This window comes from Antedon bifida, chromosome 6 (genome assembly GCF_963402885.1).
Source record: "Antedon bifida chromosome 6, ecAntBifi1.1, whole genome shotgun sequence".
Classification (NCBI taxonomy): Eukaryota; Metazoa; Echinodermata; class Crinoidea; order Comatulida; family Antedonidae; genus Antedon; species Antedon bifida.
The window spans coordinates 5,708,637-5,852,815 of NC_136231.1; the positions used below are offsets into that span (position 1 = coordinate 5,708,637).

At 33.0% G+C, this 144,179-nt stretch overlaps 12 protein-coding genes and 2 long non-coding RNA genes across 28 annotated transcripts in view; 8 read left to right on the forward strand and 6 right to left on the reverse strand.

Moving 5' to 3' along the window:
- Positions 1–6,094: 6,094 nt before the first annotated feature.
- On the reverse strand, positions 6,095–12,979 carry LOC144844687 (uncharacterized). The gene is made up of 4 exons (XM_078701713.1): positions 12,837–12,979; positions 8,333–8,667; positions 7,761–7,820; positions 6,095–6,846 (listed from the first exon to the last, which is right to left on the reverse strand). Exons 2-3 carry the CDS (start codon positions 8,643–8,645, stop codon positions 7,771–7,773), a joined length of 363 nt encoding a protein of 120 aa, XP_078557839.1. The 5' UTR covers positions 8,646–8,667; positions 12,837–12,979; the 3' UTR covers positions 6,095–6,846; positions 7,761–7,770.
- Positions 6,814–13,695, forward strand: LOC144844688 (uncharacterized). The gene is made up of 4 exons (XR_013612456.1): positions 6,814–6,895; positions 11,281–11,485; positions 11,953–12,094; positions 13,060–13,695. It is a non-coding gene; the product is annotated as an uncharacterized LOC144844688 (long non-coding RNA).
- Positions 13,696–19,948: 6,253 nt separating this feature from the next.
- LOC144844328 (alpha-N-acetylglucosaminidase-like) lies at positions 19,949–33,591 on the forward strand. Of its 3 annotated transcripts, none has more exons than XM_078701182.1 (20): positions 19,949–20,031; positions 20,485–20,682; positions 20,790–20,953; positions 21,686–21,867; positions 22,685–22,903; positions 23,045–23,206; positions 23,664–23,729; positions 24,372–24,435; positions 24,609–24,682; positions 26,822–26,978; positions 27,512–27,661; positions 28,255–28,397; positions 28,853–29,006; positions 29,497–29,582; positions 30,261–30,365; positions 30,871–30,991; positions 31,529–31,591; positions 32,021–32,064; positions 32,340–32,494; positions 33,255–33,591. In XM_078701182.1, the coding sequence occupies exons 2-20, from the start codon at positions 20,619–20,621 to the stop codon at positions 33,353–33,355; spliced, it is 2,274 nt and encodes a 757-aa protein (XP_078557308.1). In that variant the 5' UTR covers positions 19,949–20,031; positions 20,485–20,618; the 3' UTR covers positions 33,356–33,591. The 3 variants fall into 3 exon arrangements, with proteins under 3 accessions (XP_078557308.1, XP_078557309.1, XP_078557310.1); XM_078701183.1 differs by having other exon boundaries at positions 19,968–20,026; XM_078701184.1 differs by having other exon boundaries at positions 19,978–20,019.
- A 290-nt stretch (positions 33,592–33,881) lies between these two features.
- LOC144844972 (extracellular tyrosine-protein kinase PKDCC-like) lies at positions 33,882–40,739 on the forward strand. Its single transcript, XM_078702088.1, has 5 exons — positions 33,882–33,968; positions 36,215–36,816; positions 37,353–37,484; positions 38,179–38,374; positions 39,547–40,739. The coding sequence occupies exons 2-5, from the start codon at positions 36,244–36,246 to the stop codon at positions 39,759–39,761; spliced, it is 1,116 nt and encodes a 371-aa protein (XP_078558214.1). The 5' UTR covers positions 33,882–33,968; positions 36,215–36,243; the 3' UTR covers positions 39,762–40,739.
- Positions 40,740–41,859: 1,120 nt separating this feature from the next.
- Positions 41,860–56,861, forward strand: LOC144845353 (nardilysin-like). Its single transcript, XM_078702622.1, has 27 exons — positions 41,860–41,976; positions 42,399–42,672; positions 42,794–42,875; positions 43,355–43,455; positions 44,084–44,210; positions 44,557–44,652; positions 44,926–45,048; positions 45,686–45,743; positions 45,852–45,925; positions 46,263–46,332; positions 46,833–46,910; positions 47,402–47,522; positions 47,847–47,905; positions 48,083–48,137; positions 48,344–48,448; positions 48,957–49,113; positions 49,392–49,442; positions 49,889–50,008; positions 50,347–50,549; positions 51,125–51,249; positions 52,210–52,369; positions 53,179–53,391; positions 53,916–53,968; positions 54,084–54,167; positions 54,676–54,883; positions 55,113–55,208; positions 55,535–56,861. The coding sequence occupies exons 1-27, from the start codon at positions 41,930–41,932 to the stop codon at positions 55,727–55,729; spliced, it is 3,135 nt and encodes a 1,044-aa protein (XP_078558748.1). The 5' UTR covers positions 41,860–41,929; the 3' UTR covers positions 55,730–56,861.
- An 11-nt stretch (positions 56,862–56,872) lies between these two features.
- Positions 56,873–79,095, reverse strand: LOC144845354 (glycine dehydrogenase (decarboxylating), mitochondrial-like). Of its 4 annotated transcripts, none has more exons than XR_013612543.1 (24): positions 78,630–79,095; positions 77,868–77,946; positions 77,330–77,465; positions 72,350–72,514; positions 71,198–71,275; positions 70,450–70,597; positions 69,266–69,462; positions 68,788–68,884; positions 67,917–68,022; positions 66,584–66,732; positions 66,048–66,128; positions 65,605–65,708; positions 64,994–65,120; positions 64,299–64,441; positions 63,999–64,074; positions 63,431–63,556; positions 63,019–63,281; positions 62,629–62,776; positions 62,137–62,248; positions 61,551–61,646; positions 60,873–60,980; positions 60,110–60,255; positions 59,182–59,502; positions 56,873–58,943 (listed from the first exon to the last, which is right to left on the reverse strand). XR_013612543.1 is itself a non-coding variant. In XM_078702624.1 (23 exons), exons 1-23 carry the CDS (start codon positions 78,906–78,908, stop codon positions 59,383–59,385), a joined length of 3,084 nt encoding a protein of 1,027 aa, XP_078558750.1. In that variant the 5' UTR covers positions 78,909–79,095; the 3' UTR covers positions 56,873–59,382. The 4 variants fall into 4 exon arrangements, 1 of the variants encoding a protein (XP_078558750.1); XR_013612542.1 differs by having other exon boundaries at positions 56,873–58,706; positions 58,803–59,502; XR_013612541.1 differs by having other exon boundaries at positions 56,873–58,706; positions 58,756–59,502.
- Positions 79,096–80,529: 1,434 nt separating this feature from the next.
- Positions 80,530–83,749, forward strand: LOC144844295 (uncharacterized). Its single transcript, XR_013612412.1, has 3 exons — positions 80,530–80,620; positions 81,936–81,998; positions 83,622–83,749. It is a non-coding gene; the product is annotated as an uncharacterized LOC144844295 (long non-coding RNA).
- A 9,299-nt stretch (positions 83,750–93,048) lies between these two features.
- Positions 93,049–100,480, forward strand: LOC144844396 (succinyl-CoA:3-ketoacid coenzyme A transferase 1, mitochondrial-like). Its single transcript, XM_078701290.1, has 12 exons — positions 93,049–93,113; positions 94,363–94,471; positions 95,245–95,335; positions 96,014–96,149; positions 96,347–96,496; positions 96,599–96,766; positions 97,499–97,606; positions 97,790–97,904; positions 98,500–98,594; positions 98,804–98,925; positions 99,126–99,369; positions 100,229–100,480. The coding sequence occupies exons 1-12, from the start codon at positions 93,057–93,059 to the stop codon at positions 100,370–100,372; spliced, it is 1,539 nt and encodes a 512-aa protein (XP_078557416.1). The 5' UTR covers positions 93,049–93,056; the 3' UTR covers positions 100,373–100,480.
- Positions 100,481–101,868: 1,388 nt separating this feature from the next.
- On the reverse strand, positions 101,869–108,911 carry LOC144844329 (tetratricopeptide repeat protein 4-like). Of its 2 annotated transcripts, XM_078701187.1 has the most exons (11): positions 108,764–108,911; positions 108,089–108,194; positions 107,272–107,433; positions 106,753–106,898; positions 106,388–106,444; positions 105,522–105,608; positions 104,797–104,996; positions 104,479–104,566; positions 104,049–104,131; positions 103,269–103,408; positions 101,869–102,920 (listed from the first exon to the last, which is right to left on the reverse strand). In XM_078701187.1, exons 1-10 carry the CDS (start codon positions 108,890–108,892, stop codon positions 103,312–103,314), a joined length of 1,155 nt encoding a protein of 384 aa, XP_078557313.1. In that variant the 5' UTR covers positions 108,893–108,911; the 3' UTR covers positions 101,869–102,920; positions 103,269–103,311. The 2 variants fall into 2 exon arrangements, with proteins under 2 accessions (XP_078557313.1, XP_078557312.1); XM_078701186.1 differs by lacking the exon at positions 101,869–102,920 and having other exon boundaries at positions 103,260–103,408.
- Positions 108,912–109,036: 125 nt separating this feature from the next.
- LOC144844158 (required for excision 1-B domain-containing protein-like) lies at positions 109,037–112,054 on the forward strand. 3 transcript variants are annotated; one of them, XR_013612395.1, is made up of 6 exons: positions 109,044–109,085; positions 109,580–109,689; positions 110,203–110,407; positions 110,775–110,863; positions 111,090–111,627; positions 111,699–112,054. XR_013612395.1 is itself a non-coding variant. In XM_078700907.1 (5 exons), the coding sequence occupies exons 1-5, from the start codon at positions 109,174–109,176 to the stop codon at positions 111,169–111,171; spliced, it is 489 nt and encodes a 162-aa protein (XP_078557033.1). In that variant the 5' UTR covers positions 109,037–109,173; the 3' UTR covers positions 111,172–112,054. The 3 variants fall into 3 exon arrangements, 2 of the variants coding, with proteins under 2 accessions (XP_078557033.1, XP_078557032.1); XM_078700907.1 differs by having other exon boundaries at positions 109,037–109,176; positions 111,090–112,054; XM_078700906.1 differs by having other exon boundaries at positions 111,090–112,054.
- An 84-nt stretch (positions 112,055–112,138) lies between these two features.
- On the reverse strand, positions 112,139–119,517 carry LOC144844159 (transcription factor BTF3 homolog 4-like). 2 transcript variants are annotated; one of them, XM_078700908.1, is made up of 6 exons: positions 119,429–119,517; positions 118,185–118,235; positions 117,795–117,985; positions 114,844–114,990; positions 114,036–114,153; positions 112,139–113,305 (listed from the first exon to the last, which is right to left on the reverse strand). In XM_078700908.1, the coding sequence occupies exons 3-6, from the start codon at positions 117,969–117,971 to the stop codon at positions 113,262–113,264; spliced, it is 486 nt and encodes a 161-aa protein (XP_078557034.1). In that variant the 5' UTR covers positions 117,972–117,985; positions 118,185–118,235; positions 119,429–119,517; the 3' UTR covers positions 112,139–113,261. The 2 variants fall into 2 exon arrangements, with proteins under 2 accessions (XP_078557034.1, XP_078557035.1); XM_078700909.1 differs by lacking the exon at positions 118,185–118,235 and having other exon boundaries at positions 119,429–119,441.
- A 434-nt stretch (positions 119,518–119,951) lies between these two features.
- On the forward strand, positions 119,952–127,454 carry LOC144844760 (protein HGV2-like). 3 transcript variants are annotated; one of them, XM_078701815.1, is made up of 14 exons: positions 119,952–120,264; positions 120,709–120,819; positions 121,066–121,229; positions 121,506–121,634; positions 122,862–122,905; positions 123,177–123,253; positions 123,525–123,744; positions 124,746–124,833; positions 125,478–125,563; positions 125,942–125,998; positions 126,117–126,164; positions 126,363–126,428; positions 126,574–126,684; positions 127,096–127,454. In XM_078701815.1, exons 1-14 carry the CDS (start codon positions 120,116–120,118, stop codon positions 127,153–127,155), a joined length of 1,410 nt encoding a protein of 469 aa, XP_078557941.1. In that variant the 5' UTR covers positions 119,952–120,115; the 3' UTR covers positions 127,156–127,454. The 3 variants fall into 3 exon arrangements, with proteins under 3 accessions (XP_078557941.1, XP_078557942.1, XP_078557940.1); XM_078701814.1 differs by having other exon boundaries at positions 119,953–120,264; positions 121,506–121,862; XM_078701816.1 differs by lacking the exon at positions 121,506–121,634.
- A 1,689-nt stretch (positions 127,455–129,143) lies between these two features.
- Positions 129,144–133,793, reverse strand: LOC144844405 (target of EGR1 protein 1-like). The gene is made up of 5 exons (XM_078701300.1): positions 133,594–133,793; positions 132,220–132,484; positions 131,434–131,693; positions 130,733–130,907; positions 129,144–130,116 (listed from the first exon to the last, which is right to left on the reverse strand). The coding sequence occupies exons 1-5, from the start codon at positions 133,788–133,790 to the stop codon at positions 129,439–129,441; spliced, it is 1,575 nt and encodes a 524-aa protein (XP_078557426.1). The 5' UTR covers positions 133,791–133,793; the 3' UTR covers positions 129,144–129,438.
- A 2,309-nt stretch (positions 133,794–136,102) lies between these two features.
- Positions 136,103–144,179, reverse strand: part of LOC144844658 (extracellular tyrosine-protein kinase PKDCC-like) — an 11,139-nt gene continuing 3,062 nt past the window's right edge. For 3 of the 4 annotated variants that reach the window (XM_078701674.1, XM_078701672.1, XM_078701673.1), the window contains exons 2-5: positions 140,661–141,234; positions 140,012–140,146; positions 138,494–138,689; positions 136,103–138,012 (exon numbers count right to left, since the gene is read on the reverse strand). In XM_078701674.1, coding sequence (XP_078557800.1) covers positions 137,795–138,012; positions 138,494–138,689; positions 140,012–140,146; positions 140,661–141,191 — 1,080 coding nt within the window. In that variant the 5' untranslated portion in view covers positions 141,192–141,234 and the 3' untranslated portion in view covers positions 136,103–137,794. Of the gene's footprint in view, positions 138,013–138,493; positions 138,690–140,011; positions 140,147–140,660; positions 141,279–144,179 lie in introns of those variants that run through there. The other variant, XM_078701671.1, reaches the window with a different exon arrangement.

A 144,179-nucleotide genomic window follows, 5' to 3' on the forward strand; every position in this document is an offset into this window, starting at 1 on the left:
GACAGTGCTAAACTAATCATATATATTAAAATCGTGCGCTAGTGCTAACAAATGTGTTTAGTAGCGCACTGTGGTAAACTAAATCCTATTTATTAACACTGAGCGCTAGTGCTACCAAATGGGTATAGTAGCACACAGTGGTCAACTATATCCTATTTATTAACACTGTGCGCTAGTGCTACCAAATGGGTATAGTAGCGCACAGTGGTAAACAAACCATATTTATTATCACTGTGTGCTAGTGCTACCAAATGTGTATAGTAGCGCACAGTGCTAAACTAAATCCGGTTTATTATCACTATTCGCTAGTGCTTTCAAAATGGGTATAGTAGCGCACAGTGGTAAACTAATCATATTTATTATAACTATGCGTTAGTGCTACCAAAATGGGTATAGTAGCGCACAGTGCTAAACTAATCATATTTATTTTCACTGTGCGCTAGTGCTACCAATATGGGTACAGTAGCGCACAGTAGTAACCTTAATCCTATTTATTAACACTGTGCGCTAGTGCTACCAAATGGGTAAAGTAGCGCACAGTGCTAAACTATATCCTAATTAATATCACTATGCGCTAGTGCTTTCAAAATGGGTATAGTAGCGCACAGTGGTAAACTAATCATATTTATTTTCACTATGCGCTAGGGCTACCAAATGGGTATAGTAGCGCACAGTGCTAAACTAAATCCTATTTATTAACACTGTGCGCTAGTGCTACCAAATGAGTGTAGTAGCGCACAGTGGTCAACTATATCCTATTTATTAACATTGTGCGCTAGTGCTACCAATGGGTATAGTAGCGCACAGTAGTAGACAAATCATATTTATTATCACTGTGCGCAAGTACTACTAAATGGATATAATACCGCACAGTGCTAAACTAAGTCCTATTTATTAACACTGTGCGCTAGTGCTACCAAAATGGATATAGTAGCGCACAGTAGTAAACTAAATCCTATTTATTAACACATCGCGCTAGAGCTACCAAAAGGATATAGTAGCGCACAGTGCTAAACTAAATCCTATCTATTAACATTGTGCGCTAGTGCTACCAAATGAGTGTAGTGGCGCACAGTGGTAAACAAATCATATTTATTATCACTGTGCGCTAGTGCTACCAAATGAGTGTAGTAGCGCACAGTGGTCAACTATATCCTATTTATTAACATTGTGCGCTAGTGCTACCAAATGGGTATAGTAGCGCACAGTGGTAAACAAATCATATTTATTATCACTGTGCGCTAGTGCTACCAAATGTGTATAGTAGCGCATAGTGCTAAACTAAATCCTATTTATTAACACTGTGCGTTAGTGCTACCAAATGGGTATAGTAGCGCACAGTACTAAACTAATCATATTTATTTTCACTGTGCACTAGTGCTACAAAAATGGGTATAGTAGCGCACAGTGTTAAAGTAAATCTTATTTATTAACACTGTGTGCTTGTGCTACAAAATGGGTATAGCAACGCATAGTGCTAAACTAAATCCTATGTATCAACACCGTGCGCTAGTGCTACCAAATGTGTATAGTAGCGGACAGTGCTAAACTAATCATATATATTAACATCGTGCGCTAGTGCTAACAAATGGGTATAGTAGCGCACTGTGGTGAACTAAATCCTATTTATTAACACTGAGCGCTAGTGCTACCAAATTGGTATAGTAGCGCACAGTGGTCAACTATATCCTATTTATTAACACTGTGCGCTAGTGCTACCAAAATGGGTATAGTAGCGCACAGTGCTAAACTAAATCCTATTTATTAACACTGTGCGCTAGTGCTACCAAATGGGTAAAGTAGCGCACAGTGCTAAACTATATCCTAATTAATATCACTATGCGCTAGTGCTTTCAAAATGGGTATAGTAGCGCACAGTGGTAAACTAATCATATTTATTATCACTATGCGCTAGTGCTACCAAATGGGTATAGTAGCGCATAGTGCTAAACTAAATCCTATTTATTAACACTGTGCGTTAGTGCTACCAAATGGGTATAGTAGCGCACAGTATTAAACTAATCATATTTATTTTCACTGTGCACTAGTGCTACCAAAATGGGTATAGTAGCGCACAGTGCTAAAGTAAATCTTATTTATTAACACTGTGTGCTTGTGCTACAAAATGGGTATAGTAACGCATAGTGCTAGACTAAATCCTATTTATTAACACTGTGCGCTAGTGCTACCAAATGTGTATAGTAGCGGACAGTGGTAAACTAATCATAAATATTAACATCGTGCGCTAGTGCTAACAAATGGGTATAGTAGCGCACAGTGGTCAACTATATCCTATTTATTAACATTGTGCGCTAGTGCTACCAAATGGGTATAGTAGCGCACAGTGGTAAACAAATCATATTCATTATAACTGTGCGCTAGAGCTACCAAATGTGTATAGTAGCGCATAGTGCTAAACTAAATCCTATTTATTAACACTGTGCGTTAGTGCTACCAAATGGGTATAGTAGCGCACAGTACTAAACTAATCATATTTATTTTCACTGTGCACTAGTGCTACAAAAATGGGTATAGTAGCGCACAGTGCTAAAGTAAATCTTATTTATTAACACTGTGTGCTTGTGCTACAAAATGGGTATATTAACGCATAGTGCTAAACTAAATCCTATGTATTAACACTGTGCGCTAGTGCTACCAAATGTGTATAGTAGCGGACAGTGCTAAACTAATCATATATATTAAAATCGTGCGCTAGTGCTAACAAATGTGTTTAGTAGCGCACTGTGGTAAACTAAATCCTATTTATTAACACTGAGCGCTAGTGCTACCAAATGGGTATAGTAGCACACAGTGGTCAACTATATCCTATTTATTAACACTGTGCGCTAGTGCTACCAAATGGGTATAGTAGCGCACAGTGGTAAACAAACCATATTTATTATCACTGTGTGCTAGTGCTACCAAATGTGTATAGTAGCGCACAGTGCTAAACTAAATCCGGTTTATTATCACTATTCGCTAGTGCTTTCAAAATGGGTATAGTAGCGCACAGTGGTAAACTAATCATATTTATTATAACTATGCGTTAGTGCTACCAAAATGGGTATAGTAGCGCACAGTGCTAAACTAATCATATTTATTTTCACTGTGCGCTAGTGCTACCAATATGGGTACAGTAGCGCACAGTAGTAACCTTAATCCTATTTATTAACACTGTGCGCTAGTGCTACCAAATGGGTAAAGTAGCGCACAGTGCTAAACTATATCCTAATTAATATCACTATGCGCTAGTGCTTTCAAAATGGGTATAGTAGCGCACAGTGGTAAACTAATCATATTTATTTTCACTATGCGCTAGGGCTACCAAATGGGTATAGTAGCGCACAGTGCTAAACTAAATCCTATTTATTAACACTGTGCGCTAGTGCTACCAATGGGTATAGTAGCGCACAGTAGTAGACAAATCATATTTATTATCACTGTGCGCAAGTACTACTAAATGGATATAATACCGCACAGTGCTAAACTAAGTCCTATTTATTAACACTGTGCGCTAGTGCTACCAAAATGGATATAGTAGCGCACAGTAGTAAACTAAATCCTATTTATTAACACATCGCGCTAGAGCTACCAAAAGGGTATAGTAGCGCACAGTGCTAAACTAAATCCTATCTATTAACATTGTGCGCTAGTGCTACCAAATGGGTATAGTGGCGCACAGTTGTAAACAAATCATATTTATTATCACTGTGCGCTAGTGCTACCAAATGGGTATAGTAGCGCATAGTGCTAAACTAAATCCTATTTATTAACACTGAGCGCTAGTGCTACCAAATGGGTATAGTAGCGCACAGTGGTCAACTATATCCTATTTATTAACACTGTGCGCTACTGCTACCAAAATGGGTATAGTAGCGCACAGTGGTCAACTATATCCTATTTATTAACACTGTGCGCTACTGCTACCAAAATGGGTATAGTAGCTCGTAGTGCTAAACTAAATCCTATTTATTACCACTGTGCGCAAGTACTACCAACAAGGGAACAGTTGCGAACAGTGGTAAACTAAATCCTATTTATTATCACAATGCGCTAGTGCTTTCAAAATGGGTATAGCAGCGCACAGTGGTAAACTAATTATATTTATTATCACATTGCGCTAGTGCTACCAAATGGATATAGTAGCGCATAGTGCTAAACTAAAACCTATTTATTAACACTGTGCGCTAGTGTTACCAAATGGGTATAGTAGCGCACAGTGCTAAACTAGATCCTATTTATTATCACAATGCGCTAGTGCTTTCAAAATGGGTATAGTAGCGCACAGTGGTAAACTAATTATATTTTATATCACAATGCGCTAGTGCTACCAAAATGGGTATAGTAGGGCACAGTGCTAAAGTAAATCTTATTTATTAACACTGTGTGCTAGTGCTACCAAATGGGTATAGTAGCGCACAGTGGTAAACTATATCCTATTTATTAATACTGTACGCTAGTGCTACCAAATGGGTATAGTAGCGCACAGTGCTAAACTAAATCCTATTTATTAACACTGTGCGCTAGTGCTACCAAATGGGTATAGTAGCGCACAGTGGTAAACTAAATCCTATTTATTATCACTGTGCGCTAGTGCTTATCAAATGGGTATAGTAGCGCACAGTGGTAAACTAAATCCTATTTATTAACACTGTGCGCTAGTGCTACCAAATCTGTATAGTAGCGCACGGTGCTAAACTAAATCCTATTTATTATCACACACATTTTTCATCCACATACAAATCTATATAATATCTTTTCAACCGAAAATATTCTCTAAGGTACGTTTATTATACTTGCATTAAAAATCAATTTTGGATAGTCTCTTAACTATTATGATTCAACCAAATAGAGAAAGCTGTCGTATTTTCCAGAGTTTCAGAATTCTTTCTAAATCAATTACTTTATCATCCCATTTTTTTTCTCACATATATTTTTATCATATCTAACGTAAATAGAAACGAAATGTTTAAAGGCATTGTTATGTTATCTTTAGTTAGTCCAAACCCTTTAGTTTGTCCTCCTTCATTTAACTTTAAGCCGGATTAACTACAAAATGATTAAATACTTTAAACTATTTTCATCCCTAGTAAAAATAACCTTCTGTCGTTTCATTTCGTGATCTCCTATCGGGGAATAAAATTCCAAAATCAAGATCATTCTACAAAATTCCTTATTCATCCTTTTTCATATACATAATAATAATGGCCCACAAAATGAAAAGTTAATATTACAAATTTTAAAATTAAAATTATACATTGCCTGTTAAGTATATTGTATCAATAGTATGATAAAGAAAAGAATTATGAAAATCTAACTTTTCGATCGATAAAAACATCGCCGAAAATAATCGTTTTTAGCTACGAACGAAGTAAACAAATTGCGCCCTCAGTCGGAAATTTATGAACTTTCGATAAAATAATTACATAAAATTACGGTTTTTAGTAATATATTTTGTATATCAACATTGTAAAATTCAATAAAACATGATATTAAATGTGTATTAAATTTTAAAAAGGAGTTTATTTAACCTCTTTCAAAGAATTGCAGTACATTATTTTCCCGTGTATTGGACAGTTCTCAGAGACAACGTGACTTCTTCAGCAGTGTGTTGATTCGCGTCAACCAATCAAATCTCTTTTCCCAGACGTACTTTTGGTCAATCAGCATGGACCTAGTCGAGTTTAAAAACCGTAATAATGTAGCTTTCGCACGTGAGTTTCCAAATGATTCCGTCCTATAGCTGCCTAGAGGCCCGGCGCGAAAAAACAGGTAAGGTTTATTTTTGATATACAATACACTTCTCCTCACCAACACCGAGTCTCTCCTTTTTAACACACAGAGGTACGGTCTCTCCATGAATACCGTTTATAGAGTGACATTCTCTCTTAGGGTTACATAGCCATGGAGAAATTCTTATTTGTCCATGCATTAGAGAAAGGTTATAGCGCTAAATTATCATTTTGTATAGTATAGTCTCGGGTGCGAGAAAAGTGTCTGTATGATGTGGTGAAGGTGGTAGGGCCTACGAGAAAACAGAGTCTTAAAGTAGGCCTAGGCATGTGAATGAATCACACAATAATACAGCCACCTGTTATATTTCGTGCAATACACTTTATTGAAACAAACTCCCAGACAAATATTTTTTGGTACTTCTTACAAAATAGAAAATCGTATGAAAAAACCTAGGCCCTATTATTAAAAGTAAACATTAAGTCGATTAAACAATCATACAATTACAAAATGGATTTAAATTTCTTACTTTTGGGTTGTATTGCTATCAACCTGCAAAATTCTATATTGATTAAATCTAAGGTATAAATTAAGTTCTTAATGCATAATTTGGGTGTGATTGTAGGACTACAACATATATAGCACAAATGGTTGTTAATCACTCTTTGGTTATGGTCCTAAATGCCTGACGTAGGCCTAGAGTAATATTTCATTATTAAATATAAAATTAGTTTATTAAATTTTATTAAGTTGTATTTAGTTTTGCTTATAAACAAATTTTGCTTTTTAAGTTAATCCGCTCGGCGGGTTAGTGACATTATAAAGCACACTGATATAATTCAGTCTGGAGCACACACATATTTTCAAGAATGTCAAAATCATATTAATATCAATGAATTAATTGTAATTACTATCTGAAATCTGAACCAGAGATTCTTTGTTTAAAAACTCAAGGTTTTTTATACAGTGCTTCGAATCAAAACGCCTGTATCAAGTGCCAAAGTGCGCCCTCGTCGGTGATGCTGTTATTTTGAGAAACTTCAAGAAACGCTCTTCTGTAATTGCACTGGGTAAATATATCGGCCAGCTAATTCGGCGACACAGCGAGTCTACCTGAAAAACATACATTGTGAGAGGTTAATAAAAATGAAGACATCATATAGTAAGTTGCATTTACGACAATTGCAGTTGATAACCAGAACAATAGCTTTGTGGCAGGGAGTATTCGATATATCTGACGTAATTGTACTTGTCAAAAGTTTTCAGATAGGACTAATTCTTGAGTGGAACTCGAAGCCACGGCCTTCTGTTCGAGTCCTACATTTTTTCCTGAGTTCATAATATGTACTTGCAATTAGGCAAAGTTTTACTAAATAGTAGTTGTATTGTTGTTCTTTGGAGATTTTTAGATCAAATTATAAAGCCCGTGTTAGATATGAAAGTAATACCTATACATTTACAGGTGGTAATAAGGTATTATAGTCGTACGTGTTTAGTTACAATGCTGGCTAACTTAATAAAACCGTAACTTATCACGCACTTCTTTTTTTTGCAATCATACGAAATCGTAGCAAACACCGACTTTCATAACACATGCTATGAAATCTATATTCAATGTTTTATACAAAATTATTTTTAAGTTTTAGGAAGAAAAATCGAATTAAAAGTCTATTAAAGTCTATAATTGTCGGACTATAAGTTGAGCCTGAAACAGGAATCAACTCAAACTTCTTTGCACAAAAACTAAACTTCTTTGCCCCTTCGAGTCAATACGTTTGCTCAAATCAGAAAAACACCGAATATATTTTTTAATTTTCCCATTGGAATTAAGTTACTAAGCTTTTTTACTAAGCTTGTTGAGCTATCCTGGAGAATAAGAGTCTCTGTAATAGTTAATGTTATTACTTTGTTATCTTTTATAAAGATTTTCAATTAAATTAAAGTCAAATCAAATCAAAGATCAAAATAATTTACGAATATTAACTTCCGTGTTGACTTCTAGAACATAGATTAATACTGTAGCCTACCTATGGTCTGTCAGGACAACATCATCTTCTGGAATTCCTGAAATGTTACCAATCCGTCACCTGAAAGAGAAAAAAACATCTTACTGTAGCAACTATAATCTGCGTTGAAACTAATTTAAATTACTGTATAAGTATGAATGTTTTCATATTAATTGATTGTTGTACTGAGTACGTTATCAAGTGTAAAGCTGATTTTCCACTAGGCAAATGTGTACGCACGAATCGAAAGTGTCAGCTTATACGCATGCGTTTTGGGGATTTGGAAGATGAACATGAATATGCTTACCAGCTGAATTCGAAATTCAAATTAAACTAAATTTTTCCAGCTGCAGTATTTTTTTCTTATATTTACCACAGAAAGTTTGTTATTTTTATTCATTTTTTTAATTTCCTTATCCAACCAACAGCAAATAGGTAATTTTATTAGAAATCTTATTTATCTTTATATTCTGATATAGGCGCGCCCGCACAATTTGTATTTGTTTACTTTGGTCGCAGATGTACTGTGGAAACGCATGGAAATTGCTGCTATATGTGTGGTACCGTACCAACTGATTAAAGTATAGTTTTACCGTTTGTGTCGGCCTTCCGTACAGCGTTTGTCAAGCTTTCAACTACGCTATCGGTTAAAATCTCATCTAAGTTTACAACACCATCTTCGTTATGATCAAATAATGCAAACAAATCTTGGGTCATCTTGATTACGTCAATTTCTGTTCTTTCGTTGACGGTTAATGACTTGTCATCAGACGTTATAGGTAGGTTTACGTCGCGTTTCATGGGTCTTGGTGGTATTGGTCGAGCTTTGCGTGGTGCGGTTGGTCCACATGCCTCGATTGAACCAACGAGGACAGCAAACAAGATGAACAACAAACTTTGAGACATTTTGATGATGGTATAGCGGGATCTGAATTTAAATTGAAAATAAATAAATCAATAACATTTCATAATATACAAAATTCCAAACGTGAACAGATTTTTTTTTTCGTACACAAAAAAAGTACTATTAACGATCGTTTAATAGTGCGTACTAGTGCACGCCATGTGACCCACAATCGTCCAATCAAATGACAGGAATTTATTTAGGTGTTATATTGTTGTCGTGTGGACGTAGAACGAAGACACGCGTCCCAATATTTCCGCATGTGCACAATGAATTAACAAATCGAAATAAAGATTGAACGCAACGGAGTTGAGTGGAGTTATGGCTTGGTGGTTATGATGCTTGGCTACCACTCCAAGGGTCCTGGGTTCAAGTCCAGTCACATGTCAGGATTTTTTCTAAGGACAAAATTACAACTCCACTCCCAAAGACTTGTAATAAGACTTTGTTTATGTAGAGCATCTTGTGAACCTAATGAGGGTCCCTAATGATCAGCAATTGCTGGATGGATCACCCTCATTAAATATGGTTAAAAAAACAACAACAAAAAAAACGCGTAGGACGTAGTTTGACCAATCATGGATTTTTCGAAATGTCGCTTGTTTTCAACTCGCTTGCTTACGCCATTGAGTTGCGTCTTAGTGTTATGGACAAAAACGGCCTTATGATTGACAACCATCGTTATGGATAGAACATATATGGCCAACAATGCTCATCATCTGCGTGGACAAAAAAGCCTATATGATGAAACTGAAGCCCATGTGATGCACAGATTTCACCAACCCCGATCTACTTTTGTGCATGTTGATCACATGTGAACATACTCTAGGTATGAAATTAAATTTCATAGCTGGAGAATCTCCGTTTTCTCTCAGTGGGATATCGGCCGTGCTTACCGACGCCTCTGACATGACTCATTCACGTCAAAATCATAGTTCCTCATTGTTTATTAAGCTTCTCTATAGGAAGCCGGATATTACCTGAATTAATGCCATAATTCGGCACGGCTATATAGTGTCAATTTAAAATGCTGCAAGGAAGCACTTCCGACATCCCTCCCATCCATCCAGGGTAATAAGAAGTTGTAAATCACCATCAAGATCAATTCTATCCAGGGTAGTTTAATTGGAAAATGATAGATGGCACCAGGGGCTAAGCTAGCGTTCAACGTCCTTGATATTGTTATTCATTTAAGACCTTGGACTAAACCAATATCAATTCAGTAATTGTTATATCATATAGGTCTATTTTTCCGGTAGATATTCGGGGCTAGGGAAAAAACAAGCCCTACATTTAAAAAAAACATATTTCCAAGGACACCCAAGCATAAACATGATTATTATCTGATAATATGTGACCACGAAGTAGTTTGTACTTTTATAAAAACTTAATTTAAATGCCCTGCATATAATTAAATTGTATTTCATTATTAATATTATAGCATTTCATTTAATATTCGTATTTTGAATTGTGTGTTGACCCAAGTTGGTTCGATAGGCCTACACAATTCAAGATATTTTTTTGCTGATGATGGTCCTGTGGTATAGGCTACACATGGCATTCATGATATACACCAAAATATTTTTGAACTTGCATAGATTATAACCACTACTAATTCAACGCATATAAACCAATAGTTTTTGTGTATACATCCAGAATATTAATTTGCTGTTAATGTAACTATAATTAAGGAAAATATATTCAATAGAGTAGGAGAAGAATTTATGTCGCAAGCCTACAATGTTTTAAAAAACTACTGTACTTGTATTCCATTATATTGCAGAAAACGCTAGGGAAAGAAATACCATGTGTTCAATTTTTTATTGTCCCCCAAAAACAGGAAAAAACCGCGGTCATTTCCCAGTTTTAATAAAATTAATCACTTCCATAGAAAACAATTTAAAAACAATTATATTTTCACTTATAAAAAGACAAAATAAACGGTTAAATTCAACCAAAAAGCAATTTACTTCCAGTAAATTGAACTATATTTTGTATTAAATTACAGTTTTTTCAGTAAATCTTTTTTCGATCCAATTCTTGGATGTTACCCACGTAACATTTTGAAATAATACCGATATGTAAAGCCTACGTTACTATTAAGCCAGTTTTTTTCATGTTTAGATATTAGTACAGTATCGCAATTACCATGAAAATCGTACATTTTTGTTAAGTCAAAGTGAATAAGTATTTATGAGACATTAAAATGCCATATTTAACAAAAAATTTTTTTAATATGTTTTTCAGGGCGACAATACATGAAATGTATATTAGAACAGAATACCATGTAGACAAAGACATTTGTTTAGTGTATTGAAATGTGTCTTTTTTTCTTTTTTTTTTTGTTATGGGTTGTGATCATGGTGTTTTTTGTTTTGTTTATGGAAATGTAATGAAAAATAAAATTTAAAAAAACATTTTGAAAAGAAAAAAACATTTGAACATAGGCCTTAAATATAAAATAAAAAATTTGAAAAGAAAAAAAAACATTTAAATATTATAATTTAATTTATAATTAAACAAATTATAATTTACATGATCAGACGCCCTCATACCGTATTTTATAAGCACAGTATATTGTTTTATTAGTATCTTTGCATTGTAGACTTTCTTTGAAGATTTTTCTTTTTTCAACAGGGATCGTTTAGAAATTCCATACCACCTAAAGTACGTCTCAATTTCAACAAGGTTTATTCATCGACAGCAGGTGCTACAGAGAAATGTCATGTATGAGAAAGGGTATCCATACTTCCACAGGTTATCAATCAGCTCATTTTCACATCATAATGCTAAATATCAACGGGTTAACAAGCAGTTTAGTATTTATCTATGTTGTAGTGTGGTGAGTTCTTGCAGCAAACTGTCACATGTTTGGCCTTAAAGTTTTCTTGTATCTTGTATCTTGTATAACAGGCAACAGAGAAAAGTATAGAAAGTAGGCCAGCAAAGATTTGTTTCAAAAGTGGCCTCAAGTAGACCTACTAAATTTTAAACTTTAGTTTTCTTTTTTAGTAGCCGATGATCATTATGGATATGTGGAATAGCCAAAAACGTGCTAAAACTAACCCTATTTCATAATCCGCACTTTGTTCCATTTTTGCGGTGAAATTAAACAACTTTACTGATAGAAAGGCTTACGGAGAAAAGGACTTATTGTGGTAAATAGAAATTACCCACGTAACATTTTGAAATAATACCGATATGTAAAGCCTACGTTACTATTAAGCCAGTCACCATTTTCATGTTCAGATATTAGTACAGTATCGCAATTACCATGAAAATCGTACATTTTTGTTAAATCAAATTTAGGTAATAACGGAGAATAATCCTCATGCTGTGTTCTAAGTTTGATTTAAGATTTGAACTAATGAAATTGATCAACCTATATGCTATGGAGATTCCACACACATGCAGCACAGCAAGCTATCGTGCGGCATCAGCTGATTTCAAGGTGAGGGAATTCCTAAACTGATTTATCATTCTACTGCGGTTCTGAAAAGCAAATACCAAATCAATATGCCTACTTGGGGCCTACTGAAAGTGATATTAATTAAATGAACGTGCAACACATTCAATAAACCATATTCAATTTAGTTGAGATCCATATATGTTATGGCCTGTCACTCTTTTTAATTGCTCTTCTTTATTTTATTTATTTTATGGATTACTTTTATTTTATGTGAAGCGCATAGCGGTTTTATGCACTTAAAAGTCCAAATTTATTATTATTCAGCAGGAAAAAAAAGAAATGCCTCTTAAGATGTTTTCAACTTTTTTCCAATATTACGGTACCTTGTATAGGCCTACAGTTATTAATTCATGTTTAAATTAACACGTTTATTTACCAAACTTGAAATCGCAGACGTATACACATTTTATATTCTAGATATTTTTCTAATAATCACATGGAAATTTTATTTATTTATTTTTTATTTTATTTGGTTTTAGCGCCAAAGAACGCATTTTTGTGTAGGCCTATTTCCATTTTACAAAAAGCAGGTTAAAAAACAATAAATAGTGTTTAATATTAGGCCTACTCTGTAGAAGTTTTAAAAGGAAAACGCTTTTTTGGATTTTAACTTAAACTACAAATATTTTTATACAGGCTTATTGCAATGTGACAATTCAAGTTTATTTTTTAATTAGGCTACTTTTATCCTAAAATTTACTGTAATTTGTTTGAATAGCCTTACCTGTTTGTGCTTTAGTTTGGTTAGAACCCTCGTCTCTCAGTTTATCCACGCCACGCGACAGCTGATGAGCTTGAAAGGACCGATTTTCAAACTTCGACAAGTTTTAAAGGTGTAGATGACGTCATTTTCAGGCTCGCACACTGGCCAATTGCTCATACATATCTGTCACTCCTATCACACGCCCACGCGCATGCGTTAACGCTCTTCCTTTTTTCATTTACAGGGGATATTTTGCCTCCCAACAAGCTCCCCATCAGCTGATTGGTGAAGATTTTTGTGGCCTGATTTTTCAGCTTCCTATATGTCTGACAAGCAACATACGCTGAATCAACAACTCTGACATCTATTGAACTCAGATAGCTTTTTGTCATATTTTGTGCGATCCTACCTCCACCTGTTTTATTGACTTGCCCATGTAGAGTTGTTTGCGCAATATCCGCTGGACGTACAATCAGTCGATCCAATTTTGAAAAACCAGGTCCTGAACTAATCTGTAAAAAATATGGAAAACAATTTCACCCCCGTCAAGGACTCCTCAATTAATCATGAAAAATATAAGTCACGTATACTTGTAAATACAAAGTCAATTTTTCCGGAAATATTCAATTAACTAATTGCATATTTTTTACTGGTTTCAAAACAATTTCTGTTATAATATATATTATAATATCCGGTATTAATGATATCTCGATTTATTACTCTTAACTTTTACAAATAGTACTCTAGTGCCGGTTTTATAGGCTTATTACTGAAACTTATCATCATTATCATCTCCATCACCTTTTCCAACCTTTCATCCAGTCAATGTACGCTAAACTTTATGAAGGCAATTTTTATTTAAAATGTGCAGATTTTTGATTGATTTTTTTGTTTCGTTTTTTTTAACATAGTAAATATTTTTGTATACCTTTCTTAAAATTTAGATAAACAAAAAAAGAACAATTGTGATGAATTAAAGTTATTTCAAGATATATTAAAATATTATTGTTATCTATTACATTTGACCTTTCATCTTGCATTTGACTTTTCATCTTGCACTTTTCCTTACCTTGTTTACCAGACAGATAAATACACCACTCCCTCTTACCCGCAGTGAATGTTTTTCGTACTGTCAGCAAGAGCCCTGGTTATAACTAACTTTTGAGTTAATCATAGAAATTAGCATTAGTAAATGCCTCAGTAGGTTTGAAGGCAGTTATTTAATTAGGCTACTTCTCACAGGAATTAAAGTAGAAAACACGCCGTATAAACAAGCATGTAACTATTTTGATCCGTATGGGTTTTTTTGTAGAAATTTTGATGAACTAAAAATAGAAATCAACATTACACAGAAAGAAGTTCGTTCGTTACTCGAAACCAAACTGTAACTGAAACTTTCTAAAATGCTAGACTAATAGGCAATACTAACAGCTGTTTAGAGCCTTCAATTCTTTACAATGTAAAATTGATACGCATTCGGAAAGCAAGAAAAATTAAAATTATTTCTTTTATGTTTTAATCTATATCTGGCTAAGTAACATCCCATACACGATTTTCCAAATTGGTGTCATAGGAAACAGTACTCGTAGTAGATTACACTAGAATACATTTACGTTTAACTGATTAAAAAATCAGTATAAAGGATATAATACAGCACACAATTACAAACTTGAACTTGAGATTTGTGAGCATAGAAATGTTATAGATCTACGTTCTCCAGAGGATTTGGTCATGTAGGCATATTGATAAACGTCACTTCGTTAAAATAAATGTATAATTTAAATAAAGGCTTACTGATACAGTATGAAAAGCAGAAAACGGTAATATAACTGTTATTCATTAATATAAGTTTAAACTGTTGATGTGTGAAGAAAATTTAAAAACAGCTAATTAAGAAGAACATCATACCTTACAAAGGGAAATAATATTAGGGATTATATTAGGTAGACGGGCGTAGTCTAGCATCTTCCTTTTTAAAAACCTGGTGCACGCCACTTAAGCGTGGTTCCCACTAGCGACGCAACGCAAGGACGTAACGCAACGCAAGTGAATTGACCAATCACAAGCGATGGCTTATTCGCTTGTGATTGCTAACTGTCTATAACTTCGCTTGTCATTGGTTAAAACGCTTGCGTTGCGTTTACGTCCTTGCGTTACGTTCTAGTGGGAATCAAGCTTTATGACCACAATGAAAAACAATATCAATTGACCTATGTTCTCATAATCGTATAACGGAACTACTCTAAAGTATAATTGATTAGCCTATATATTAAGTAATTAATACATGGCGATATTGAGGCTACATAGAAATTCCTTTGAATAATTTATTACTGCATGTTGGTGTCAATTAATCATATTTTTTCAATATTATTATTAGAACTTTGTTTATTGATTATTTTAATTACACATATCCTGTACTTTAACAGGCTTGTTATGCGAACAAAATGCTATGTATAATATTAAATATAAAAATGTATATATAATAATTATTTTGAATGATAAACCAAATAAGTGTGAGATTAAGTATGGACTTAGTGTTACTTAAGGCATTACCCATATATTCCCCTGTTATGCAACATAGTATGGTGTCTATCACAGTCGGATATTGATATGGGATGAAGCACTATTATTAACTACCCTATTATGTAAAGGCTGTGCAACGCATCCGTTGAGACTTTACGAACAGGATACCAAGGGTATGTTTCTACTTGCTTACGTGCTTAAATGTTGGTAGGCCACTTTTTTACGTTCTCGCGTATCTATTCGTTCACGTCTCTAAAGCATGGTTCCCACTAGCGACGCAACGTAACGCAATCTACGCAACGTAAATGCACTTCTAATAATTGTGTTTGCCCCCGCCTGTGTGAAATCAAACCTGCGATGTTTGCAGCCCTATTGCGTCGTCGGTTCCCACTTGAGATTACGCAATACAGCACTTTGTGTCGATGCGTCGCTTTGTTGCGTTCTAGTGGGAACCACGCTTTAGCCTGATCCAGTATTGGGCCTATGTAATTGAGAACTAAACTGAGACTGAACTGTTTACAGACCTCCTTTAGTATACGTCCATCAGGTAACATTGTTTAGTTAACCACACAGGCCTTTTTATTTAGGCCTTATTAGTCTTTCTTTCGTGTACAGTTTATGTTGTTGACCAAGTCCATTTTTTCACCAACAGAAAAAGAACATTAATTTATTTCTCAATTTACATTTACATACATACAATTACATCATAAATCTATCAGAACATATATAATAGCATCGTGACAACAGAACACAATAATTTGTTTTTACCAGACTGAATAAAGATATGTTAAGTTTTGCTAAAATAGTATTTCGCAAATTGCAACTCGCACTTGGGACCCTGGATATGTAAATCGGACCCTGGATATTGTATTTATTCTAAAACTATGGACATGAAAACAGTGCTGAAACAGCTGTTTGTAAATATAGGTTTTCAAGAAAGGGAAATCTTTAACAATTTCTGATTAGTGGCTGAACGAGAGGTTATTACCCCAAATTAAATACTGACTAATCGGTATTAGGTTTTACAATAACGTTCAAAATATATTTTCGAAAACTTTTTTCACGTATGCACATGAAATATGAAAAATACAAAAATATATTATTAACATTATAATAAACAAATTGGAAAAAATCGATTTTTTATTGTTACAAATTTAGCAAAAAAAGTTTTTCTACTTTTCTACTGCAATAACTGCTGTATAAACTTGTTTAAATTGTTTACCCCCTTATGAAATTTAGCAAGCAACTAAACTAAAAACACCGATTATTGCAGTGACTGAACCAAACTAAAACGTACGTTATTGCAATGCAAAAAATAGCCACTGCAGTATGATATTTTTTATCACCAAATTGCCATTACTATACAATACTTTCTGTGTAGGCCTAAGGTCTCACTTTAATTATTATGCAAAAACAAAGACTTATTTTGCTATTATAGTATTAAGGGCGGCAATAATGTACTAATGTTTAAAACTAGTTTATAAGTTATACAATCCAGGTCTGTACTTTTTATACTGATTTTATGTAAATGCAATACTTTCTGCTGCTTTTTGTATATATTATTTTTTTTTTTATACTGAGATAAATAAATAAATAAATTTATTATCTCAACCCATCATGTTATATTGAATGCAAAGAAGAAATAAATTCTTTAATTAAAATCCAAGAAAATGTAATTTACGTAATCCTTTTTTGCAAACCCACGACAAATGTCATTTAACTGTTTAGAATCGTTTAGCTCTTGGCTGCTTAATTGTGTGTCATGCTTTATGCAGAAATTAACCTTCAAAATATAAAATGTTATAAAGCAAGAAGAATAAATTATTTGACTCGATGCATTCTTCAAAACACAAGAAAATGTTCTTTATATTTTAAGATTGATATCAAAATTATTTAATAACCAATGAAGTAACCAGTGCGTTTATAATTATAAAAACCATATTTATGAAAATATTGAGTCATCGAGTGTTTTATGATTAAATTTAAATAAACTAAAACTTAACTGACTTTTGGCCTGTTTTTTTTTGCTGTTTTGCAATATCGAATATTGTGTAAGACTGCAGCCTATGATTCATGCCTCAACACGTACTTCCTCTGCCTGCTGCTGGACGGTGAATCCTACGTGGATTTCGAAATTTTCTAATTATCGTAATGAGCAATCGGTAAAAACTGGTTTTATCCTGAATATAATATATATTTAGTTTTTTAACTAAAAACATGTGAAGTTTTTAAAAGATTTTTTTGTAATAGTAATATAGGACATTGTATTAACTTTGTTATTAATTATTTTTAATTTAATATAACAAATGTTAACGGAACTTCTAGTCTTCCAGTTTTTCAGAAATTATTTCAGAAATTAGTATCAGTCAGATTTATATATTGTTTGAAGGTTTGCATGGCGAAATCAAATGTTGATAAAAAGTTTGAGGTACACCACGTATAATTAGTTCTGAAAAGAACTGTTGAGTTTCTCGACGTTTCCATCAATATACTTTGATCGTCCTCATGAGTATTGATCGAAACGTCGAGAAACTCAACAGTTCTTTTCAGAACGAATCAGATTTATGCTATTAAAACATCCCCATATACAGTATATACAGTTATTTTAAATAATTATATAGACCTATAATATACTTATTAAATCAAAAGCAAGGATTTATTCTAAACGGCACAGCGATGTGATATACTGAAATATATATAATATACTTTATAAGTGCGATAGCGAAATTTATTAAAACTAATCATAAACTAAACATATATAATGGATACAAACTTTTCCTGATTACAAATATTTTATATCTGTATCTGTTTGTATTATAATCTGCTACCAAAACAATACCAACTAGTATCGTAAAGTATTAAATTCAAAATAGACAAACGTTAATGGATTTTAAGAGTGAACATTTTTTTACAAACTATTATGACCTTGGGTATCTTCAGTATTCACAAGATCCGGATGCATTAAGGCCACCGACGTTCACATATTACAGATTATATACTTATTTTTAAACGATAATTTAATATCAATGATTTCCGGATCTCAATATGGAAAATTGTTACTTGGGTAACTTGAAGGTGATTGGCTAATATGTTGCACTTTAACTAGTTGCCTAGGCATCATGCTGTTTCTCTCTTCAAACTGCTAATAATAGTTATATTTATTTTACCCGTTTGAATTTCTTGAGTTTTAGGCCCGCGATGAAAGAGTTTTAGAGGTGAGCTGAACTCTTTTTTCCGTCCTGCATCAGGCATCGATTAACATTAACATAAGTTAGCAAATACTGAGTAAGGCCTAAATGAGATGTAAAGATCTTTACCGTTTGTGGAAAGTTTCTAATGTATGCGTTTTAACATATTCAATGAAGCTTTCGTTTTCTAAATTGTACTTTATTTTGGAAATGTATCGTAAAAGGTCTTTCACACCTTTTCCGGCACGGTTCCGGTCCGGCGCCGGAAAATCCAATCGAACGTCAATGTTTCGTTTTCGTGGCTACAAACATGGCGCATATCGATTGGCACATAGTCGCGTGGAGCGTCGTGAAAACGAAACATTTATTCGCCGGACCGGAACCGTGCCGGAACAGGTGTGAAAGACCAGGGAAGAGTTCTAAAATAGGTCAACAGTCCTGACCTTCTCACACGTACATTATAGGAATTATATGTAAAATTTATGTCCAGATTGTTTTTTATTGTTTCAGCAGCACATAAACCGGGAAGTACCGGTATGGTAGATGAAGGGGATTCTGCTGTAATTTTGTTTCTTTTCAATTTCAATTTTTTCGTTTCTTTCGTATTTATATGGTGTTGGTTTTTTTTTTTTGTAATACAGTATCACGAACTTGTGTAAAAACAATCAATTTTGATTGAACGAGTTGTGCTGTACATCAGTCTCGTGTCTAAATAAAGTTTATATATATATATATATATATATATATATAAATAACTATGTTCGACTCTTGCTTAATATCTTTGTGTCGACTTTTTATTTCTTAATTAATTTAAAACTGAGTAACCTGAAATGTATAGGCCTACTGGTCCTTGGGTCAGTAAGCTCCTGACAAAACATTTCGTGGACTATAGTATAATAAATCATTGGGTTCCTACCACCGTATTTATTTACCATTTTTCCACATTTCTATTTTCAAATTTTTTTTTTTCTGACACCTCTGTCTAAAAAGTCCCAACATTAACTTATCATATATTTGGATGAAAGCCATATCCCCCATGTTCCAATAAATTACTAACGGTAAATTATAATCAATTAAACTCGTACGTCCAGGACTTTAAATTAGAACCATCCATTACACAATCCGGGTTGCTGTCTGAAATTGCAAAATGATTTCCTATTTATTCATTCTCCTAATAATCAAATTTTAGGTACAGCAGTAAATATATCATTTATCCGGGTTAGTGTTAGTCTGTGTAATTACAGTATCCAGTATAAAGTGATTTCTCTTTGATAAATTACATTGTGTTTAAAAAGTTAAAAATGCTAATAAGATTGTTGCTACTTTAAAATGCATTATACAGTACTGTACATTACCGTAGTGGGCGTTGTAGTCATTTATGAAAATCAATCATCAGTGGAATGCCGTTATGGCGTTCCATACCGACATAATAAAAACAAACAAAACGTGTAGTGGACATCAACAAGGAAAACCCTAAAAACTAATAATTATACGTAATAAGTAACGTGCGTTTAATTCCTATTTTCCTGATAACTGTTCAATTGAAAAATGCTTACGGTTGAAACTAAACTAACCATAACCATAAATGATACCTGTTTAGTTGGTCTAGGCCAGGCCTATAATAGTCCTAGCTAGAGAGGCCTAGGCCTAGGCCTAGCTAGTCCTCCCTCCCGGACCCTGCTGGCCTGCCAGGAGAGCTTCAATATGAATCTGGCCTAGGCACTACCACATCACACCCAAGTTTTTCTTTTTTGTTCATTTAAATAATATGTAAATGTGATTAAATATTAATAGGGTAATAAAAGCCTATTTTCCCCTTACAAATGAATACCTACCTTTTTTAAATTTAGGCTAGGCCTAGTCCTACTAGATAGTAGCCTAGTTAGTATAGTAGGCTAGTAATTCAATTAAGTTAGTCCTACCTATTTATTTAAACGTTTCTTTTTGTATTTGTTTAGATAATACCAGCTAACTAGGAACAGTCCTAGATAAGAGGCTACGTCTGCGTACAACATCTACTACTAGTAGTAGGTCTAAAAGGCATACATTTTAACATTCACGCACTATGAATCATCTAGTCTAACTATAAATAATGCATCAACTGCGAGGTAAATTGTGCTTTCTGCTGGTCTTTGTAATTTTAAATGCGGAAAATGGTAAGTATTTAAGTCAATCCAAATATGTACTCAGATCATAGTAGTAATTTATTTTTTTAATTAAGAACTTCAACATTCAATAAAGTATTTTTATTTCTATTTTCAAGGAAATTCATTTGAAACAATACATTTTAAAAGTAAAACTGCAATTAATGTACAAACATCAGCTGCATACGATGTCATTTTAAGAATCCTTCCACCAAACACTGCAGCACAGTTTAAAGTCTCTGTCAATCCTGACATTGGCCCGTCTCACCTCACAACTTACAAGGTAAAAGACTCTTCTGTCATAAGATCTGACATCAACAGGTGATTGTTCTTGCAATGTCATTATGAAAGGGTCTTTCATAGAAGCACAATTTACACAGTAGTAAACATAAATTGATGAGTTCCAAGTTCGGCCGCCATCTTGCTTGAATTCCACTAAATTCAATCCATGGGCTAAAGTAAAAGAGAAATTAATGAATCACATTTCATAAATCGAAACGAAAACTCGTTTTTCTTTTCTCTTTCTTTCCTTTTCTTGTATATTGAGAAAAATTAAAAAGAATACTGATGTAACTTTTTTAATACATATTGTATTTTACCTATAAAACAGAAAGATGAAAAAAAAACAACGCTTCAATACGTTGGCCAAATTTTATAAGAGGGTATGTGCCAATATAACCAATTATGTTATTTTTTTAAAAGATATCTCTTTTAACCATATTATAGTACATATATATTATAAACAAATTTTTTTTAGCACTTTTTTTTAATTTAATCTTTCTATGTCTTTGTCATGGAATGGAATACTGAATAAAAGTGGGCTAAACCCACGAAAGAGAAAAAAAATTTAATCCACGTCCTCTTTTTCTCTTCCCTTCTACAACTGAAAATTGATGAGTAATATATATTTAAAGATGTCACTCTGTGAGCTAGATTTAAAGCCCAGCATTTGATTTAATACAGATACCAATATGTTTTAATTTGTTATAATATTATTACCACTTTTTTATTGCAGTTTTCTTCTGATGGCAAGATAGTTTATATCACTGGTACATCAGGTGTAGCAGTCGTTTGGGGATTCCATCACTATTTAAAACACTACTGTAATTGTCACATCTCATGGCAGGGGAGTCAACTAGATCTCCCTTCACCTCTTCCAGTTGTCAGTCCAGAAGTCTTAATAACAAGCCCAAATCAGTATGTAAATTTTGCTGCAATGCCTTTTAGTTTTATAGCTTTATGAAATTCATTGACAATTGATAGCTCACAAAAATAAATATACAGTAGATGAAAAATCAATTACACCGCAAAAAAAAATGATGATAGATAATTTATTTCAATATTATATACATGTATGGACAGCTCCTATAATTATGCTGTTAATAATCAGCGCAATTGTGTTTGAAATATGTAAATGTGATTAAATGTTATTATGCATATTTTATAGGCTAATTAAGCCTATTTTAACTACAAGTAACCCATTTACACCTTGCTGGAGAGAGGCAGACGTAAGAAAAATGGCGCAGTGTGTTGGACGTTCAACTACTGATCGTGAGATTCAGGTCCGAATCCAACTCTCGCCGTATTGCTTTTATCCTTAGGAAAGATACTTTACTTATGTTTGCCTCTCTCCACCCAGGTGTATAAATGGGAACCCGGTTAGATCAAGACACAACTTTTTACTACAGTAGTTGCATTATGGGAGGTGAAAAAATGACCAGGATAATAATGTTCAGCGCTTAGAGGTTTCACAGCATTAGGCGCTATATAAATCCAGGATATTATTATTATTCAAAATTTAAGGCTGGAAAATTCAAAGTACATACGGATACAGTACACACACTATTTGTCATTTTGAAAAACAAAACCATAAACCCATAAAATCGTAATGAAACAGTTAACCATAATTATGATTAATATTTTGTTGTTCTTGCAGCTTTTGCTAGAATCTGCACTGCATTAATTTAATGTCATTTAATAGAATATGATTTTTGCTTTTCATTTATAAACCTAGGGTACGCTATTATCAAAACGTTTGTACTGTCAGTTATTCGTTTGTGTTCTGGAACTGGACAAGATGGGAACAGCACATAGATTGGATGGCCCTGAATGGTATCAACCTACCGTTGGCATTCACGGCACAGGAGAGCATCTGGCAACGAGTCTATCTAAAAATGGGCTTAACTCAGCAAGACCTAGATGAGCATTTTGCTGGGCCAGCATTTTTAGCATGGTAATGAATAATTAAATCTGAAAATGTTATGAACTCTTGTTACATCTGATCCTGAAATCCTAAGTACAGTACTACTACTACTATGATGATAAAGTACTGTATGTAAGTGCCTGAAATAGTAATGATATTTATTTCACCCAGGAGTAGAATGGGCAACATAAATGCTTGGGGTGGACCTTTATCATCACATTGGCACACATTTCAACTTGACCTTCAACATAGGATTCTGAAACGAATGCGTTCTCTTGGCATGATGCCAGTTTTGCCTACTTTTGCCGGACATATACCAAACGCAATCACAAGGTACGTCCAAACTTTTCTAATATCATAAAAGGAAAATCAAGGTACACTAGTATACAAATAAAGCTCTGTCTACACTATCAAACTAGTTTGCCCAAAAAAAGTGTGATGTGCCCAAATATGGTAGTGATATTCCCAAATATGGTAGTGATATGACATTATCATGTCCAAATATTGGATCACATTGTTTTTGTCACATAAAGTTTGATAGTTTAGACAGAGCTTAATGAATGTTTATGTGTGGCGTGGTACAAATAAAGGCATGACGTGAATGATGAAAGGTTATATTTGTATTTAATTTATAGCTTTTCATCATACATACTGTTGCACGCCATGTGACCCACAATCAGCCAATCAAATGACAGGATTTTATTTATGTGTTATATAAACCTGAATATTGCATTATTAAATTAAACTTTCCAGTATATTTAAGCACCAATTAATTATTATTTTATTTCAGATTATTCCCAAACGCTTCTGTTACAAGATTAAGAAATTGGGGCCACTTTAGTGACCCTTACTGCTGGTAATTAAAATATTTTTATTTTTTTCCTTTCAGCAAAACATTACATAAAATTAAACATTCAACATAATTAAAGTGGATTTCTGAGGAAAGTCATGTTTACACCAACTATAGTATCACCATAAATTATATAAAACTCCAACTACTTTCAGAACAGATTTTGATTTTGTTTTCGTTCAAGAAGAACAACAACAAAAGTATATAATATCGTATATCCTCTGGTATTATCTCACCCACATAGAACATAAAATTGGGCTGACTTTGGTGGGGGACTATACCCGGGGAAACCCTGGTTAAGGAAAAAAATGATTGGTAAGCATTTCTTGTAAAAACTCATCTGAACTGCCTAGAGAAAGGCCTACATCCAGACCAAAGGTTAATACTGGGACTATACATGGGGATATGCCTGTTTGTGAAATCAGAGGAGGAGGTGGGACTAAACCCGAAGTGGGATTTTACCTGAGGATATACGGTACATACATGAACATTAAAATTTACTTGAAAAAGTTATTGCACAAAATTAATTAGTACACTAGATATACAATAACTCATGAATTATTACCCCTGTACAGTATTACATTTCTGTATAGAATGAAACAATTTTGTTTAAAGGTAAAATTAATTTTCATGTTTTAATTATTTCAGCACATACTTACTTGATTCCCAGGACCCATTGTTTAAGCAAATTGGTACTGCTTTTATTAAAGAAGTAAGTTTAACATAATATAGTTTTTGATACATTTCTTTGTCTTGGTGTGAGTTTTATATTATTGACATAATTTCTGAAAAACTTTTGAAACTAAAGTTGAACTTATGTATGTTGAGATTTTAAATGTTTATTTTTAATGTTATGTTGAAAAAAAAAACAAATCTTTGTTATAGATGATTGAAGAATATAATGGAACTGACCATGTTTATAATGGCGACTTGTTCAATGAAATGACTCCATCATCAAGGTATTATAATGTTTTAATGGCGACACATGAAATAATGACGTCATCGTAAGGGTATTATAATTACAGTAGAACCCCTCCTTTGGGACACCCCTATTAAGGGGATACTTTCATGTGAAATGAACGAGGGGATATATATTTCAACACTATGGCCAACCCCTATTTAAGGGACACCCCTATTAAGGGGATACTTTCATGTGAAATGAACGAGGGGATATATATTTCAACACTATGGCCAACCCCTATTTAAGGTACACCCCTATTAAGGGGATACTTTCATGTGAAATGAAAAGGGGATATATATTTCAACACTATGGCCAACCCCTATTTAAGGGACACCCTTATTTAGGGGACACTTTCATGTGAAATGAAAAAGGGGATATATATTTCAACACTATGGCCAACCCCTATTTAAGGGACACCCCTATTTAGGGGACGCTTTCATGTGAAATGAACGAGGGGATATATATTTCAACACTATGGTCAACCCCTATTTAAGGGACACCCCTATTAAGGGGATACTTTCATGTGAAATGAACGAGGGGATATATATTTCAACACTATGGCCAACCCCTATTTAAGGGACACCCCTATTAAGGGGATACTTTCATGTGAAATGAAAAAGGGGATATATATTTCAACACTATGGCCAACCCCTATTTAAGGGACACCCCTATTTAGGGGACACTTTCATGTGAAATGAAAAAGGGGATATATATTTCAACACTATGGCCAACCCCTATTTAAGGGACACCCCTATTTAGGGGACGCTTTCATGTGAAATGAACGAGGGGATATATATTTCAACACTATGGTCAACCCCTATTTAAGGGACACCCCTATTAAGGGGATACTTTCATGTGAAATGAACGAGGGGATATATATTTCAACACTATGGTCAACCCCTATTTAAGGGACACCCCTATTTAGGGGATACTTTCATGTGAAATGAACGAGGGGATATATATTTCAACACTATGGCCAACCCTATTTAAGGGAAGGTGTCCCCTTAATAGGGGCTCTACTTTATTGCCTAAACTGCTGCAGCACTAATAATTATTTTTTCACACAACAAGAATTACACCTACACATAAATATATATACTGTGCATCTATCTGGGCATTTAAAATTCAGCATTTAAAAAAGAGTCAAGGAATAATTGGCTCTCTGGCAAGCTTGTAGATCACATAATTTTCTCATTTTTTTTACAATTCTCATAATTTAAAGTTAATATTATTATTAAATTATTATTATTCCCTACCGAGTATTATGTACAAGCTGATTTTATTATAATTGTGATAGTGTGTTTCATGGTTGAAGTTCCAAGAATGCTTCAGACTAAACAGGAAATTATTCTTACTGAATTAATTCATAAACTTAATAGATTGAAGCTTAAAATATTCCCAAAAGGATTAATGAAATAACCTTCTGTATTAAAAACTTAAGTACCAATTAATATAGTTTTCTAAAGTAACCTCCCCAAAAAAGTCACTGGCCCAATACATGTGGTTTTCTTAAAGATGTATTGTCACCCAAAAACATGAAAAATGAAGATTAATTAAATCAGACTTTGAATATGTTATTTTTTAGTTGTAATCAAGTTAATCACTTCCATAGAAAAAAACAAAAATAATAATGTTTTCACTTATAAAATGACAAAATAAATAGGTAAATTCAACCAAAAACCATTGTCTGGCAGCCAATGTAACCATTTTTTGCTTTAAATTACTGTTTTTTCAGGTATATACATTTTTTTTTTCGATTCAATTTTTTGTCAAAGTGGATAACTATTATGTTACATTAAAATGGCATATTCAACAACAATTGTGTTAATAACTATTTTTTCACAGGGACAATACATCTTTAAGCATTTTAAGCCATATTCCCCATTCACACTTATATATTACTTCATACTTATATCTCATAACTTTCTATTTTAATGGAAAGTCCTTAGAATTTAAATATACTTGTATCTATTGTAAATACCACTTATTAAGGAAAATCCTTTTATGGGAAATTTCTTGCCGAATTGTCGTTAAAAACCAATTTTTTATGTTTTGGTTTTTTCACATTAGAAAAACACTATGAATTGTTAAATACTGTATATTTTATTTTATTTATTTATATCAATTTTGATTTCAGTGACCCAGATTATCTTTCTGCAGCTAGCCATGGTGTTTATGATACGATAGCAGCAGCTGATTCTGAGGGTGTGTGGTTGATGCAGGCATGGTTATTTACTAAAGGAACATTCTGGACTCATGAAGCGATTAAAGCCTTTCTTGGTGGTGTACCAAAGGTAAGGTTTTGGGAAAAGGCTATTATCCCTATTATATGTTTACATCTTTTTTCAGTAGTAAATTAGATGTAGACATTAGATTATATTCATCAAATATTTGTAAAAAAAATTGGCAAGATATTAGTACAATACATACATCGCAAAATTATAATGAGAAAATTATAAAAAAACTAAATATGTAAAATTGCAATAAAATTTGAAGTTCCATACCATTATTATGTTACCATAAGATATTGAAGTACCTTTAGAATATTTACAACCAATCCCCCCCTCCCCCTCACCCACCCGCCCCTTAAAGTGATAAGGTTGTTACATTGTACCTTTCAGAAACTGACAAAATGTTGTTACATTGTACTGACAAAATAAAGAGTAAAGATTTTGTCTGCTCATCAAGCAATATTCCACAGTTTTACAGAACGTTTTACACTTCGAAATTATGAATTGTACTGGTTTATTTTGTGTGATTATTATACAGTAGCAAATAAAATACTGCAGATGTGGGTAGAAAATTAAAATGTATTATTTATTTATAGGGTAAGATTATTTTACTTGATCTTCAAGCAGAGAGCCAGCCAGTGTACAACAGAACCAGCTCATTCTTTGGTCAGCCCTTCATCTGGTCTATGCTGCATAACTTTGGAGGTAACCATGGCATGTATGGCATGCTAGATGCTGTTAATCAGGTATTGGATGTTTAATACCCTTTTCACATCTTCATAAATTGTAACAAGTTGTAACCAGGTTTGATCTCACGATTTATTACATGTTTTCATACACGCATACGCGAACAATCTCGGAAGAAAGCATAGTTGCGCGATACTTGATTATTATGATTGGTTAGTTTAATACCAGGGCAATAGACACACGAGCAGACATCTCGGAACAAAAAAAGACATGCCTTGCACTTGCCGGTGTGTTTTTCTCCCAAGATTTCACAGGAGTCCCATGTGAAATCTCAGGAGATTTTCACACTATGCAAACCTTGTTACAAGTTCTTACTTTTTGCAAATATAAAAAAAGTGTATAAGTGTACACAAAAATGCAAGCTATATGACCAATATGAACCTGTTACAATTGATAGGTCATCATTATCATTGAATCCAGCTTGAGAGAGGAAGACCCCACAAAAAATACAAATTTGTTGAAGCCCCTTTCCCTTTACAACTTTTACCCTTTAAAAAGGTGAGGAGTGTGGTGACAGGCCCTCTACTCTACCTATTTTTGTACCATTTTATGAATTTAAGGATATCAATATCCATATTTGTTTTAATTATAGGGCCCATTTAATGCCATGAAATATAAGAATAGTAGTATGATTGGCACCGGTTTATCACCAGAAGGAATTGATCAAAACTACATTATTTATGATTTCATGAGTGACCTGATGTGGAGGAAAGAATCCGTAGATATCCAAAAATGGTATTTTAATGCATTTGTATACAATTGATTTTAAAACATCATAAGTTTCCAAATTCTAAGAGATAGACCTAATTGGCTATTTCGTTATTAAAACATTCATTTATATTCAAATACACAATTTCTGAAATGTGGTTTTAAAGTGATTTGAAAAATATTATTTTAGCAACTATATTGCTAAATTTCTTGGAAGATCAATGTCGTGACCTATATGCTGTGAAGTCCACCATAGTTGTTATTAGATTTTCATGTCGACTGCTACCCTATGACCTCATTTATATGATATGCACATGCGCTAGTTGACTGACAAATTTGAGCACTTGTTCAGTGCCATTTTGGCATTTGCTCTCGGACATGAGTAAAGTTTAAATAACTTATAAACCATTTTATACTTTTTTTCTCAGTAAGTTTTTATTAATATTTTATTTTTATAAATGAACAGTTTCATTAATTTGCAGGATTAAAAATTATTCATTACGGCGCTATGGATCTGAGGCAGCAAGCCATGCTCTTTTGCTACTTGCTAGGTCTGTCTACAACTGCACAGATGCCCATGAGGATCACTGCGCAGCCATAGTTGTCAAACGGCCTACCAAAGACATGTCATACCAAGTAAGGTTTTATTGTATACATTTCTGAATCTTTGTGGACAAAACGTCATCACTCTCTGAACATGAATGATAAAGCAAAGCATGATAAAACCATATTTTTCAAATTTAATCCCATTATTCAGTATTTAGTATTCAGTATTAGCAGGTCAAGCCCAAAAAATAGTACAGTATAATGAAGAGAAAAATTAACTAAATAAATGTTACATTGTTTTTTTCTGAAATTTAGTATCTGACTAAAGCATCCTTCTCGAGAATAAACAAAAAACTCTTGAACATAATGCCCAACTTGTATTTACTTTTCATTACTTGTACCCTAACCATTAAGGTTTAACTTGCCTATGTATAATTTCAGGCTAGTTAGGATGTTTTGCAATTGTTGTCAATCCACCATTACAGAAAAAGTAGCTGTTAACAGAATATTTCCTTTATTATCACAATAAACCAAAAGAATTTGAGTACAGTAATGATTTTTATTTTGTTTTCCTTTGTAGATTTGGTATAATGAAAGTGATGTAGTAGCAAGTTGGAAGTCTTTCCTCAACGCTGTAGACAAAGTAAAACTATCTAGATTATTCAGGTCAGTATAATCAATTCAATTAATACAATATTTGCTTGATCTTTATGAAATTGGTTGAAACAAAAGGTGATCCTCGGCCCATACTATGATAAAAGATTAACTTAAATTGATTGATTTTTACTATATTAAGTTCTGCCTACACTATCAAACTTTATGTGACAAAAAAATGTGAGATGCCCATATATGGACATGATGATATCATATCACAACCATATTTAAGCAGACACTATGATATTTGGGCACATCACAGGTTTTTTGTCAAATTAGTTTCATAATGTAGACAGGGCTTTACTACTCCTTATCATATGTGCAATTTTTTTTTATACCTTGGATTTTATATTTATATCTTGTACTATTATATATAATTTGTTATGAACAAATACATTTTTTATGTTGTGCTTCACAAAATCAGTGTTGTAGCCAGCATGCAATTTTCAATTGTTAAAATTATTTCAGATCTTCCATATTAAAAATCACAAATGTGCTTGAACTCCTCTGCATACAGTAGCTACATCGTTGTCTTACCTGTTCTTAAATTTTTACTATAGCCCTGAAATAAATGAAATTATTATTGTTTTATACCCTTATTAAATCTTAGAAGCATAGAAATAGGTATCCCAAATGAGATCATATCTGTAAATTGTTGGCTTTTAAACCTGTTTTGTGTCTATTTTTAAGGTATGATGTTGTTGATGTCACAAGACAGGTTCTTCAGGATGTTGCATATCATGTTTACACTAACATTATGAATGGATATAAAACAAACAATTACACAGCTATTAAGTGAGTTTTTCTTTGATATTGTCTGAACTTTTCCTTTGAGATGAAACCGAAATTTGGAGATGAAACCAAAAATTTATATGACCTGTCTTCCAGCAGTCCACCTCCCTTTATTGCTCTACATTTGGAGCTCCACCAAAGTTGATTGTAAATAAAATAAACTTTCTCAACTTTAGTATCAGTTGACTTCACTGCTGGTGTACTCGAGATCTACGTTACCATGCTATACACTTTTATTTTAATTTTAATTTTTTATTTATTTAACAAGTATATTTAATATATCGCACTGTATTTTCTTTAAATTCATGTAAATAAAAAATAAAATACATTCAGTTTATCATTTTTAATTTGAAGATTAATTATTTTTTATTTTATGTGTTTTAATTATTATTATTATTTGTATTTATTTTTATGCTATATTAATAACTATCTAGCATCTGTTAAATAATTACTTTATATGTCATTTACAAGGCAAAATCCAATTTTTTTCAATAATTCTTGAATCTAGTACTTATGGTGATATTTTACTTGAGTTGCTGTTGGACATGGATAGAATACTATCTTCTCATGAGGATTGGTTGCTAGGAAAATGGCTTGTTGCAGCCAAGCTGCTCGCTGCTAATGCCGAGGTAATCAATGACATTAGTAGGCAATAATAAAAAAAAATAAGTTAAGCGAAAGAGTAGAGGATTCCTATACCTAGGCTAAAAAATTGTCTTGCTTGTCACATATATATGTAAAGTATTATAAAATGGGTACAATACTTTTTGTATTACTTATTTAGTAGTCATTGGTTAGAGGTACACACCTAATTGGTGACAGTGGCTTAGGCTGCTTTTGTGCTTTCCTGGCAGCTAGTGACTATGATTTTATATTTTCTTCTTGCGTCGTGTTTGTTTAATTTGTTGATTTGTATTATATTTTGTAAAATGTATCTTTTGCCTGAATAAATAATAATAATACAAACAGTACGACATCAAAGGTTAAAATAAAAATGCAACAAATATAACATTTCAAGAAAGGTAGCTAAACCCCTGTAGCTAAGCTTCTCGATAAGAATGAATGACTGGTTCTTAAGAAGGCTCTGTTTTATTAGCTGAATTAGCAAAATGAACTGATGATACAGATGAGGATAATTAAGTTTTTAATCTCTTTTTTATTTTTAGGAACAGAAGCTCTATGAGTTCAATGCCAGAAATCAAATTACTCTTTGGGGTCCCAATGGTGAGGTAGGTATACATGTCCTTCTTGCAACATGTTATTCAGTAACAGATAAAGCATTTTACCTAGTAGGCCTAAATAGGTGCAACTTCGTCACAGTTCATCCCACATCACTGATTCAAATAGCAAGAAAGTATATATTTATTTTCTTGAAAATCATAATTTTCTAAAAAACTTCAATTTTGTACACTGTAATACAACTAAGTAGAACCTCTAGAAAGGGGACACCTTCAGGGCCCAACAAGTGTCCCTTTAATAGGGGTGTCAGCCATTAGCCATGGTATTAAAATGTTGCCCCTCGTTTGTTTTAAAGTGTACCCTAATAAGATTGATTTGGGTTCTCTACTGTGTTAGTGTTTATTATATAAAAGTGTAATAACAACTTAATACTTAATACTTTATAGAGAATTGTACTATTTTATTTCTACTTATCTTAGATTCTGGACTATGGAAATAAACAATGGGGAGGTTTACTTAAATCGTAAGTACAATAAGTATACATAGATTGTTAGTTTTTCTCTTCCTTATTAATCCAAAACTGTATGTTGAAACTTGAAATTTTAATTTGTAATTGGAAGAACATTTGTGTGTTTTTTAGAGTTTTTATAATCATTACTACATTTACATATTGCGCTATATACAATCAGGGACTGATACAGTAATAATTTTACGATTTATATATAGCACAATATATAAATGTTGGTACCTTGTATGTTATTTTTTTTATATATATATTGTGCATTTATCTTTATTTAGTTATTATTATGATCGATGGAAACTGTACATAGATACACTACTGAAGTGTGTAGAGACAAAGAGTAAATTCAACCAAACAGTATTCAATGAGCAAAGCCTAATGTTAGGTCAAGCTTGGACCAAAGATACAACAATTTATCCAGTCATTCCTACAGGTTGGTGTCTAAATTCATTTTGTTTACGTTGTTGATCAATAGGGACTTTACGAAACATGACGGTTAGGGGAGGACAACAAATATTGTGTGTTCGCTGGAGTGTAAAATCAACATAGCCCTTTTATTTGTTACGCACCCTTGCACGAAGACGACGACCGGCAGTATCTTTTTCCGATCCCTCTCGTGGCGCGGGGCCCTTCTGAATCGCTTGGCTCTGGTGATACAGCATAGGCCTAGCCTTCCTAGCTAGGGGCCTCGCATTCGAACGTTCAAATGTTATTTCATTAAACAATTAAATTAGAAGTTATTTCATTAAACAATTAAATTAGAAGTTATTTCATTAAACAATTAAATTAGAAGTCCAAACATTGTTTAGAGTTCTGAAAATTCCATGTCTAAGTGTAATTTAAACTGTATATTTAAGGTTATATATACATTATTTCTAGTTGTTCTCCGTAAACGGGAAAATGGCAACTTTATCGTCCTCAAAGGTTAAGTTCAGGCTAATCTCGGCCCACTTTGTTGAAACTCATGCATAAATTATTCATGAGCACTGTCCTGTGGCTTCCCATCGTGTACGTCCCTATTGTCACTCTCTTGCCAACTAAAATTGTTATTGGTGCTCTCTATATATATACACTATTCAATTTATTTATTTCGCGGGTATTGGCGGGTATTTTATCATCTGCTGATTCTTGCGTTGTTGTACATTTGAATTTAAACATATTTTTTCTATTTATAATGTGGTTTTATTTTATAGGGGATACTATTGAGATATCAAGACAACTATACAGTAAATATGAAACCAGTTTCACGGAAATCAATCGGAAAATAAGGAAACAACATGAAAGAAAGCCATGAATTTATATAATTGGTATTCCCAATAAGCCATTTGTGTAATTTACAAAAGATTGAATTTCTCAGACCTTCTTTTCTTTCAATTTTGTAATTTTTAATACAAATATTGAACCTACAGTTTGTGTTCAAACATATGATATCCAATCTCTAATAAAATAATGTACAATATAAAATAAATTTTGTTATTTGCACTTTATGATTTATATTATTGAATATAGCTGCTGGTCACTAGTTTCTTTTTTTAATTTCATATTATCAGAATCAATAAATTTTGATTAACAACTCCCTGGTTTGATGTCGTTTGGGTGTTATAGTGATTATAAATAGATAATTGAACTATAGAGTATAAGATTTGCAAGGATATTTTACACTGTCATACCTTCTTTGGTTATATCATACGTGCAATTGAATTTAAAATAGATGGTTTCGAAATTAGTTTTAGCACCATTAATAAATCGAAAATTGTCTTTACTATAATTATGAACAGCGCCCCCTCTCCGATTTTCTACAAAAAAAATCTTTCATTCAACAATCGATCAAGCGTGAAACTAAACAACATTAACTTTTACAAGCAAGAAGGAGAGAAAAAAAGGATCTTATCTGGTCAGAGAGTCATGTAAGATTTAATTAGGATGAGAATTGGTGGTTTTCTATAACTGCAGCCCATAAAGGTTGCTCATGATTCTATGTAATGTAGCCTAGGCTAGACAGAGATGCTTGTAGACTAGCCTAGAGGCCTAGACGTGGCAGGCCTGCCGTCCTACTTTACTTTAGGCTAGGCCTAGTCTATCTTATATACTAGCCTACTACTACTACTAGGCCTAGCTATAGGCTATACTAGGGCCAGGCCTACAGTAGACTATCCTTTCCTATGCCTACCTTGGTCCAACTAGCCTAGTACAGACAGTAGGGCCCTCTTAACTCATAAGTCATAGTAAGCAAGCTAATATATATACTAGGCTGGCAGAGAGACTAGGCCGGTGTCAGATGAAATCGGTCGCGTTTGAAATCGGTCGCGATAAAATCAACTTCCGGTATTTTGTATGGCGCGCCGCTAGAGCTATACTTTTGATTATATCGGTCACGTTTGAAATCGGTCGCGTTTGAAATCGGTCGCGCTATTTTGTATGGATCGAGCGGGATGCATGCTAGAGCAGGATATACATTTTTCGTTTATATAGATTTAATTGATATTTTTTAGGAACTAGATTATTTTTGTGGATATTTTTTATTTGGTTAATAAATATTTATTGTCAATCATTAAATTAATTTTTTTTTTTTGTATTTCACAGGTCTCGGAGAAGGACTGTGTCTGTTCAAAATGGCCATTTCTAAACACGTTTAAATATTTTATTAGGCATAATATTATATTAGGCATATAATAATTTACCTCTATTTATATGTACTGTAATTAATATATTGTATAGAGAATATACGTCTGTCGTGTCTTTTATTATGCAAACAATTACGTATGGTTTTAGGATATTAATAAAATATTAGATAATATGCCGTTATAAATCAATCTACCGGCCTACAGTAGGGCTATGATGTAGGCCTACAATGATAGATGTGAGAATAATAATGTATGGATAATAAAGGTGGACACGATTCTCAAAGAGGTAATCTGCACTGATATTTAAACATTTATATTTATATGAATGTGAGACACTGAGTTGCACTTACTTAATTATTTACATTAAATGATTATTATAAATGAAGAAATAAAAGATATTCAAATTAAAATCTATAGTATCGCCGACGTATATACATAAATTATATATAAATCATACTGTCAAATTATAGAAAAAGTGCTTTATTCGGAATTATTATGGATAAGCAAGCCTGTAACTACAGCGTTTTTAATTGCTTTTGCTTATCCTTGCCTCCTTAGATTTCCACGTGTCTTGATTTGGTTACCTATGTTTTAAATGTATTTCGATTTTAAAGGCTAAATAAAGAATGAATGAATGAATGAACATGATCTCATAATCGCGTCGAGCATCTAGCTCATTGGCTTTACGGGCTATATTGTAAAAATTATTGTTTTTAAATAAATTGTTCTCTTTTACGTAATTGTTTGCATAATAAAAGACACGACAGACGTATATTCTCTATATAATATATTAATTACAGTACATATAAATAGAGGTAAATTATTATATGCCTAATATAATATTATGCCTAATATAATATTTAAACGTGTTTAGAAATGGCCATTTTGAACAGACACAGTCCTTCTCCGAGACCTGTGAAATACAAAAAAAAAAATTAATTTAATGATTGATAATAAATATTTATTAACCAAGTAAAAAATATCCACATAAATAATCTAGTTCCTAAAAAATATCAATTAAATCTATATAAACGAAAAATGTATATCCCGCTCTAGCATGCATCCCGCTCGATCCATACAAAATGGCGCGACCGATTTCAAACGCGACCGATTTCATCAAAAGTATAGCTCTAGCGGCGCGCCATACAAAATACCGGAAGTTGATTTTATCGCGACCGATTTCAAACGCGACCGATTTCAGACGCGACTGATTTCATCGTAAACCACTAGGCCTACTAGGTCTAGTACTAAGGATGAATAGACTCTTATTCTTAGTCTTGGAATTCTGATTTCAGAAAACAATATTATTAATGAAAAAAAATGAAAATAAAACGTTTTCAATATTTGTGGCAACATGGTCAAGAGTCCATGCATCAAATTTGTTTCCCATCGACAAGGTCAATGTCCTTAATTCTTTTCCTGTCGGCACAGGTCGGTCAACTTCCAATAGAAAATAATAATTTACATGCATGGTTGACCATGCCGATAGACCATATATATAGCTTACATTTATTTTTAAATTATTTTAGAATCTCAAGGAATATTCTGATACCAATTAATGAAGACTAAACACATATGGCGTCTGTTGATGTTGTTGTTCCTGCTCACCATACTCTTCGTAGTTGAGTCCATTCTTTTACTCCCTATTCAATGGAACACAAATAGTCAATCCCGTCCAATGGCAAAAAGTCGTCAGGAGCGTGAATCAAAGATTGAGCATGCTATGTTTCGGCACAAACTCATTCAAGCAAAACGAAATAGATCGAAAAACAGCCTTACCATTGATTCAACAAGCCTCCATCTACCAAAACATTTGCTACCTCCAAAAAAGGCTAATACCTCATTTTCTAATATTGCCTCTCGGATGCTAGACTGTGAAGATGTTCTTGAGATGAGTTTAGTGAAACGAATCGGCAGGGGTACTACCAAAGAGGTATGGAAGGCCACTTATCAGGGTAAGGAAGTTGCCATTAAGATGGTCTCTCATTCTGTTGCTGATATCAAGATGTGTATGAATAGAGTAGGAAATCAAGATAGAGAGGAGCAGCGAAGGTGCTATATATTTGCCAATTACAAATTAATGAAGGAGATATCATTACTAATGGATTTACAACATTCTAACATAATCAAGGTATGTCGCAAAGAGATACAAGAGCTTTTAATTTGCAATAAGACCTACAAACCGCCAAAATTGTGACAGGCAATATAGTGAGAATGAACATCTCAACATGCACACAATAACATGACATTCTGTAACTTATTCCTTCTTAGGTCAACGATTGTTGATCCTTTTCACCTCTACAGTAAAGCTCTGTCTACACAAAAAGTGTAATGTACCAAAATATGGTAGTGATATGCCCAAATATGGTACAGTAGTGATATGCCCAAATATGGTAGTGATATGACATCATCATGTCCATGGGCACATCATATTTTGTTGTCGCACAGTTTGATAGTGTAGAGAGCTTAACACAAAATTTTGGTTAATTCTATGGTTAATATGCAATCAGAGTACCTCGTACACCTAATTTTCACCAAATTTATATCTATGCCCCCTGGGACTTATACGGTATATATTTTTTACATATGATAAAAGTTTAGGAAGTTGATAGAGTTACAGTACTGTGTATTTTTAATTACTTTTGGTTGGATTTTTTTTTTCTTCAGATTCTTGGGTATTGCATTCTTCAAGATGAATCAATATTTGGCGATGATCACAGTATAGTGTCTGTTGTTGAGATTGGCGACAGGCTAAGCAAGAGAAAGGTCATGAATATGCCATGGTCACAGCGAATACAGGTACACAGTTTTTTATGTTTTTAGATTTCTTTATTCTGATGCTGAAAACTGTTCATCAATACTATCCATCAATATCAATATATAATGTACATTTTGAGGTTTGCTGCTGAATTTTGAAGTATTGTTTTAAAAGTTGGTTGAAAAAGCTTTAGATTTTAGGTGAGAGGTTGAGGTTAGTGAAAAGCATGAGATTTTAGTTGAGAGCTTGAAGTTGGTGAAAAATCGCGAGATTTTAGGTGAGAGCCTGAGGTTGGGGCAAAAACTTGATCCTCGCACCAAGTGCGTGAGACTTGACGTGTTTGACTTTCATTATTATCATTTCAAACCTCAAAAAATGGAAAAAAGGAGGTAGAAAAACAATAAAATCAAAATAAAAACAATACAATTATACAGTATTATAGTAATGTTTATTTTTATTTTATTTAAAAACAGCATTAAACAAACTCCTTTTCCAAGGAGTGGCAAAATAGGTGTGTTGCTACAGTAGGCGTGCCACATCAATACTTAAAACATACATAATTCACTTAAAAACATTTAAATATACATTACAGTACAGAATATACTCAATTTTTTTTTTTCTCTTTAACTTTTATTTTACTCTGAACACACCTTCATTCAAGAAGTGTGCCACTGTTTCAAAAGTGTAGCTTCCAAATAAATTATTATTAAATTATTATTATTCGTTTCTTAACAGTTCAGCATAGATGTGTTAACATTGTTACATCATCTAGAGACGTCTTCTATTGGCTCATTCCTATTGGCCGATTTTAAGATAAGCCAGATGGTGATAGTGAATGGCACCATGAAACTAGCAGACTTGGATGACATAGCTCCAGAAGAAACCAACTGTACTCAAGATTCCCATTGTCACTTTGGAAATAGAAACTTAGGTATGTATGTAAGTGAGCGGTTAAGACAGTGGAACCGTAATTACGTAACCATAACATCGTCAGGGGTTCGAGGCTCACTCACTCCATGGTTCTGGTGGTAGAACGAGTCTTCTCACATAAGGACTATAAACCGTAGGTCCAGAGACAAGTAGGAGGTTACCCCGGTGTATTAGTACATCACAGCCACTGATCATAACTGGGCCCTCTGGGAGACCAGTCTTTGACTGAAGAGGTCGCCCAGTATAAATAAAATATTTCAATTAAGATATTTCAATATACTGCTTTTGTTTGTAGATGGTGAAATTATTAATGTCAATTTTTTCTTGCTTGAAGTAGGTATTGTTTGATTAGTGGACTTTCAGTTTCGGTTTTTTTTCTTTAGCTTTCACATTCTTATTTATATTGCTAATACATAATAAGGGAGTGTTGTTTTAGGAGGCAAGTCAATAACTTTAGACTCTTTATTTTAAATTCCGACTTGTTGTTCCTGTTTGAAACATTGAAAGGTTTAAATTTGAAATATAATACTGAACTATTAGAGAGTCAGCTTCTACAGTACACAATCACAGCTCAAAAACTATAACATCAGTCAATCTGATATTAAAATTTGACGCTGCACCCACTTTGACGTTGCAGCATGTTGAATTGAACATATAAGTATGAGAACGTATTTGTATGTAAACATTTTAGATTTTATTAAGAAATTATTTCTTTAATATTGACATTAACATCCAATAGAATATTAAATATAATTCTAGAAATGTGGTATTTTTTAAACTAAATAATTCTTTTTAACAGATATACAGCGGCCATTTTTTATGTTCTATTTGCATCATTCTGCATAAGTTGACTCTCTAGCAGTTTAATAATACCTCTATGGTTTAAAAAGAATATGGATGTGCTAAAAAACAAAATTACACTAGTGTAAAAAGGAAAGTGTGAAGAGGGAGGCCAAAATAAGTTTGCAGACAAACTTTAATTCATGGCCACCAGATTAAAATAAAAAATAAATACAATTTTGAAGGTATAGTAGTTTTAACATCTGAATGTCTGTGAAGATAGAAGGTTTTCCTAGAAAGGTGTCAATAATACTGAACTCTCTGCATGTCTTGAACCAACCATGCACTTAAACATCAATTGTCACTCTTTGTCATCTCTCTCTCTCTTTTTAGGTGTTCAATGTTCATCATCGATGTGCCATGGTAGAAATTCCAAATTAAACCTTCTGAGTTTCTTCGAAAAGTTCCATGAAATTATTTTGAAAGACGTACCAGATACTCTTGAAACCGAGGTCAAGGCAGCGGTCAAAAAGTTAGAGAATCTTCAGGTATCCAGCGGTCAACTTGTTGAAATCTTTAAAACATTCCAAAGAAAATTCACCAAATAATTTATCTTCTCATTTTTATTTTTTATTTTTCCAATTTTTGAAAATTACATTTTTAAGAAACAAATATTTTATGACAATTTTAACTAATATTATCAAAGTTAAATTAAAATTATCATACATTGTTGAAATTATCTATCTTTTCTAAAAAAAGGTATATTTTTATTAATTATTGATGAAGAATTTGAATCAATTATATTACATTTCTCTACTTTCCCTATATTAAATGAATAAATAAATGACTTGATATTTTGGTAAGAAGATAAAAGTCGCTCTGTCTACACTATCAAACTTTATGTGACAATAAAATATGATGTACCCATATATGGACATGATGATGTCATATCACTACCATATTTGGGAAAATCACACTTTTTTTGATAGTGTAGACAAAGCCATCAGGTGCTAACATTGACAATTTTGCCTAATTTGTTTATACATTTTTTTTATAAAAATCAATTTAATTAACAAAACAGATTCTATTATTCATTCTTGGCTAAGAAAAATAAGCAATAATTACACATAGCTGTACTGTATACTATAGATGTGATTATGTCTAGGTGCTTTGTAAAAGAGTAGCTGTGTGTTAACTTTTCTTTTGTTTTATCAAGTATAAACTTTTATACTGTTAATAACCACACCTTTTTTTTTTCAATATCGGTGAAGCAGAACAAGTGTTCAAAAACGTTACGGTGCTACTTTTTCGTAATGATATTAAATAGGAAAATCACAGAATGACAATGTACTCTTTTTTTTGTAAATTTAAAAAAATGAAAATTATATAACTCAAAAGAACAATCAATTTTATGTAGGGAAATATTATTTTTATTGCAATAGTTACCAGTTAATTATGGTACGTCATTGAAAATCAGTGAAATTCTTTATCTCTAACAACATTACAAAAAAGTCTTTCTTTATTATTATACCACTCTTTAAAAAAGAGACTTATTTGGGGAAAATTGTTCTTCTTCACCGCCGTTAAAAAAGAAGTATTATTATCAATGTTACAAAGGTTTATATTTTATTTTTTAAAACAATAGATATTTTTAACACTGGGTTATCCTTTCAAAAATAATATTACCACTATGTGGTTTTAGAGCCTTTGGTATTTAAATACAATTGCAAATTTATATCATAATCTTGCCAAAGCTATTTTCACAACAGTATGTTCTTTTATAAAATAACAATTTATTGCACCAAATTTCAAATGATTATTTTTATTGTAGAAAAGTATGATTAATTTACCTAGTATTATATTTCTATTGAAATATATAAGAAAAATAATGTATTAATGATAATATTTTAGTTAATTTAGTAGATTTATATATAATTATTACTTATTTGAGTGCTTATTACAATATATTATAATTTTTGCAATAAAATTATCAAACCAGCATTGGGATGGGTGGTGCTGAAATTTGGGTGTTAGAAGTACTCTTTTTTTTATTGGCCATTTTTTGTCAGCCCGTTTTTAATACCACTCCTTTTTATCAGGCTTTTTTTTTTGCCCTAATTGTCCTTTTTTAATGGTTCCGTAATTTATAAATAAATGTTCACTATGATGAATTTTAAAGTCTGCTAATGTTAGGCTAAGTTTGAACTGAATTTATATGGTGCGTTGATGAAACCTATGTAGGTGCAGGTTGCTTCTAAACTGTGACAATTGGCCTAGACTTCTCTCAAAAGAATTTGCCAATTGATCTTAGTTAATTAAACGTTTACTCATCTATGTTCATAATCATCATAATAAAACCGTTTTTAAAACTGTTTTCAATCATGATAACAATCATATGCTAATTCTATATTGTGTGTATATACAATGGTGATGATAAAAATGTATTTGTACAGATATAATTTTTAATTTAACTACCATTTTAATAAAGTATAGTTTTGAATTAACACAATTGCAATAAATTAAATTATTAATTACTTATGTCTATAATCTGTATTTATTTATACTTGGTTTAGTTGTCTTTTTTTTTAATAGAAGAATATTTTATTACCGTTAATTAAATTCAAGACGTCAGATTCAGTAAAGATAGACAGTCGCACTTGAAGGCACTCTAGGCGTTCCATATGAACCTTCCAAAATTGCAACACATGGCTCTGCAGCTGTGTCGTGTGCGAGTGAATTTCAGCAATAAAAGGCATTTAAATTACACACATACGGAATGGCCTCGCAACTTTTGCAGTCTCCAAATGATTTTAAAAAGTATAGGTCGGTATTAAATTAATTATGTGTATTTTTTTAGGTATATATAGGCTAAGTTATTTTAATACTGCCTAGGCCCTCTAGCCGAGGGAAATGTATAGTAGACAGCTCACCAACTAGGCCTACAGGCAGCAGGATGACAGGCAGGGAGGCCAACAATGAATGGTGTTCATCGACCAGAGGCTTAGCTCGCCCACTGCGCGGCATAGAACCACAAATTCATGGCAAGCCAAAAAGGACAAATATTGATCATATTCATTTCAAACTGCAAAGTGTTTTTATGTTAGGCCTATATTATGAGCAATTTAAACGATTTACCCAACGTCACTAGGCCTAGCCCTAGGACATAATAATACACTGATAGATATTACACTATGAAATTTCCTTTAAAAAAATATTAAAGTGTTCTCACTGTAATTTGGTTTCAGAATAATACAACTACCAAATAACCTAGTGGCAATTGTGATTTCTGATTTATCATCTGATACCACATCTCCCAACACAACAACTGAACAAAAAAGAGACACCTGTTGCAGCAGTGACGAAGAGGTTGAGGATGGTGCTGCAGATGGGGCTATCACCGATGAAGAGGATGGCGGTTCTGAGGTTGAGGAGGATGTAATGGATGATGGAATGAAAAGTGACAGTGATGATGAAATGATGCCACGTAAAAAGAGACTCAAAGGAGCGCAAGATAAGTTGGTTAGTTTTTTAATATTTAGATTCTAATTTTAATTAAATTAATTTTCATTTTTTATTTTATTTTTTAGCTATGATGATATTAAATAAATGGTTTAAAGAAAATAACCTGTTTTTCTTTCAGGCTTCTGCCGCTCTGTGTGTTGGTATTGGCAGCTTTTCTGATCCACCTGACATCCCTGGACTAGCACACTTTCTTGAACATAGTATGTTTCATTGAAAAATGTACCAATATTTGAATTATTATTGTATACATAGACAATTGTAAACTTCTACTATCATAGATGTAAAGCTCTGTCTACACTATCAAACTTTATGGGACAAAAAAAATGTGATGTGCCCATACATGGACATGATGATGTCATATTACTACCATATTTGAGCATATCACTACCATATTTGAGCACATCACACTTTTTTTGTCAAACTAGTTTAATAGTGTGTAGACAGAGCTTTGCAATCCTATCTAATTGTGTTAAAAGAATCATGTCAACATTATTTTACTGCAGTAACATACAAGAACTACAATAAACAGTGCATAATGATTACTCCAAAAAAGGTTAAAGAGAAAAAAAAAATGTAATTACTGCAGTAACTGCAGTGGAATAATTTTGACAGGTCCCTAAGTTTACAAAAACAAAACATAGCACATAGAAAACGTGTTCCTTTCATATCATATTTCCAGTGGTATTTATGGGAAGCAGTAAATATGAAGATGAAAATTCATTTGATGCCTTTATCAAACGTCATGGGGGAAATACAAATGCTTCAACTGATTGCGAAAGAGTAAGTGTTTGAGAGTTTATATTCAAAACAAACACACTATGACACAGTGACATGTGACCTCTCCAGCATTACATTCATGCTTCTGTTAATATCTACCTACCTATTTACCCTACACAATACAGAAACAATTCATCATTGAATTTAAACATAATTGTCCTGTTTAGTTTTCTATTACAGTAGAACCCCTTAAGAGGACACCTTCAGGACCCAACAAAATGTCCCTTTAGTAGTGGTGTCCCCTGAATAGAGGTGTCCCAAAGGAGGGATTCTGCTGTATTTATTATGACACACCTATAGTAACTGTATCTTTGTCATTTGATTGGTTGATTTATAACATGTGTTGTCATTTATTTGGTTTAAGATCAAAATGTATCCTTGCCATTTTATTGGTTTATTTCATATCTGATGCTGTTGATTATTTTGTTTTTTAAATTGTAAAAAATATACCAAATAACATTCATCTTTATTTTTCAATTTATGAGTCGTTTAGTGTCATACTTAACTCACCCTTGTTGAATAGAATCTTTCAACTTTCAGGTTGAATTTTCTTCCTATATTCAACTAATAAACATTTAAATGTTTTGTCTCAAGAGTTCATCGTGAATGATAATGTTTGTTGTCGTTTCAGACGGAATTTGAATTTGATATTGACAGTAGTTTCTTGCGTGAGGGATTGGATCGTTTTGCTCAGTTCTTCATCTCGCCATTGATGAAAGAATCTAGTACAGATCGTGAACTAGAGGCTGTTGATAGTGGTAACAACATGTTTAAAACATCTATATTAAATTAGTATTATTTTCAGTATTTTTTTTTATGAAAAACGCATTTTTAAGTCATTCTGATAGTCTATCTATACTTTAAGCAATGACATTGTTAATGCTTTTATACTCATCTGGATAAACTATGCAATGAAGTACAGTATGCGATTACCCCTCAACAAATGGAATAATCCACTGAACCTGAATAATTTTGAGGGATTCTGGGTATTGCCCAAGTTTTCATCAAACAATATTGAAATATACTTTTTTCACTTGTTTGTAACAAATATACGGTCATACAAAAGCTCACATATTTATTGAAATTCACAATTTTTAACTACAGAATTTCAAATGAGTCTTCCAGCAGATCATTTTCGTAAACAGCAGTTATTTGGTTCTTTCACTAAAGAAGGTCACCCACTTGGAAAATTTATGTGGGGTAGGTATGCTTTTACAAGTTAATTTGAACTACTGTGTATGGTATGAAATTGCTTATTAATTAACAAAAAATGGCCTACCTAAAGCTCTGTCCACATTATCAAACTAGTTTGACAAAAAAATTACTTACTAATTGTGCCAAAATATGGTAGTGATATGACATCATCATGTCCATATATGGGCACATCAAATTTTTTGTCACATAATGTTTGATAGTGTAGACAGAGCTTAAGAAGACTATGGACAAATATAAATTATACCCCTTTTTTTGTAGGTAATAGTACAACATTAAAGGCTGATCCAATTAGCAAAGGTATTGAGGTACATAAGAGGCTCCAGGAATTTAGAGAGAGAATGTATTCCAGCGATTATATGACTCTTGCTGTACAATCACCAGGTGAGGAAGATAAAACTTATTAACCTCATGGGTATTCATGTCGTACTGTAGATAATAACCTGGTGAATTTTTGATCCTTCAAGTCTGGCTCATTTTATGAAAACCTGCTTTTAACAATGTTAGTTGCATTTGGGCTAGTGAGCGGCCAAGCGGTTTAATACAGTGGAACCGTAGCCATAGCATCGGCATCATGGTTCGAGGTTCGCTTGCTCCATTGTTCTGGTGGTAGAACGAGTCTTCTCGGATAAGGAATATAAACCGTAGGTCCAGTGTACATATCTAGCTCATGTACACTTAGTACATCTTTTGAGACGAGTAGAGCGTTACCCCGGTGTACTAGTACACACACAACCACTAATCATAACTGGGCCCTCTGGGAGACCAGTCTTTGACTGAAGAGGTCACCCAGTACAAATAAATAATAAATAAGTCCTCCACAGACTTAAGTAATTTTAAAAACTACAAAATTCAATTCATCTTTAAATCGGAATTCAAATCAAGTAATAACACATATACATCACCTTCCTAGAAAGACGGTTAAGGCAGATCTTTGCTTTCGCTATTAATGCACCATCTCGCTTTGCTAGTTCACTAGTTACTTATTTCTTAATTCACTCCAATCAATTTTGGTTTTCAGAAACCTTGGATACATTGGAAGAGTGGGTTAGAGAATCTTTTTCAGATATTCCATCAAAGTTAGTAAATATATTTTATTATAAAATCATGTCTTCTTCTAAAGGCTAGATTCAGAACAATCCAAATGATTAGGAAGAATGTTTCATGCAATTATTTTGTTCTTTCAGTGGTCTTCCAAAGCCTTCGTACTCTATATACCCAGATCCCTTTGTTCCAGAAAAATTTCACAAATTGTACAAAAGTAGGTATGAAAAATATATTGTAAGCTAAAGGAGTTATGTTTGGCCCTTGTTTGTGTTTCTGACTGAACAAAATCTACAAACATAGCAAATGTTTCTGGATGGGTAATGCTAGGTGGAAAGTTTCTGGACAATAAAGGCTAATTGGAAAGTTTCTGGACAATAAGGCTAGGTGCACAGAACCATCTACTGTAGGTTCTTATATGTTAACACACCACACATACACATTGATATAGTAGCTAAAGTATTGGTTTGCAGACCTCAGTTAACTTTCATTTGTGCTGCAATTGTTTGAAGGGCTATCTAATAATACATAAGTTCTCAATTCTTTTCCTCTAGTCGTACCTGTAAAAGACGCAAACCAATTGGAAATAACATGGACCTTTCCTTGTTTGTTTAAAGACTATAAGTAAGTAGTATAACATTTTGATGTTATATGTGGAGATACAAAATTTGCCGATAAGAATTTATTTGTTTTTAGGCACAAAGATGTATTGTCCCCCTGAAAAAATAATTATTAAAAATTGTTTTGTTGAATATGCTATTTTAATGTCACATAATAGTTATCCACTTTTATAAAAAATTAAATTTAAAAAAATGTATCTGTAATTTAATTTAAAGCAAAAAAAATAGTCAAATTGGCTGGCAGCCACTGGATATTTGGTTGAACCATTTATTTTGTCATTTTATAAGTGAAAACATTATTTTTTTCAGTTTTTTTTTCTACGGAAGTGATTAACGTTTAATATTAAAACTACAAAATAACCTATTCAAAGTCTGATTTAATTAATCTTCATTTTTCATGTTTTGGGGGGACAATACATCTTTAAAGCTTCTATTTGCTTAACAATAAAAAAAATACCAGGAAATTAATACAATTTATATATGCTTCAATATTTTTTTTTTCAGATGCAAGCCATTACAATATTTGTCATGGTTAATAGGTCATGAAGGGAAAGGCAGTATTCTAGCAAGGCTCAAGAAAAGGTTGGTAATATACAGTATTGTTCATATATAATGAATATTTTTGGATTCTTAACATGGAATTTGATATAAACGGTAATAATCTATATTGATATCATAGATCTATTATCTATATTAACAGTAATTAATCTATATTTGTTACTTTTGCCAAGTATATAGTATTTGCTTTGTTTGTTTCTTAACACGATACTGTCCACAATTTTTAAGTTATCTAGAATTTTGTGGGTGTTAATAGGTATATACTTTCAGAACATGCCTATTGGTTTTCAGGAAAATGTATATATTGGTCACGTCACAAAAGCTTATTATATTAAAATCTTACTTACTAGCTGTATCTTTCATACAAGATATTAAATAGCATGCCCTCTCTATTCTTTTAACATGGACCAAAATATCAAGTAGTGAGCCCTCTCACTCCAAATAATGTTTTCCCTGATATATTTTGTCAAGTACTTCACTCGGTTTCTGAGTGCTTCTTTTATTTATTTTTTAAGGTCCCTGGCTCTGAAATTATTTAGTGGCAATGATGGAACAGGTTTTGAATACAACCAAACATGTTCAATATTTACTATTAATGTTGAACTATCTACAACAGGATTAACTAATATTGATGAGGTATACATTTTATATTTATTTGTATTTTAGATATGTATTTTATTACAGTATCTAATTTGTGTATTTCTATATAATTTAATTAATGATTTAAATAATTATACATAAGATAAGATAAATCTTTATTGTCATGAACACAACAAGGCGAACATGAAATTGGTTTTCCTTGATGCTTAAAAACACATACAATATATAAAACATTAAAAATATCAATACAATACATTAAAACATTTTTTGTTTGTTAATAATGTTGAATACACTTCATAAATCAATTCCTTGTTTCAACCCTTATTAAATTATAAATTGTATATACTTTTCTTGGGTTAGGTTGTATCCACAATCTTTCAATATATCAAGATGTTGCAGAAAGCTGGGCCACAGAAGAGGTAAGTGCAAATGTGAAAATCAATGGAGGCTAGTGCAAAAAGACCAGATCCAAAATGAGTTAACAAAATAGCCAAACATTAAATTTAGATTTATAATTTCATCACTCATAATACTATATTGAAATTGTACTATACCTTTATAATTTTATACTGTAAAATATATCTTGTATTTTTTAGAATATTTGATGAGATAAAAACAATAGATGACAATGCTTTCAGATTTCAAGAAGAGGTAGGCCGAGTGAAGATAGTAATATTATTTGTAGATAACTGAAATAGTCTATTCCAAATATCAGTTAAAACATTGCTTGTCATATACAACTCTGTTTTTTAGGCTCTGTGTTCATACATATGTTTTCTATTCAATTCATTTGAACTTCTATTATGAAACACTATCCCCAAAAGAAAACTTGTCTAATATTTTTCTATCATATGTAGATGGACGCAGTTGATAATGTTGAGCTGATTGCAGATAATATGCAAGAGTACCCAATGGAACATTATCTCACCGGTCACCAGCTTGCGTTTGAGTATGATCCAAAAGTAAGTGTATTATATTGTAATTCTGTTATTGTCCTAGGCACCAACCAGGAGGTGATCTATCAGCCTAATGCACTTGTTAATTGTATGACGCACTGTATGACCCCAGGGGTGCGTCATGGTATACATAAGGTATGACGCACATCGGACAAATGACGCACCTCTCCCAGGGGAGGTAATACAGTTGACAATAAAGTGCAGGACACTGAACAATCATATGGTAAACATGAATTACTGTTTACAATTTGCAAATATTCCTAACTTTATGCACAATGTTCCAATGGGTTATTTATATTTTATTCCTTTCAACAAACAAATGGATGGGGAGCGGGTGTCAAGAGTACAGACACTGCTATCACTGGAAATGGTGTGAAACTTTCACAACATTAAAAGAAAATTACATGTAGAATTATTAAACAAAATTGATTAAGAATTATGAGTCCAGTAAACATCTGTATTTAATTTATTTATAATTAAATCAATTATTATCAATCAATTTAAATTTCTGTAGGTGATAACTGAGTGTCTGTCCGGTCTGACGGCTGAAGCTGCTAATTACTTGATGTGGTCAAAATCATTTCAATCATCATGTGATCAAGTGGAGCCATGGTATCAGACTGCCTACGGAATTGAACAAGTGCCTTTAAAATGGATACAAGACTACCATGGTAAAAATTTTATTTTTTTTATTGAAAGCTGATCTTCAATTGGTAAAACTATGCCTTCACATTTTATATTTTATCGTGAAATGTTACTACTTTGCACATCTAAAGTTCTGTCTACTTTGTGATGTGCCCATATATGGACATGATGATGTCATATCACTACCATATTTGGAAATATCACTACCATAATTAGGCACATCACACTTTTTTTGTCAAACTAGTTTGATAGTGTAGACAGAGCTTTAAATGGGATATAAAGGAGTTTTCTTTTATTTTGACAGATAGTGAAATTCATCCTGATCTGCACCTACCTGCTCCAAATATTTTTATTGGTAAGTTTTAAATATTAAAAATATAAAGAAATTGCACTAATGAAGAGCTAGTGTTGCCCAAAAACTTTTCTGGCAGTTTTACTTTATTGTTTTGATTTAGCTTTTTGTTTATTTTATTTTGTATCTCCATTGAAATCCAGCCACCATTTTTTGAGTAATTTGCATTGCATTTAAATATAAAGAATATAAGACAGTATATGTATTCAAGATTATTAAATTGTTTATATTGGTTAATGAACTTAAACCGATACAATACAGTAAAGCTCTGTCTACACTATCAAACTTTATGTGACAACAAAATGTGATGTGCCGATATGGACATGATGATGTCATATCACTACCATATTTGGGCATATCACCACCATATTTGAACACATCACACTGTTTTGTCACATAAAATTTGATAGTGTAGACAGAGCTTAATACTTGTTTGCTTCAATTTTTAGCTGATGATTTTAACTTGAAAGTCGATGATGACGCAACCAATCAACATCCCATAAAGATACTGGATTCAGACAAAGGATGTGTATGGTATAAGAGTGACAGGAAGTTCAAAATACCAAAAGGTAATAGAAAACATTTGAAGTTTCCATGCTACAGTGAAAATATAATTGTATTTATAATTGTAAAATAATAATGTAAAGTAAATAAACAAAATTAGCCTTTTTGTTAACGTCTTTATGCCTGATTATTTATGGAGATATAAATTACATTTAACTAAAGCTTTGTCTACACTATCAAACTTTATGTGACAACAAATTGTGATGTGTCCATTTATGGGCATGATGATGTCGTATCACTACCATATTTGACCATACCATTAGGGGCACATCACATTTTTTTGTCACATCAAGTTTTATATTGTAGACAAAGCTTTAGTTTACCATTGTTTAAATTTGTTTAGGATTCATCTATGTATACTTAAAAAGTGAGCTAGTGAACCAGTCAGCAATGTATCTGTGTCTTTTTGACTTCTTTGTTACCCTCCTTGAGCATAACATGAACGAAGTAGCGTACAACGCCGAAGCTGCCGAGTTAAACTACAGTTTCCGTACGGAAGAAACTGGCTTAGTTATCAGAATGAGCGGATTTAATCATAAGCTTTATGTAAGTAGTTGGAAGAGTTAATGTGAATGGACAACGAATACAAGCCATTCATTTTTATTAATTTTGTGGTTTAGCCTCTAAATCTATACTACTATTACTAACAAAATATACAACATAATTATGACATTTAGAAATGTTGATTACTACTTGTGTTGAACTTTAATGTCAGTTTGCCTACCATAGCATCGTAATTTATGTATGTAAAAAAATGGCAGCGATTGTGAACTTTGTTGATTTGTATGGAAGACTCAAAGAATAATGATTACTTACAAATTTTGCACAATCCTAGGCAATTTTTTTCCCTCCGTTCCCAGTGGCTTAACGCAGAGGCCCCTGGTTTAGGAAACCTAAGTGACCTTCCAAGTTCCAACGCTGGAAGCCTTGGGCGTTATTGGCTTTTTTCAGCATATTTTAATGCCTGTTTTTTTGTCTGGGCACTGCTCAGGGGCCTCCTGAAGCTCCGGGGCCCCTGGGTTTAGCCAGTGAGCGCTCATAGCAGTCACAGCACTGTCCATGGCAACAACAAAAATAGTGACACTACCCAAACTGCATGCAAATCTCTTCTTTTTTTTCAGTTACTGTTTGACACAATTCTTGACCACATTGCTAACTTCTCTGTTGAAGATTTAATGGATGCTGTCATGGAGTCTATGCTACAATTATATCATAACCACATTATAAAACCAAGTAAAACAAACAAGTAAGTATAAATACTACTAATAATACTAATTACCAACAATATACTGAACTGCTAAACTGTATACAGGAACCCTAAACAGAATTTAAGTGTTTCTGCTGTTGTTTCTGGTTTTAAAAATAAAATAATATATTGAGAATAAGATGATAAGAATAAAAATACTAGTATAACTGTGTGTAAGTTCTATTTATTTGTTGTTAGCCAAACAATTTATTTCAATGTAAATGTTTTTTATATGTTTTCAAATGACAATAAATTTACTTACTTAAACTGCCTTTCTAATCATTGTGCAGTTTAGCCAGTTTCAAGCCATTGATGTGATTGTGCTGAATGGAGGTGGACAGGATATCCACGTTTAAAGTCTTTTACCCAACCTGAAGCTTATTTGATAGCCTAAAGGCCCATTTACACTAGGACGATAATGATCGACGATAAATAGACAAATATGCATTTTTCTTTCATAAAACAAACAAAATCTAATAAGTTTTTATTCTAGAAATAAAAGAATTTTAAAAAATAAAATATAGGATAACAATCCATGCTTCCTTTGATGAAAATGATATTTTCACACAGCCAATCAAATGTCGTCATGATTAGTAAGAGCAATAATATCGTGACAATACAATTGTTTTTATTGATCATGACGTCATTTGATTGGATTTTAAACAATATTATAAGACAGCATAAATGATTATCCTATAGTTCTGGAACGAAAACCTTTCTTTCTTTTCTTTGTTATATGTAAGAAAAATGCATGCTTATCTATTTATCGTCGATCATTATCATCGTAGTGTAAATGGGCCTTAAACCATAGAAAACTTTGGGTACCTCTTGTATTTTTCATCCACCCCTATTATCCCTGTGATACCCACCCCTACTACATATTAATTTGTTTCTTTATTTTCGTACCACAAGGCATTTACAACAGTTATACTGATTGATGAAAATCTTATTTTATTCTAGTGACATCCGACTGCAAATCTTACAAAAGGTTAAATGGATCCCATTAGACAAGAGGAAAGCCTGCCCTCAAGTTACCAAGGATATGGTGCAACAATTTGCTGCCGACTTCAGAAAGAAGATGTTTGTAGAAGTTCTCGTACAAGGCAACTATACGCAACAGGTATATACAGATAATTTTCAAATAAAATACATTTCAGTTATTTCAGTAGTTAGTAGTATAGTATTACTATTAGATTAAACTATTACTTATTTATGGCCAGCTTTGCTCAATATATGTGACATTTTGAAACAATAAATCTTTATGATACTATATTAAAATGTAAATACCCGCACCAGGGCGAACCCCATCCCTTCCCTCTATCTGGAGGTGGTTTAATATTGTTTAAAGCATCCAGTACAATTTTGATCATTTTGATACCCCATGTTAATGGATGTGTGTAAAGGCCAATTTACACAAATATTAGACAAGCAGTAACTAATAAAAATATAGAATCTATGTTATTCTTTCTGACCATTTACACACAACACGGAGTGGATGGGCGGTTTCCGCTCAGAATAGATGCAGATTCTACATGGGACAAGCCACAAGGTTTTCCAATTACCGTTATTGATTGTCTGTGTAAATTGGCCTTTATAGTAAAAATGTGTTTAGTGGACAAACTGTCTCTCTCTAGATATCTAGTATTTTTGATGTTCTTATATGTTGCTTTTAAAATGTTGTATCCCTGTAGTATTCATGTCTGTTTTTAATATATTGATTGTTTTAAATAATATAAATATTGTATATAGTAATAATTTTATTAATATACATTTTAACATTTTGAAAATGTACTTATATTATTTCCATTTTAATTGGCAAAATTAAATTGAATCTTGAATCTTGCTGACATGCTATTACACAATTATTAACTTTTACCTACTAAAATTATATTTCTTTCTCGATACTCTTTATTCCGTTTTTTTTTTCAGGAGGCAATTGAGTTCCACAGCAAAATATGCAGCAAGTTAAACTTTGATGCGATAGAATGTCAACCGACTACAACAGTTACTAAGATTCCTCTTGGCAGCACAGTATGCAAGATAAAAAGCTTCAACACAGAAGATACAAACACTGTTGTTACAAACTACTATCAACAAGGCTGTGGGACCATCTATAAAATTACACTTATTGAACTACTTGTTGTAAGTATATAGCATTTCAATTTATACTTGGAGGCTTTTACAAAGTCTCCAGTCTTGGACATGGAATATAACTCTGTCTACACTATCAAACTTTATGTGATGTGACCATATATGGACATGATGTCATATCACTACCATATTTGGTCATATCACTATCATTGTGGGTAACATCACACTTTTTTCATCAAACTAGTTTTATAGTGTAGACAGAGCTTTAGATTGGTGAAACTATTGCTTTAAATTATTAGTAGGATATCCTAGAGTCTACAAGTTTTCTGGTCAGTCACCAGACCTCAAGGAATGGCCACATGTATTTTTTTCAGGCTAGTTTAGTATCCTCTGAATATATTACTATTATTTTCGTCTTTTGTATTTTCTGTTTAAATATATGTTTATGTATATTTCATGTAAATTGAAAATTCACATGGATGACCATATACAATTTGTCATGATTTCTTGAGTTTTAAAAATCATTTTACTCTCTCAAGTCTGTAAAAAGTTTTTTTTTATTTTGTATGTCATAGATGCTGATGGATGAACCATGTTTTGATTTTCTCCGTACACAAGAACAATTGGGGTAACTTCAATTATTTATTTGTCATATTTTAATACCTTATTAGGTATATTAAGTATTGCCTTTTTGCAATTATCGTATTGTTGAAATCAATATCACATTTGTTTGTCTCTTCCAGGTACAGTGTTCATCCTACCTGCAGGAGTAGCTTTGGTATCATTGGATTCTCTGTTACTGTCACTACGCAAGCAACTAAATTCAGGTAAATAATATATCATTGTAAATTACACATCGAAATAAAAACATACATCATATGGTTTGTATTTACTAGTCATTCTCAGGAAGTTTTTTTTCAACACACAGCTAAGCACAGGGCATACATTTACAGGATTTAAACAAACACATGCTTTATAAAATGTCATAAGGCTTGGTTATGACGCTGTTTTGGCCATATAGAAAAATCCTAGTGAGTGGGACTAAATACGACCACTTGAGATTGTGTGAAACATTGTGTAAAGCTCTGTCTACACTACCAAACTAGTTTGACAAACAAAAAATAGTGTGATATGCCCAAATATGGTAGTGATATTCCCAAATTTGGTAGTGATATGACATCATCATGTCCATATATAGGCACATCACATTTTTTTGTCGCATAAAGTTTGATAGTGTAGACAGAGCTTAATGTAACCATTATGTATTTTTATATCATTGATAGTGTTTGGTTTTGATAAATGATTTTAATTTATTTTTTTTCTAATTTCTTACAGCGCTCTTCATGTAGATCAGCGGATAGAGGCTTTTCTGAAGCATTTCCGTGAGAAACTGGAAGCTATGACCGACAAAGAGTTCCAAACACAAGTGGATGCTCTTGTAACATTGAAGCAATGTGTAGATTTAAATCTAGGTGAGGAAGTCAACAGAAACTGGGGTGCTATACAAAGAGGAACTTATGTGTTTGATGTGCTGGAGAGAGAGGTTTGTTTATTTGTATACAAGCATGTTTATGTACCAACTCTACTTAATAAATTAAACACTTAGGCTAAGGGAAACAATTAACATTTTAAAAATCTCTAATGGAAATAATTAAATATTTATTGAGTTAAGTGAAATGCTTAATATTTAAGATTATTTGTATTTTGTTAAGATAAAGCTCCATGTGGAGATATAATTACAACACAAATTAAGATGCCTTTGTTATTTAAAGGTTAAAGTATTAAAGACTGTAAAGCAGAAAGAGATACTTGATCTACTAGATGAACTAGTGTACGAAGGAAAGAGCTGCAGAAAACTCTCAACACAGGTATTTCCATTTCAAAATATATATACCAATATTATTGATGTTTGTGGTTACTGATTACTGGTGTAGGTGTAATTCTTCCTACTGTTTATAGAAAGATTCCAGTACTGTATTTAGTTAAATGCTATGATACAGCAGTACATTTTTGTCACACACTGTATCATAGGAACAATGTACACTGTATTTACCCTAACCTTAAAATTATTCCTGGATACGTTAAGTAGTCCAGCCTAATTTGTTTGTCCTTGATTAGCATTCTTTAATTAAAATGTAATTTTTGTAATGAAAGGCAAAATATTAATTCAATATTGATTTACTTTTTATAATAGGTTGTTGGATTTGGTGATCAGGAAGACAAACTGACGTCTTCTGGAGATGCACGAAAGCAACTCAACGGAGTAACCAACAACCATGTTGATGATATGCAAATTAGCTACCTGTCATGTGATGGAAATGCTATAATGAATATTCATAAGTTTAAGGAATGTTTGGAAGTATATCCTGTCACAGTGATTAATCAATGATGACAAATAAGATAAATAACCTAGTAGATACATGTGTTTGAATTTACTCATTTCCAAAAAAAATATGTTTATTTTAATAATACTATTAATATACTATTAATATTATTTATTCCGAAATTAGACGCCAGAAAAGTGAAATATAGACATGTTCTGCAGTAAAATCACACATGTTAGGCAGTAGGGTATAATTTATTAATTTCTATCTATACGTCAATAGTACGCTTTATTTGCCTGTGCCATTAAACAGAATTCAGGAGTACAGTCGACATTGTAGATAGGAAGCAATGGTGACCTGTGCCGATAAGGACCATACCAAATATTGACTATCGGCACAATATATTATTTTACATGCATGCAAGGATTCAGGAGTACAGTCAACATTGTCGATAGGAAACAATGCTATTCATGGTGAACTGTGCCGATAAGCGCCATACCAAATATTGACTATCGGCACAGTATATTATTTTACATGCATGCAAGAATTCAGGAGTACAGTCGACATTGTCGATAGGAAACAATGCTATGCATGGTGAACTGTGCCAATATGCACCATACCAAATATTGACTATCGGCACAGTATATTATATTACATGCATGCAAGAATTCAGGAGTACAGTCGACATTGTCGATAGGAAGCAATGCTATTCATGGGGAACTGTGCTAATAAGCACCATACCAAATATTGACTATCGGCACAGTATATTATTTGACATGCATGCAAGGTCGACAGTGCCAATAGCCTGATTCAAAATAGTCCCGATGGATAACGCTTTGGTTGCTGACCTGTAGTCAGTGTTCTTAATTGTCTATGACTTGTATGACTTCCATTGCTATTTCTTTTACTGTGCCTATATTATTATAAAAGTCAGATTTACATAATTTAAAGTGTTATTCATTACTTAAGTTTATTTTAATAATCAATGTATACCTAATTTCAAACCAATTTTTAAAAGCAAATACAAAATTGTATTGTAATTTTTAATTACTGCTAGTTTTTATTATTTTAAGGGTTTGTATTTAGTTTTAAATCTATTTGGTTAAGATATGATAAATTCTACAAATTGTTTCCATAAGAGAAATGTTGTAATGCAAGAAATGAGTACAATACACAATAATTCTATTTATACATAAGGCAAATAAATACTGCAATACCGCATTTGGTTTAAAGAATTTTATTGAGGTAAACTTGTGTTTAAAATCCTATAATGTACAGTGTGCCCGACACATCATATGAAACAATGCCGATGCTTCTACTGTAGCAGAATGACACTCATTTAAAACAGGTGTACAGTAATTGTTAATATTAAACAAAATGATACAACATAAAGATTCCAGACACCTTATATTAGTGGAGTGCATTTAGTAATATCATGCACAAATAACTTATTTCTTCATCATAATAATACAAAAAATAAACTAGTGTTGGTGAGGTCCGTTTATTATCAAATACAAATAATAATATTTTTCAATTCAATATAAATGATGGTTATCAACTAATATACAAAGGAGGGTTTTTAAGTGGCTGTTTATTCGAGGGGGTTGGCGAGTAATATTCAGGGGAGTAAATTATCCGGGGAAGATTTTTTTGTTGCAATATTTAACATGTATAATTAAATAAATACCCCCTAGATATGAAAATGAATATCGAGAAGTGATGAAATACAGTAAAAATTGTATCAAAATGCTTGGTAAATTGTGGATCATGTCAATGAATTCTGCTACAAATAGAAATGCAATACAATTTTGTGTTAAATATGCATGTGACGGGGTGTTTAATTGAAGAAATAAATAAACGCCCGGGGAGGGGGTGTTTATTCGAGGGGGGTGTTTATTCGAGGGGGTTATTGAAAGCGGTGCATTTATTCGAATTAATAATGTAAAACAATTTAATAATTTACATAAATCATAATTTGATATATTTGTTTATTCCTTATAAACATATATTCATAGACCACCTGTATTTGTAATTCATCATTAATTTAATAGATTATATTTGTTGCTATAGCAATATAACCAATTTACTTATTCTGAATTATTTATAAAAGTAAATTATTATTATTTTAAAATAAAACATGTAATTATATAACCAAACACACACCACACACTTTCTAATGCTGTCTACACTATCAAACTTTATGCGACAAAAAATGTGATGTGCCCATAATATATGGACACTATGATGTCATATCACTACCATATTTGGGCATATCACTACCATATTTGGGCATATCACTAACATATTTGGTAGTGTAGACATAGCTTAATATATTTTATGTAAAAGCTGACTTGTGTTTTGACCTATCTATACAAATAACAAACAAACCTTAATTACAAAAGGCAGTATAATTTTATAGTCTTACTCTAATTTATCATTTCATATAAAGATATAATAATATAACCAAAAGCTGCATAGGAAGGCACTGTAAATAGGGAAATAAAATATAGTTATGCGACTCCAACTTAATATTGTGATATTAACATAATGTTTGTATATTATAAACACAATAATTTTTCATATAAAATATAATGTTTAATAACATGTATCAAATTTTAACAAGGTTTGAATATAATAGTGAAAAGGTAATTTTGTAATAATGCTTCTAGGGGACACGCTCTTGTATTAGTTCAAAGACATTCCACATTGTTAACTGGGAGAGTATGAAATTATTCAGGATTAGAGCATAACAAATTGCTAGTAACAGCTTTTCAAATGTCAATATTAAATGTATTTATTGACACTAAATGAATAACAAAATAAATATATATTCTAAAGGCTTGTGGTTAATGAGGGAGAAATTGCTAAAAAAAATAATTGAATACAAAAATGAATGATACCAAACAGAAGATGAGTATACAAGTACAACTTATATTTTAAGATCATTAAAATTAAGTTATTGTTGTTGTTGAATCTCTATCCGACCGAAGACATTGTTTTCATCTATTAGTAAACATACTATTTCTGTCACATTTTTGGTACCTATATAAACATGTCTTGTAGAGGGACTGATTGGTATCATTTTTGATACCTATAAACATATCTTGTAGAGGGACTAATCGGTCACATTTTTGGTACCTATAAACATATCTTGTACAGGGACTGATCGGTCACATTTTTGGTACCTATAACCATTTATTGTAGAGGGACTGATCGGTCACATTTTTGATACCTATAAACATATCTTGTACAGGGACTGATCGGTCACATTTTTGGTACCTATAACCATTTATTGTAGAGGGACTGATCGGTCACATTTTTGGTACCTATAAACATATCTTATAGAGGGACTGATCGGCCACATTTTTGGTACCTATAAAGATATCTTATATAGAGGGACTGATCGGTCACATTTTTGGTATCTATAAACATATCTTATACAGGGACTAATCGGTCACATTTTTGGTACCTATAAACACTATCTTGTAGAGGGACTGATCAGTCACATTTTTGGTACATGTAAGTAACGTGGATTTTTTTTTTGAAGATGGAAATCCAGTACTACTCTTTTATTATATAAAACCTTGGATTATCTCTATAATACCAGATAAAACTCAATTATCTGATTCCATTCCTGTTGTTGCATAATATTAATTGAATAGTACAAATATTGATATATATATATATTCTATCTTTGTAATAATTAATTGAGGACAAATCAACTTTCATCTTCATAAGCTTCCATCGGTGGACAGGTACAAATTAGATGTTGATCACCGTATACATCATCTATTCGAGCGACAGATGGCCAAAATTTATTATCTGGTTTTACAAACGACTAAAAGAAAAAAACAAAATAATTACAGTATATTAAAGGATTTAAATAATAACCATTAAATCCTAACGAATTAAATCCATTTTAATCCTAATTCTGCATTGTAATAAGTAGATTTAATTAAATTAAACACAGTTCTAAATTTTTAAGTTGGTGTTACAGCTTTGAGCAAAAGTTACAAAAGTCTCACTTTCATTCATTTTATTTGGTCAAAATCATTGCAACAACTTTACAGCATATATCAATAAATATCTTGTCTAGCAGACACAGAGGTCAATGCACTTTATATAACCACAGCATTGCAAAACATGTATTTGTTTTTGTCATAATGTGGTGCATTAGCACAAAGACATGATTGTTTACTTTCCATTGCACACATTACATTGACATAATTCAACTATGTAGTATCTGTATTGAAAACAAAAACTAGGTTCTTTATCACTAATAATTGCACACTCAAGTCTACTACATACAACTAAGGTTCTTTATCACTGATAAACTACATAAAACCAGGGTTCTTTATCACTAATAATTGCACACTTGAGCCTACTGCTTATCAGCATAAAGTCCATTATTTTCAATCACTTTCTCAAACTGTGTAAACACTTACTGCTGGATATGCCGCTTGCTTCCTTGGGTATGCCTTATCCCATGTATCTGACATCACTACGTGTTGAGGGTGTGGTGCAAACTTCAAAGGGCTGTCTTTACTGTCAATACGACCTTCCTCAACATCAGCAATCTCTGCTCGTATGGCTAAAGATAAATAGTGGTAGCATATTTATTGAATATTGAAATTCAAGAGGGAGAATGCTATTCTTAAAGTTTTGTTTTGTTTTTTGTTTGTTATTTTTTTATAAATACAGTTTAGTAGCCTTGTCAAGATAAATCAATTACAGTATCTGATATATCCAAATATGTTGGGATTTGTAGAGGCTAGAGTGGGGGCCACTGTTACAAAAGTGTATGTTCAATAAATTATTATTATTATTGTTATAGTGTTCATCTGTTTTTTAAATTAATAATAATAATATCCTGGATGTATATAGCGCCTAATGTTGTGAAACCTCTAAGCGCTGAACATTATTACCCCAGTCATTTTTTTGGAAACAAACTCCAATAATGCAGCTAGTAATCAGCGCAAAGTTGTGTCTTGATCTAACCGGGTTCCTATTTATAAATATGGAAGGTGTAACTCTCTCTGTTTATTTCAAACTGCATACCTTACATTTAGCATCCACTCCCTATCAACAATGCAGCAACAACAACAACAAAACATGCCACCTTAAGTTGAATAAACTTATACTAGATGGTTGGGAGCTTTTCGTTTTATGTTAATTTTTATTATCATCATAAATAATATAAATATTTACTTAGTAGGGCATCACAGTATCGATCCAATTCTTCTTTGTTTTCACTCTCGGTTGGTTCTATCATTAAGGTATTACTGACTGGCCATGACATAGTCGGGGCATGGAAACCTACAACACAAATCATCAATGAAATATAATGAACATTTTGTACACAAATTTGGCAGATATCCTGGTACATTTGTTATTTCATATAAATATCATCTTTCTTGGAAAGGGTACTTAAAATCAAAAGAACAGAAATTTATAGGTAAACAGAAATTGAAATATTTTATTTATACTGGGCGACCTCTTCAGTCAAAGACTGGTCTCCCAGAGTGATCAGTGGCTGTGATGTACTAATACACCAGGGTAATCCCCTATTCGTCTCGAAAGATGTACCAGGTTCTTTAAAGTGCACACAAGCTAGATGTGTACACTGGACCTACGGTTTATAGTCCTTATCCGAGAAGACTCGTTCTACCACCAGACCATGGAGTGAGTGAGCGAGCCTCGATCCCTTGCCATGTTATGGCTACGTAATTACGGTTCCACTGTCTTTGTGAGATAAAGTGAGGCAAGCCATTATGAATCATAATAATGCCATATATCAAATCTATTGGTGGACCCTCTGATCTATAGATAGATTACAAGTTGTAAATATAATTATTAATGTTGACATTTGATTTGTATTTTACATACCAAAATCCTGCAACCTTTTAGCAATATCAGCTGATTCTATGCCTGCTGATGCTTTGAAGTCCCTAGTATCAAGGATGAACTCATGAGCTACAAAACCTACAAAACAAACAATTAGTAATTAGTACATATACATTAAACCCCCTCCTTTGAGATGCCCCTATTATGGGGAAACTTTCTCTTATTAGCTCTATATACACTATCAAACTTTATGTGACAAAAAATAATGTACCCATGTATGGACATGACATTATATCACTACCATATTTGGGCATATCACCACCATTATTTGGGCACATCACACTTTTTTTTGTTAAACTAGTTTGATAGTGTAAACACACATTTTTTAACACTACAGCCAACTTTAATTTTGGGGACACCTAAATTCAGGGGACGGTCTAATTCAATGAACACCCCAACTTTGTTGGGTCCTGAGGATGTCCCCTCAATAAAGGTTCTACGGTATTAGGTTTATGTGCTGTTATGAAGGTAATATGTATGACAGTATTAACAATGGAAGTATATAATGATCATAATAGTATAGCAGTGGCATAGCATCAACCTAGAATAGTGGTGCTATAGTACCAACCTGTAGGTCCTCTAAACAAAATCTTGTATGGTCCTTCTAATCTCTTTGCCATGTAGTTAGCATTCAATATAGCCATTTGTGTTGCTTTTCTTAAACCATCTGGTCCCATCATCTACACAAAATAACAAATATTCTAAATTGCACATTATTGAACATAGAAAATACAAAAATCATAATAATAAATAGCATTTATTCAGTACAATATGTTACATTATACACAACCATATGTTCGGAATTGATGATTACATAACTTTACATTTATATTCACTCATTATGCCAATAGATATTAATTCAAATCTTCAAAGATGATAATTATCATAATTACTATTCTATTTGTATTAGTTATTAATTATTAGTATAATTGTACATTATTGAGAATATGCTGTTTAGGGTTACCCTCATTAAATAATGTTTAATAAAACAATTTAAAAAAATAAAAGTATCTGCTATGTTAATGTCAATATACTTCTGCATTCACTTGACATCACTCACCTTAATATAAGCCCATGATATAGGAAGAATTGCACTAGAGCCCCATGGAGCTGCACTCACAACGCCAAAGGGGGATGCTCCATCACTGTCAGTACCAACAGGGGGCACCAAGGGATGGGTTGGCAAGAATGGGGTTAAATGTTTCTTTCTATAAATAAAAATACATTTTAATAATACTGTATCTTTTAAATTATCTATATTTATATATTATATATTATTTATCTTTTTCATTGGTTGTGGTTATTGTAAAAACATAACTTATATATTCAATTTCTTTATTTCTGAAACATAGAGTAGCATATAAATATTGTGTGAAAAATAATATATTATATATACATATACTGAACATAGATACAAACAATTCATATTAATATTTAACACAATACTTACACACCAATTGGGCCCATTCCAGGCCCACCACCTCCATGAGGTATGCAAAATGTTTTATGTAAATTTAAATGGGAGACATCTGAGCCATAATCTCCAGGCCGACACAGGCCCACCTGGGCATTCATATTAGCACCATCTACATACACCTGACCACCTGCTTTGTGGATTAATTCACATATTTCAGCTACACTTTCCTCGAAGATTCCATTTGTTGATGGGTAGGTTATCATAATTGCGGCTAATTCTTCATGATTTTCTTCAACCTGTCAATTTAAAACCACTAATAATTACACACCAATGTAATGCATGTAGTACTGTAATAGCAAGGTGTTTAATAGGTTTTAGAAATTACACCAAACAAGTATATTTGACAAATATTGAAGTTATTGAAATATTGTCCCATGAAACTTACTTTCTTTTTGATGTCATCGATGTCAATAGCGCCATCGTTTGATACTTTGATTGGTTTGACCTTCATACCTGCCATGTGCGCACTTGCTGGATTGGTTCCATGCGCTGATGTTGGAATTAAACAAACCTATAAAATAATAAATAGACAATGTCAGGGATCTGATACTTTTGTAAAGCTCTGTCTACACTATCAAACTTTATGACAAAAAAATGTGCGCATATATGGACATGATGATGTCATATCACTACCATATTTAGGTCACATCACCACCATATTTAGACACGTCACAGTTTTTTTGTCAAGCTAGTGTGGTTGCAGTCGGTTATGGAATCCCTAAACTCATGGTACGCCGTCCTCATCATACTTTCATAATGTACTTACCATTGTATTTATTGAGTTCAACGGTTAGGTCGGGTTTTACTCATCAATGCCTAGAGGGATGTTATATGTGTAAGTACCTTCTTTGGGGAGCAACTTAGCATATTAATGGACCACCATGAATTTTAGTGTTTTATACCTTTAGTCATGCACAGTCATATCTGTGATTAAATTTTGTTTTGTTAATTACCTTACGATGTCCTTCTCCTATGTGTGTTAGATATGCCATGATTGCCCGCAGTCCGGCATACTCTCCTTGTGCTCCACTGTTGGTGAAAAAAAAAATCAATTTACTGTACATCATGCAAACACACCAATCTATATTGAAAATTGATTGATTGATTGAAATATATATTTATACTGGGTAACCTCTTCAGTCAAAGACTGGTCTCCCAGAGGGCCCAGTTGGTGATCAGTGGCTGTGATGTACTAATACCATTGAAATATATATATATACATTACAAGAAGTCAATATTAATTCTTTACTCACCTATTTGGTTGAAATGAAATACTATCATAGCCAGTAATCTCACATAAATCTTGCTCTAATTCCTGAAACATTTGTTGGTAGCCTAGGGCTTGGTCTTCAGGGATAAATGGATGTAGATTAGCCAGCTCAGGCCATGTGATGGGCTGAAGAAATAAATACAGTAACCTGCTTTAATTCTAGAAATGATTGAGTTAGTGAGCAGGGGTGTCCACAGTAGACATGGAAAAGTTTCAACTCAAACTGACCGACAGAGGGGCATGGCTATATAGTGCCTACACAAATTTCCCCATCCCTTCTCCAATTGTCAAGTAACCCAAAATATCTGTTTTTACAATTTAAAGAGTAGGAAAATTGGGTCCTTTCAAGAAGAAATTGTTGATTTGTAGTTAACGATGAATTGTCCCCCAAAAACATGAAAAATGAAGATTAATTAAATCAGACTTTGAATATGTTATTTTGGAAGTTAATCACCTCCGTAGAAAAAAAAACGAAAAAAAATAATGTTTTCTCTTATAAAATGACAAAATAAATGGTTAAATTCAACCAAAAATCCATTATGTTACATTAAAATGGAATATTCAACAACATTTTTTTTAAGAATTCTTTTTTCAGGGGGACAATACATCTTTAAATGTATGAACACTTGATTGAAGATCACCTAGCATTAAGGCTAAAGTAAGGTATATATATCTTACCATCATTTCCGATGTGCTGTTCAGTTTCATAGTACAGGAGCCCAATGGAATCATACTATGTGCTAATGATAAATCTTTATTTTCTAGGGTTTTCATGTATCGAACAATCTGAGTTTCTGAATGATGACTGCAAATAAAAGCAACATTTCAAATATTTAATTTTATGTTACCATCTAAATTATGTGGCAATTTCATTCAAATATTTAAATAATTTAAATAATCAGATTTTCACATTCAAAGGCTGAGGGATGCAATACTACTGTATGCAATTCAAATATTGGTCAATACAAAACTGAAAAATAATTAATTAATATTGGAGATTTGGTGATGGTCAAATAAATAAAAGGTTTTCAAACATCAAAAATGTACTCCTTATATTGACATTAGAGAGGTTTCGGTTCGCTACAACATAGGACCTACAATTTATGCATATTCTGTCTTGTTGTCATCTGGTCCTAAAATCTCCCAAGGAATTCAGCAAGGAACCACATCCTAATGTCCCCCTATGTAAAAAAATTAATTAACATGACATAACTAGGTCATAGGTCATAACATAATGAAAGCTCCCTACAAACAGTAATGTCATTTAATGACCTTTAACCTGTACTAACCTATTAAATACAGAATGTGTAAGAAATTCACTGGTTCTCTTATGCTGTGTTTTACAAATACTATTCTCTGCAACTCCATCTGCAAATGTTTCTGCAATTTCATTCTTTAAAAAAACATACAATTCTGTCAACTTACGATAATTCAACTAATCCTATGTTTTGTGATGTATAAAATGTAGTGATTTTGGCTAGAAACACATGAAGACATTAATTTAAATAACTAAATATAGTTTATTTAATTTGTAGCTATAGTTTTAGTTAATAGGGGGATAGGAGACATTGTAATGAATCCACATATTTACAAGTGAATTACATATCAGCATCTGCAAATATGTCCACAAAAATATAATATCTACTAAAGCTTTATTGACTTATCTATGTATCAATATAAAGTGAAGCATATGGCCACTAATTTAAAAGTTATTCAAAAATAATATACTTACAGCCTTTAGTTTACTACCAACGATATAAAGTAAATCTTCTAAATCTGCTAGGCTAGCGGTCTCATCAATTGAAATTCCAAGCTGAAGAGTAATCAACAATGCAAGTTAATAGGGTTAAAGTAAATTAATTACAGTAAAACCCCTCCTTTGGGAGATACCTATTTAGGGGACACTTTCTGGTGAAATAAGCAAGAAGAATATATGTTTGCTATAGTTAACCTCTATTCAGTGAATACTCATGAAAGTGTCCCTTTAATAGAGGTTCTACTGTAAAAAGAATACGGCCCTGAAAGTGTCCATTTAATAGAATTTCTACTGTAAAAATAGGGTCCTGAAAATGTCCCTTTAATAGAGTTTCTACTGTAAGAAGAATAGGGTCCTGAAAGTGTCCCTATAATAGAGGTTCTAAGAATATAATCAATGAAAAGAATATAAATATTGATCTACAATATATTTGAAAACCACCATGGAGGGTGGAAGGTATAGAGAGTCTGGCATGCAGCAATCTTTGCTAAAGTTACTTGAATAAAACTCACTTCTCCATTGTCATACAGCCTGAGATTAATCTGCTTTTCAGCAGCTCGATTTAAAACATCTTTCCTAATTTCATCTGAATTGCATTTGAACTTGAAAGTATCAAAGAACACTGGGCCTGTCTGTAAATCATGCCCTGCATTCTTTACTCCTGTAAAAAGATAGGTAATTCAATTATAAATGAGAACCCCCTGTTTTGGGATACCCCAATAGAGGGGATATCACAATGGAGCAGATATCCCAATAGAGGGATATCCCAATGGAGCGGATATCCCAATAGAGGGGATATCCCAATGGAGCAGATATCCCAATAGAGGGGATATCCCAATAGAGGGGATATCCCAATGGAGCAGATATCCCAATAGAGGGGATATCCCAATGGAGCAGATATCCCAATAGAGGGGATATCCCAATAGAGGGGATATCCCAATGGAGCAGATATCCCAATAGAGGGGATATCCCAATAGAGGGGATATCCCAATAGAGGGGATATCCCAATAGAGGGGATATCCCAATGGAGCGGATATCCCAATAGAGGGGATATCCCAATAGAGGGGATATCCCAATGGAGGGGATATCCCAATAGAGGGGATATCCCAATAGAGGGGATATCCCAATAGAGGGGATATCCCAATGGAGCGGATATCCCAATAGAGGGGATATCCCAATGGAGGGGATATCCCAATGGAGGGGATATCCCAATGGAGCGGATATCCCAATGGAGGGGACACAACAATTAAAGGACATTTTTCAATGAAAAGAATAAAGGAACAGTAGTATATAGTTCAAATATATCTTGAAAAGTAATATAAGTTATTATTATTATATTGTAAGATATTGTACTATAAATATGGTATGATTTTTTCCCCATACAAGTCGTTTCATTTTGTTTATTTTCCACACATTTAAATGCATTTAAACAAACATACGTATACAGTGTATAATATATATAATAGGTGGAAGTCTTGACCCCTGTATCAGTATAATAATAACAATGTGATCATTCATTGACATTAACTTAACTATGAAAAAACATTTCTAAATGAACCAATTTGTTTCAAAGGGCTTTTGACTTATGTAAAGACTTAGAAGAATTAAAATTGATAAGAATTTAGGAATACTGTATATTGGTTTTGCCAGGTAAGCTAGGCACAATATAATGAACTAGTCAATTTATATTTTTAGATTTTATCTGTTATCAATCTAATTTTGTTTTAAGCTAATAATAATTAAAATTAAAAAAGTAATTTCAATATAGTACTATTTATACTATTTATTTATACAATATCATAATAAAAATGCACATATTTTGATGACATTACATTATATATATACCTGCAGCTATTATGTGTGTTCCATTGTGAACCCGATTAGCTATTGACTTAAGTCCTTCTGGCCCGTGATATATTGCATACATTGCTGCCATATTGGCTAGAAGCGCCTATAATAAAAAGTACACAATATGTTAACAACTATAAAATGGTGAATGTCAAGATGGTATAGTATTTGTAATAGTTCAATAGCTCCTTGTTGGTTTGTATCATAACTATATTAAAGAATTTAAGATAAAACAAATTATAACTAAGTTTAGATTAGGTGTTCTTGACCTCGAAATTGAAAAAAGACGGTGACAAGAACACCAACAGAGGAAAGAATTTGTAAAGTTTAGTAACAATTTAGTTTTATTTTTATTACAATGTTCTTAAATATAATAATTTTAAAAAACAATTCCATTTTCTTACTTCAAATTCCCTACTGTTGAAAAATTTAATTTATTAATGTCAAGTAGAAAAGAAAATAATAAAATAATATTCATTTACTTTGCTTATAAAAAAAGAAATCATTATTTAATGCACACATAAGTTTATTTTATTTTTTATATTTTATATTGATGTATTCGGGCCAATGGCCTATGTATAATAAATGGCCTAGGCAATGCTCCTAGTAAAGAAAGTATCTGAATGAAAAGGCTTAAAGGAGGTAAATGAGGTGGGGTTGTTAATTTTCATGTTAGTTACTAATACATCCCTTTCATTTAAGCATGTTTTTCACTAGGAAAATTTACCATGCAAACCCAATGTTTTCACAGAGAAAAAAATGTATAATTTTACAACAAAGAAAGCAATTTTCATTTTGTTTGTTACATTTGCGTGAGTGCTATCATGCATGCATGAAAACTCAGAATTCTGAGTTGGAACTCACTTACCTGTGCTGTACAAATGTTACTGGTGGCTTTATCTCTGCGGATGTGTTGTTCTCTTGTTTGCAACGCCAACCGCAAGGCATTTTTACCTGCAGAATCCCTGTAAAAAGAGAGACATTTTTAATTATAACATACATACATAATAGTGTAATTGGAAGAACACTATAATGATAGCAGTAGCACCATTCCAAGGGCACACTTCCTACTGTAAATTCTATGACTGGAACAGACAACATATATTGACAACATTTAATTTTTATTTTATTCAATCGAAACCAACAGCGATAATTACCGCCACTAACAGGTTTGTTTAAGGACCTTGATTGGTCCTAACATTGATCAAGGGCTTCTCTCGTCCAGTGCCCACCTTGACCAGAGGAAAAGGCATGGGCCAATACATCTGAGGCAGATACTAGATGCAGGGGCTGCCATAACTATAAAACTACAAAAGCAACATTTACACTTTACAGTACAAACTTACCTTGTTACTCCAACCATTCGTCCAGGCATCATTCGCTTGAATTTGTCTCGTACAGCAAAGAATGCCGCATGGGGACCACCGTATCCTAAGGGTACACCAAATCGCTGGCTGCTTCCTAATGCAATGTCCATGCCTAGCTCTCCTGGTGTACGTAGAACTGTCAAGGCAAGCAGGTCCGTAGCGCAAATTGCCAATGTCTATAATTCATACAAGTCTTATTTATCTATTCACATATTACAGTATAGAAATAGTTGTATTTAAAGAAAAACTTTAAATTCTGTATAAATAAAAAAAAGAATATGTTAGATTTTTTTGTTAGGAATCCAAATTATTCTGCTGCAGTTTAAAGAGTTACTGCAGTAGAATGTTGACATGAGCCCTTTTTTTTATATGATTATTGTTGTTTTGCAAACTTCTGAAATTTCTTTATAGATAATTAAGTATGTCTTATGTCTTAGTATTGTTGCTAGTAAATTAATAATTAACATTTAATAATAAACTAATTTATAGGTGCATGAATAATCATTATAGTATTTACCGTAAATCTTCTAATAGTAACTCCCTTCTAATAGTAACCCCCTTCTAATAGTAACCCCCTTCTAATAGTAACCCCCTTCTAATAGTAACCCCCTTCTAATAGTAACCCCCTTCTAATAGTAACCCATCTTATAAGTCAATTTATAATAACAACCCACTACTCGAATAGTAACCCATGGGTGTTACTATTAGAGTCACAAAAACTATTGACAAAATGACATTATAAAGACTGGTCATTTATGATGCAGCCGTATTTTGAAAATTAATAATGCATGTCGATCTCGGTGGTGGGGGAGGATTGGGTGTTTTTGAGTTTATAAAATAAAGTTAAAATACAAATGTATTCATACTGTTTTATTATTTTGCTTGAGTTGCTGACCGGAAAAGTTGGGGTGGGTTACTATTTTCAGGTGCCTAATTTAAGATTAGTAATATAGTAACCCACTACTCTAATTGTAACCCGCTTTTTAATAGTAACCCACCCTAAAAAACAATCAAAGAATAATAACCCAGGGTTACAATTAGAAGATTTACGGTAATATTTGTATTACATACTGTAGAATCATTTAGATATTCACCAAACCACATAAATTCTATATAAAATCAACTTTAGTACTAATCTATGTATTCTTGGGTTAAGAACATACCCCATTGTTATGTGCATCCTGTACCATAACTGATAGGTCAATGACGTTGCCCTCTGTATCTGGGTATTGGAACAGTACACCTGATATATCCCTGTTACTCAAATCCATTTCGTTAATGTCAACCTCGGTAACTTCAATACCAAGCGCCCTGATGCAGAAAATAAAAAAATAATGGTATGGTCAGTCAACTAACAGTCTTTAAAGAATAGGCTTCTTTTGGGCTTTAATACTGTACAATATACAGTACTTTACAAAATCAAAGATGTATTAGTACTGTACTTGAATACTTACTGTGCTGAATTGCGCACATGTGAGGACGACACATAACCACAACTTTCTACTTCTCTTAGGGTCCCTTTATTTCAAGTGCTGCCACAAATGGCGCCTATTCATCTGTCCACAATGACCGGGGCTGAATGGACCACGTACACCGGAGTAACCCCCTACTCTTCCGAAAGAAGTGGGTTCTTTAAAGTGCACACGAGCCAGATGTGTACACTGGACCTCCAGTTTTTTATCCGAGAAGACTTGTTCTACCACCAGAACAATTGTCGAGGAGTGGCTTGAACCTATGCCAATTGTATAGCTATGGTTTGCGGCAGCGCAAAAATGAGTCTCAGTATAAATACAGTTATACTATAGTTATAAATTTATTCCTATGTTGAATAAAACACATGCATTGCACATGACAGTAATAAGTGTATTTTATTCTCAGTATAAAATGTTTATAGATAAACTATAAACTTACTCTGCTCTTGTTCTAACAACTGCTAATGTCTGGGGATGGCACTTGATGTCGATATAAAACTTTCGTCTTTTGTTGTGTCTATGGAAAATGAGAAAAAATCATTGAATGGTTAGGATGTCATAGGATTTTAACAATGGCTACAGTGTGTAGGAATATCAGTTGAATTCTACAAGTTGGAGATTCTTCAAAGAAATCAATAATATTCTTCCAATGTTCCCAAATCCTACTATATCAAATGTGTACCAATTTGGGCCACCATCAGTCTTTAAAGGCCAATTTACACAGAAAAGCGGCAACGGTAAGCTTAAACCATGTAGATTGTCCCACATAGAATCTGTATCTATCCTGAGTGGAAACCATCCATTTTCCTGTTCAAATGGTCATAAGGAATAACATAGATTCTATATTTTTATTACCGTTACCGCTAAATTGGCCTTAACACTGAATAAACTGAAACAACCTAACAAATTAATATTTTTTTAAATAATATGACTCATTTTATATTGATAAATTAGAGTACAATGTTTAAAGGGAATGATTTTTATTTCCTACTATAGCCCAACATTAAAAACTCCATATCTCCAAGTTAAAACTAAGGGTAGTACTTGACTTTTCAAAATTATAAACAAAATTAGTAAACAATTTTCAATGAAAGCTGGCATAAACGTTATTTTGAGTTCTGTTCCAACGATAAACAGTGCAATAGGATGAAGCAACGTCTTCATACAATTGGACTTGTGCTTAAAATTACTAATCCCAAGGTCCTATGTTGATATCCTAACACTGGTTTAGAACCATGCACCACTAAGCTTCATAAGACCCTTTCACACAGAATAGTAATATTCCAGTAATTCACAAATGGCACATATGTGTAAAAGTACCTTATGGACCGAGTCAAAGTGCGATTATATTACCATAGCGGTCATAAGCCTTATTTTAATAAATGATTGGGAACATCTGGTAAACCTTTTTTCTAATTTTGCACCTTTTCCCTAGGACTCCATTCACACAGGTAACTGTAAATTACCCCAATATTACTATCTGTGTGAACAGGACTATAATTTAGCATAATTTTTATTCTGAAATTAGCAATTAATTCTCTGTTTACTCGTATGTGTGCTGAAATAAACAAATATGACTGATATGAAATACCTGTAAGCTAGGCCCATGGCCTCAGCAGCAGCTGTACCTTCATCTAGTAGGGATGCATTGGCAATTTCTAGGCCTGTTAAATCTACTACCATGGTTTGATAGTTAAGTAAGGATTCTAGTCGACCTTGGGCTACTTCGGGCTGGTAGGGTGTGTACTGAGTAGTCCTGAATATGAAATGATAGATCAAAAGAAAAATATTATTATTTTTACAGATATTATAATATTTTTTATTTGGTTTCTATAGGTGATTGTGACATTATACACAAAGTGATTTACTGCACGATACAGTACATGATGTAGTGGATGTTGACATTTTATCAAACTGGTCTGACGGTATCATACCACCATACAGTAGTAATATCAATGAATAATACAATTGTAGTATATTGCAAAAAGTTGATCATTGACATTTGAACTCTCAACTAGAATTGAGGTCAAGGACATGGTATCAACAATAATATTCTAAAATAATTTATGGTATAAACATCTTGTTGGTATGTTTCATGAATTCATTTTATAGTAAAACAGATAAAAAAATTAATATTGTATAATTGATGTAATGTAACATCTAAGTTCATAGTGTATTGAGAAAACATTTTTTGTGGAATGCCCTACAGTATATAAATTATCAACATTAACATATTTAAATACTGTACTCTTTAAAAAAGGCGCAGAAAAGGCACAGTAAATGTGCTTAAAATCCACAGTATGAACATTATTAAAGCCGACCGTGCCTTTCCTATACAAATAATTGTTAAAAAGGTAATAATAGGAAATGGATAGGAAAAATACACGTAGATTTATATGCAAATTGACAAAAAAAGCTGAAAGGATTACCCAGACCATGAAGGAAAGATATAGACAGGCAGACAATAAAGGCTGTGGTATAGTAATAATAAAATCAATTTACATGGTAATGGCCTTGAAATATAACAAAATTAAATGTCTAGTTAAATGTACCATAAATACATACTATGAATATAATGATTATGAATGTTTTTTCATAACCAGTCAGTAATCATATCAATAAAATAGTATGGCATGAGACCGCAGATTACATAAATGATTACATTTGCTTTTTCCCTTATTGTGTTTTTCTTTCCTTTTAAATAATGACCATAAAATATAGTTTAAATGCTAATATGAGAATATTTATCTGTTGCAAGCTATACTACACGGAATCATTATGTCATTGTGTCCCAGTTAAACACTATTTGTTAAACCTATTGTTTAAATCTAGTGTATACAGTTAGTCAGTGAAACTGAAATGCTATTATTATTAGTAAATACTAATCCTGTAGTATTGCTGTACAAATACTACTACAGATAGTGTAATTATTTTTTTTTGTCTTGTGTGGGTTCGTCCCACTTTTATTATAGTTCTCTGACAGTTATAAATATAATAATATATATATATGCACATTTATATATTTCTCTTATTTATAAGGTACATTGCTAAAAACATACATATCTTTTAAACAGTATATACAGTACATAGGCTAAGATTATTTTGATGTTAAAAAGAAACCACATTTACATTCATATACATTTTTAAAAATACAATTAGTTAAAATATGTCGATGGCAATAAAATGACGATAAAAATTGATTTAAAAAAAACGTACATTTATGAAAAAGTGATTATTATTGTTTTATTCTGTTCGTGTCCGTGTCTGGGTAGAGAGGATATAAACTCAGGGGAAGAATAATAACAGGGGAAGATATTGTAATTATTAATAAATCTTACTTACATGTTGAAGTCAATCAATCTGATTGTAGATTCATTTATATTCCTACTGAACCATTATACAATGGTATCCCTGCAATATTTGAATGCATTTCACAGGCGGGACTTTTACTATTAAACGTATCTGAACAACTACTTTCTCATAGACAATGGCCCTTCGGATAATTAGCCCATGCATAACTATAACCCTGGACAACTATTACTCGGGTATTGCTAAACCCCGCAAAAAAAAATAGCAAACAGCATTGAACAAATATATGTAATGTATGTGATTGAATTATGATAGTGTACAGTAAAGTATGTCAGTTTTAAAAAGACACTTTTATGTTGGTTCAATGGGGTTTGCTATGGTTTTTTTGGAGGTTTGCGAGGTTTAGCAATACCCAGACAACTATAAATATAATACATAATATATTAAAATCGACTCAACAAATATTATCATATTTTAAACAATTGTAATCTACAGTATCTTCTTTGTATTCAAATTTCAATTGTTTGATATTGCCCTAGAAACTGTACAGTATCATTTTTGTTATGGTCTGTGGTTTGTGCATAGGCGCCTACAGTATTGAGATTTACCATCTTTCTGTCTGTCTTAAATAGTTAAAAACAATGGATATCTGTAGTGTTTCTGGTCACCTATCCCTTTATCAATCGCTATACTACTACTACAGACTACTATACAGTAGGGTATTGCTAAATTGTGCAAACTGTGCAAAGCTTGCGAAAACTCACAAAATGCCTTCTCTATAGTTCCAGTTGTGATCTAATTAATATTAATTGGTTTGAAGAAGGGTTGCGAAGGGTTTTTGCGCAGTTTAGCAATAGGCCTACCCCTACAGTATAGGATACGACGACAATCACGAATGCCTTAAGCTGTCCTCAATGTTTAATAGTTGACGTCTCTTTCTACAAAATGAAGTTTTCAATGTTGTATTTATGGTGCATTTTTGTCTTTACAACTGCATTATTTAACCCTAATGGTTGCCCATAGATACTGTAGCAGCTATCTTGTGATTTTTAAAAGGATAGCAACGAAATGTTATTATGATTATTGCAAGGTAACATTCAATACCATTTGCAATCAACAATGTATTTGATAATTTCCTCAACTGAGTATTGTATGCTAATTCAAAAGGCATTATCATCAATACATTGTGTTACTGTACAGTACGTGCTACTGTACTCTGAGTATTTAAACTATACAAATCACAAAATCCTATTGTAAACTTAACTTAATAGTAATACATAACTTAAGATAAATTTACTACAGTACAATTCATATTCTCTTCAGAATGTGTGGGCGTACAAGTATAACTGGTAGTACAGTAACCCTAAACACAAAAGGGGTTTTTAAGGTTGACTATGCATGCACAGTAGATAATAATAATATTTGTAGAATTTGGAATGTGGGCTCATTTTTTTTTATTTTTTTTTTATTCAGTATATTACAGAGGCGACTTACAAGGTGGAACCACCTAAGCTTCAAGGCGCCTCATATTAACAAATACAACATTTAGGAGTTTGTTTCTTATTTTCCATTTCTGGTGTGAGCAAAAAACCGATTAATTAACCATGAGAATAAACTATCCTTTTGGAAGTAGAAATGGAAAGTTACAATTTCAAACTAGACTTGAACTCGTCACTTTGACGAGTTAGTTATCCGTACAACCATGGAGGTATATTTATACCTCCATGGTACAACAAACGCCACATCAAACATGTCATACTGTACATTAGACAATGAGCACAGAAAAAGATTATGCCATTATGACCTGAAGAAGATAAGTATACAGTATGTTGCTAGTGTGTAATTCTGTCTATTTTGTGTGATACTGTATAGTATTACAGTAACTGAATAAATGGTTCTTCAAGACAATGTTTAAAACAACTAATATATTGGGTGTTGGAACCATTTACCACTGTACAATAGATGCAAAAAGAATTGAAAGACTGATTGATTGAGCATTGTTGAAATCCAGTCAACTGCCGGCAATTGATCATCTGAGCACATTGTATTGATTTTGGGTATGTTGACATTTTATAGTCAACAATCACCGAATGATTTTAAATGTTTTCTTTAGAAAGAAGATTTAGCAGAAGTATGGTACAGTACGTACAGTATATGAATTGTGTACGGTTAATCAGCACTATACACCAGTAACACTAATAAAAGGCCCCTAGTTGTAGCCTAATTTATCTAATACTACTAATAGTGGAATTTACAGTAGAATAAGTGATAAATAAACATACTGATAGTGATAGGCAATTCCAAGGTTATGAAGTAATTTGAAAAAAGTAGAATACTACAAATGAAATACAAGACTATTTCATTGGAAACGAGCCAAGCTGACTTATCAAGTCTAAACTCAAATGAGGCTGTTGATCTAATCTAAGAAACTCAATTAGTAAGTTCAACTATTATGAGTCAAAATTTAACGTAAAAATAAGCTGATAAAAAAAAGTAGATAAATTCATACAGTACACGCCCCATAAAAAATAATTATTACATTTAATTAGTATAAAACTTAATGGCAATTTATTTTTTTATAAAGCAAAATTTAAATTTAATTTCTTGTTTTGTACTTTTCATAAATGTTAATTTTCACCAACAATATATTTAAGTTGACGTCAGTACTGTAAATGCATCACATGTTTTACAAGGAAAATGTGTAAAACTCTACACTTCTAAATTTCATTCAATGTCCAGCATATGCCTTATAGTGTACATCTCTGGATTGTGTGTAGCTGTGTATCAATAAGATTTTAAGAATATCATAGGTATGGACTTGCTGCAAACATTTCTTTAAAATCAAATTTCAATGAAATCAAAATGTTCTTTTATAGTATTTGACATGGTAAAAATATAGATTAAATAACCCCAGGGGGAAATTTCATTTTTAAATTTTGTTTAGCAATATTGCTAATCAAACTGATTTTTGAGTCGAGAAACATAGTTTTGTATTGTATTTTTTTCTACACAAATTTAAAAATCTGTAGCAAAAAGGTTGTTTTGTATAGCTTTTTGCTATGCTACACTAGAGAAATTATTCCCTGAACCCATTCACACATACAATAACACATGATTGTAAACAGTTTTAAAAGATAACATACTGTACATAGTCTACTATGTGTCTGAAATTTACAAACTTATGATAATTATAGGCAAAAAAAAATGTTGCTATCAAATAAATACCAAAACAGCAATCAATCAATCATTAATAGACGCTTACCATCCAGGGTTTTCCAGTATATTCCTTTGTATTGTGTAAGGGGTGAAGCAATTATAGTAACCAAGACCAATATAACTTCTCCATATTTTATTATTTTCAACCATATTTTTCAGTTTCTCAAGGGCTTCATTCTCACCTGAAAAAAAAAATCACCAAAAACAATATACTATGCGTTTATAACGTTTTTATTATATTTTATTACAGTATATATACTTGCTATGTAAATAGTGTATTAATTCACCTTTGCAAAAACATTAATTTTTAATAAACCTTGAATTAAATTTAGGCTATTTTCCATTTTTAGTTTTTTTCCACAGTTGCAAAATGAGGTGATTATTGTGGCCAGTCTGCATTAGTACCCTGAATTAGGTGGTATGATTCTCTGTCAATAACTCATTAACTGTACATTTGTTTGTGGATTCAAGAACATCATAATTAAATGAAATATAAGTTGAATCAACTGCTCTTATCATATTATTCAAAGTACAAATTGGAAACGTAATACAGGAATGTTATGACAGAAATGTAGGTTACTTACATAAGGCTGGCGTGATTGAAAGGGGGTCATCGACCAGAATGTTGGCTGGAACAGTTAGTTTTGTTAGGTCTTCTAGTGACTGTAAAAAAAAACAAGGGTCATGTCAATATGCTATACAATAAGAATTCAATAATGTATTGTATACAATCTGAATGCTAAAATCTTTTAACGAAAATTTATGTTATATTCATTTTTTTAATATTGTTAATTAAATACTACAGTAACTAATGCAATGTTTGAAGAGTAAATGTTATCCAGTGGTGCAGGTTTTGGGTAGGGGGTGGTGGGTGAGAGGCCTCTTTGGGGAAAATAGTTTTGTTAATTTTGCTTATTATTAAATATATTTAATAATATCCGTCAGTATACTTCAGAAGTCTGAATAATTCGTCATAAAACCCAAATTATCCTATTCAGACCTATAGTGTATACATCACATCAGCTGTAGCAGTAAATTCTAGGCTGTGACACACAAGCAATCAAGGACCATATTTTATCACTCCAATAACTTTTATGAATATGATATACATTAAAAATAGAGTAAATATAATTGTCTCAATTGTATTTTGTTTAAATAGTTTGTGTAAAATAGTCAATAGGCCTAGGCCTAGTTCTTTTTTTCCAGTTGAGAAATTACACTGAATGAAATGCCCTGTTGCACAAGCAAACCACACAAATAAAATGAAATCTCTTTTTTTTTGTCTGAAATCAAAATCTTCAATTTCAAATTTAGGCAAATGTGAAACACACAAAAGTTTTTTTTACCTTTGCTCCAACTGTTTTAAGCATTTCATCAATATCACAAGCTCTTGGTCCAATGTGTCTATCAGCAAAGACATCGTGCTTAGGATACACATTGTCAATAGCCCTTCCTGTGCAACTGAATCTTTTCCCAGTTGTAAGGCTAGGCCTAGCCACTTGAGTACAGGCAACGTATCTTGTTCCAAGACACTGGCTTATTAGGCCAACATTATTCGAAATCCTATACTTCGCGCGCTTAGCAGACAGGCTTACGATAGCCTGGTACTGACGAGCAACATTCATTTTACTGAACACAGAATGTATGTACCAGTAATCTACAATGGATCTAGATACTAACTAGACTAGATCACACGCAACTGATGAAATTACTAAATATATTTCACGAGCGCATGAAAAAATAAAAAACGGTAACAATATCAAACACAGAAATAAAGGCCTCCTTCTTCCAGCCGTGACACACACACCACGACGACGAGCAAAACATACGATAAAAGGAATAGAGGGGGCGCGGCTGGTTAAAACTGGAAAGTGTAAAGTGATCAGCGAGAACTGCATCGGATTGGTTCAAATGCAAACATGTAAATCGATATATTCTTGGGCAACCAATAAAAATCATTTTGTTGTTACGTAATACCTGTAATACACTCGTTTAGCAGTCAACATGTCACTATTATATTATGTTCAATATATAGAAAACTGAAAGTATATGGTTTAGGATTATAAAATGGAACATCACAATATCACGCCGGAAAAGTTATTCAACGTAATTCTATGGAACGCCATCGCTGCCTCCGGCAGCCAACTTTAATTTTATTCGGCTCTTTTACAATTACGTTCGGCTCTTTTAGCATTCGGCGCATTTCTATTCGGCCCATTTACCATTACGTTCGGCTCTTTCAGCATTCGGCGCATTTCTATTTGGCCCATTTACCATTACGTTCGGCTCTTTTTAATTTTCCCCTTTTTTAATCGGCTCTTTCTGCATTACGTTCGGCTCTTTTTGATTTGTCCATTTTTTATAGGGCGCAATTAAATTCTAACCTTTTACATGGGGTCAAATGGAAGAAAATCAACGGCTGGAAATGAGTCTATGAAAAGTTTACAAAACATGTAGAGTGTTTGGTTGGTTGAATTAAATGAATTTGAAGGCTATTTCAATATGACTAATTTTATTGACATGATTAATGTGTTAGAGAACTTGCAATTGTCCCACCTTATTGACAATTTTGAGAGAGAAAGGGTTTGATTTATGGCCTAGGCTAGCTAGGCCTAGCCTAGTGTCAGCCTAACATTTAATAATAATAATTTACCCTTTCTCTCTCAAAATTTGTTAAAAGATGAATTAATTTTAGGTTATTCATTCAACGCATCTTTAATCGGTTGGCTACTCATGGTTGGCGCCATGATGATGAAATGTTTGTAAACTTTTCATAGGCTCATTTCCAGTCGTTGAGTTTCTTCCATTTGAACCCATGTCAAAGGTTAGATTTTAATTGCGCCATATAAAAAAATGCCGATTTAAAAAGAGCCCAACGTAATGCAGAAAGAGCCGAATAAAAAAGGGCCGAATCAAAAAGAGCCGAACGTAATGGTAAATGGGCCGAATAAAAAAGAGCCGAATGCTGAAAGAGCCGAACGTAATGGTAAATGGGCCGAATAAAAAAGAGCCGAATGCTGAAAGAGCCGAACGTAATGGTAAATTGGCCAAATAGAAATGCGCCGAATGCTGAAAGAGCCGAACGTAATGGTAAATGGGCCGAATAGAAATGCGTCGAATGCTAAAAGAGCCGAACGTAATGGTAAAAGAGCCGAATAGAATTAAAGTTTGCTGGCGGAGGCAGCGATGGCGTTCCATATAATTCATGCATACATAATTTATTAGGTTCTCTCCATTGGTTTGTATTGCATATTATGAGGTGAATTATTCATTATCATCAATTGGGCCTATTATCGTAAACTACGAGGAAGTAAAATACATACTTACAAAAACAAAGGTAAAGTAATAAAAATAAGATTTTTTTAGTTATTCATGATAGTTACTGTAAGTTTACATTTTAATCGACAACTAATAATGCTATAAGATTTAAAGATAGGCATTAAGAAATTAAAACATTCAGATTGACACATATTGTTGGGGATCGTTGTATAGTTGATACACTTTTAGTTGGTAGTCTATACACATCAAGTAAATTGCAGTGAATGTGTTGTTTTTTTTTGGGCAGTGGTATATAATAATAATGATAACAATAATAATAATAATAATAATTTATTTGGAAGCTACACTTTTGAAACAGTGGCACATTTCTTGAATGAAGGTGCGTCCAGAGTAAGTTAGAGAAAAAAAATGATTTAACAATAGGCCTATTTACAGTACAAGGAAACTTAAACTAAATTATGTACAAGATATAAAAAAATAACATGAACAAAAGTAATACTTTTGAAACAGTGGTACACTTCTTGAATGAAGGTGCGTCCATAGTACTGTAAGTAAAATAAAAGTTAGAGAAGAAAAAAAGTATTTAACAATAGGCCTGTTTACAGTACAAGGAAACTTACTTAGAAATGAATTATGTACAAGATATAAAAAATAACATTAACAAAAGTAATACAGGGTTTAAAAAGCAAAGAACTAATCATTTTCATTGTTGATTTTTTCTCTTTTCCATGACCGTTTGGTGAAACCTTTACAAAGTCTATCGAATGCAAATTCAATATTTGTATTAAGATCAAGTACAGGTGAAGAAGAACATACATTAATTTTTGGTCTATTGTTCTATTATTAAATTGGTTCCAAACGTCAATTGCATTCGATAGACCGTGATTATTGCTTTTATCTGACCAGCTTGGGGTACGTCTGTTTAATGGTAACGTATTAGATCGCGCTTTCGAAGTGTAATGGCTAAAGTAAATATTTCTAGACAGGAGGTTTCTTTAATAATTTGATAGTCTAAAAGAGAAGATTTTAATGCAAGATCACACCTCCAATCAATACAAGCACGTTCTTTAATCTTAGACAACATAATGCTGGTCAGATCTACGATGGGGTTACCCATCGTGTTACGTATCTAATCCACATTTAGAAAAAGTAGTATGTAGGCTAAGTTCTAATGTTCATATCTAAACATTTTTGTGGGTACAATGTGGGTAGGTACAAAATAGGTTTTTAAGATCTAAACACTATATTTACAGTGTAGTTATTACTATTAGCCTTCTTTTCTTCCCCATTAACACAGAAGATCAAAGTTACCGTCGATTTAAATTTATAAATTAAGAAATTCAAAGTACGATTGTTTGTACAATTTCATACAGGAATAGAAATGGGATTTGAACTCGTTTCGATGGTGGTAATAATAAGCCTTCTTGCTGCAAGAGGTAAGTTATTATCTGATAATAAATATAAATATATATAAACAACCATCAACAAACCACCTACTTAACTATTTAACTGTCAAACCTACGGTGGCTGATTTCCGCCAAAGAAAAAAATTATTTTATAATAATACGGCGTTATAACGCCCTTATTAGGGCGTTATAACGCCCTAATTTAGGGCGTTATAACGCCCTAATTTACAATCTGTTCACACGTACATGCGCATGCGTAGTACATCAACAAACCTCTCGGCGCATTCACAGATTTTAGAAAGTCACGTGGTACATTACTGGCCATCTTTGTGTCCAACTATGCCTATGTAGTGTATGGAGTCTAGTCATGTGCTTAAAAATGTATAACATTCACAAGGTTTTAAATATCAAAACAATCAATTTGTTTAAAGGCCAGGTGCGGGCAAAAAATTTCTATTGATAATACATTCCAATAATTATCGATCTATAGTTTCCCCTATGTTTCATAATTTTTGGGATTTTATTTGTGTTACACAAGCTTGTTGAAAATAAGCACTTTCTTATCAGTGGGGGGATAGTTCAAATTACACAGTAAAATCTCTATTCTTTTGTACACAAATTTTGTTAATAGAGAGGCATTTTAAAAAGCTATGAAAAATAAACAGTGTGGTAAAAAATGTTATCAGATGACTAAATATAGGTAATATAACTTGAATTTTACTTTTCTGGTATTTTTATTCAATTTCCGATTTTTATTTTCATGCTATAGCAAAAATTATCCACCGTGTATATCCACCATCTTTTTTCACCTTCTAGGGAGTCACCAGACATATTATTACATTAGGTCAACTACCTAACTACTGAAAAAAAGTCTTCCTGGTTTTTATGGCAGAATATTGCCAAATTTTGTATTTGACCATGTTAAGGGAAATTCATGTTTTTTCGTCTAGATTTCTGTTACAAATTTTTGATTTATGTACAATTAACCAGATATTATATTTAAAATTCATGCCTGTACCTGAGCTTTAAAGGTTTTTGTTAAGATAACGCAATCATAAAGTTACTGCGATGATTTTAAACAACAAAATGTAAAAACAATGCATTACTATAGAGAATCGCTGTACAAAGTAAACGCGTAGAGCCAGCCAGAGCCGTTAAATTAAATGGATTAAAGCTATTTTTTTGTTTAAAATCATCAAAATAATGTTATTATTGTTTTAACAAAAACCTTTAAACAAATTGATTCAATCCATTCAAAGTCGCAACTCATTATGGCTCTGGGTTTGTTGATGTACTACGCATGCGCATGTACGGATTGTATAATTAGGGCGTTATAACGCCCTAATTAGGGCGTTATAACGCCGTATTATTATAAAATAATTTTTTTTCTTTGGCGGAAATCAGCCACCGTACAAACCAGTATAGCTTTTCAAAACTGTACGTACTGTATTTACATTTACTCAAAAGTCAGCATTTTGATTTTGGTCTATAAGCTCAAAATGTATGAAACGCCATGTGCGCTAAAACCTAAAATGTTTATATTTTTACCAATGTTAAGTCGAATCGGAGAAGAGTGAAATCACGCTTCCGTTGTCGAATCGCCATCTGAAAATTAGACTAGCTTCTATCAATCTGAACTACTCTTTGTTTCAGGAAACTGCGTCCGTTGCTATGTCTGTAATTCATTGGATAAAGGATGTGATGATCCATTTGACAGTTCAGTGATCGACAGTATGGAATGCACCAACATATCATCATATTATTACGGCATGTTCGAAGATCCAGCGTGTTTTGTAAGTTATTCATGTGGCCGTATTCACCATTCACATTTATTATTTGTTTATAACACACCTACACCTATTAAAGGCATCAAATTTTGGACGCAGAGTAACACTGCCGGTTGCTTGAACAGCCTAACTATAGTACATTTATTTATTATCATATCCCACAATCGTCCAATAAAATGATAAGAATCTACGGCCCACAATCGTCCAATAAAATGATAAGAATATACAGTGTTATAATCACTGATGAATTCTGTCATGATGACGCACACTGAATACACCTTTTAACATAAAAATAATATAATACAGCGTTTAAAAAAGTGTGCTGGTGACGGTATTGGTTGCTGGTACTGATTTTATACTACCTTTGGTGCAAACGAATATAAATGAATGTGTTTTCTTTAGAAAGATACATTAACCGGCTCTCGAGACACTTTTATCGATCGTGGATGTGGTGGCTATGAAAACACCAGTTGTTCAGTAGAAGATGGATTAGATTACTGCTGGTACAGTTGTAGGACGGACGAATGCAACGGAGCCATATTCATCACCAGCAGCTTAGGTCTCTTGATTGTGTCAGCACTTACGTACTTTATCGTATTTTAATAAGCTATAAAATACTATTATTATTGGTATTATAATATATGTTCTATACTCAATTTAGCTTAATTTTCGTAAACTTCAGCTATACAGTTTTGAATGCTGTGTGTTTTTATTAAAAAATAATTTGATTATGAATTAATACCGACAAACCTTCAATAGTCTACAACAAAACGGGTTAATAAGTTTCAAAATGTCACCTGTTTTTTATTGGCATTAGGGCCGTATAACATCATATCATATTTGATGAAATAAAATAAATAGGCCTAAATAAGCTAACGATGAAAATATACATAGTGTTTACACAAGTATTTTATCTTAATAATAATAATAACTTTATTGAACATACGCCTTTAAATCGGCGGCACACGTTCTTCTGGACGGTGCGTTCTTACATACATTACATACATTAAGTTAGCCAGGAGGCTAAATAAAAGTATAAAGAGAAAATAAAAGAAAAAACATTTAAATGAAAGGAAACGAATTGTATAAAAAGAAACTAAAGAGCAAAAAGTACAATACTTAACTTTGATGGAGTGTTATTATTTATTATTAGTATTATTATCAATGTTATTAATATGTTAATTTTAAAGAAAATATTATTAGACCTATTATTAAAAATGTCATTTAATTTAAATATTATATTGTTTATTATTATTTAATTATTTATGTTCTTGTTAATACTGTATATCATTTAATTATGTTATGAGTTATGATCTTTATTTGTTATTTAGTTAAAGTGGTATTATTTTTATTATTATTTCGATTTTCCTATTTTAATATTTAATCTTATTTTTAGTGTTTTATTAACCATTTTACCTCCTGATTTAATTGTGTTTTTAAAGTTTTGTAAATATAAATTTAAAGTCTCCATGCAGCAGTTAAGTGTTGTTTACAATGATGATACAAAATACAGATATAAATAAAAGGCCTAAAATGAACAGAAATTACATTTGCAAAATTAACAAAATTAACAAATTACATTATAAAGTTAAACATAAGAAATAAATGAATGACAAGGCATTTTAAAATCAACTGATACAGTAAAAAAAACAAAAAAACAACAACAACAACAGAAATTTACACTATGCAAGTCTTACTCTGCAATACAGAACGGAAATCGGATACAATCTCTAGATCTATTAATTGATAATTGCGGAGCGCTTTTTCCATGCTCTTTTGGCATATATTTTGCAAAATTTATCAAGTATTAGATGGGTTTCTTTACTGAACACATGATAGTCACTTCCAAGTGTTAGGTGTATTTTAACATCAGTATTAGAATTTATGAATAAGTGCCAAATATGATTAAGGTTAGAAGATTGCAATTGTAGTTTTAAACTCATGGTTTCTTCTTTTCTAATGTCGTCGTAAGCAGGACATTCAAATAGGAAGTGTGTTACGTTTTCTATACGTTTCATATTGCATAGACTACATAAACCATCACTTTCAGGTAGCCAATTGCATTTTCTACCTTCTAATGGCAGAGTATTTGTGCGCAGCTTAAATTTGATGCTTACCCCTTCAAAATCTGTTTTGTCCAGAAGGTAAGTTTCAAGACAAGGGGTTTTTTTTAAAGATTTGTATTCGTTGAGTGATGATTTTGTATTTAACTCTTGGCTCCAATTAGTAATTGATAAATCAAAGAGAGATTGTTTAAGAGGGCACACCCAATGTGAATTAACAATTTCTTTGTTTTTACGAATATGTTCAAATATATCATTTGCATTACCTTTAGTAAATAGGTTTTCTAAGTGATTTACAATCTTATAACTTAATAGATTAAAATTACAGTTTAAGTCAAGCAAAGAAGTAAGTAATAGTTTTGGCCATCGATTGTGATCCATCAATAAAATACGATTGAAAAAATTTATCCTATAATTATCCTGTATAACAGAAATAGGCGACCAGCCAAGTTCGCCGTATAACGCTGTCCGTGGTGTATTACGTGATGCTTTTAAAATACACCGTGCCATTTGAAGCTGCAATTTTTCAAGTTTATCAACGTCAGAATAACTACCACACCACGTTGAGCAAGCATAATTAATTGACGGTAAAGCGATTACCTTCCATAAAATATCACCGTAGTATATGCGGTTGAAGTTATTACAATTGTCAATAATTGACTTGATATAAGCAATTAGGCGATTTCCCTTTTTAATTACATTTTCAAAATGAACATGATCATTTAGATTACGTGATATAAAAACACCTAAATACTTATAAGTATCGACTTCTGAAATGCCATAATCTCCTAACTTCCATATCTTATTTTTATCAGTTCGCTTGCCGATTATCATAATGTTTGATTTTTCATAATTGAATTTTAGTTTCCAAACTTTGGCAAATTGGGTTGCAATATCCAACATTTTTTTCATTTCATGTTCATTGTCTGCAATAAGAACAACATCATCAGCCCAAAAAATTCCTCCTAGCCAGATATCATTAATTCGTACTCCAATATTATGGGATTTCAGAAGTTTTGTAAACTGTATAAAAATGCAAAAAAGTACAGGTGAGAGTACACACCCTTGCTTTACACCTTGTTCGATATTAAAATAATCTGTACATATATCCCCAAACTTTACATGACCTCGTACATTTGTGTAAAGTGCATCAATAATTTTCCAGACGCGGCCTCTAATGCCTGAAGTCCAGGCTGCTGTTAATAGGCCATCTCTCCACACGGTATCAAACGCCTTTCGGAAGTCCAGGAAGGCTAAATGTGTTGTCTTTCCCTCTTTTCGACGACATGCGACAACACTTTTTAGAGTGAATATATGGTCTTCACATCTGTGTCCTGATCTAAAACCTCCCTGGACCTCCGAAAGTACATCGTTGTTTTCAAGATAGTGGGATATATTTTTTGCCACTATTCTATTAAAGACCTTTGAAACGCATGAGTTTAGAGAGATTCCTCTATAATTGTTTAGGTCTTTACGATCTCCTTTTTTAAAAATTGGACATATAATGCTAGTGTTCCATTCAGATGGTATTTTTTCAAGTATAATTATTCTCTTAAATAGTTTTAGCAATGAGTTGTTTAGTACGTCTCCCCCGTTTTTTATTAGTTCATTGGTAATGTAGTCGGGTCCTGGAGCTTTATTATTTTTTGCAAGTGAAATAGATTCGGCAACAATCTCATAATTAATTTCTATGTCATATAAGTAATTTTCTTTATTGTCTATGGATATGTCATCATTTTCATAATTGATTCTAATTTGTTCAACCGACTTCTTGATTCTAAAAAAATTGTAATCACACATATCCTGATCCATTTTACCTAGGGTTTCCCAGTATTGTTTGATTGTTTGGCTTATTAACTTTTTATCCGAAACAGTATTATTGGTACCTATACAATAATATTGTATAGGCCTACCGCTGTTACTTTCATTACGACATTATCGGCTCCGTTATCGTTAGAATTGGTAGGATGAGGACGGTGAATGCGCAGACGGACCGTTACAAGTACTCGTTCTACCCAGCTGGGATAAGGCATTATAACAAAACATTTTGTTAGATAGTCCCCCTTATATTTATATTTATTTTTTTTTAGGCAAGCCAAGGTTTATGAGCACTGTAATTTCCATTGTATTTTGGACAATAAATGAATCTGTATCTGTATTAATGACATTCAGAAATAAAATTAGAGCAAGAAACAATGCTGAACATTTTGTTTGTGTTATTTCTTCTTTATACTGGGTCTTCAGTGCAAAACTGTTTTGCCAGTGAGGACCACGAATCAGAACATGTAATAATTGTGTACTAATTTCTTATCGTGCACTATGTTGATTAGGATTTCCCCAAGTCTGTAGTTATTAGTCGAGTCAAGCTTTGAAAAAAAATTGCAAGAAAAGGTTTTTGGTGTATTGTAATAAAATAAGGTCTCAAAAAATATCAAAAGTTTACTTAACTTGGACTACAGCAAAGGTTCAAAATTTGACGTTAACAAAGATGGCTGCCAATTTTTGAAAATTGGTAACCGCTTGTCGTAGAGAGTTGTATTTGATGTCATTGTTCAAAATATTTATGTTTATATTTACTCCTTTTGAACATTTTGTTGAAACATGGCAGGAAATTCCATTTTGTTACCTTTAACATATATGTCATGACATTTATATAGCTACGTATATCCACGATTTGTATTTACTTATATGAAAATGTCATGCTATATAATGTACGTGTCAACGGTCAAAGATAGGAATTTCTGGTAATTTTTTCAACAAAATGTTTAAAGAGGGTAAATATAAATATGTATATATAAACACAACAGGCAAAGAACATTAATTCTAAACCGCCAGATGATATATTGAACATTTATTAATTAATTTGAAACGTTAAAGATGAGAAAATCTGTGAGAATGAGAAAAACCGAGTGTGGGGTGTGGTTGGGGGAATATAAGCGTGAGCGAATATGGTGTTTGTGAGTAATGAGGTATCAACATGATCGACATTCCTGTATAGTATAATACTATACATTTGAACCGTCCCACGAATGTGGGGGTTAAATATCGGTGCAGATGTAATGGAGTATCAGAATGACAAGAATTGGCATTGGAGGGTTTACCTTACTCCCATCATGTTCTATCATTATTTCTTCTTTTTTTTCTCTCTCTTTTGTGGCGTAAACAACACTTTTATTCACATTAATATCATCTTTCATGTCATCACATTTTTGTTAATTTCTAATGTCATTACAATTTGATCAACTTCATCAGTAACATTTAAACATCATTATCATTATTTCTATTGAAAGTCAAATCAACTGGGGTGAGTATCTTTGCTAGAGGATTAGTCTAGTCAGAATGAATGTGTTTGATGTATACGTGTGTGAGTAGACCTATAAGTTTCGTTCCCACTAGAAAAAAAGTACCGCAATGCAATTACGCAATAACGTACCGACCAATAATCAGTCAATCAACTAAAAAACACAAACACATACTTGTGTTAAGTATTTGTAACTTTTTCGTTTAGTTTGTTATTTTTTTTTTATGAAGAGTCGATTAAAAATGTTTGGTACACAAATTGTAAAAAAAAATTGCCGTAAGCAAAATGATATTGTCGTAATGGGCCACAGTAGATGTGGCAGTCAATAATTAGCATAGTTAACAAGTTATGAAATTGTAAGTAAGGAGAAATAATAATAAAAAGTTGTGTCATGTAATAATACTAGGCCTACAAGGGTTTTTCTAAAGGTTTATGGTTTATGAAAGTTGTTTTTTTAATCCTATCCACTACAACCTTACAAATCAAGCCTACTATATTTAGTATTTAGTTTCAATACTCATTTCATTCCTAACAAAAATTATTGTATCGTCTGCTATCTGGGAAATTTTTACTTCCTGTTCATCATTATACCTTTTCGGAGGCAGTATAATACCTTTGCAATGAATATTGTTTCTTATATGACAGCCATTGGCTCTACAGCTATTTTAAACATTATTGTAGTAACTGACTCAGTATTGACATTTTTGACCCATTGTATTATTACATTTTTTCAGCGATTTGATTAAAAATATTTATTTCTATTTTGTCAAATGTAGAACCTTATTAAAATGAGTGGTGTATTCTACATCTTCAACCAGTCTTATGTTCTCACCAGCAAACCTTCCTTTTATATAACCTTTTTGATCAGTATCTATTATGTCACGAATTAATAATTTTAGTCTATTAGCAATAACATTTCCCATTATCTTATAATCTATATTAAGAAGAGTTATTGGTCTCCAATGTTGTAAGTCTTCTCTTTTACCATTTTTGTACAGTAAAGAGACTACTCCTTTTCCTTGAGAATTTGACAATTGTCTATTATTAAAAGAACAAGGCCATTATTATACATGGCTGCAGTCGCGTGGGCAAGTTTGAGTTAGTGTTTACTGACCGACCGACCGACCGACCAACGACCGAAATTGCTGAAAATGTTAAAAAATGTATAATATTTTTTTTAGAACTTTTATATTTGCCTCCAAGTATTAATATCCACTGTCAAAATAACGAAAACAAATATGAATATGAGTTAGTGTTTACCGACCGACCGACCAACCGAAATTGCTGAAAATGTTTAAAAATGTTGATGTTTTGTTGGTTAAGAGATACAATGAAAAAAATAATTTTACAAGGAACTACTTTATTGCAACAAATCGGTGGTAATGGCTTCCTGCTTTTTACATCGTTGACCTGAGAAGAACCTGAGTTGAATGCTTACTATACTAAGTACAAAAACAACAACAACAACAACAAAATCATAATAATCATAATAATTTAAAAATAGCAGACTAGTTTTTAATAAAATAGTACTATAAGTATTTTTGTTTATTTATCTTATATCAAATGTATTAGTGGACCTCTATTACTATATAATGTACAGCTTGCTTCATCCTTAAGATGGGGTGTAAAGGCATTATTAAATCCTTGAATGCACATGTGAATACTACTGTAGAAAGCCACTCCGAGAGTGCATAGTACCTCCGCCTACTGTAAAATTCTTCTACATAAGATTTAGTCTCAAGAAAAAGAAGTGTGTGTGTCTTAATGCTGTGTGTGATTTAGACTAATTTCACTACAAGCATTTTGAGGGAATAGATTTTATTTTATTTGAACTGACATTTTGCTTTTTGCAACTTTTTCACAAAACAATAGTCTCCATTGACTCTTCTGATGCAATGATTTTTTTTTCTTTTGGAAAGTGTCTGGTTTACACAATTTGACCGCATACTACTGCAAATGTGAATGATGTGATGATTTTTGACAACTTTTCCTAAACCAAATTTACTGACAGCCCATAATTATAGTCATTAAAAACATACTTTGCCTTTACATAACGTAACAAACATACATGGTATAATACATGTCTTGTTGCCGATTAGGGCCAAGAGATTTGATGTAGCAGGGCTCACCCATTGAGACACAGTGGGCAGTGAGATTAAAGCTTCTGAGTAGTCTAGAAGTATGTATGGAGTGCAGAACTGCAGGAAAAGTACAACGTTTTTACTTCTATAAATGATGCATGTGTATGACTGTCATAGTAAATTTTTTATTTATTTATTTATTTATTTATTCAGGTATATAAAATACATTACAAAAAGCAGAACAAGTCTGAAATTATTGTAGTATGCATATAATAAAAAGTTAAACATTACAAAAAAATTTACAATATGCATAAAAAATAAATATACTGTACATTAATCATGAACAATATTGCAATGTCATAAAAAAAATAGATAATTTCTTCATTCATTTTATTAGTACAAAGTAGGCCTATCATTAATTAGGATCTTTAGTATTTTAAATATATTTATCAAGGTTTTAATTTATTTTTAGCAATATATACAATAGTATAAATTTAAATGTATTTATTTATTTAGAATCCTATATAACATGCAAAATGTCCATCAAGAAAAACAAATAAAAATGTTCGCTCTCCATAAAAAAGAAAATATTTAAACCGTAAACATCAAAAAGTTATTTAAAACATAAAAAAACAGTGCATTATATACATGTAAAGTATTTCCTTTGTGCTTTTTATACATGGAATCCAGGGATATACTACCCCACCTATCCGGTATAGAAAAAGGTGTGCGTACAAACTGTGTAAAACCAAACTTCTCCAAAAAAGGAAATTTGCATTGGTATAGCTATATACTGTATGCAGGTAACTAAGGAGAATTTGGATAACCTAACGTTATTCTGTGAGAAATTAGTCCTGAAAAGCCAAACGGCACCTGAAATAAAATCCATTCCCCCAACAACAAATGTTGCAAAATGTCATTGATTGCGTGTAGTTAATTTTTTGTGAAGTAAAAATCTAAGTTTTATTAGACATCGTAGTCCTATGCATTATAATGCATATGACTATGCTGTCTATGTCATTGCAGTTAAAATGTTTGAAACTAAAGAAACATAAAAAGCACTGTAAAAACTGCTATCAAGTGGTAATTAGATCTACTATTTATATTTGTTTGTCCTTGTTTACACATTTTCGCCATTGGCGGCCCATTTTGTTTAAAACCCTATTTCCCTTACCTGGATTTTTCTAGACTTTTAGTATGTTCATATATGGACCTTATCGAAATGCATTGGTGATAAAAATTATGTTGCAATTTTTTCAACCTTTTATTACTTCTGAGCATATCTTTCATGTACTATATTTCTTTTAGCTGTAGGACATTCATGTCTTTATGACCCGGCAAATAATTATAATAACTTTATTAAAACTGCAAAATCGCCTATTCAAAATATGAATCTTTAGGCCTATTTTTCATGTTGTTGGGGGACACATAAGTTAAATTTATGGGTGCTGAATTAATAAACTGGTACAAATTATTTATTTTGGTTGGATTTTTATATTGTCATTTTATTAAATCATATAATCTTTATATATTATAGGGAAAACAAATTATGCTGTCACTAATTAAATGACAAAAACCCATTGGCGGGTGAGTTTTGTTTCTTTTAATCCAATTTTTGTCAAAGTGAATAGCTATCTGTTATTAAAATGACATTTATTACGGGGAAAATATATCTTAAAAGACAAAAATTGTTTATTATAAGAGTAAATGTTATCAACTTCAACTACTACAAAATATACAAAACCATGACAAAACTAACAATTATTCCAAAATAAAAACGTGGTTTTATCCAATGAAGCGTGACTGTCGAAGAAAATGTCACGCTTCATTGCACATGCAGCTAGCATCAACACAACATGGCTGGAAGGTTAGCAAGGGCTTGCTATAAACTACGTTTTCTACAAAGCACAAATGTAATTTTCAAGATTATCTTATTTTATATAATGTTATATAAATGATAGTTTATAACTGTATCATTGTTTAGCTGAAATCGTTATATTGAAATAGCTAGCCTATCTTATTCTAGGCCACCTCCTAGTTGGTAGAGCAGCAAGTAGGCTGCACATGCATGTTACATGTAGGCCTAGGCAAGAAAGGTTCCCTTCAAAGCAGATGCTGTATCCAACCAACCTGGCCTAGCCTAAGACAACTGGTTTTTTTTTCTTACCCAAAGTGTTTTGTTCTCTATGCATATCTACATTTATTACGGTAATTTAAAACTCAGTCTTGCCCCGGGTGTGTAGAAAGCGACGACCTCGAATTGGACGACTCCAACGACCCGGGCGACCTCGAATTGGACGACCTAGAATTGGACGACCCATAACACGAAACCGACGACCCTTATAGCCTAGCCTAGCCTAGGCCCAAGTGTGGTATAACATCCCGAAGCCGAACATAGCCAAAGATCTTTAAACCATACCTTATATAATACTTGCAAGCAAACAATTGATTGAAAAAATACAGAAATATCGCCATTTGATACTGAATGTGTCGATACGAACAAACGAACAGATATGGAACGCCAAGAGTGCATCATTAAAACTGCATTCGACTCGATTAGCACACGAAATATCATAAACATGGCAAACCAGGTCAAAACGGCCCCTTTTTCAGCGGCGGCGTTGGCGTTCCATATTTGTTCGTGTCGACACATTCAGTATCAAATGGCGATATTTCTGTATTTTTTCAATCAATTGCTTGCTTGCGATTATTATATAAGGTATGGTTTAAAGATCTTTGGCTATGTTCGGCTTCGGGATGTTATACCACACTTAGGCCTAGGCTAGGCTAGGCTGTAGGGGTCGTCGGTTTCGTGTTATGGGTCGTCCAATTCTAGGTCGTCCAATTCGAGGTCGCCCGGGTCGTTGGGGTCGTCCAATTCGAGGTCGTCGCTTTCTACACACCCGTCTTGCCCCCACCGTACCAGATTAGAAACATGATGAACAAAGAAAAACACAAACATCAATTGAAAAATTAATGTCGGACCATCGACCACTGAAAAAAAGAGTCCCAGAAAAGAGTAGCGTGTGATGTCTACTCAAAACAAATATCATAACAGATGATGATGATAAAATTCACAAAGAGAACTAGATTTAGAAAAGAAAAAATCATTTCGGATTTATGTAGTTCCTCGACTCACTTCATTTGAACCATTTTGTTCAGTTTTGCAGAGCTTCATTTTCCACATCCTCAAAATTAGATGTCCGGTTTTATGAGAAGCCAGAGGAAGCAGTAAGCGATATACCAAATGATTCTACAATTTTGGTTGGAGGTAAAATTAAGATATCCAATCATTGTCTTACAGGGGTACATCTGGTTTAAAGCACTTTTCGGCCTGTGTGCACTTAAAAGAATCATCTAGTGCATCTTTTAAGAAAGTGTAGGTGGTTACCCAAGTCTTTTGATTCATTTAATTTTAAAGATTCTGTCAATTTTAAAGGTCCTGTTTCTGTTGCAAAAAAAAATAACTGAATAAGTTAACCCCAATTTCTTGGGAGCAGAAAATAACCAGGTTAAATGGCAGCCTGAAAATAGCAGTTTAAAACAATACACCCAAGCGATTCGATCTTAGAATACCATTTAACTGGTTATTGCTGTGCAACATTAGCTGTAACACAAAATAACGGTTATTTGATTGACAGCCGCTGACCTCGAGTCAACTACACTGCAGTAACGTTTAAATTGACCGCCAGTGACCATTGCATTTTGGGTACTGTTAACTGATTTCTGTCGGCGACCACCGATTTAAACGGTTATTGAGGAGCAAAAATTGAGCAGAAATGCAGTCGATTTCAAATCTATTTTGAAATAAATGGTTTATTCGACGCTATGCAGCAGAAACAGACCCTAAGTCCTGGTGAGATTAAACTAAATAACTGCATTTGTAATTAAAAAAGTATAATTTATTGGGCTTTGTTTTGACTTTTTTCCCCAATTAAAATATTCCATTCAATGCTGTAGTTAAGTTCTTGTCAATCCTCAAGCACGGTTTTATATTCATTCATGAATAGTTTGTGTAAAGTTGTGAGTTTTTTTAACATTCAGGTTTTGGACTATGTGGAATACCTGAGAATTTGATTGGTGGACTCCTGAACACTGGGGTCAAAGGTCTGACAGCTGTTAGCAACAATGCAGGGTAAGTTGATTAACACACGAATGAAAAGCAGAAAATATAACAAAAATCCAAGCCATAACAAATAATGAATGTTTATGAGTTGAATGGGAAGAATATTTTCATGAGTTTAATTAAACAGCCACATTTTCAATTTATAAAATATTTTCCCCACGAATACAAAACAATTTTGAACACACCAACCATTCAAAAGCAAACTTAGAATCGTGGCTGTCATCTTGAATCGAATGTTAAAGGTGCTAAGCCATGCAAGGTCGGATTATAGCTGCGGAACAGTTATACAGCGCACTCTACAGGTTGGTTGTCGGTTGCAAATTATTCTTGCGTATCACATAACAAACGTCCATTTTTGCACAAAACATGTATGTATACGCAGGGTTCTCGCCACGGTGGTCGACAATGGTCAGCCCCGTCCACCACTCGGAATTTTCGACCACCACTTTCATGATGCCGACCACCACTATATTTACGCATATAGATCTTAGCCTATTGTTCGTAACCTACTATGATGTATTGTTATTATAATTATCTACGCATCGAACCCTGTATATATGGTAGTACCTTAAACATAGGCAATCTAATGCTGAGCTCCGGCGATCAAAGGGTTTATCTGTGGCTGCGCCACAATCAGTTCCACGGCAAGAAATATCTAATAATAAAATCTTACATTTATTAATTTAGTGTTGATAACTTTGGTCTTGGTTTATTACTAAAAACCAAACAGATCAAAAGAATGGTATCATCGTATGTTGGAGAAAACGCAGAATTTGAAAGGCAATATTTATCAGGTGAACTGGAGGTTGAACTGACCCCTCAGGTACGATGTTTGTATAATCAGAACACACCCCTAAAACATAATGGAGCTGGCCATCTTGATATTCTCGTGGCTGTTGAAAACAAAATTAAAAGGGTGGGCTTATTGCAGAGGTTCAAAATGTAGTGGTGTAATTATGCATTTAAGATTTACTTGTCCATATGAACATTTTAGAATTCTATGTACCATGTTTTTTGTAGGGAACTTTGGCTGAAAGGATAAGGGCAGGAGGAGCAGGTATCCCAGCATTCTTTACACCAACTGGCTTTGGAACATTAATTCACGTTGGGGGCGCTCCTATCAAATACAATGCAGATAAATCGGTTGAGATAACAAGTGAACCACGAGAGGTATGAGTAGATATGGTTCTATATGAACGATTATCCGACATCAAAGACAATTATTGTAGAAATATTAGACAATTTAATTCAACTTATTATCACTTATTTCAGGATCGTATGTTTAATGGCATCAACTACATAATGGAAAAGGCTATCACAGGAGACTATGCATTGGTTAAAGCATGGAAGGCAGATCGTGCTGGAAATCTCATATTTAGAAAATCTGCTAGAAACTTTAACGTGCCTATGTCAAAAGCTGCTAAAATTACCATTGCAGAGGTAACAATAGTAAATATTATTTGGTCTCCAATAATAAAACCATGAGTAAAGCTCTGTCTACACTATCAAACTTTATGTGACAAAGAATGTGATGTGCCCATATATGGACATGATGATGTCATATCACTACCATATTTGGGCATTTCACTACCATATTTGGGCACATCACACTTTTTTTGTCAAACTAGTTTGATAGTAGACAGAATAGGCTAAAGCTCAAACAAATTCTGCACTCATTCCAAATTACAATAGAGATATTATTGATTTCAAAGCTTATTTATTATTTGTCCGGCATACACTGTCTAGTAGAATTATTCTAGTTTTGCATAATAAGCTAGTGAAAAAGGTAGCACCATCCCAACGCTCAGGAAAGAATGGAAAATGTGTGCCAAGACAATATTGTATAAGTATTACACTGTAGTTAGGTTATCCCAATGTTACCCAACTGTAGGATACTCTCTATTAAGAAATAATGAAATTGGTCTCAAATAGATAGTATACATATATTTTTTTTTATAAAGTTTTTTTTCTATAATTTTACCTTTCATAAAGATATTGTTATTCATATTGAAAAAAACAATTTTTTTATTGTCTGATTTAATTAGTATGAATTTATTGTATTTTACAATTTTTAGTCCATTCATAATCTTCTGTTCACTATCTTCTGTTCACTGGTGTTTTTTTTTTATAGAATTTAAATCACTTATTTTGTATTTTCTTACTAATATAAAGGTTGAGGAGATTGTTGACGTTGGCACATTTGCTCAAGAAGACATACATATTCCAAGTATTTATGTTCATAGAGTGATCAAAGGTGAAAAATATGAAAAAAGAATTGAGGTAAGTCATGCAGTCCTAAGCAGAGAAAATGATTACTTTTTTTGTTTATTTCTTTTTGTAAAGACCTTGGTACAAATGAGTACTTAATACCTGGTTGTTACAAGATTTTTCTATGCAGTACTTCGCTAAAATATATTAAAAAAACAATACTGTCTAATACTGTATATTTGGTCTGTATTTTAGAGGCTAACACTACAGAAAGAAGAAGATTCAACAAGCGATGGCAGCAGCCCAGCAGTTGCAATGAGGGAACGTATTGTCCGACGAGCCGCTTTGGAGTTTGAAGATGGAATGTATGGTATCCTTCAAAATAAGTACAATATATGGAAAGGGACATCATTTTAAGGTCACAAAACATGGCTGTTGGACCTTGTGTGTATAATGGGTTTAGACAGTTTGTTTTACCACTTTACTTCCATTAAATCCCATCATTCCGACCGTAAATCTTCTAATTCTAACCCTGGGTTATTATTCTTTGATTGTTTTTTAGGGTGGGTTACTATTAGAAGGGGGGTTACTATTAGAGTAGTGGGTTACTATTACTAATCTTAAATTAGGCACCTGAAAATAGTAACCCGGTCAGCAACTCATTGCAAAATTTACTGTATGTCGACACGAAACTCAACTGTGTCAACATAAGCGCTCGGAGCAACTGAACGAACTGAGTTGAATGTTCTAATTTTTCGAAACTAAATGCAAAAAAAATGATGATTACGGCAATCATGACTATAGTTATAACCAGATCCATGTCAAAATAGGCACTTTCACATGGCATCTTTTCAGTTTATTCATTTCCTCACAACTATTTCCTTTCAGTTGGGTTGCTTAGAGTTTCAGATCGATACAAACCTGCTGTATGTTATGATTAAATGTATTCCTTAATTGATATTTAGCAAACTTGGGAATTGGAATGCCAATGCTAGCTAGCAATTACATTCCAGCTGGAGTCAATGTTCATCTACAGAGTGAAAATGGAATTCTTGGATTGGTGAGTTCAATTTTACATTTGGATGTTTACATTTAATGTTGTTATACCATTTAATTTTGTTTTGTTTATATTTTGTTTGTTGTTATGAAGTACTTTTAATTTATTAGAGGGGACCCGTATATGTTAACTCACTGGGCTAAACTGGTGTCATAATTTGAATTTAAGTGGATTAATGAGAAAAAAGTTAGCATTTTTTTTTTTTGTGATAGGGTCCATTTCCAAAGCCTGGAAAGCAGGATGCTGATCTTATCAATGCTGGTAAAGAAACCGTTACAACAATTCCAGCAGCTAGCTTCTTCTCAAGTGATGACTCATTTGCTATGATCAGAGGGTAAGGTTCTTTTATTAATGTATTATACTTTAGCTATATGTGAAAATGAATTAAATATTCACTGAAAAAAAATTAGGCAAGTCATTATGATTCAATATTTTAAAGTTAAATGAATAATATTGTAACATATTTATAGGTACCACCAAGGCAGACACTCAACATTCTAAACATTTAAAATGAATTTATCTTTGTTCTTTTAGTGGACATGTTGATTTGACAATACTTGGTGCAATGCAGGTATCAAAGTATGGAGATCTTGCTAATTGGATGATTCCAGGCAAGATGGTGAAGGGAATGGGCGGAGCAATGGATCTAGTTGCTTCTCCAGGCACTCGAGTGGTGGTTACAATGGAACACACTGCAAAAGGCAAGCATAAAATCCTGGATGATTGTAGCCTACCACTTACAGGGGTCAAGTGTGTTGACAGGATCATTACAGATATGGTAAGAAAACATTTATTATCCAACATTTACTTTTAATCTTAATTTGCAGTGCATATTTACTTGGAGTAGAAGACACGTTCAGGACCTAACAAAGTGGTTTTTCTTGTTTTTAATTTTTATTTGAACCATATTTAATGAGGATGATTCATCCAGCAATTGCTGATCATTTGGGACCCTCAGAACAGATACAATACACAAAATACAACAATAACAGTAAAGTAAAAGAAAAACAAAAGCCTATAAATAAAATAAATTATTTTTTATTTTTATTTATTCAATTTTCTGCCATACAATACAAAGAAGACAAAACAAATATGAAAGGCAACTTTCAAGGCAACAATATGAAGGTGCTAAACACCTATGCTAGTTGGTCAACAAATTACATGAGAATTCAAAATTTGGAATATAGTAAATAACTGATATGTTAAATTAAGCAAAAATAATAAATATATATACTTAGATCAAATATTTTACAATTTAAAGTCTGGAAAAGGATTACATAGTTTGGAGAAAAGTCATAAGTCTAGGTTTGAATGAGGACAAGGATAATGAATTGCAGATAGATAGATCATTGTAGAAATCCCTTAATTTAAACATAATGTTTTCTCTTGTTTGTTCCATAGGAAAGTGTCCCCCTTAATATTAGTATCTTCTGAATAGACGTGTCCCAAAGGAGGGGTTCTACTATATATTACTTGCTTTGTATGTATGTATGATAAAGATATATTTGTTTGCAGGATAAAAATGACTGACCATGCCATACATTTTTTTTTCAATAGCGCACCCTTTGTCTGGCTCTGCATTTTTCTGTATTTCTTTCAATTTCTGAGTGCTTAATTTATTCTTTGTTTTTACGCAGTGTGTATTTGACATTGATAAGGAGAATGGTCTCACATTGGTGGAGCTTTCTGAAGGTGTAACAGTGGAGGATGTAATTGAAGCTACGGGGACAGATTTCAATATAACAGACAATTTAAAACCAATGGGACAGATATCAAAATAAATGTTTACAGATAAAAAGACAAAGGTTATGTATCATCATGTTTACGGAAAGAAAAACTAGCGATAAGCCGTACAGACCAAGTTAAACTTGTTAAAACAGACACAAGCTGTGTGTAAGTACAGTTTAGGGTGAACTAGCTAAGTGTGACCATATATTATTATATTTTTAGTATTTATTTGTATTATCTGTAAAATTCCTATTTGCAACATTACACTTTTAAACATTGTTTACATTTCTCTGGTTTAAGCAGGATGGTTGAGATAATGTATAGCGAGTATTATAGTATTACAAATTAATAACCAGTAAAGCCAGTGGAAATCATAAAATTGTGGGATACCGTTTTGGAAGGTTAAACCTCTTCAGTATTTTCTGGTAAATAATGTACTGCTCCCAATCACAAATAGAGTGTAAATTATTATATACATGTCTCTATTGGGAAAACTTTTGAAGTCCTATATTGTTAATTTTAGTTCAATCTACTTTTATGCTAGAAGAAATACTGTAAAATTTTGTTTAATTTTTTTTTATTACACCTTATTTATAGAGGGTGACCCTAAAGAGCGTATGTTGACAATCAAGGGGCCCTCTTGATGAGTGACAGTGGCTATGTGTATACTAGTACACCGGGGTAAACCCCTACTCGTCTCGAAAGATGTACTAGGTTCTTTAAAATGCACATGAGCCAGATGTGTACACTGGACCTACGGTTTATAGTCCTTTTCCGAGAAGAGTCGTTCTACCACCAGAACCATGGAGCAGTTTGAACCCTTGCCGATGTTAATTTGACAAGGTATTATGGTTCCACTGTCTTAACCGCTTGGCCACTCACAGCTCAATACTGTAGATGGAGGCTTTGAAATTAACACCACCATTATTACACCACAACTAGTACGGTTACCCTTACCAATTTAGCACAAATAATACTGTTAAAAGATAGAATATTGTGTATATCTTTATGGTTGTGTATAACATAGTTACTTAAAAAAGGAGTATATGCATAGAGATCTCTAATGAGACAACTGTGCGATGAGAAAGAACTCACAATCATGAAAATATATTTAAATATAAATTCTATGTTATCTCTATTATAGAGATGGCAAAATTACCAATTGAAAAGTATAATTGAATAAATGTCTTCCGATATTGGAAATTATTTGTCATTTTTTTAGACTTCACTTTCTTAGTGGTTAATACATTACTAGATCATTCACATTCTCTTCAAGAGTTTGCTTCAATGTAGTATATCAGGAGTAACCTCTCTTGTGGATTTGAGAGAGTTGTTTTTTAACTTTTTTTAAAAATGGGGTATCAGCAAAAGGTATTTGTAGTCTGATTTGTATGAAATACAAGCTAAACTAAGTTTCTTGTGAAACATTTTTAATACTCCAATTATAAATAAAAACGATTAATCCACTTCCAACACTTATTTGATCTGATTTTGAATTATGCAGCTTTACTGAATTTATGGCAGGTGTAATGACAATGCAGCAGCAGTGATATGCTATATATTTCCCCTATTTATAAAAATGAATTTAATTCAGATAGTGTATACTGTGTGTGTACTAAAAAAATATGACACAACAAATTCAAATAGACCTTCTTTTATAATTCCTTCATTTTATATTCCTGTTCAAAAAATATTACAGTCAACTCTTTCGAAACAGACATACCAACAAAATGCCTAGCTTTCACAATACAATTTAAATAGTGTATTTGTAGGAAAGGTGGTTGTACTGTATTTATTTTGCTATTTAAAAATTAATGGTATATTTAATATTAAAATAATACTGCTCTTTCTAATCATAGGGAGATTTTCTTTAGTTGCAAAATTCCCCTTCATTTATTTCGTCTACTTGGCATGCATTTTAGGATCTTATCTTTTTGTTCCAAGTTTAATTTTTTTTCAGGAAAGTTAGAAGATGTATGTATTTTTCTGGGCCAGCATGAGGCAAACGGGGCGCATGCCTCCTCTGATATTTTCAATTTCCACAACCCAACCAACTCCCCAGCAGAGATCGTCATTGTTATATATTAAAAATAATATTTAAAGCATGTTTGCCTCGTCTGTTTTTAACCTCTAGCTACGGTATTGTTTTTCTATTTAAATGCATGTGTCTTGCTAAAAAAAATCTATTTATAAAAGTAACCATGTACACACAAAAAAGAGCCTAAAAGTGTATTTGTTTCTCCATATGTGAGTAAAACACCACGTAACATTACTTTACTTTCAAATCGGTTATTATGAATAAAACAATTACAGTATATTGTACAGTAATTAGTATATTTGGACAGACAAAAATAATGTTTATCTTCACATGATAGAATTATCAATAAATCAATTAAATTACAATCCATAAACAAGCAGGCACCCAACAGAGTGTCCCCTTAATAGGAACTTGGCCATATTGTTAAAGCATACAGTAATAATGCCCCTTAGTTAATTTCACAAACAAGTACTAATAGATAATGCTGTTTTGTACAGTAGAGTGACGATACTGGCTATATTGAATGACCAATAGTATATAGAAGTATTTGTTTTCATTAGTTTTAAAGATGTATTGTCCCCCTGAAAAAATAATTTGTAAAATGTTTTTTGTTGAATATCCCATTTTAATGTCACATAATAGTTATTCACTTTGACCAAAAATTAGGCTGGAAAAACAATTATTTACCTGAAAAAACTGTAATTTAAAGCAAAAAATAGTCAAATTGTCTGCCAGCCAATGGGTTTTTGGTTGAATTTAATCGTTTATTTTGTTATTTTATACGTGAAAACATTATATTTCGGGTTTTTTTCCTATGAAAGTGATTAACTTTGTTAAAACTACAAAATGACCTATTCAAACTCAGATTTTATTAAATCTTCATTTTTCATGTTTTTGGGGGACAGTACATCTTTAAACGTTTTATCATTTCCTTTTTACTATAGTAGTAGTTTCTCATGTTCTTTTATTGTGTTTTTGAAGAAGTTTTCTCTCATAATCAGATCCACCAACCAGGACCATAAAAGCTGGCGTACCTGCAAGTATTCGGTATCTATACAGGGGGAAATAAAAAGATTATTAGAGAAAAGGAATTATAGATATTAGCATATGGACTCCTTGTCTTAAATTTCAAAACCATATCAATAGGTAGAATACTAAATCATTGTTATTAGATATCCTGCAAGCAAGATTGAGGTTTTTAGTGGTCTATCGATTCAGCACTTTCACAATTTCAGAGGTTTACGCACACTAGGGAGTCAACACCCAAGGTTTGTATAATGTGTGTAAACTCTGAAGTCTGTCTAGGCAATGTGAAAGTCCCTTACATTCTGTATGATGTGTGTAAATTATAGAGCTTTGTTGGCGATATCAGAGAGGATCAACATGTATTCGCATTTAAGAAGAGATCTGACAATTTTCCACAATACACCACAACAGACTAGGAGAGAATACACAGGTTTTGCAACGCTACAAATAGGATAACTTTAAGAATATGAAATGGGGATCAGCTCAAAAGTTTCACAAATGTATGACGTATCCGTTATTGTATTCGTAGCATTGCTAAACCTCCCTATTTATGACAATAAGCAACAGACCAATCAGAAAATGGGCATTCACAGTGAAATAAGTAATACCATTATTTGAATACGAATGCAAACATAACAATCAAAAACCCATACAAAATGTCTTACCGTGAATCTGACAATATAGTTTTCAAAGTGCTGTGTGCGTTCACTTTAATCAGAAGTTGGCTATTATGATCCTCAAAATAAACCTATAAAAAAAATCAAAAAAGATATTAAATCAATGAGGTATAATATATGTAAAATTTTTGATATAAAATAATTCTCTACTGGTACTCTTATATTAATATAATTTCTATTAAAATATGTCAAATTATGTAAGCTGCCATATGTTATAAAAGCATTGTTACAACCACAGCTGCCGATAATCCTAAAACTCAAATGCATGAAAAGAAAGGTTACTGTCACAGAATTAGAAATCAAAGAACAAGCTGATCCGTCAGCCTATGCTGAATCACTGCTGTAAACAAAAATCTTTTTGAAATCCATGTTTCTATATGTTACCGAAAGCCAAATGATGGTAATTCATTACAGTTACCTGTAAGCGATTGAGGTCATATTTCTTTTCAATGTCCCACTCAATAAATTCATCTTCACCAAACATTACCTCTAGATGATCTTGTAAACTGTATACGATGAAGAAAACCACAAGATATAAAAATTAAATAACATTATTAGATCGCCAAGCAAAACTCTGGAGTTTACACACATCTACAGTAGGGGCACATACCAAACTAAACACAGGCGGTGACACTCTAATGTGAATAAAATATAGAGCTTTCGTTTGAAAGGTTAAATTAAAAAATGGCTCTAAAAAGATTCAAACATGCAACAGTATCATACCCACAACAATTACCTTGCATTTTCATTAAACGCTTCAATAAGTTCTGTAGTTGCGTGTTCGGGATACATGAACCTGACAGGCCATATAAGAGCGCCCTCTTCATCTAAAGATACTATGTTATCACTTCCTTGAAGCGTTGCGTACATTCTATCTTCTTCGGATAATAACTCATTATCTTCATCTTCATCGTTTTGTAACTTGATATTCCTTTGCTATTATTATTTCAAGAAATAATAAAGAAAATTTTCTAAACTGTTTTCTAGATTTATTTATGATATCATACATAAAGAAAACAAACAGAACAAACAAACAAAAAATCGGAATCATTAGTATGGTACCAGGGATAGCCCTCTAATTTACATCCTAAAGGGTCTCTGCATGATCAAATTTTTCTTGACTCTTCAAAAGGTATATTGATGTTTGACAGTAGGATAATCCTCTATCAAAAACATAATAAAATAGCAGATATTAAATTAAAATTATTAGCTTAGCATGAACTTATTTTTTTAATGATGGAGTGAGGCATTTATTTTTTAATCCGATAAGATGATTAAAGAAACATAATTTGGTAATAATATATTTCAACAAGTAACAAGAACCAAGTTTCTGCATAATATTTCCACAAGCCTGTTAATGCAATCAGAAATCATCAATATTGTATACTGTTGTATCCCTGAGCTTTTAATATTTTTCTTTCTGTCTTGTTTTTAAGGAAATGAATTTTATAAATATAATACCTTTATAGCTTCCAGAAGTCTTTGTTTTTGTGCTCTTTCTTTCTTTTCTTGTATCATTCTTTTCCTTCTTTCTTTTTCAAATATTTTCTACAATTTTATAAAAAAAATTGCTATTGCATATGTAGGAATGGGTTAAGAAAATATTGTTTTGTTAAAAAACACAGGGGCAGCATATACCAAAGAGAGGGAGCATATACCTCAGAAGGGGCATAGGCCCTATAAGTACCTCAGAGGGATCATATACCCCAGGGGGAGCATATACCTCAGAGAGGGAGCATATAACTCAGAGGGAGCATAGGCCCTATCAGTACCTCAGAGGGATCATATACCCCAGGGGTCCTTATACCCCAGGGGGGCCATAACCCCAGGGGACCGTGTACCCCTGGGACAATATACCCCAGGGGAGACCATATACCCCAGGGGAGACCATATATCCCAGGGGAGATCTTATATCCCAGGGGGGGCCATATACACCAGGGGACCATATATCCCAGGTGGACCACACATCCAATGGTTGGCTTATCTATAAGAATATAATGTATTTAGGCATAATAAAAATATAGTACAATCAGGTTTGTGGTACATGACGTGTTTCTAAAAAGGAAGTAAATTAGGGTTGAGAATGTCTGGACGTTTTGGTTGTTTTGATATAATACTGTACTTCCTGTTGCTACTGCAAACCTGACTGTACTAGTGTTTATTCACCATGCACATTTTTGAACAATAAAAGTGTTTAGTAAAATTGAATGTGCCCATTATATGGACACGATGACATCATATCACTACCATATTTTGGTACACACAGTGTAGACAGAGCTTCAACAATAATAAAATGATAAAGTACGGTTTGATAAACAATTACTTACATGTGCTTTATCTGCTTTTAATCGATACTCCTGTAAAGTAACGTCTGTGGGTTTTTCCTTAAAAAACAAAAAATTATAGTATACAAATAATGCACAAGTCTAAATTCGTACGTTAGTGGAGATGCGGCGCACTCTTGGGTATTCACAATGCCGTGCATGTCGCAACATTTTAAACTCGACTACGCCACATCTTCACTAACACACTCTGATTTGTGCATTATTTGTATACTAAACAATGTACCAAGAAATTAAAAACAGAGAACTTAGTACTAATGACTCAACAATCCACCCTTCATGCAAAACCTGCTTTGAAAATGTCTACATTTCTGTAAAATTACGTGTAAACATTAGAATTGTTTGAATACCTTTAAACCTCGATCACACCATTGCACGGCAGCTGAGTAAAGTTCTAACTTCATGCAACACTGAATACAACGAAGAACAGCTTTATTATGATCAGGATTTAACTCTAGGGCTTTCACAGCATCATTCAGCGAAGAACGATAATTACCTTGAAATAATACAAAAAACAATTAATCATCATATTATTCATGTAAAAGAAAGGTAACCGTAAATGTGAGTCCTGTATTCATTCTGAACTTAGGGGAATGAGCTGTAAGGGGCTCATTGTACTAAGCCTTGTCATTTATATGTGGTAGAGTGGCCAGTTGCTCTACAAGCTGCCTTTAACCTCCCTAGTAATTTGTGTTATTAATGTAAAAGAAAAGGTAGGGAATGAGCTGTTAGGGTCTCATTGTACTAAACTTTTATCCAGGGAGTTGTAAAATAAATTTTTACAACTCCTGCTTTTATCCACCCAAAACTACATGAAAAGACATGTCCTAAATATAAAAACAAATATTATCAAAGGTTTTCAAAAGTACCTAAGTGGTATTCAGCAGCAGCCTTGTTTGTATACAAAATAGCATTAAGTTTATCATCTTTAGCATTCTGCTTCAGACCCTCACTGTAGGCTTTGCTGGCCATTTTGAATTTCTTCTTCTTAAAACAATCATTACCATCATCTTTGTAGCTTAAAGCAGTTTCTGAAGGAGAAAAAAATGTATTCCAAAATCAATTCTATTTAAAAAAGAATCGATGTATGATTTTTGGAATGAGGGAATGTCAAAATTGTTTAACACTAGCCTTGTCTACACTATAAAAAAAATATGATGTGCTCATGGATATGATGTCATATGACTACCATATTTGGGCATATGACTACCATATTTGGGCATATCACACTTTTTTTTGTCAAAGTAAATTGATAGTGTAGACAAAGAAGCATTAAAAAAAATTTTTACAAAATTTTTTTTAATGTATTAATGTATTACTATTTGTCCACTTAATAGGGGTGTGGGGTTAGTAGGGGTGTTGGGTTAGTAAAAGTAGGGCGTGGGGTTAGTAGGGGCATGGGGTTAGTAGGGGAGTGGGGTTAGTAGGGGAGTGGGGTTAGTAGGGGAGTGGGGTGGGGTTAGTAATAGTAGGGGCGAGAGGATAGTAGGGGCGTGGGGATAGTAGGGGCGTGAGGTTAGTAGGGGAGTGGGAATAGTAATAGTAGGGGCGTGGGGTTAGTAGGGGAGTGGGGTTAGTAGGGGAGTGGGGTTAGTAATAGTAGGGGTGTGGGGTTAGTAGGGGAGTGGGGTTAGTAATAGTAGGGGTGTGGGGTTAGTAGGGATAGTGTATATCACATTTTAGTACCTTCAGGTGTTCCTTCATCATATTTTAATGCTTGTAATGCTTCTATTGCTGTAGATGTTGCACCATCATCAGTTTTTGTCATAAATGCAGGAATCTTTTCTATTTCCTATTTTAAAAAAGATATTGGTTAAAATTAATGAATGAAATAATCAACTATGTTTTTAATTGCTACATAAATAATATAAACTACCGGTATGTACTCTTACTTTTTTTCTTAAATTAATGTTATACGTTAACATATTAAAAATACAATAGATAAAATATGTTTTTAGGTTTAGACCACCTTGAAAGGCTCCATCAATATCAGTTTTTAATTTATAGTTTTATACAAATGTAATCTTTTAGTCTAGTAGATTTTTTTGTAGATTAATATAAAAAAAAAAGTAAATAATTTTAGGCCTATTTAGTATTATTATATTTAATTATAAAATTGTTTCAACCCTAACCACACACTAGGTAATAGGTAAAGTTGCCTTTTTCCTTTTTGTTTGGTGTTATACAACTTAGTTAGGCTAGTCAGACAGGCCACTTTCAGGCCAGGCTAGAATGAGCCTCTATTACTATATTATTAGAGGGATAGGGAGGGCTACTAGTACTAGTACTAGGCCTAGGCCTACACTACAGTCTACAGCCTACGATTCATCAATCACTAATTTTCAACATAAAAATTAATACCTCTCTCCAATTTTCTTCAGTCAGCCCATCACTGTACGGTTTTCTAGGTAACGTATCCATAAAAGCATCTATTTTAGCATCTAAATCTTGGGCGAGTTCATGAGCTTTTCCATGATTTGAGGCTGCCATTATTGTGTACGTCGTTCTTCTCAGCATAAAAATGTAAAAACCTCATGGATGGATTTTTTGGAAAGTGAGAGGTCAACAATGATGTAATAGGTCGGCAGTGACGTAGGGAAATCCCCTACGACAGCGCCATCGGTCAGTTGGTATTCGATCGGTTACATGCTGGATGAGAAAGATAAATCTTTGGAAAAACTTGGTAGAAAATGCTGTAAAAGATTACATTAAATTCCTTATTTTATTGCATTCGACATTAACATTCAGGCTTAAGAATATCTACAAATGAAATGGTTTGATATAATAACACCTATATATATTACTGTAGTCATTATTATTTCAGTACGTGTGTATAGAAAGTTAGGCCCAAACATTGGTGTGTAGTGTAGGTGTATTATTAATATTATAATATATATTATGGCAGCTAGCAATAGGCAGTGAGTAGGCGATTTATACAAGTATACATGCCTCTTTATAATTAATAAAACAATTATAAATACATGCCCTTGATAATAATATCTAACTTAACTATGCCTTAGGGAGAGAGTCATGAAATCATTTCTTTCATGCAAACAAAAAACACATTCAACTTTCAAGGAAACCCAGTCACTTCACTAAATATATTATAATACAGGTATTATAAAACAATTGACCTCTTTGCAAATTTAGTTTTGTTTTTAATATAATATATTTCAGAAGTCGGAGCAAAATGAACCTGAACCAATGGACTCGGAACCCAAACAACTTCTTCATGAATTTTATACATTACAAGAGCAAAGAGTGACATCTTTTAAAATGCTAGATAAGTATGTTTAAAAAGCTGATATTTATTGCGTAACATAACATTTTTTATTTCATAGAAAATTGCTCCATAATGAAGTAGGCCTATAAGTCAGGTTTCATTGAATAATGTCTTTTGGTTCTATATTTATAATCAATCATAGAATTTCATAAAATCATGCATAACTTATTCTGCATGGCTCTGATGTCATAAACAAAGTTTTTTGCACAACTTCACAAATATATATATTTTGAAAAAGTTGCAAAATATTCTATTTACAGGTTTTAGAGAAACTCTATGGACAAAAATGGCAGTAAGAAATAAGAACAACAAATGTTGAAAAAAAAAAGATCCTGACAATCGCAAGGGTTATCTGCGATATCTTGCGGATAACCAATGAAGAAATTATTTACATTTTACTAAACATTTTAACCTGTCATATAAAACTGTTTAAAATCCATGAAAAAGTCATGGAATTTTTTTGCATCTCATAATCTTTGTATATGACTTAAATGAATAATGTATTTTCATTTCTTAGTGCACATACAGCATACCTCAGTACAGCACCAGACTATGATTTTCCAAGTTACAAACAAAAAGTGCATAGTATAACAGAGGATTTCAATCGTATTTCCCAGCGTATCATTTTAATAGAAAAGTTGTTTCGCGACAAACATGAAAAGATCGCAGTAGCTGATTGCTTAACTCAAGTACAGACGATGGAGAAACAACATCTTGAATTGGTAATGAAAGTTTTCCAAAAGAAGTTTTTAGGCTTAAATCTCTGTCTACACTATTAAAGTGCCCATATATGGTAGTGATATGCTCAAATATGGTAGTGATATAACATGACATGTCCATATATGGGCACATCACATTTTTTTATCACATAAAGTTTGATAGTGTAGACAGTGCTTAAAAACTGTCAACCATTGTTCCTACAGTATCTCCTCAAAAAAGTTGTCCATGCCCCACCACCTTTCACAATATGTAATCATATCATATATCATATCACACAAACCCCTCCCTACCCTATGTTAGCTATCAAAAGTTGTTTTATTTTTTCCAGTGAATAAATTAATATTTCTTTAACTGATTTCTTCATTTCAGATTGCTGAATTGCAACTGGCTAAGCAGAACATGCAGGACATTCCAAATGATGAAAATGTTCGAGAGTTGATGATATTTATTAAACAGCGGTAAGCCTGTTGGGTGTATTCAACCTATGTGTTGTTACTCCTCTATAAAATATTGCATTTATTTAATTTAGTTTATTTGACCTAGGCCTATCATTCAAGCTCTGTTTTTTTTTGTCTACCTTTCATTTATATTAATGTTCATTGAAAAAATGTGTACATACAATAAATGAAATAATACTTACTAGAATAATTTTTCAAATATATTTTTCAAATTGTTATATTACAGGTTGAACAAACTGTTAGAAGAAATTGCTGAACATCTTGAAAATTTGAAATACGAGACAGAAGATTTATTAGACCAGGATTGACGTCAAACAGATAAATGGCAGTGTCAACATGTCTTGGCGTATATTTATTTAGTCTCAAGTCAACATGTAAAGTTAATAGGGACTTTACAAAACATGACGTTTAGGGAAGGACGACGAATATCCTGTGTTCGATAGAGCGTAAAATCATATACAGTCAACATAGCCGTTTTATTAGTTACGCACCCTGTGCGAAGACGATAACCGGCAGTATCTCTCTCTCCGATCCCTCCCCTATCTCGTGGCGCAGGGCCCTTCTGAATCGCTTGGCTCTGGTGATACAGCATAGGCCTAGCCTTCCTAGCTAGGGGCCCCGCATTCAAACGCCGCTTTTAACACAGCCATTTTAACCCAATAAAAATGTTATTTCATTAAACAATTAAATTTCAAATATGTTCAAATATTTTTTAGAGTTTTGAAAATTCCATGTTTAAGTGTAATTTGAACTGTATATTTAAGGTTATACATATATATTATTTCTAGTCGTTCTCCGTAAACAGGAAAATGGCAACTTTATCGTCCTCAAAAAGTTTAAGACGACTGAATTTCACGCTAAGCTCCACCCACTTTGTTAAAGTTCATGCATAAATTATTCATGAACACTGTCTTGTGGCTTCCCGTCATGTTTCGTAAAGTCCCTAATGTTTTTCCAAGGGTACCACACCACTATAAGCTGAATCGAACAAATTATGCTGGTGACAAATTCAGTATTACTATCCAACTGGTGACCAAGTCCATAGTACATCATCTGCGTCGATAACTGTTCGTGAGGTTTCACAAAAGAGTGTCTAGAAAACATAGATATCAGAGTTTTCTAGAAAATTCTGAAACCCATCACAGAACCCCCTACACTGCAGAAAGGCAGATGTACACAAAATAAGATCAAAACTACAAATTTGATGGTAACAAAAACCTTTGTCTGATCAAGTTAATAACTGGATGAACATCTCCAATAAATACACTTATACAATTATTCCACAGATCATTTTTTTTTTATTCTCTCGTACAAAATACCACAACTGTTAAACTACTGTGTTAACCAATCATTTGGGTTTCCACCTCGGAACAATGATTATGCAACCAGGCATAGATTATTAAATTAGTTAAACATCATTAGTGTGGACAGACCTTAAGCCTGACTACAGATGTTCCATCTTTAATACATTTGCTGTATTCGATTGAGAAGATCCATTGTGTATTTAGTTGAGGAGTATTTTGAACACTACATACAAACCAAACAATTTTGCGTTATCACTCGAATAGAAAACAACATGCAACAGCTTTCCTGTTCCGACCTAAAGTCCCAATCGAATACTCAAATTTTAATAACTAATAATGCTCAACACCTTTTTAAATTGTCTATGCTGGTTGAAACTGTTCTATACATTCACACATTCAAATCAAGTTTAACTTATTGTATTTCATATGAAACAATTTGTAAGAGAGCACGTATATCTCATTTTAAACCAGATACATACATGCAATAAACAAAATGAGTATCAATAATATTTGAACAAGAACTCACTCGAGTACAGTATCTTATTTTGTTCCTTGTTTAAAAATCAATTTCTTTTTCACACGCTAATTTCTAAGAAATCTAAAAATGCGCCATGGCTTTGTTTTATCTGTACACTGAAGATGCTAAACATATTGCATCGTTTAATATTTGGGAGTAAAAAAAAATTGGAATCATGTTTAATATTAATTAGTTTAACATTAAAAAGTAACAGTCAAAAGTATTCACATACCCTTAATATAAAACAATATAGTGTAAGATTTTTTTTAATGGAATTTAATATACAGTATAATTTTCTTTCGGTTGAAGAAACACAATGTAAGCAAGAACACTGTCCCACAGTGACAGACAGGCATTGATACCTTGCACAGAATCTTACATAATAATATCATTTGAGCTGTTTTAGAATATGCTTTAAATTAATTTGCCTCTAGTTTCCTTAGCTTAGAAGTTTAACAATAGGTTATGAAATCAGCCCCCACAGCGCCATTAGTTGATATGGCAATACATTCAGGTTGCTGGAGATGGTTATGCGTGTTTGGCGGGAATGCGTTTGCATTTAATCTACGATTGAAGCCTAATCCTCTTCTTTAGAAGGCGCATCAAAATTTTCAACCAAATCTGTAAAATAAATATTTAATATTAGTTTTCATTGAAGGAAGTGGTGTTTTCTCACGGATGAAATAAATCTGTGCGGGCTTCAGTCATCAACAAAATAAGAGGAGCAACCACACTGAATAGGGAGGCTTGACCAAAAGGTAAAGTACATCTTTGGTCAAGTTCTTTCCATGTGTGGACAAGCAAACAAATTTTACTAGCTGTAACTTTTAATCTTGTGCTGTTAATTTTTAAAGCTTGCTTCCCACTTAGATGCAATTCCAAGAGACAGTTGGAATGATCCAACGCATCACGATTGGTCAGATTACTTGCTGCATGCTAACGTCCTTGCGTTGTATCCTAGTGTGAACAAAACTTAATAGACACTAGGCACAACAGAAGACATCCAGCTAGCCTGTAGACAATACACCGCTCAATACTAATTATATATATTTAAATGAAAGCAAGGCTAATGTACTTGTCAATTGTATGACCCACTATACGACCCCGGGACCCATTTTGACGCGCTGTGACCATGTTGTTTATGGTATGGTGTGTGGTAAAGTGACAGACATTGACACACCATTGTTCATTGATGTCACATACCATCTAGGATTTTTGACGCACCCCTGAATCAGTAATTATTTGTAAATGACGCACCCCTCCCAGGGGTCGTATAGTGGGTCATATAATTGACAAGTGCATAATTAAATTGTTTATAACACATTTTTTCACACATTTGTTAACATCTTACCTGGAACATCCTCGTCATCTTCGTCAATCTCATCAGGTTTTGGTGCCAAAGGTGCAACATCTTGCATGCCTGGAATACTTTCAGCCAAGCTTTTCAATGTGGCAGTACTATCAACTCCCTAAAAGTAACAGAATAAATAATATTATAATATTTTTCATATGTATTTTTTGTATTTTATTCTTTCACATCCAACAGTGTATACACTAATTACAGGATTGAAAATATAGATATAAATATAAAATATATATAATATAAAAATAACAAAAAGAAAAGCCTAAAAGTTGATCTAATCTATAATCTATAGATTTGCAGAAGTGTTAACTAATTCATATCATTGGATAATAGTATTTTTGTAATCTATTTGTATTACTTTTGTGCCTAGTATTGATATACATAATATTCTTTTATTTAATTCTTCAAATACAAATAGTACAAATTTGGTAAGCAGGTATCAAAGAAATAATAAATATGGCTAATCAAATTAATTAAAAATAAGATACTTGTGCTTGCTAATCAGAAGTGTGAAAGGTCAAATAAGTAAAAAAGTCAACCCTCCTAATACCCGACTATCTAAAAATCAGTACCTCTCTCAAAATGAGACTTTCCTTACAAAGCAAGGGGTCCCAAATTCTCAGACATAGTAGGCCAGCCCAACGGTGTCAGGTAAGCAATGTTTAAGTTGTGGCTGGCAGGGTTCAGCATGGGTATATCCCTGATTAAGTAAGTATTATAATAAGCATTTCAGTACTGTATTTCAAGTGTATACAGTAGTATCCTAAATCTACACCATACTAAAGTTCATTCTTACGAGTTGACTTAGGATTCCTGGGAGCATTTCTGTAATTTTTTTTATTTCTCCGTGTCCTGTGATAGCAAATGTGTTTGCAGCTAAGGAAGCTTGGACCTTTGGGTTATTGAAATGAATTAAGGTTCCATCATCTCTTATCATGTTTACCTGCAATGAAAATAAGTGTATATCACCAATTTACAGATTAGATTGTGATCAGCCTATTACAACTCCTAAATAAAAAGCCAAGAACCTTCTGAAAAAACATCAAAATCACTTAACATGGATTAATTTATTAGGACTATAAATGAAGATAATTTATGAAAACAAATTAAAATTTTAAATTTATTTTGGGTGAAAAAATAAAATTTTGGGAAAATATTTTGTATGTCATTGTTAACTGCAAGTGAATCACCTAGGCAATAGCAAGTTATGGGAACAGGGGAATGATTCCTCAAAAAGACTGTCACATATCACATATCAAAAATATTCTGTAGAATAGTATAAAAATAATCTAAACTAGAATTTAATTCGTCACTTTGACGAATTATAGGTGATCATTTTTATCATTTTACTGAAATTAATTTTTTTTAAACATGCACGTACGTTAACATACGATCGGAAAATGTTGATGTATGCCATCCTATTATATGCTTATAGTGCTGAGTTGTGCCTATATGCCATATACAATATGTACAGTATATACTGTATATCTATATACAGTGTAGCATAGGTGAAATTACGGGACACACATGTTCTAATTTTTTGGCATGATGACGTTATCAAACTAAACTTTAAGATGACGATTTCGAAAGATAATTAATTGAGCAAAAAAATATAAGATTTGGAAAAAAATTTGGCACGTAGAAGCGCTGTGCGCGCTCTTTGAATTGTGTATAACTTTGACGAAAAATATGAAAAAACTACTTTTTCACTTCAACTGGCCATATGTTAACGTCACAACATCCGATAGGCTTAATTTTTATATGAATTAACAGCCCACGAATTTCACGTCGGCAATCGGCAATTGCCGACCTTATTGCCGACCTTAAATTGTCAGAGGACGGCAAGAGATTGCCGACCTAGAAACTAGGCTATAGATCCCTCCTTTCAAGCCTCCTAGCAACAACATGGTACTTTAAGGGATCGTATCATTGAAATTTTAACAAGCATATTCACCACCATGTTGTGTTTAGTTAACAAACCATGGAATTAAGATGATCCCTGAATTCACTCAACCATTACATCATGTTGTGTGTGAGCTGCATGCTTTCTATCAAGCTGGCTGGGCACAGCGCGAGACCTGTGTAGGGGAATACCCTGTTATGCCAAGCAAGCAACTATGCTCTGTGTACGGCTAGCTCCAGAACCACGATGTTCAGCAATTATCAAATAGAATTTATCTTGTAAATTTTAGTGTTAGGTTTTTATATTTTAGTTAATTTTGCTAGTTCTTTTTGCATAACATATAGCTAGGGAGGCTAGGCCTTTAGGTTAGCAAGAGGTTAGGCCTTGGTGAATTTTCTATTTTTAGAACTGCCGAGACTGCCGACCTTGGCGAATTTAAGGTCGGCAATTTTTTGCCGACCTTCTTTTTTCTGAATTTCGTGGGCTGAATTAATATCTACATTTCATCAGCTTTCATAATAAATTATAATCATCAAGGTAACCTTCAATTCTGAAGAGCTGTAAGATATTCAAATTTACTGCGAAGGTGAAATTACACGGCCTACGTTATTCAAGTTTTTACGCGTGATGACGTCATTAAAATGAAGATAGTGTCAACTCATGATAAAGATAATTAATTAAGCAAGCACATACTGAAAGTTGTGCGAAATTCGAGCACACATAACCAAGATGCGCTCTGTTGAATGTGATAATCTACACAAAAAGATAACAAATCCTAATTTTTAAATTCAAGTGGCCATTTGATGACGTCAAAACATTTTGTACGTAAAATGTGTACATGAATTCATATCTACAACTCAATGGCTTCCAGAATAAGTTAAAAAAATCGGGGGTCATCTTGCATTCTGAAGAATTATTTTCATTTTAAAAAAGACCTATTTTTCACCATTTTCAGAACTTTTGTAAAATTAATGTGCGCATTTTGTCATTTTTAACGTGCTCGTATAGCGTTATTTTAAGTCGGAACTGACTCATATTTGGTGAATGTACTAAGGATGGTGAGTAGAATGAGATTTGTAAAAAAAATTCATATTTTTTACGCTTTTTAAGTATCGCGCGCGCAAAAACGCATTTTTGCGCAGTAATTTTTTAAAACACGCAAATGGCCTAATTCATGCTCTAAATTGATCAAAACTTAATTTTGAGCGTTTTAAATTTTTAACGCGCGATATCACGCGCATGAACCTACGTGCGCGTGCGTTTTTATTTGCTAATATTTTTACCCTTGATCTGAAGTTTACGTGTAGTGAATTTCATTAATATGTGATAATGAATTATGGAGATATGATTGATAATGTGATTTCGCAAAATGGCGTATAAATGTCGTCACGGATGAGTGATCACGCTGGAAAGCTTATTAGGATTAAGTTATATTATTTGAAAGATATTCTGAAATTTTTGTAATCATTGACATTAAACTTTTTGAGATAATTGTTACACAAAATAGTGTACAGAAACAATAAAAAGAAAGAAAAAAACAATAAAGATTTTATACAATAACAATAGGTGATCATTTTATTCTAAATGATCACCTAAATATTATGAAGAACCACATAAACAACAGTTGTTTTTTTTAATAATAATAAATAATTTCTTAATAAAAGCCTTACATGTTCGCAATGAGATTTGTTAAGAAAACATTCTCATTGACTGAGGAGCCTATTCACTACAAGCTATGCTTTCATTTAGGCTCCTCCACTTTATTTAAGTTATTGGTAAAATGAAATAAAATGAAATGAAACATGGGTAGTGGTACCAATGTGAGCGAAATAAGAAATACTCACTTCTTCAATTCCAGGTATATTATTAGTCTGTAGTTTTTTTAAAGTTGCTTGGAGTTTTTTATCGTCTGTTGTTGCTGTTTTGTGTACTACCTTTTTCTTTCGCCTAGCACTTCCTTTACCTCCTATCCTTACTTGCCCTGCACTTGCCTTCAACTTATTTAATTTTTCTTGATTCATGGTTAGATAACTATCTATATAAAATGTTTTAAATGTTAAACTTGGATCCGAGCTTCCCGTCAAATTATAAAATAATAGCTGGATCAACTCAATCAGTTTTAGGAAAATGACAACAATTAATTATTATTACAGAATTATAATCTACAGTACAGTATAATATGAAAATACAACTTAACTAGAATAGAATTTAAAACAGTATAAAATGTTAATTACCTTTAAAATTAGAAAATGAGCAATTCTTTGTTGTAGAGGACTAAAACAGACCTAAATTAAAATAATAGATAAGCAAAAATAAATTTTATTAATATTATTGTATACCTAGTATTTGTTTTATTAGAACTTTTCTTTCATGGTGGACAAATTTGAGTAGGCCAATTTATTTCGCCATGTATAGGGTTCCGGCAGAATGAATGCAATTGATTGGTCAATTGAAAATGCATGCACATTTTTATAAACTCATGTACAAAGTTTAACACCAATTTTTTCGACTGGTTGGCTGGCTTAGTGGTGTGGCTAGGAATCGAATGATTTTGTAGGTTCCATTCACAAATTTGTTTTAAAACACTATTGTCTTTTACTTACCATCTTTTTACCCATCATTGTCTTTACCCACCATTCCCTTGGGGGGATGTCCTTTTTTTTTAGGTTTAGAGGGTCGAATGCCCGATCGTCCCAGCGTTATTAGCATATGACCATGTCAGATTTTTTTACGATTGCCATTTCAGTTTGGGTGTCGGAACTGTGGCGTATTTATTTTTACATTACGTTAGTTTTTCTATTGTATTTTCATCAATCTGACTGAATGAATGACAAAAGCAAGCAGCCTAGTTTAGGCCTCTATCTAGCTAGTACTAGACAAGAGCCCACCTACTATTTGTTATTTCATGTACAATACAATATACAGTGTAATCCGATCATTCATAATTAAATCACACATCATTCATTCCCATATTTGGCATTGCAAAAAATATCTGATTAAATATTAAATAGAAAAACTAGGTTTAGAATAGAATAGAATTGTAATTTATTTGTCTTTTGAACTTGTATTTATTTAGGCCTAAACTTTAATTAAAACTAAAAGCAACATCCAAACAGTCAATGGAAGTGAGAGCAGTGTGTATAAATCGAATACCAAAATCAAATCTACCCCTACCCTCGCTACCAACCTACCAAGTGAACTAGGCTCTGGACTTACTTTACTACTGAACCGTGCAGTTTTCTGCTCGCTCGAGACTGCGTTTTACCGTCGGATATGCACGATCACAAACCACAAATGGGTGCGGAAGGCCTAGGCCTACTTAAAATACATATTTGTTTACTATTTCACCATATAATTCATTTATACCAACATACCAAACAATTACTAGAAATATCATATTTCATACCTACAAATGTAATCATAAATATAATGTTATAAACAACGTAATTTGAATATATTAAATGTTTTTAAAACTCACGTGCGCAATGTCTTTCTCTAAGAAAATGGCGAATATGAACTGGAAATGACGTAATAGGGTCATGATCAAGTTCATTTAGTAGTGAGGAAGATTAAAAAATTGTATGTAGTTTTCTAAAAATCTAACAAGGAATATGCGTATGTCTATTTTGTTTGAAAATATTAACTCTTAAAATGTGTCATAACTTAAAAAATACTAGTTTCCTCATATATAACAATTTAATTTCAATAAGAATAAATCCCTAAATAAATCTAAATAATTGCACCTGTATAATGAACTTTAGTAGTTTGACCTTAAACTTGGCTCTTCTATGATTTTGATATCCTCCCTTATATTTTAAATAAACAGAATTTCAACTTTAAAATGAATATTATTAATATTAACTGTTTAAAAATAATGTATAATTGTGTTTTCCACCTTTTAAAATCATTATAGTAGATATTTTGTTATTTTTGAATTTGTTAATAGAGGGGTACAAATATGTACAGTTCATAGAACGGCAGGCATGTTTAAGAACGAAACGCGCGAAATATTCGTCATAATTGCAGTCAGACCAAATCTGTCCGTACTTTAGTTCAGTTTATTCTCATTCTTGCTTGTTTTGTTGTAATTTACAATACTATCTACTTGTTACAGAATTCTTTCTTATTCTCTTGATTTGATTAAAGTTGTTTTATACAATTTACAATGGGTGAACAAAACGATGTAAAGACAGAAGAAGATGCACCAGCGGCAGCTGAAAGCACCACCACTACCGACGCAACAATGACAAATCTAGAAGATAACGCTGCGGCAGCCAGCAGCACCTCAGCTGATGAAGAAACCGGGGATGAAGGGTCTGTATTACTATTTAGCCGTATATTTTATACCTACATAACCTAGAGAAATAACTAGGCCTAACTAAACTAGCCCAGGGCCAGGCCTAGATAGTACTAGTAGAGTGTAGTAGCCTACAGTAATATTGGGGATTCAGCCTATTATTAATAAAAGTATATAATAATATTAATTAATATAGGATGTTGTTTTCAGATAGCCTTGATAATGATAACAATTTTTGAAGTAAATAATGCACATTTCTAAGCGGGCACAGAATCATTTCCCGACGACGTTGCTCGGTGCGTCAAACATGAAAACCGAAAAATTAACAAAATATTTTGACGCTCTTCTAATCGGGGAAAACCCTGGAAGCCTGCCTTTTTGTGGTGTGGTCATTGATTTGTAGTATTTTATATAACCACTGTATGTTCATATTTATTAATTTGTACTTTTTCCCTCTTTAGTGTTGACATAGATGAAGTTGCCCAGACACTTATGGCAAAAGGGAAGAGGAATCTTGTCGTTGGTGAAGTGCTTCAAGCAGTGCAGGCTTTTCAAGAAGCAAGTGGACTTCTGTAGGTGGAAGTAGCTAAATTAGAATGCTTTGGGTTTTTGTATATACATTTATTAGAAAGAAATATTGCACTTTTTAAAGTTATTACAATTAAAAATGAGTTTAAAAACTTTAAATCAAATCCATTAAAAATATAGACATCACTTTGTGGTTTGGAATGTTGGAAATTTAAAAATTCAATATAAACTTTTAATTCCTGTAAATAGTACAACTATATTGATGTTTAAACTGTTTTTTTGTATTTAAGAGCTTCAAAATATGGAGAAACTGCACATGAATGCGGGGAAGCATACTTCAAATATGGCACTGCCCTTTTGGAGTTGGCTCGTATGGAGACTGGCGTGCTTGGGAATGCTTTGGATGGCGTACCAGAGGATGCTGATTCCGATGATGACACTTCCAATCTTAAAGGTATGTTAGACTTGGGTTTCTTGGTTTTTGACTCACTGCTGTATGTAAACATTTGCAGGGCTCAAAATTTACTTTCCGGACTTGTATTTAAGACAAATCCAGCAAATTACTAAGCTTTTGTGAATGGTAGCTTATTTTAAAACAAACCACCCATCCCCACCATGTGATGTGCCCATATATGGAAATGATGATGTGTATCACTACCATATTTGGGCACATCACACTTTTTTAGAGTGTAGACAGAGCTTAATGGACGATTTGCAATCAATTCCTCAGGACCTGAAAGAGAACAGATATTTAAAGATGTGTACAGTGCCATGGCTGAGGACAGTGAGGAGAGAAAGAAGGCAAATGCTAAAAAAGAAAGCGATGCAAGTGGTGATGTAAAGGAAGCTGCTGTGAATGGTAAGGATGTTGATGTTAAGGTCAACGGGGAGAGTAAGAAAGAGAGTAAGGTGGCGGAGGAAAAAAAGGAAAAAGAGCAGAAAGATGAAGAAGCAATGGAGACCGACACCAGTAAAGAAGTGAAAGAAAAAGTAGACGCTGCTGATAAAACATCGGACACAAAAAAAGATGTCAAGGATTCTGATAAAGCCGAAAGTGCTAAAAAGGCGAAAGATGGCGCCAAAAAAGGTTTGAAAATGTGATGGCACCGTCGACGCACCAAGTTCAAACCTAACAATTAACGTGTCATTTTTCTTTCAGTATTAATATAATGCACTTTCCAATTCATGTATTGAATATTTCGTACTTATTTTCATTAACTGAAATTCTTCTGTCTGGTAATTTTGTGATATTTTGTTACAATTTTTATATAATTTACAAACAGTGGAATCCTTTTTTTGGAATTCTTTGGAAACACCCTCATTTAGGGACCCTTTCCCTTGAAAATAACTGCCAATATATGTTTCAACACTTATTGAGGACACACTGTAGGATTCTAATGGTGTCCCCCATAATATGGGTTTCCTGTATTTTTGTAATATTGTGTATATTAATGTGTTAATTAAAAACCATATTACCGTATAGTTTTGAAGCATATTGCTATTATGGTAATGGCCTTGCACCCGACGGTAGGTTGGTAACTACTGTACCCACCAAATTTAGCGTTAATTGGTTCATGAAGCCAACTTATCCTGAATGGGCCCATTGTAATAATTTTTTTTAATTAATGTTGTACATTTGTTTACTATTCATTTTGACTGTGATAATCTAACAATAACATATTTAATTCTATTTAATATGTATATCAAATAATACAATTTCCAGGCTATATCTACGCCTATATAGCCCCCTCTATGGCTTTTGGTAAAATACTATGTTATGATATTGGTGCATTGTAAGCAGGTTGGATCGCTGAATGAATAGTGCCTGGGTTTAGCAATGTAATGCTGTAGCGTTAGGCTAGGTTTCAAAACTTGTGTTTTTTTCTTTTTTTCACTCGCCATCTTTATTGACCATCTTTTCCTAGAAGGGTTTTTTGTTTTTTTTGTTTACGAGGGCATTCGAGTAGGCGTAGATATAGAATCTAGCTTGGATCCACGACTAGGCATAGATAGATGCATCCACTGCGTTATATTTAACCCCTTTCTTTGTCCACAGTTGCTGAATCTTATATAATTATTTTTTTAGATGGAGCTGGAGGCAGCAAGGATGAAAGTACCGCTGATGATGAAGTAAATATATCTTTTAAAACTCTCTTCTTTATGTGCTACAACAATCTTTTGCATGCCCCATTCCGTGAATATATTATGAAATTAACATTATTAATAGTACTAATAATATTGATGTAAACTTTGTTACTCTTTTTTCACACTATTGCTACTCTACTGATATATTTACAAAATTAAGATGAAATGAATGAAATTTCTAAATAAAATTGTGGAACCATATTTAATTTTAAATAGTAATTTATGTAAGACAATAAATGTTTTTTTTTTATTGTAGGCAGAAACGGCAGAGGATATCTCAAATTTTGAACTAGCATGGGAAATGCTTGAACTTGCCAGGGTTATATTTTTAGAGTAAGTTGACATTCTTTTGTTTTTTTTTCAAATACATTTGGATTAATTAGTTCAAATCAACATGTCAGTCTAATTTCCACCTGTATAAAACAAAATGTTTGCAATGCTGTACTAGTATATAGTGTACCGTCTATAAAACAAGTCCCAAATTTTTTTATGGAAGCAAATTTTTGATTTAAATTGCAGCATACTGTATTAAAAGCCAAACTCTGGAATGGTAACCATTCAACATTAATGTTTTTACATTCTGTATTTAAATTTTATTATTTAGTGAAGACAAACAGAAACAGCTTCAAATAGCTCATGTTCATCTGACTCTAGGAGAGCTCAGCATGGAAACTGAAAATTACAATCAGAGCATTAAGGACTTTCATAAATGCCTTGAACTGCGAGGAAAGCATTTAGATGAAGACGACAGGCTATTGGCAGAGACGCACTACAGCTTGGGATTGGTCTATGGTCTTGACAAAGACTTTGAGAAGTCAATTGAGGTGCATAGTTTACATTTTTTCTGTTCAATTGGTAGTCTGTTCTGTACTGACTGTAGAATATAAATATCCACGGCCTAAAGCCTGATAAAAAATTTGCAAAAATCTAGGTACCAAGAAAAGGCAACCCTAGAAATGGAGCATTAAAAAATGTATAAATAACAATAATTACCTGCATACCTCTTGTTTGATATTGAATGCATGAGGATTTGTCTATAGGGGCCCCTTTAGTTTTATGTATAATTTAGATTCACACTTGGTAACACTAATGTTATTAAAATACAGCTAGCGTAGGTTTTTGACAAGAATTAATATTTGTCATTATTACACAAAATCGGCTAAAATAATTATCTAACCCGATTTGTTCCATTTGGTATGTCTTCTCATTGGCTATGATGATTTGCACAGGGGTCTGATGTTGGCCTTAATATGAAGGCTTAGCTCTTTGTAACTTTTCTAGTATTGCATGTGGTGATTCTAGAGTAAGTGCAGAGGGAAGACAACCTAGCATATCTGAGCAAAGTTTTATTACATTTTGTCTTAAAAATGAAAAGTTCCATCAATAATTTACCAGTTTACTGGTCTTGGTACTGTATTTACCAGTTTACTGTTCTTGGTATTTACCCGTTTACTGGTCTTGGTACTGTATTTACCCGTTTACTGGTCTTGGTATTTACCCGTTTACTGGTCTTGGTATTTACCCGTTTACTGGTCTTGGTATTTACCCGTTTACTGGTCTTGGTATTTACCCGTTTACTGGTCTTGGTATTTACCCGTTTACTGGTCTTGGTATTTACCGGTTTACTGGTCTTGGTATTTACCGGTTTACTGGTCTTGGTATTTACCGGTTCACTGGTCTTGGTATTTACCGGTTCACTGGTCTTGGTATTTACCCGTTTACTGGTCTTGGTATTTACCCGTTTACTGGTCAAATATTGTATCCTATTTTAAGAGATTCCCCTTCAAAACTGTACAATAAAATAAATATTTTGATTTGTTATTAGAGCTATGAAAAATCTTTGAAAGTGATCGACCTGAGAATCAAGAACTTGCATACAACTCTGAAGGAACATGAAGCAGGAGAAGGAGATGGTAACTTTATTTTGTGTAATTTGAACAAATATAATGGAACACTCCTTTAAGAGACCTATTAAAGAGATGCATCCATGTCAACAGAGCAACCCAATGGCAGGAATTTTTTCCCATGTCCCCTAAACTTATAGAACAGAGCAGACTTCCCAACTCTCCCGATATTTCGAGTCGTCTCCCGCTTTTCTGCTAATATGCAATTTCTCCCGATATTCTGGAGAAACCCTAAAAATATCCAGATACGTATACATTTAAGATAAGAGATTAAAAAAATGACTAATATAATATAAAGATGCTTAAAAATTAATGCATTGACATCAATTTTCCGCCCTTGACACACCCGACATACCATGTTTACTATTATAAATTGCAATATTTTTGCAAACTAAGGTTGGATGTACTATTGTAGTGCCCTCTATAGTTTCATATAACCTCCCAATGGTTCATTTTTTCAAAGTTGGAAGGCAGAGACCAAACTAAAATATCAGTCTATACCTTTTCGTTGATTGTTACGAGTAGGGGGTTTTTCCTGTGTACTAGTTCACACACAGCCACTGTCACAAACTCATCATAGTACTATACTATACAGTGGGCCCTCTGGAAGAACAGTATATAGAATATATTATAATAATAATTTGATATTTCAGAAAAAGACAGCTCAGAACATTCACCAGAGGATATTACAAAAGAAATTAAGGAACTTGAAGCGCTTATTCCAGACATAAATGCAAAGGTAATTTTTATAAATAGAAATAATTTTGAATAGCAGAGTGGCCAAGGCCATAGTGAGAGGTTTAAAACAGACGAGACAAAGATGCTTTTAATATAAAACATCGACGATCTGTGCTGTGCCTCTAGCTATGAATTTGGAAATGCTTTTTTTGAAGCCATGTGTGTTTCAATTCCGTGACTACGTAGTATTCTAATAGAGCCTCCTACTTATATACATATACGGTGTATAAAGCTGTCTACACAACTAGTTGACAAAAAAGTGTTCCCAAATATGGTAGTGATATGACATCATCATGTCTATATATAGGGACATCACATTTTTTTTGTCGCATAAAGTTTGCCTAATATATGTTTATTCACCTTTTTTTTTCCTTTTTAGATTGAAGATTCAAAAGAGATGAAGAAAAATGTCTCAGACTCTGTGAAAGCTACTTTTGTAAGTTTTAATTATTGTTATAAGTATATATAGTATTATTATTTGTGTTGAATGATGTACATTTTGTTTCTTTTGATCTTGGATATGCTAATGACGAATTTTATGAATTCTCTTCTAGGCTTCATCAGCTTTTGGCCAATCTTCATCATCTTCAACCGTCAATGTCGTAAGTATTACTTGTTTGTTTTATTTTATTGACTTTCACACAGAATGACGCCAAATCAAAATCTGAAATTGTGAATATATAAGTATTGATTTGAAATCTTCCAGATGCAATTTTAAGCCAAATAATTAATAGTAATTGCGAGAAACCGTCTAATATCCTTGTTCTTGATATTAATTGAGTGCTTTCTTTTTTTTAAAGATCAAAGCAAAACCAACTCAAAAGACGGACAATGCCACAGATGTCTCTCACCTAATGAGAAAAAAGGTCAGTACATTTGCGAAATTTAAATCCTTTTGTAGCATTACTTAAATTATTAATTCTATTTTCTGCCAAATACTAAACAGTGCTATAAAAGGCAAGAAAAAACAGATCCACATTTCTGAGTGTTTTTCCTTTTGTTTTGATCCAGAGGAAACCTGATGAAAATGATGGCAACGATTCAAAGAAAAGCAAGAATGAAACGAATGGATCGGCCGCCAATGGACATGCTAATGGTGACGCTAATGGCGACAAAGCAAAGGTTCGCAAATCAGATTTTTATTCACCGGCCTTGTTAATAATCAAGTCCACCCAAACCCACTATAAAATTTAGTTTTGTGTAGTATTTCTGTAACTTTATTTGTGTGGAAGATATAAAAGTGGAGCTGTACCTTGGTGGTTAACGTGCTTCCCTCGCAATCCAGGGTTCAATCCTGACCTAGTGCTAGAGTTGTAACTCGCAACTCTTTCAACTCCACTCCCAAAGCCTCAAATGACACCTAGTTTATAAGCATGATAAATTATAAAATAGTTTATCCACCTTGTAATAGGTGAGTTTGTGCTCGCTGTTGGATGCGTATGAAATTTTTTAAAAGGGCTGTTCCACATTAGGGAAGTTCATAGTGATATTGATAATATTTACTCATTAACTTTCTGTTAATTTTCATTTCAGGTGAAACAGAAGACGGTTGAAGATGTTTTGGCGGCAAAAGAATGCAGCATGGAAACTTAATAAATATAATTGAAAGGCCAAATAATCATTGAAATTACTCTTCTGAAATCTTTGTAAATATATTATGTTCTGCCAAATTTTTTTTAATCACAATTCCTTGTATTTTTTTATGTTCAGGAACTAATTATTGTAAACAATATCAAAATTTGTCTGTAAATAGTTGTTATGCTGACCCTACATGTCTTGAAAGGCTTTTGTTACCAACAAAATTATGTGAATATACAAGTAGATTCAGGTTATTCTTGCAAATGTTGTCATCTGATTTTTTTGTAGAAATAAAACAAGCAAACATGAAAGTATTACTGCCTTTTTTCATTGTGTATATTGTCTAAGTTGTTGTAACCATCTTGCTTCAAGATGGTGATGACAAGTGTGTGTGTGTGTGTCTAGATTGTTGCAACCATCTTGCTTCAAGATGGTGATGACAAGTGTGTGTCTAAATTGTTGTAACCATCTTGCTTCAAGATGGTGATGACAAGTGTGTGTCTAAATTGTTGTAACCATGTTGCTTCAAGATGGTGATGACAAGTGTGTAGGCCTAAATTGTTGTAACCAGCTTGTTTCAAGATGTTGCAACCATCTTGCTTCAAGATGGTGATGACAAGTGTGTATATTGTCTAAATTGTTGCAACCATCTTGCTTCAAGATGGTGATGACAAGTGTGTACATAGTATGCATGATGTTTGGAAACTATTCGCTGTATTAAGTCCCATTCTCTACGTTTTTTAGATCTAATTTAAGGTCACATATAATGTAAAATGTTTTCACAATTAAAAATGTGAAAAATAAGTGAATTCTAATAATTTAAGCGGCCCTCTATAAATCACAAGATTGATATTTTCAATTGACCCGATCTTTAATGGATTCTGGCAAAAACAGAACTAGACAATGTCGGGCTAGGCCTATAGGTAGCTAGTATTTAAAGATGTATTGTCCCCCTGAAAAAATAATTCTTAACAAATTTTTTGTTGAATATTCCATATTAATGTAACATAATAGTTATCCACTTTGACCAAAAATTGGATCGAAAAAAAATGTATTTACCTGAAAAAAAACGTGATTTAAAGCAAAAAATTGTCAAATTGGCTGCCACCCAATGGATTTTTGGTTGAATTTAACCATTTATTTTGTCATTTTATAAGTGAAAACATTATTTTTTTTCCATGGAAGTGGAACTACAAAATAATATATTCAAAGTCTGATTTAATTAATTTTCATTTTTCATGTTTTTGGGGGACAATACATCTTTAAAAGATTTCCCTGCCTGCCTTCACTATAATAGTTTTCCCAGAGTTTAAAGACCAGTCAATAAATGGCAAACTGCAGAAAACTAATTTGCAGAAGACATTTAAGTAAAGTTGACCAAGAATTGGCCAATCAAATTGATCTTTGCAGTAAAAGTAACAAGGACAAACATGCAAAGTTTAAATTTGGAAATTCTTATATTACTACTGGACATTTCCAATTATCAATTAAAAAAAATTATTTCCAATAAACATTTCTTTCATCAATTAAGAAATCAAACGGTATTAGTAGATGTTGCCTTAAATACTGAGGACATGCCCACTTGTTTTTCAACATAAAAACGCCAACATTTGTGGTTGTTTGTAGTTAATTTCACAAGCAATAGATCCCGTTACAGGAGGGAGATTTTATGCCTTAAGCTTTATTGTATCTCCCATCGTTATTTTTTTGCATATTTTAAGCTCTAATCAATGCATTAATTGCACTATAAAGCTCTGTCTACACTATCAAACTTTATGTGATGTGCCTATATATGGACATGTCATATCACTACCATATTTAACTACCATATTTGGGCACATCACACTTATTTTGTCAATCTAGTGTAGACAGAGCTTTAAGATGTATTACATGAAAGTAACAAATACTAAACTTGTCCATGTAAAAATTATTTCTCTAAAATACAAAACCTTTTCTGTTTCGTTTTTGTAGATGTATTTAGTCAACAAACAACACATACTGTACTGATTTAATGTTCTGTTTTATTCAATGTAACTTTATTTAATGGTATTTCATACTACTGTTACTTTATAAACAAATCCAACTTTCAATGAATAAAATGAACTCCATTCCCTGGACAATTTTCAGCAATCTAATAATCTTTTCTCTGATTAGAAAAAGTTATCATCATGTTTGTTTTTCACACAGACAATTTTTAATGTTTTCCCTCGGGTAAGTCTTAGGTCTATAGATACAACAATCCACCAAAAAACGAGTATGGTGAAAGATTTTCTTGATCTTCAACAACTACAATCTCTTTCAATGTATTCCTTTTGATTCCAAGATGACTTCTGTTATATGCTTAAATTTAGGTGGACATATCTTATGAATCTTTTCCCTATGGAAAGTTGATGTCTTGGAAAAGTGACTTTTTTCTACTAATAATGGTACAGATTTGCCGCTTAAATACAAATGATTTTTTACATCTATTTGAAATCGAGTGTCTAGACTGGTTTCATGTTCGGTTACCTTACTGTCCTCCAAATGTTTACATTTTCCTAAGAAACTTGCTAGTGAATATGCGGTCATGAAAGCATCAAAACCGGCCCTGTGTTTCCCAGGTGCCGGTTTCTTTTCTAAAGTTCCCACATAATTATCACTTTTCGTTTCATCAGTCTTAGGGATTGTGGCAATCGCCACTGAACTTTCATTTCCCTTTCTTTCTTTATTCATACTTTCTATGTCCTTTTGTCCCTCAGTACTTTTTATTTCCTTTTCTTTTACATCCATTGTACATTCATCACTTTTTCCCTTCTTTATTTCTTCTATTTCATCTGTTTCCATGAAATGTTTATCTTCAACATCATTTCCACTTCGTTTCCTTTTTCGATTCCTTTTACGCTTCTTTTTATGTTTTTGTAAATGTTCATTGTCTAGGATAATGTCTGGGTCATGTGAGTAGGGACAAGATATACCTCTGCAACACCATCCATGGCTCTGTAAATTATTTTGAAACCATGTTAGATAAATTGTTACGATGACGGGTTTAAGTCACCACACATGTAAATGTAGTATTAATCATTTTCAGTTTAAATGGAAATTGACGAGACAATATTACGTCCTCTATTGACCCACTGCAGCAACATTGCCGTCTGATCAGAACACAGGGAGTCAATTCCTACACTTTTCAAATAGTATACCACATTATTTATTGCATAGTGCATTTATGTACATGGGACCACCAGTTTTACATCCCATCTGAAGGACAAGGCTATGAGTATCTTGCCTAAGGATACAAGTAATGGCATATTGCACAGTCAGGTCTTGAATCTATAGCTCTCAGATGCTAGTCTGATATAACTTACCATTACACCATATCATTTTCACATAGTAGGTAGGTAATAGATATCAATGGCAAAACTAAATACAAGGTGGTATATGGGAGTCCAAATCTAACATCTTCACACTTAAAACAAAGCTGAAATTAGTATAATTTATAACATTGTACCATGGAGGTGCCTGTCCCTCAAATCTTGACTCTGAAACTGAAAACCATTGATAAAAGGTACCTATAAAAACTGTTTTGAAACTCTGATAAGACAGACTGACTTACCCCATACTGTTTACAAAACTCAACAGGATTGAGCTTCTCTTCCGTTGGTTCTTGTAAGTTAGCCGGTAGTTCACAATGTCTGTATTCAACAAACCCCACTCCTTGTGGATACGAACAAAATGATATTTGGATATGTTTTTGTCCGGAAGTGCTCAGGACGGCATTTTCTCTTTGACTGCAAAAACAATAAGTCAGTGTATATAAGGTAAAGGTGTATAAAAGAGTCTTTAATAAATATAGGCATAATATACAAGAATGTAGCCTCACTAAAACCAATACATTTGGGACACCACTATTCAGGGGACACCCTATTATTAAAGGGACACTTGCCTGTGAAATGAAAGAGGGGAAGTGTAGTATGTTTTAACACTACAGCCAACCCTGTTCAGAAGACACCCCTATTAAAGGGACACTTTCCCATGAAATAAAAGAGGAGCGGTATAGTATGTTTTAACACTACAGCCAACCCTGTTCAGAAGACACCTCTATTAAAGGGACACTTTCCAGTGAAACAGAGAAGGAGAAGTATAGTATGTTTAAATAACACTACAGCCATATATAAAAGGTTCTACTTTATTTTTTAAAATTTCATTTTTCCATTTCCATGTTCACCTCCTCATATTAGCAAGAACCTGTCCTCCATTATAAATATAAAATAAAAAACTGTACAGGTATTTGTTCATAAACACATATATTCTAACCTTTTCCGAAAGACATACTCCAAATAACTTGCATTCATATGTGACTTATACTCAGCAATGTATTTAGTATCATAGATCCCTCCTGGAAACATCTCGGATATATCTGCGATGAATGATGAGTAGCTACCTGGTAGAGGGCAGTATAAATTTTCGTATAAGAACACAAGATCAACAAGACCATTGTGGAACACGACAGGCTTTTTGCAAGCAATCATTTCAGTAATAAGTTCTCTTATGTTGTGCTTTTGCATTTTTGTTTCCTAAAAGATAAAAACATTATGAATATTAAGAACTTTAACGAGACATATAAATATAATAATACAGATTTAAATGAACTTTTGTTTAATGTATAATAACTTAATCATGCATGGTTCACCCCAGTTCAAACTTGTTTTATAATAATTAATAATTTAAACTTTGTTTAAAAGAGTCTAACCCTCAATCACTCACTATCAGTATATAATAGCAACTTTAAAATGTTTTTTTAGAAATTGTTAACCCACTCTTATGGAGTTATATTATTTTATAACATGGGTTCAAGGATGTAGCCAATCAGACTCGCTGAAATGAATCACGTGTGTGCTCTTTATTTTTTCACTATTATGCACTGGAGTGCAAAAAGTGAGCAGCAAAAAAACATAACAGCACCCTGCGTGTAAATCGTATTGCAGATTACCGATCGTGCTAGACCCATGTTATAAAACAAATAATGCACAAGTCTTGGGTATTCATTCACCGCATCTCCACTAACGCACTCTGACTTGTGCATTATTTGTATGACGTTACCTTGTCTGCACCTCTTGAATAATACATTCCTTTAGAATACTGTTTATTAAAATCAAATCCGTGGTTGACGAGAAATTGAAGCGCATCCGGTTCTACTACATACTCCTCGTTGCAGAGGGTTGTCAGGTTAAAGGTTTGTGCTTGAAACTGTAAACCGAGTCCGTCGGCGGCGATGCCGGTTATTTTAAAACAAGCGACACCAACAGCAAGAATTGATCTTGACTTTGCGACCTCACTTATGAACTTGTATCGATCCTCCATACATCTAATGAATGAATTGAAAGACCTTAGTTATGATACAAGAAGAAATGCAATGGATCTTGAATATAGACGTGAACGTTCTTGCCTTATTCAACTATTCAAAATGGTCCATAGTTACAACAATTTAAATCCAAATGATTACTTTATTACATTTAATAAGGAATATGAGGCCATAACTTCAAAATTCTGAAGCAACATACTAGGACAATGCACAGAAAAAGGTTTTCTCATATTTCATTGTCGAAAAATGGAACAATTTACGGTCAAGTCAATTAATGAGTTTAAAACGAGAAAGAGACTCCCACCAGAGAGAGCCCAACAATAAGAAGAATTGATAGTCACAAAAGCGAACACTTAAGAAGACTCTACAAATGAACAAATGAATGACAAAGAAGAAAATTGAAATCTACATTGCTGAGGTAAAGTGGTGCAATGAATAAGATAGGGAGTTATACCATACAGTATACTGTACATAACTAGTTATTGTTAAAATTGTGTAATGTCTTTCTTTCTTTGAGCAGTTTGAAATTGTCAAAAATAATCCTTGACCCTGTCCCTTATGTAATTTCAAATTGATTTTATACTCATTCAAACCATGGATAAAGTACAGTAGGCCTAAACTAAGGTCAATGCATATGTTACGCGCAATTTTAAATTACGCAATTTTAAATTGCGCAATTTCATAATTGCGTTGCACTGCGGCTGCGCAATTTGAACACAAATTAACACATGAAACGTAGTATAGTGCAATTTTTAATTGCGCAAATCGTTCAAATGGCGCATAACTATACAGCATTGATTTTGATTGATTCTTACTTAAGTAATTTTTAATAAATTAAACTTAATTAATAAATATAATTAATTATAATCATAATCTTGACTACTTCAATCACAAACTACTTACTTTTTGTTGTTTTATCCTCCTAGCTAGGTACGAACAAGGCCTAGGCTACCTATCACAAGTGCCTCTACAGGCGGCCTAGCCTAGTAGTAGAGTAGGCTAGAGATAGTGTTTAGTGTAGGCCTACACCTGCTAGAGTAGCCTCTAGTTAGGGCCAGGCTAGGCCTACCTAGAACTAGGCCTAGGTAGCTAAATCATAAAAGTAAACCTACCGCGTTACCAGATTTCGCCGGTTTCCAAGACCACTCAGTTCTAGGTCAATGCCTATGAAATCTGACGAACGTACAGCTAGTAAAAGTGACGGCCAAATGATAGAAATATTCTCACAATGCACATCAACTACCGGTACTTTTTCGAAAGTAGCCATCGTAATTTTGGCTGCACATGTGTTGTGTGATGTGTGCATCATGTCAACGAATCAAAAACGTAAACAAAACTTTTATAAAGAGCGCCATCTATAGTCTATGAAACTTTTTCTGACGAGCAGGGGCGCGCACGAAGTTTTTTTGGCCTCGGATTTTTCCTCGTAGCCTTGCTTTATATAAACGTCCTCTCACACATAGACTCCTGGTTTCTTGAGACCCCATTTCATTACTTTGTTGAATCATTGTACATAATATTATTTTATTTGTGATTTGATGAATAAAGTATTTGTATTGTAATTAATAAATAGCCTTGCTCCGATCGTGAATTAATGTTACTGTTATATTACTATTATATTAGCGCATTCGACAAACAATGCGCTGTGGATTTAGCACCAACATTATTCAATAGTATTTACTTGTATTTTAGATCGCCGTTCCGCAATTTACGGGTCGCGACCCAATGTTTGGGTCGTGAAAAAAAATTGATGGGTCGCGAAATTGTTTCCGATACTGAAACATTTTATCAATTATACAATGATCTATATGTGAAATGTTCTCAGTTCTGTAGAATCTACAACACTGATTACATTTTACATCTACAGTTTTTCCCTATGTTTACGTTCGGCGAGTCCGTAGCGTACACACAATTGGCAATCGACGACGGGGCAATGGACGCTTTTGACGCATAGTTAGTTGTTAATATACAAGTGGGGAATCCCCTTTTAGGAGTGTCATCATGATGTATGCATCATGACTATGTATTAATATGACGGTAGAAATTGCAAAGATAGCTTACCTATTTCCTAAATTAATTTAACTGTCTGAACATCTTTCAAAGTAAAATAAAAACAATATTTATTTCATTTTAAAAAGTCCGCAGAGTTTCGAACCCAAGCTAGTGATTAGAGTATTCGAACAGAGCATTTCACGTTACGTCACAAAGTACATGACTGAGCAGCTGACAATAGTCTATTTATACGTACTTCATATTACGTAATTCATCGTTACGTCATAAATATATTCATGACCGTCAAAGCTGGTATTCCCTGTTTATATCCAAGATGACCGGTTAGCTCAACACGGATGTCATGGGTTCGAACCCCATGCTGGTCGTGGTGGAAAAAGTTAAAGCTATATGCTACTGTGTTTGGGGTTCACAGAATAATACGTCCCCCGTTCCACCACACAGGCAAGTCAATGCATCTGGTGATGCCGTGGAAACGAAACAATGTCTCTGCCACAGCTTTGGGTCACTTGAAAACTTTTGGTTCAGTCAATGTTTTTTTCCTTTGGATTAGATCTCGTAAATTTTATGCTTAGCGCCGCCCTCAATTTTAAGAACACAAATACATGTCAGCAAATTAGGAACAAATGTAGAACATTGTAAAGATGATGCCGAGGGTGGGGGCGGGGTATGGTTTCTGTAAGATCAAATACGCAGTGTTGGATCGCGAAAATTCCCAAAATAGGATCATGGGGTCACGGTCAAAAAAGGTTGCGGAACGCTGTTTTAGATGATCGTCATTTTTATAATATGCGCATGTACGAGGTTGATGATATCATTTCCCGAAACTTATTTCCTGGAATTACACAAAATAGGCCCTGTTTTAGGAATTACGTCATAAACCATAACAGTATATACACGTATAATAATAATAATTGTGTGACTAAATAATTTTTTGTATGTAGGCCTCCTTACAATGGAGGCTGAACAATTTCAATTAATTCCTTGCTTACAAGAAATGGCATATCAAGTGTTGATTTGATGGAAGAAGATTAAAACATCATCATGAACTATGACATCGTTTTACCAAATGAGATAGCCAGTAATTATTATTATTACACTCATAACTCAATAATCAATATTTATCTTCATTTATTATGCTCAGTATTCATAAGAAGGCAATAAAAAATGGTTTAATAACGAAAGAATAAGGCAATTATTGATTTAGTTCAGTTCCTTCTATTAACTGTGCATATTAACAGAGTCATAAATATTTTATTATAACGAAGCACAACGTAGCAAAATACAACGTTATAGTTTATTCATTATTATAAAGCTCTGTCTACACTATCAAACTCGTTGGACAAAAAAGGTGTGAAGTGCCCAAATATGATGGTACACTGTAAAAATAGTGTTTAGATCTTAAACATGTATTTTGTACCTACTTTTTCCACACATTTAGCCTTAAACATGTTTAGATGTGAAACATGTTTAGGTTCTAAACACATTCTAAACATGTAGTCTGTATCCAACACATCAGTGACGTATTGATTGTTAAACATGTGGAGCAATATGAAGACAAGTTTAGGTTTTAAACGTGTTTAATTTGCCATGTGTGGAGCTTTTTTCCGCGCCACAGTAAAATCGTACGCACGCAACTAAACACATACCTAAACATTTTGACTGCTAAACATGTGGAGTAATTGAACATAATATTGACATTAGTCAAGTGGAGGAAAACAACATGTAGCTATAAACACGTTTAGCTTTTAAACACGCTAAACATGTAACTCGTGTCTAAAAGCTAAACGTATGGAAAAAGCGAGTACAAAATAGGTGTTTAAGATCTAAACACTATTTTTACAGTGTAGTGATATGCTTAAATACGGTAGTGATATGACATCATAATGTGCATATATGGGCTCATCGTAATGCTTTGTCACATAAAGCTTGATAGTGTAGACAGAGCTTTATAAAGTATCAAACTCATCAGTCAACTCGACAACAAATTTACTAGAGCGTGCACGTACACGAAGTCTTTCAGATTATCAGTATAACGGTCCATGGACGAACCTATAGGTACCTATGTACCCATAGGTACCTATAGGTCCATGGTATAACCGTTGTTGAACATAATACTAGCTTGCTAAACTGTGAGACCATGGACGTAAAAATTAATTCTAATTTATAGGTCCATGCTGAGACCAAATGTGAACATCATGTAGAAATACATCTTGAAAAAGCATTTAAATATATAAAATAGATGACTTTAAAATGCCTACCGTACAAAAATAAATGATTATCTTTATCACTATCATACAAACTGCCTGTGCAGAAGGAATGTGTTTTATATATAAGGCAACAAGCATATTGCATATCAATGTAGTAAGTAATAAATAGGAATATAATAAATATTATTTTAATAAATATTAGTTTAATAAAATGTTATTAAGCTACTTCAGATTTCAATAAATTATTTTCATTATCTTATTAATAACCTGTTTTTCCGACCTAACCTCTCACCCCCATACAAACGGACCAGTATTTATTGTTTAATTCAATAATTTATAACTATCTAAGTATCACTCAGGTGTGAATTTTAGGGCGTGACCATTCAAAATCTCTTTAATGATGGCCCATATTATATTAATGCTGAAGGTGTAAGTAAGCATAAAGTATTATGTAATTATACTGTATCATTATAAAAGTCTTATGCAACATAATATTGTGTGCAACCTTTCGCATCTACCCTGTTGTTTTCCAATTTCCAAGTTTCGCTACGCACTAAACTGTATGACATCCAAAAACAAGGCTTTCAATACATCATTCATCTTCAAGCTTGGACACATAGTTGGGTGAGCGGCGTCTGACCCAAAAGGACGCACGCGTCTCTCGTGACGGCGGCGTAAAGATGTGTACCTCGTACGTGTTGAATTCACGCACTGAAACAGCTGTGGCACAAACGTTTCTCGTTTTGTAAACGGACGCACAGAGGCGACGCGCCGCTTCTGTCGTGTTGAACGGACGCATGGCGTTGAACGAACGCATACAGGTGTTCCTCGTGAAAGACGTACAGAGCAGACGTTATCGTGTCCATTTAAACGGACGTATGATACGTTCCTCGTGTTTAACGGACGAACATAATGTTCCATGTGTTTACCGGGCGTACAGCAGACATTCTCGTGTGTTCAACGGCGGACGCACTGCAGCATGATCGCACATGACGAGTATAGGCCTACATTCCTCGTACTGAACGAACGGGGATGAGGCGTCCAGCAGACGTTACCTGGGTTGTCCTCTTTAACATTATAATTAAATTTAGGCCTAACTCTTATATTTTACTAATATTTGCTGAAGTGACTGTTTGATCTCAAGTGCCGTTGAGTTCGGTTGTTTTATTCCACGTAATGCTCTCCTTGTTTCATCTGCTATAGAAGCTGATGTGCCACTTTGCAAAATTAAACTAAATATTTTACTATTAAAAAAATGTAAGTTGAATTTAGCATTGATTCCTTTGCATATTCCATTAACGCATTTGATACCTGTAAAATAAAAACAGATAGACATTGTACTATTTTGATAGCGGTATAGTTTATTATTCAGGATTAATTTATAATGGTACGTAATATAGTAGTATAACGTCGTGAGGTGGTTTCCCGATTAATCGTACGATCAAAACGGTACTGGGTATAATCAACTAGCGTTCGTGTTCCCACCTAATCATCCATTCATAGAAGTAGGCTACTGATGAAGATATCAATCTGTGGCGACAATAGAATATAATAGTATGATAAACTACAGTGTTGACATGATTCAGTGATGATACTATACGGGTGGATCGTGGTACATGCATTTTGTAAAACCCAATGTTATAAATAGTACAAATGAATAAACGTCGTTTTTTGTACTTGTAAGTCAGAATACTGATGGCATATAGAGGAGAACCAGACACCTTGTTGGTTAAATCAATTTTACGTTCAATTTATATTTTTCTCTCACGTTCGTTTTTTGTTGGTATCTTACCGTAATTTATCTTATCTATGTAACACTCCTTCTCTGTTTGGCATTTTTGCTCGTCGTTTGTGACGTCATCCATATCCCCTAGTTTTACCCTATTGTTAACAACAAGGAACTGAGTGTGCTTCATGTCTGTCATCATAAGTGAGCCAAGGGGAGAATGTGCAAAATAGTCGAGCAAATCCAGCAACTCGATCGTCGTCTGAAAAAATCATGCAAACATTTAACAGATAAATTTAAACGTGAATTGCTTTCTTTCAAAAAGACATATTGTTGACATACATTTTATTCACAATTACATTTACAATGTTAACAGTATACCAAAAGAAGCGAGTGCTTGTCAGTTTGGTAACCATTTAAATGCATTTAAATGTACGATACTATGCCAGACGACATTCAACACAAATTATGTACAAAAAAAACCGACAAACATGGATCGTCCACGACCGGTCAGCACATCCGGTGGGGAACTCCTCTGTGGGAAGGGGGGGGGGAGAATTCCCCTTTACTTTAATAGTGACGCACATAAGCGCGACCAACAATCAAAGTGTATATAGGTATTTATTTATAAAAAAACACATAAATAGTACAAACAGAAGGCAGCCAACGGCTGAAAAATTCTGTAAATAACGTACAAAGTAACCACCACAGGTGAGGTATAAAAGGCCATAAGACAGGATGAATCCTGTTTTCTGATAGAACAGTGATTCATTTACTATTGGTATAATCCATGCCTAAAGACATGAAATTAAAAAAATTAAATATAATATAAATAATATTTTGTTTGAAGGTTTTCATGGTGAAATCAAATGTTGATATAAAGTTTGCGGTACATTTATATTAACAGACAAATAGAAAAATATTAAACCGAGGTAATTTACACGATAACACAAACTAGGATAATAGGCCTTATTTTTTTACTGACGATACTACTATTAAATGCATAGAATCTTGTAAGCCCAGGGCTAATACTTATATTCTAATAGAAGTTTTAATATCATTAATCGATATTGTGTATTCCTTTTTGAAAGGACACAACAGGTAGGACATAATAATGGATGATATCTCTTTTATGGGAAATACGAGTATATTAATTAGATGATATGAGGTTTTAGTGCATATAATAATATATCAATAATCGGCTAGTTTGTACAGAGATGTAGTCGTGTGTTGGTTACAATGATACGGTTGTTATGGATATAGCAAAATTAATCATGGACTCCGCTGTAGTATTGGATGAGCGTCTTATACCATCCACAAATATAACTGAGTCGTGTAGGAATCAGATAATGGACACGCCTGCCGATTGTCCAAAGGACGAAATGCAGTCTTAGAAGTAGGCCTACGGTAGAAAGGGTCTATATATAAATATGAAAATCAAACAGAAGTGCTGAAGAGATATAGCTGCAAACATTGTCTGTATAAACTTATATACCACGATCTAATTCGTTATCTACAAAATGACACATCTTCAATCATAATTTGTCATTAAAATGCATAATTTCCAATTCAAATATTCATTACCGTCATCCTCTGCTCCCATGACGTTCGTCTATACTTGCCGGGAGTGAACTGTGATCCTAGCTCTGCAACTGATATCACCCCATGGTCATCTACATGGCCAGACGTCTTCTCATTTCGGACACAATACCCAATGCGCTGAAAATAAGTGTAAGGATATTATACATAGCAAAATAAAGGATCATATCCAAATTATTTTACTGCAGTTACTGCATTAACTCATTTTACTAATTCTTAATCCGCTTTTTAAATACTTTTAGTTAGTTACTGCAGTAAGTGGAAATGTAATATAAATTAATATTGAGTTACTGCAGTAAGTGGAGTATGTTGGCATGATCCCTAAAACTTAGACCATGCATTCATTCGTCTTGTTGATTTAGCACCCTATTCTTGATTTAGAAACTCGTTCGTGCCATAGGCCTATAATGATAATGAATGGATGAACAAAATCGGTTGAAAGTACGGTAGGCTACGCTAAGTCTACTTTTTCAAAGGGCGTTGTTTCGAAGCCTTTATTCAAATACAATGTACGCGGTGAAGCAGAAATGCGTATGATTTTTATCTAGAGTAATAAAGGAAATAAATTGATTTTTATAGGACTAGATCATTGACCTGGTTAAATAAAAAAATAAAAACCGCAATGTTATCTTACCTTTAAAATGTTAGGGTGGTGTAACTGTTGCATGAATAACATCTCTTTAAGAAGTTTATAATTTGCTAAAAGATAACAATCTTGTTCTTTCCAATACTTTTTCCGTTGGAGACATTTTCTTACGTCCTGCACTTTTGAGGTTACCATCTTAACGGCTACTTCTTCACCGTCATATACCCCAAGAAATACCTCTTTGGTGACACCGTGACCCAAAGATTTAAGTATTTTAATATTAGAAATGTTGCTACAGGAGAACACCTCCTCCTCATGTTGCGATGTAGTGCAGTTTTCAATCTTGATTGTTGGTGACAAACTTTTTCTTACGATAGTACTGTCTGAACTAGAATTTGTGCCATTGTTATAAATGGTAGTAAAATTCGTTCCTGTGTCTCTTACGACATTTCTCTTCACCTGCAGGTACGGATCGTCGTAATAAACATCCGCTGTTAATTGTACCATACTATAATATATATACAAAGTGGCAATTCCACAGAATGTCAGAAATCCTCGGTATTTCAGCCGAAAATGCATTATCCATTAAAAAGCTTATTCTTGTACAACAAGCCCCTGTAATCTGAAGAAACAATTTCAATGGAGTATTATTAACTATCAGGGAAAAGTGAAATTACAACTGTAACTAACGGATAACTAGGGCAATTAAACAATTCAAAAGCATTCACGAAATACAGTCAACTCACAATCTCCCAATCTACTATATTATAATAGGCAATGAAACGCGAGACTGTTCCAAAATGCATTCGGATTGGAAATATATTTACGTAGGCCTAGCTATTTTTCAGTTTGAACGCAGAACAAGATAAAACGGCGCCGATAGAACCCAATTTACCCCCGATGAGTATTTACCTGTACTGGGGAAGAATGCTCACGTATTATTGGAATGTATCAATAGAAATGTTTTTCTGCACCTGGCCTTTTACAATTCATTACAGAAATAGAAAGATACCTAATTTAAATATTGTATGTCAATGTCATAGGCCTACAATAACGTGATTAGGTTTCTGTTTTGCAATGACATGATTATTAATACGTTAACAAAGCAATTGTTTGGTGCAGTATTGTTCCATCAAGCTTGGTGGTTATGATGCTTGGCTACCACTCCAAGGGTCCTGGGTTCAAGTCCCATCACATGTCAGGATTTTTTCTAAGGACAAAATTACAACTCCACTCCCAAAGACTTGTAATAAGACTTTGTTTATGTAGAGCATCTTGTGTATAATGTTTGTCTTGTGAACCTCTGAGGGTCCCTAATGATCAGCAATTGCTGGATGGATCGCCCTCATTAAATATGGTTTAAAAAAAAAAAGTAGGCCTCAAGGATGGTCAATTATTGGTTCAGTGACGTTGGAACCCTACTGGACCTTAATCTATGTCTACACTATCAGTATCAAACTTCATGTGACAAAAAATGCTATGTTCCCAAATATGATAGTGATATGCTAAAATATAGTAGTGGTATGACATCATCATGTCCATATATGGGCACATCCCAAAGTTTGATAATGTAGACAGAGCTTTAGTCTCTGGGATAAACTATTTGTGCATGTTTTTGTAGGTTGTATCAGGAAGTTCCCTGTAGGCTACGTAGCCACTCGAGTCTGAAAAAGTGTTTACAGTGTAGTACTGAGACTCTTTTTCACAAATTAAATTTTGATGAAATAGACCGAAACGTCGAATCTCAATCAATGTCCCGTGCCTCAATTTGGACTTAGCCTCGTTTTATTTCATCTTAAATTATTCAGTGTGTATCAACTGGTATTAGAAATGTACAACCAATCATCATCACTTGTTTGTTTCCGGGGTCATCAAAATCTCTGATACCCGTGGCCAAAACAAGTGTGGGGGTGGGGGTCACAGGCTCTCGTCATCACGACGACAACGTAGTCATTGTTATTATTATAAATTATTAAGGTCTCACCTTTCATGATTTTTGCTTTGTTAGTTGACGTGTGCGTCACAGCGGCAATATAGGTGTGTAGGTATTCATGAAAAAGATTAAGATTAATACTACCACATAATTAAGTTTCTTAGCGGTATATAATCCCAATATGAAATATTCATAATTAGTATAAACAAATGAAAATGTATAAGCGTAAGTGAATGAAACGTATTACTAAAAAAACGCCCGGACAGGGCTGGGAAAAAGAAGCATTTAACTTTATGTTTTATTTAGGCTAACGTCTAAAAACTATCAACTAAGTTGCATCAATGAGAGGCCTACGTAAACCGTACAAAGCACAGGAGTCTCCCGGTGTGAAGGGTTGTGGAGCCGTGAAATGTGCAAAAAGTCACATTTGTGCAAACAACCACATTTGTGCAAACATTTTACCTTCAAATGTGCAAACAACCACATTTGTGCAAACATTTTACCTTCAAATGTGCAAAGCTGTTAAAATTCATTAACCGCAAATGTGCAAACATCTTGCCGTTAAATGTAAAAACGGTCAGTTTTGACGTTAAATGTGCAAAAGGTATTCTACAAATGTGCAAATCATTTATTCAGTCAAATTCCTATTACATTTTATATTTTTGGTTCGTAGGTCTTTCAGAGTAGAAATAACAATAGGAAAAAGAGTATAATAAATTTAAAATGCTCAATATCATAATAACTAATTATACTGTTGTATTGTATTATGATCAAAGGCTTTAACCCGTCTAAGTCAAATTCAAGTCGACCCTAAGTCAACTCGCCCACAAGTCAACTCGCCCTGAAGTCAACTCGGCCTCACGTCAACTAGGCCACCTTAAAGTATGAAACGCAAAATGTGCAAATGAATGGGACAAAATAAGTCTAATGAACAGAAGAAAATAATAAAAACGAAGTACGCATGTTATAGGGATGAATATTAGAATGAATGTGAATGTAGTTGACCGATTAGTTTTTGGCCGAGTTGACGTGAGGCCGAGTTGACTTGAGGCCGAATTGACTTCAGGGCGAGTTGACTTGGGGCCGACTTGAATTTAGCCGAGGCGATTTAGAGCATTTGATTATAATAAAATACAACAGTATAATTAGTTATGATATTTAACATTTTAAATTTATTATACTCTTTTTCCTATTGTTATTTCTACTCTGAAAGACCTACGAACTAAAAATATAAAATGGAATAGGAGTTTGGTTGAAGAAATGCTTTGCACATTTGTAGAATACCTTTGCACATTTAACGTCAAAACTGATCGTTTTTACATTTAACGGCGTGATGTTTGCACATTTGCGGGTTATGAATTTTAACAGATTTGCACATTTAAAGGTAAAATGTTTGCACAAATGTGGTTGTTTGCACATTTGAAGGTAAAATGTTTACACAAATGTGGTTGTTTGCACAAATGTGACTTTTTGCACATTTCACGGCTCCACAAGGGTTCACAAATAGTCTCCGAAGAGGATTCATTCAATCTTGACTTTAGGCCTAATACAAATAAAAAGCTTACTTTTTAATAGACGCGTCTGTTGACTTGAGTTGTAAGTGGACGTGAGTTGTCAGTAATGACCGATTTAGC

Bases quoted from the DNA above. Each gene is read 5' to 3' on its own strand.
- LOC144844328 (XM_078701182.1), top strand. From the start codon at position 20,619: ATGCATCAACTGCGAGGTAAATTGTGCTTTCTGCTGGTCTTTGTAATT. The intron at 29,007-29,496 runs GTAAGGTTTTAT...TTTCCTTTGTAG, and splicing joins CCAAAGACATGTCATACCAA to ATTTGGTATAATGAAAGTGA. The intron at 29,583-30,260 runs GTCAGTATAATC...TCTATTTTTAAG, and splicing joins AAACTATCTAGATTATTCAG to GTATGATGTTGTTGATGTCA.
- LOC144844159 (XM_078700908.1), bottom strand. From the start codon at position 117,971: ATGAATCAAGAAAAATTAAATAAGTTGAAGGCAAGTGCAGGGCAAGTA. The intron at 114,991-117,794 runs GTGAGTATTTCT...TTTTCATTGCAG, and splicing joins ATATACCTGGAATTGAAGAA to GTAAACATGATAAGAGATGA. The intron at 114,154-114,843 runs GTAAGAATGAAC...TGTTACTTTTAG, and splicing joins CAGGAATCCTAAGTCAACTC to GGAGTTGATAGTACTGCCAC.
- LOC144844405 (XM_078701300.1), bottom strand. From the start codon at position 133,790: ATGATGCACACATCACACAACACATGTGCAGCCAAAATTACGATGGCT. The intron at 130,908-131,433 runs GTTAGAATATAT...TTGTTTTTGCAG, and splicing joins GAGTATGTCTTTCGGAAAAG to TCAAAGAGAAAATGCCGTCC. The intron at 130,117-130,732 runs GTAAGTCAGTCT...AATAATTTACAG, and splicing joins AGTTTTGTAAACAGTATGGG to AGCCATGGATGGTGTTGCAG.
- LOC144845354 (XM_078702624.1), bottom strand. From the start codon at position 78,908: ATGAATGTTGCTCGTCAGTACCAGGCTATCGTAAGCCTGTCTGCTAAG. The intron at 65,709-66,047 runs GTAAGTATATTA...GTTTTTTTAAAG, and splicing joins TTGGTAGTAAACTAAAGGCT to AATGAAATTGCAGAAACATT. The intron at 63,557-63,998 runs GTAATTAACAAA...ATTATTTTATAG, and splicing joins TAGGAGAAGGACATCGTAAG to GTTTGTTTAATTCCAACATC.
- LOC144844396 (XM_078701290.1), top strand. From the start codon at position 93,057: ATGGCTGGAAGGTTAGCAAGGGCTTGCTATAAACTACGTTTTCTACAA. The intron at 95,336-96,013 runs GTAAGTTGATTA...TTATTAATTTAG, and splicing joins GCTGTTAGCAACAATGCAGG to TGTTGATAACTTTGGTCTTG. The intron at 97,905-98,499 runs GTATCCTTCAAA...ATTGATATTTAG, and splicing joins GTTTGAAGATGGAATGTATG to CAAACTTGGGAATTGGAATG.
- LOC144844687 (XM_078701713.1), bottom strand. From the start codon at position 8,645: ATGTCTCAAAGTTTGTTGTTCATCTTGTTTGCTGTCCTCGTTGGTTCA. The intron at 7,821-8,332 runs GTAAAACTATAC...TTTCTCTTTCAG, and splicing joins ACGGAAGGCCGACACAAACG to GTGACGGATTGGTAACATTT.
- LOC144845353 (XM_078702622.1), top strand. From the start codon at position 41,930: ATGGCCTCGCAACTTTTGCAGTCTCCAAATGATTTTAAAAAGTATAG. The intron at 53,969-54,083 runs GTAACTTCAATT...TGTCTCTTCCAG, and splicing joins CGTACACAAGAACAATTGGG to GTACAGTGTTCATCCTACCT. The intron at 54,168-54,675 runs GTAAATAATATA...AATTTCTTACAG, and splicing joins ACGCAAGCAACTAAATTCAG to CGCTCTTCATGTAGATCAGC.
- LOC144844972 (XM_078702088.1), top strand. From the start codon at position 36,244: ATGAAGACTAAACACATATGGCGTCTGTTGATGTTGTTGTTCCTGCTC. The intron at 36,817-37,352 runs GTATGTCGCAAA...TTTTTTCTTCAG, and splicing joins AACATTCTAACATAATCAAG to ATTCTTGGGTATTGCATTCT. The intron at 37,485-38,178 runs GTACACAGTTTT...GTTTCTTAACAG, and splicing joins CATGGTCACAGCGAATACAG to TTCAGCATAGATGTGTTAAC.
- LOC144844760 (XM_078701814.1), top strand. From the start codon at position 120,116: ATGGGTGAACAAAACGATGTAAAGACAGAAGAAGATGCACCAGCGGCA. The intron at 124,834-125,477 runs GTAACTTTATTT...TTGATATTTCAG, and splicing joins TGAAGCAGGAGAAGGAGATG to AAAAAGACAGCTCAGAACAT. The intron at 125,564-125,941 runs GTAATTTTTATA...TTTCCTTTTTAG, and splicing joins TTCCAGACATAAATGCAAAG to ATTGAAGATTCAAAAGAGAT.
- LOC144844158 (XM_078700906.1), top strand. From the start codon at position 109,056: ATGAGAAAGATAAATCTTTGGAAAAACTTG. The intron at 109,086-109,579 runs GTAGAAAATGCT...AATATATTTCAG, and splicing joins TAAATCTTTGGAAAAACTTG to AAGTCGGAGCAAAATGAACC. The intron at 110,408-110,774 runs GTAATGAAAGTT...TCTTCATTTCAG, and splicing joins AGAAACAACATCTTGAATTG to ATTGCTGAATTGCAACTGGC.
- LOC144844329 (XM_078701187.1), bottom strand. From the start codon at position 108,892: ATGGCAGCCTCAAATCATGGAAAAGCTCATGAACTCGCCCAAGATTTA. The intron at 105,609-106,387 runs GTAAGTAATTGT...ATAAAATTGTAG, and splicing joins TAAAAGCAGATAAAGCACAT to AAAATATTTGAAAAAGAAAG. The intron at 103,409-104,048 runs GTAAGACATTTT...CCCCCTGTATAG, and splicing joins ACTATATTGTCAGATTCACG to ATACCGAATACTTGCAGGTA.